General features: G+C 41.6%; 3 protein-coding genes across 3 annotated transcripts in view; all 3 read left to right on the top strand.

Annotated features, from left to right (window-relative positions):
* MSANTD3 (Myb/SANT DNA binding domain containing 3) overlaps nucleotides 1-2,637 on the top strand; it is a 21,646-nt gene extending 19,009 nt beyond the window's left edge. Inside the window, exon 3 of the mRNA XM_036433185.2 lies at nucleotides 1,956-2,637. Within this exon, the coding sequence (XP_036289078.1) occupies nucleotides 1,956-2,365 (410 nt within the window). The 3' untranslated portion in view covers nucleotides 2,366-2,637. The remainder of the gene's footprint in view (nucleotides 1-1,955) is intronic.
* Nucleotides 2,638-26,461: 23,824 nt separating this feature from the next.
* Nucleotides 26,462-98,607, top strand: TMEFF1 (transmembrane protein with EGF like and two follistatin like domains 1). The gene is made up of 10 exons (XM_036433183.2): nucleotides 26,462-27,048; nucleotides 49,688-49,797; nucleotides 57,452-57,581; nucleotides 61,270-61,296; nucleotides 63,495-63,591; nucleotides 76,624-76,772; nucleotides 78,763-78,828; nucleotides 87,763-87,886; nucleotides 92,884-93,042; nucleotides 97,488-98,607. The coding sequence occupies exons 1-10, from the start codon at nucleotides 26,850-26,852 to the stop codon at nucleotides 97,570-97,572; spliced, it is 1,146 nt and encodes a 381-aa protein (XP_036289076.1). The 5' UTR covers nucleotides 26,462-26,849; the 3' UTR covers nucleotides 97,573-98,607.
* A 104-nt stretch (nucleotides 98,608-98,711) lies between these two features.
* Nucleotides 98,712-107,468, top strand: CAVIN4 (caveolae associated protein 4). Its single transcript, XM_036433182.2, has 2 exons — nucleotides 98,712-99,470; nucleotides 105,668-107,468. The coding sequence occupies exons 1-2, from the start codon at nucleotides 99,069-99,071 to the stop codon at nucleotides 106,358-106,360; spliced, it is 1,095 nt and encodes a 364-aa protein (XP_036289075.1). The 5' UTR covers nucleotides 98,712-99,068; the 3' UTR covers nucleotides 106,361-107,468.
* Nucleotides 107,469-144,179: the final 36,711 nt, after the last annotated feature.

Genomic DNA, 144,179 nt, shown 5'->3' with positions numbered 1-144,179 from the left:
GAGAGAGATAGAAACATCAATGAGGAGAGAGAATCAGTGATTGGCTGCCTCCTGCATGCTCCCCATTGGGGTTCAAGCCCGGACCCGGGCATGTGTGCTGCCTGGGAATCAAATTGCTAGTGACTGCCTTGTTCATAGGCCGACACTCAACCAATGAGCAACACCAGCCTCCCAGAAGTACTCTTCTTAACCTTCTCTTTCAAAAGTAAAATGTTTACCTTTTCTTTCACCTTAATTAGGGACTAGTTATGCTTGTTACCCAACACCTTGGAGTGAAATTACTTATACAGTAGCCATTTCCTTTTACTAACAGACTATTATGGGTTAGGTTTCTCCCACTAGCCATTAGCATGCACAGCATCCCATCTTCTGGAATAACGGAGTGGCCATAATAATGTAATCAACTCTTGTGAATACACAGTATTTTTCTCCAAGGAGACAATTCTCATTATTGGAAGTGTCAAACTTCCCAAGAAAGCCTTGGGAAGACTCCATGGGTTAGTGGTTGTCTCACTGAAACTCCCTAATTCACACTAATGTCACTGCCCTATAAAAAATAGCGGTGCCAATGTGGCACCGCCGAAAATGGCATCATTCTGTATCATATGCTTTTCCCCCCCTTTTGTTCAAGGCTTCAGACAGTAACCAGATACCCACTGTGTACCAGGTAAAGTCATTGGCCTCAATGATAAAAGACATGAGTAAAGCATGGTGCCAAAATAATACTAGTACAGGGTCTGCAAAACACAGACTTTATTCTTGTATTAGTCTGTAGTATTTATGGTGCTATTTTCCGTATGAAAACCTCCTTTAGCCCCACCCCATGTGTGTTCAGTGCTGTAACAAAGGAGTAAGTGTAGGGAAGGGAGAGAGAGCTCTGGTTCTCAGAGCAGGTGGCATTGATCTCGAGGGACGTAGAAGTTGGGGGGCGGGGGGGGGGTGTGGAAAAGGGAGAATGGAGTAAGTGTGTGTTGGAGGAACTGTGAGTCAGAACAGTGAAGAAAAGCATGGCCTTTGAGAATGTGCGTGGTTTGTGATAATGGAAGGGTGCGCAGGGTATTTTGAAGAGTAAGACAAGAAGACAAAGGAAGGTTAGAACCAGATTATAAGCATTACTTAGGGTAGATTGAAAACCACCAAAGAGAAGAGCCTCGGGGGCATATTAAAAGGTTAGAGGTGGGTTGGAGCCAGAGTCTTGAGTCCCAAAAGGAGACTAGAGAAGAAGCAGTCAGCGAGGATACTGTAGAAAATCTAGAAGAGGGTGATGGTTCAGGAGCTAATAGAAGGAGAAAACATCTCAAAAAATGTGTCAAGTGCTCGGGAGAGGTTACCTAAGCGGGACATTGACCAGGGTCTTTGGATCTGAATATTTACCCTCAGGCGGCAGAGTTACAGGTAGCTGCCAGATATAGGTGGAAGGAAGCTAAGCCAGCGAGGAGAGGCTCATTTTGCAACAAGGAACATTCATGAGATAACTACCCAGGAAATAGAGCGGTGACTTGTGGACTTGGAATATGCGTTCATAGCTAGATGAGAAAGTGAGCAAAGGAGGTCAGACTGAGAGAGAACTTAAGCTCAAAACCAACTGCTGGCCGTGTACTGTGGCTGTCTGCTCTCTTGGAGTTGTCCACACTTCAGGTTAGAACGTACATCCACATAACAAGATCATCGGTTCTTGACTAAGCTCAGTCTCTGACACTGTTCCCACAGTCTGCAGTTCCTAGAAATGACACGATGAAACAACTTACCATTACTTCTTAAGAAAAAAAAAAATTGCTTTGGGTTAATGGGTTTTTAAAAAGTCAGGTGTGGCAAGGGTACGTGTGTCCACGCAGGCCAAAGCAGATGCTGTTTCAGATGCATCCTGTACTGGGGGGACCCTGACTTTGAAATAGGATGACTTACTCTCTGCCTGTAAAATCCTTGAACATATGTTTTCTGCTACTGTTTTTCAGAATCATTTGCTGTTTCAAATAGAGAACTGTGCGATGATGAGAAAGAGTTCATACATTTTCCAGTGTGTGAGGGGACCTCTCAACCTGAACCCTCGTGTTCAGCTGTCAGAATAACAGCCAATAAAAACTACAGGAGCAAAACCTCTCAGGAAGGTGCTTTAAAAAAGATGCATGAGGAAGAACACCATCAACAAATGTCCATCTTACAACTGCAGCTGATACAAATGAATGAGGTGCATGTGGCCAAAATCCAGCAGATAGAGCGGGAGTGTGAGATGGCAGAGGAGGAACACAGGATAAAAATGGAAGTTCTCAATAAAAAGAAGATGTATTGGGAAAGAAAACTGCAAACTTTTACCAAGGAGTGGCCTGTTTCCTCATTTAACCGGCCCTTTCCCAATTCACCCTGAGACCGTGAGGGTGAGGGCTCCCTCGCGGTGTTGGTCTGTATTGGCCAAGGAAGTCTGGAACGTGAACGTGCGGTCAGTAACCTGTGAACAGCTACACCTAGGCAACGTAGAGTGGTAGTAGTCACTTATTTAAGAATATGTTCAGGTAAACAGCTGCCCCTCTGTACCCCTCCCGTGGCGAAGAAGCTGTTATAGTCTTCAGAACATGATCACTATGAGTGCTATCATTCTGAATGTAATGTCTCCTAATTAGAATTCGTACAAGAACCAAATGTGAGTGTTGTATTTTTTAAAAAATATCCAATGCAAGTGTGACTATCAAGGAGGGGACGGATGTGATTGTATGAGTTCTGTGCTTTCGTTATTCGGATTTTCTTTTTCTCGTTCTTTCGTTCTTTCTTCTTTGTTTATTGCGATTCATACTTTTCACTTCCTTATTTCTTTCCTCTTTCGTTTCTTAGGATTCCTTTCTTTCTTATTCTACCTCACTCCCTCCTCCCCTCCCTCCCTCCCCCTTCCCTTCCTTCTTCTTTCTTTCTTCTTCTCTCTCTTTTTCTTCTCTCTCTCTCTCTCTCTCTCTCTCTCTCTCTCTCTCTCTCTCTCTCTCTCTCTCTCCCTCTCTTCCTTCCTTCCTTTCTTTCTTTCTTTCTTTTTTTTTTTCTCCTCCTAGACAGCAGAACCTTTCTGTCCCAATGATGCCCTCCCATTGGACGTGGCTGTCCCAGGAGGCCCCATGTCTCTCCTGGCGCAGCTGTCGCTCAGGACCTGCTGGAGGTCGTTAGGGAACCTCCCTCTGTGAGACCTGCAGCACCTCGTTCATTTTTCAGTCGTATCCTCTGAGTGTGGACTTTCTGATTTTATTTTATTTCTCAATATATTTTTATTGATTTCAGAGAAGAAGGGAGAGGGAGGGAAAGATAGAAACCCCAACGATGAGAGAGAATCATTGATCGGCCACCTCCCACACGCCCCCACTGGGGATCAAGCCCACAACTCAGGCATATGTCACGACCCGGAAATCGAACCCTGACCTTCTGGTTCGTAGGTCAACGCTCTACCACGGAGCCATGCCAGCTGGGTGACGTTCTGATTTTCAACAGCCCAACATGTGGAAGGATATTTCCTGCTGTGGCTCCTCCACTGCCTTTTCCTTTTTTTTTTTTTTTTTTTTTTTTAATATAGTTTATTGATTTTTTACAGAAAGGAAGAGAGAGGGATAGAGAGGGATAGAGAGAGAATCATCGATCAGCTGCCTCTTGCAACCCCAACTGGGGTTGTGCCCGCAACCTAGGTACATGCCCTTGACCGGAATGGAACCTGGGACCTTTCAGTCCGCAGGCTGACATTCTATCCACTGAGCCAAACCAGTTTCGGCTACTTTTTTTTTTTTTTTTTTTTTTTTTACTTTTACTTTTTAAGGTCTTTCCCCAAAGAGGAGTTCAAATAATATCGCCAACAAAGGGAGAAATTTTGTTGAGAATTCTACCTTCTGCCATGTTTGTTTTATTAAAAGGAAAGACTTGCAATTTTATAGTCACACTGTGTATGTTCTTTTTTTTGTGTGTGTGTGTGTGTATGTTCTTTAAAGGTGCTGCCTCCCCACTGTGTGCCCGGTTTGGCCTTCCCTCTGTAGCTTCCTCCCTACATTGTGCTATTGAGTTAATGGTTGCCCTTGTTTCTAATCTTAAGCTGCCTAAGGACTCTTCCCTCAGCGTGCTCCTGCTGCTAGCTAATACCCTGTTTCCCCGAAAATAAGACAGTGTCTTATATTAATTTTGACTCCCAAAGTTGCGCTAAGTCTTATTTTCAGGGGATGTCTTATCTTTCCATGCGCTAGGTCTTATTTTCGGAGAATGTCTTATTTTCGGGGAAACACGGTAGTAATGCTATAGAGTTTACATTACACAGTTAGCATCGGGCTTTTAAGAATCCATTATCAACTTATTTGGAAAGATGGATTGATAAATGGATATTTTGGTTGGGCTGTGATATGGCTTCTCCTGTGGCCTAGTGTTAAAAACAGCTTGGCACAGCAGTAGCTGGCAGAAGGAAGTGACAGGTGAGGCTGGTCAGCAGCTTCTGAAAATGAGAGTTCAAGGCAGTGGGTTGGGAGGTGTGGCAGAGGCGGAGGAGGGAGTGTACGACTAGGAGTCAGGGCCTGCATTCTGAGCTGGGTTCTGCCTCCAGTGCTCTGGGACCGTGGGAAACTCCTTTTAACCCTTGACTGGGGTCTTTCCTCTCCATCAAGCAAGGGAGTTGGTCTAGATGAGGCTTCGAATTTGTTCCAACTCCTTGACTATAGGGTGGGCTGCACAGTTTTAAATGGGTTCTATTAACATCATAGTTATCTCAGGGCATGGGTCAATAGTTCAATGCATTGGCTAGGCTTCCCTCCTTCATAATTTTGGAATTTGGGTCTTAGGAACCTTAAGTTCAGTAAGGTACACAAATACTTGTTATTTATGAACTGCATGAAACAAATGGGTATCAATTCATTTTATACATTATCATTTTTAAAAAATACATTTTTATTGATTTCAGAGAGGAAGGGAGGGAGAGAGACAGAGAACCCCCCCCCCCCCCCCCCACACACACACACACATCAGTGCTGAGAGGGAATCATTGATTGGCTGCCTCCTGCATGCCCCAGCCTACAACCCAGGCATGTGCCCTGACCAGGAATTGGGGATCCAGCCTACAACCCAGGCATGTGCCCTGACCAGGAATTGAACCATGACCTCCTGGTTCATAGGTTGATGCTCAACCACTGAGCCATGCCAGCCGGACTATACATGAACATATTTTAAATCTCTTAAAGGAATTGGTTATTTAAAGGATCTCTGCGAAGACTAGTCTTCCTAGTCTTCTTCAAAAGAAAGGATCTGTGTTTGTAACTTAGTTTTTACCAGTGGGCCTTTTTGTGAAGAAGCATCTGGATAAAAGCCCAAATTTCAATAGTGTATGAGAGATAGAACTTGACTTTCCATGCCCTCCCGCCCCCCTTCAGAGCACAGGTGTAGAATGAGAAAAATTTGCCTTTGTTTCACCTGTCCATCTGGAGATCTTGTTAATATGCAGATTCTGCAGCTGGACCTGAGATTTTTGTGTTTCTTACAAGCTCTCAGGTTATCTATCCCAGGTGACTTGTCCTGTCACCACCCTTCTTGGTAGCGAAGTTTTAGAGGACCCGAAGATGTTTTGATTTATTCTAAAAAAAAAATAAAAATTGGGGGTTAGGTACATTTTTGTGTACACAGTGTGCTGAGTATTATTTGCTCAGAATTGACGACCACTTAAGCACACAAACAACAATGTAGGACATAGGAAAATGCCCACACGTATAATGGAACTATAAAAGCATCCAACTAATTCCTAACTGAACAAATCAAGGATAATTGAGTCAGCAGCCCAAAGCCCCTTGCTCTACCATTAGTGGGTATTTATGAGTTTCTAACAGTAGTTTTCAGCCGTGGCTATGCATTAGGAATGGTATTTTATAAATAATTAATCCCACTGGGTCCTGCTACTGGAGGATTCTGCTTCAGTTGACCTGGGTTGGGGCCTGGCCTGCTGTAGTTTCTGTCAGCTTTTTAGGGGGCTATGACATATAATTGGGGATTGAGAAATATTGGACTGGGGTTCATTCACTGTGAGGTCATGCAGAAGTGAGGAAGCAATGCTCAGAGAAGAACTGCCTGGCACCAGGCCCATGGCTAGGGAATGGCAAAGCGGAACCTCAGTTCCAGGTCTCTAGACTCAAAAATAAATACATACATACATACATACATACATACATACATAAATACATACATACATACATAAATCCATAAATAAATAAATAGTCCCGCCTCCCCGCTCCTGCCCTATCCCTCAAAGCTAGATAGTGGATTTGTTTTTTGAGAACCAGGTCATGTTACAGGGTACTTGTAATGTTTCTATTCAAGAACAGGTCTCAATTCATTTTACTTTTATTTTTTAAAACAATTGTTCTTGATTTCAGAGAGGAAGGGAGAGGAAGAGAGAAATAGAAACATCCATGATGGGAATCATTGACCGGCTGCCTCCTGCATGCCCCACATTGACCAGGAATTAAACCGTGACCTCCCAGTTCATAGGTTGTGCAAATGAGAAGACGGAGTGGGGTTAGGGGAGACTGGGATCTGTGAGATGAGGCGAGAGGGTTTGGTCCTGGTTAGGACGAGATGACAGGAGGACCCAGAGGAATCTGCAGAGAAAGTGAGGGAGACCAATGTGAAGGGCATGGCAGAAGTGGACTCACACAGGATTGGCAGTTGATGGCTTTTGCTGGCGAAGAGGGATAAAGTTTAAAGCTAGATGCCTGAAAGAATGATGCTTGCCACAGTTGGTTTGGCTCAGTGGATAGAGCATCTGCCTGCCGACTGAAGGGTTCCGGGTTTGATTCTTGTCAAGGGTACATGTCTGGATTGTGGGCTTGATTTCCAGTAGGGGGCATGTAGGAGGCAGCCAATTAATGATCCTCATCATTGATGTTTCTATCTCTCCCTTTCCTTCCCTCTCTGAAATCAATAAAAATATATTTTAAAAAATAACGATGCTGCCTCTTGAAATAAAGGAAGAAAGGATGCGTTTCTGGCTTTGACCCATCTTAAGAGAGACCTATGCACAAACTAGTGCATTGCCTCTAACACCGGCATCGCCTTTCATTTCTTTGGCTGTCACCTCTTTGCTCTGACTTCCGCCTCTTCAGCTGCCTGTTCATCTGACACGTCAGCCCCTCCCTGCTGGGTCCCTGTCACCCCACTCATCCGGTACTGCCTCTGCCATCATCAGTTCCATTGCAGCTGGTGGTGTGTCAGTCCCCTTCTCTTAGAATGACTTCATCCTAGAAAGATAGAAAAGAGGAGTCTTTTACCTTGAGCTTTAGTTATTTTCTAGACAGATGGCATCTATAAATCTCATTTTTAAAGAGAATGTCCCGTGTTGTATAAAGGAGCACTGCCTGAGAGGGGTTGTTATTCCTCGTGTATGCTTGTTGCAGCCCTAAACGCATTTTTTTTTTTTTTTTTTTAAGAGAACAGAGGAAGCGGGGTGGCATGGTGAGAGAGGGCATTTGAGTTGTCAGCAGCCTCCTTGGTGTCAGATCAATCCCATCAGCACTTGGTCTGGACCAGGGGCAAGGAGTGGCTCCTCCGCCTCCTGGGAATGTCAGAAGGACCCGATAATTCTATTTGGCAAAGCCAGGAAGAGCGGCTCTGTAATGCCATTGCTCAGAGCGTTTCTGGATGTCTGGGCTTTTCACATGGAATGACACTCCCTTTCTGCCCTGGCTTCCCTTCGTGTGGGGCAGCTTCCCAGCTGGTCCTGTTCGTTCTCGTCCTCCCTTGGAGATGTTTGTTTTTCCCCCTTCTGTTTTCCTCCTTCCCAGCCCTGGTTCTCCAACCCCTCTGTCTGTACTTAGGACGTTCCCACTCTCCCCTGTGTTAGAGATGTAGTCGTGTGAAAATGCTCAGTGGGAGGGAAAGAACTTGCTGGAGGACAGCAGGCAGCATCTGGTGTCAGCGAGGCAAAGGATAGCCTTAAACTGGCCCAGCTACCAATGACTTGCCTCCAGGCTGCGCCCGAGGCTGCTGTGTCGGTGGCATTCAGAAGTCATGGGAGAGGTCGCCAAGGATCCGTGACTACTACAACGTTCCTAATTGTGCCATATACCACGCCCTTCGACACCAATTGACTAATTTCTGCCTCAGTTTTTCCATCTGTGAAAGTGGTGTAATACTTATCTACCTCCCTTGAATGTTGTGAAGATTAGTCTGTTAGCAAAACGCTTTGGAAATAAAGAGTGATGTAAAGCATTTTTAACACCATTGTTGTCATTGTGATATGGACCGGACCGCCCTTCTGCAGAAATGCTGCCCTGTGGGGGAAGTACCCGGATGAGCCATGGTTTAGGAACACCCGGTATAGAAAAATTCCGTAACAGATACAAGAGTGTGATTATTTGTGAAAAATGTCAACACGGCATTTCCTTAAATAGCCTTTTGGTGCATGTAGCATGAGATTCAATTTATAGAATGGTGATTTGCATAAGATTTTTAAAGCATACATCTATTGAACTCGTATCACACAATGTAATTGCTGGATTTGCAAGCTGAGTGTTAACCTAACAGGGCAGTTTATCATTATTAGGTGGGGAACTTCTATTTCTACATTATCCAGCTCCCCAGGTTGTGTGCGAAGGTTTCTCTCACTGTTACCGCTCATTGGAATGGGTTTGTTGGGGAGGAAAATTCCAAATTCTGTTATTTAGAATGGATTTGTTTTCATCAAAAGGATACTTGTGATAGCAGATTCCAGTTCCTCTTCTATCCCATCATCTGATTCAACTTCCAGAATAACCAAGAAGGAAGTTCAGAGGCTGGTACTGTGCTGGTGAGCTACAGATGGTTGTAATCTTATCCTTGAGTCTCAAAAGTATCTTTCGATGGGCTGGTATTATACTTTCTACAGGACTGGAGAGGGGTCACTCTAGTCATTCAGCGATTGGGAAATCTGGTGGGTAGCTGGGGAGGATCTACCCTCATGTGGTCACTCTGAGCTCCATGATAAAGGTGTGGAAGCTCTCTAGGGAAGCTCCTCATTGTGGCAGAAGAAGCACAAGAGGGCAAGCCCAGCTATGGAAGCCCAGCTCAAATTTCAGTGGTATACCTGCTAATATCTCCTTGGCCAAGGCAAGAAGAATGCTTGAACCCAAAGTCAAGGGGAGAGAAGTAGACTCCTCCTAAGAAGGTAAGATAAGGAGGTGAATATTTTTGCACAATAATCAAATCTACCACAGTATCACAAGTGGGAAGGGAACTAGTGGAGGACCAAGAAATTGAGTCCAGCCGAAACCGGTTTGGCTCAGTGGATAGAGCGTCGGCCTGCAGACTGAAGGGTCCCAGGTTCAATTCCGGTCAAGGGCATGTACCTTGGTTGAAGTAGGCAGCTGATTGATGTTTCTCTCTCATGGATGTTTTTAGGTCTCTATCCCTCTCCCTTCCTCTCTGTAAAAAATCAATAAAATATATTATAAAAAAAGAAAGAAAAGAAATTGAGTCTAAGACCCTCTTCTCCCATCACAAACCATCCTAATCTCTCCTTCCAGCCTCCCCACTCTGCGACCCTCCCCAAACATACTCATTGGTCTCTTGGTTTCAGAACCAGGATCTGTGAAATTCTATCAATCCCACTACCCGGAGTGCTCTCAGCTTCTCTACAACCCCTTCTCATCATCGATGCTGCTGAAGTGTCACCCATTCTTCAAGGTCATATGACATCAGGACACATTCCTGGAACCTGGGCTGTGGTCCCAGCTTTGCCAGTAACTCCCCATGTGATTGAGGACAATTTACTACATCTCTCTGGATATTAACTTGATTTCTTCATTTGTAAAATAAAAGTGTTGGAAGAAAGGATCTTTAAATTCCCTTCACCTATTTTATTTTAAGTGTATTTTTATTGATTTCAGAGAGGAAAGGAGAGGGAGAGAGAGATAGAAACATCAATGATGAGCGAGAATCATTGATTGGCTGCCTCCTGCATGCCCCGGATTGAGCCTGCAACCCCGGGCATGTGTCCCTGGCCAGAATCGAACCTGGGACCTCTCAATCTACAGACTGATGCTGTATCCATTGAGCCAAACCAGCTAGGGCATCCCTTCACCTGTTTTAAATAGTCTAATTCTGAAGCTGAAATTATATCATGTAACCCAAGTTTTCAATTTCACATTCTCTTTAAAAGATAATGTAAACTATCAGGCTGGTGGGCTCAGTGGTTGAGTATCAACCCATGAACCAGGAGGTGATGGTTTGATTCCTGGTCAGGGCTCATGCCTGGGTTGCAGGCTCAATCCCCAGTAAGTGGCATAGAGGTGATAGCCAATCAATGATTTTCTTTCATCATTGATGTTTCTCTCCCTTCCTCTCTCTGAAATCAATAAAAAAAAGTCTTAAAAAAAAAAAAAGGTAGTGTATACAGAAATGGAATTCAAATGCATTATCCAAGTGGGTCAGTCCCAAGGTTGAAAGCAGTATTTATGAAATTTATTGATATGAGTATAATGATGTTTATAAAACCATCTAAATATAGTCAGTACAAGAATTTCTATCTAATGGGCACAAAAGGGTTGTTGCTTTCCAAAATATAATTTTCCCAACAAAATGTAAGTGGCTGCTGTTTATTTATCTGTTTCAAATTGCCCGATTCTGCAGAATGTGGAACACTTCTACTTTATAAATTGCTCTGTTCTAAGGCAATACTGTGCCCAGAATATGTACATTTTTTAATATGCTTTTAAAATTCTCATCAGTTGATCCCAGTAGATAATATTTGTTATAAACATCCAGGGCTGTCTAAAAACCTACTTCAAATGTGAAGAAGGAAGGAAGTTAGCATTTATTGAACATTGTCTGTGGGTCCTAGGCACATTTGTATATTATTTTATTTAATTCTTAAAGTACTCTGCAGGAGTAGGTAATATTGTCCATGTATTAAAGGTAATAAAATGAAGCTTAGAGAGGTTAAGTGACATTCAAGAGCACACACCAAAAGTTCTGGAGATGATTGTATAATAATATAATGTATTTAATGTCACTGAACTCTACACCTAAAAAGGAGTAAAATGGTAAATTTTATGTTATTTCACCACAATAAAAAAATATAAAAGCATACTTAGCTAGATTTAGATCCCAGTATACTTTGGTTAGCCAGTTAAAGGTATGGAAGAAAATAAGCACTTTTTCTGGTTATGTTTATGACAACATGTTAGGACTGTGGAGCCAGAAACAAAGAGAAACAGAGAGAAGAGATGAGTGATGTTGAAGATATCAGCAAAGGCAAAGGTGGTACTCAGAATCTGAGAGAGCAGATGGGGAATCAGTGACCAAGACAAAAAGGAGAAGTCATCAATTAGTCTTGCCATTTAGTTTAATGTTTCTCCAGTATTATAACTGTGCAAAAGAATCACCTGGGAATATACAAATTGACCATCACGCTGTCACAAAGATGGTGGTGCCCATAGCCACAAGATAGTGGCACCCAGTCCCCTCAGCCCCGCCGGAGTCCCCCAGTCCTTTCAGCCCCGCCAGGAGGGCGGGGTGGCAGGTGTGCGGTGTGGCCAGATCTGCCCTCCTCCCCCCAACCCCCCAGGACCAATGACTGAGGCTTGTGCTGCCTTATGATGGGGGCATCGCCTTCCCCTGATGTAATGGCTGGGTTGCCTCGTGCCCCTGAGGGCTCCTGGACTGTGAGGGGGGGCAAGCTGGGCTGAGGAACCCCTCTCCAGTGCATGAATTTTCATGCACCAGGCCTCTAGTGTTGTTATAAACACAGATTCCGATCCAGTAGGTCTGGGGTGGAGCCAGATTTTGCATTTAACAATCAGGGGCCACACATTGAGTAGCAAGGATTTTAGATCACAGTGCAGCTCTCTGGGTGTGGTTTCAGATCCCTTGCACCAGAGAATTGGAGGAACTTTTGGAGAATTGGATTTTGCATTTAACAATCAGGGGCCACACATTGAGTAGCAAGGATTTTAGATCCAGGGCAGCTCTCTGGGTGTGGTTTCAGATCCCTTGCACCAGAGAATTGGAGGTGCTTTCTTAAAACAAATAATGGGCCCCAACCCAGACCTACTGAATCAGAAACTCTGAGGGCAGGTCGGAAATCTACACTTTCACCAAGCTTCCCAGTTGCTTGTGGGAATATTGTTTGGGAATCAATGCTAATAGGCCATCGCCATGGTCTTACAACAAGAATTGTTTCACTTGCATCCCTGTCTCCAGTTTATAAAACCTTTCACATCCTGTTTCTCCTGAACCTGTACAGCAGGCTCCTGAAGGGAATGCCATTAGCCCCACACTGCAAACAGGAAGCTGACCTCTTCAGTGGCGAAGTGCTGGATGCAAAGGTTTTCTGACTCCCAGGAAAGTTCCTCTTATGGCTGCACGGCTTCCTCTCCCACTTTACCATATCCTTACTAATACTGCTGCACAATTAGAAGTTCTTTTATGTTAAAAAGCTTTGTAGGGTGATTTTCTTGCTATGATGCTTTTAAAGATTTCAATCTAATTTAGCACATTAAGGACAGTTTATGCTTATAGTCCTAAAGTGATCCAAGGTCATGGCAAAAAACAAAAAAAGTTTTAAGTATTGAAGAAATAGACGACATCGAGTTCTGTTTTCATCTCTTACTCCCCCCTCCCCTCCAATCTGGATATACCAGTTGTTAACGTTCTGCTTTTCTCTCTCTTCTCTTTCAACCACTTGAAAGTTGCAGACAGTATGACACCTCACCTCTAAATTCTTCAGTGTGCTTGCACTAAGCACATTCTCCTACATCATCACAATTCCATTATGACACCTAAGAAAAATAACAACAGCAATAATGTCAGCTCTATGTAGTCTGCATCCAAATCTCTTCAGTTGTCTTAGGAATGCCTTTATTGCTTTTTATGTACTTGGATCCAACCCAGGCTTATTGCGTTTGCTTGTCTTGTCTCTTTAGCCTGACTTAATCTACAACAAGCCTCTCTCATTTTTTTTTGTCTCTCATGACATTCAATTTCTTTTTAGTCCAGCCCTTGCCAATGCACCCGACATTCTGGATTTATTTTATTGCTTCCTTGTGATTAGATTCAGGTTAAACTCCTTTGGCAAAACTATCATGTAGATAATGTCACCTACCTCTCATTACATCATTTTGGGAGCTGCATGAGCAAAGGCTGCCCCATCATTGGGGAGGCTAAATTTGATCACCGGGTGAAGGCTATCTTGGCTAGACCTCTCCATTATAAAGCTATTTTCTTTCACTCAGATTGTCTGTGGAGTAATACTTTAAGACTGTGAATATCCTTTTCCCTAACAACTTTTCATACGACGGTTTTAGCATCCATTGACGATCATCCATTACTCAGTTATTTTGTGGTGATTGCAAAATGATTAGATCAACCTTTGCCATTTGCCAGGATTCAGGTGGGAACAAAAGGTATGCCAGATGTGAGATCATTTGCATTCAGGTCACCTCACCTCACGCTGGCTACTCAGAAAGCAAAGGCTCCACTCTGCCCCAACTTTCTGAAGAGATCATCTCCTTTATTTTATTTTATTTTTAAAACTATATTTTATTGATTTTTTACAGAGAGAAAGGGAGAAGGATAGAGAGTTAGAAACATCAATGAGAGAGAAACATCGATCAGCTGCCTCCTGCACACCCTCTCCTGGGGATGTGCCCACAATCCCTTGATTGGAATCGAACATGGCACCTTTGAGTCTGCAGGCCGACACTCTATCCACTGAGCCAAACTGGTCAGGGAGAGATCATCTCCTTTAGAATTCCTCTGCTGGAGGTGAGTAGTAGGAAGGGCAGTTTTTTCTCCATTGAGGATAAATGCTCACCTGGGAAAGAAGGCTCCTAACTTTGTTCAGCTCCCCGGCTCCAGGTTGCTTCTCTACCGAATGTCTGTCAGCGGTACTGTCCATCTCTCCTGAGCTCTCCTGAGGAAAACCACATGCGTTCATTCACCTTGTCATCAAGGACCACTTCAATGTTTTCCACCCTTTTCAAGTCTGATCCAAAACTTCTGTGTATTTCTGTGTAATAGGGGGTTGGGGCAGTAATCTGGTCGAAAGTGATATCAGTCATATACATTGCATGTTAGAAATCATTTTTTTAAATTATATTTTATTGAGAGGAAGGGAGAGAGATAGAGAGCTAGAAACATCAATGAGAGAGAAACATCAACTAGCTGCCTCTTGCACACCCCCTACCCGGGATGTGCCCGCAACCAATGTACATGCCCTTGCCCAGAATTGAACCCAGGACTTCTCAGTCCGCAGACTGACACTCTACCACTGAGCCAAACCGGCTTCAGCAAGAACCATTTTTTAAAAAGGTAATTTTTTATATAAGATTGAGGAAGCAATTGCCTACATCAAAGATGAGGATGAAGATTGGGGTGGAAAGGCTAAGAGGGGACTGATGACGATTATAGTGGCATCATATAGCTACCTTAAGCTACCTTTTGATGCAGCCACTTCCCCTTCCCCTTGTTTCTCTCCCCTGACTCTACTGCCCTTTCTCTAGAACAGTGGTCGGCAAACTCATTAGTCCACAAAACCAAATATCAACAGTACAATTATTGAAATTTCTGTTGAGAGCCGAAAACCAACTTCTGCGCATGGGCCACGAAGTTTCAGTCACACTGTATGTGCGTGCCCGCACGTGGTATTTTGTGGAAGAGCCACCCTCAAGGGGCCAAAAGAGCCTCATGTGGCTTGTGAGCCACAGTTTGCCGACCAATGCTATAGTCTAGAATAGGGGTGTCGAACTCAATCAGAGAAGGGGCCAAAATCTAAAATCCAGCCTAAATCGTGGGCCGAATGGTTTACTGAACAGTCATAAATTGTCATTGTGATGGAAACGCAGCGGAGTGCAGTGATGACAGCATGGTGCCGGCCACATTGCAAGGCCTGGCGGGACGGATTTGGCCCGAGGGCCTTGTGTTTGACACATGTGGTCTAGAACATAGAAGCCATGATTCAAGAATTTCCTCAAAACCACCTGCATCAGCTTTCATTCTCTCTACCTTCCCTTTTATTACAAACGAAGAAAAAGTCTTCTCTGAAAAATTAGTCACCCCATCTGTGCTTTGAATGTCACCCCTTCATGCCTTATGCTACTGATAATTATCTTTTACCTGTGCTGTGTAATCAACTCTCTCCCACTCCCCTGAAAATGTTACAGTCTCATCTACAAACGTCGCCCCTCCAACCACAGTCACCTCTAGCTTAGTTTCTCCTCTCTTCACAGCCAGGCTGTCTAAACATTCCGTCTCCCATTCTCACTTCCTACTCATGTCTCAGTAAACTCTAATCTGGATTCTGCCCCAACCACTTTACCAAATGGCTCTGGCTAAGATCGCCGATGACTGCAAGTGGCTGTGTGGATTGGGCACTATTCAGTACTCATCTTGCTTGACCTGTCAGCAGCATCTGACCAGTTGACTGTGTCCTGCTTTTTGAAACACTTTTGTTCCTTGGTTTTCCTCCTATTTTCTGATAGTAGTTCTCTCTCTATATATATATATTTGATTTTTTACAGAGAGGAAGGGAGAGGGATAGAGTTAGAAACATCGATGAGAGAGAAACATCGACCAGCTGCCTTCTGCATACCCCCTGCTGGGGATATGCCCGCAACCATTATACATGCCCTTGACCGGAATTGAACCTGGGACCTTTCAGTCTGCAGACCAACGCTCTATCCACCGAGCCAAACCGGTTTCGGCTGGTAGTTCTTTTATTGTTCCCTTCACTGGAGCTCCTCAGGGCTTCAGCCTAGGCCCTCTTCTGTTCTAATTTTATGGTATCTCATTAAGTCATCACGCCCACTTCAATTTATCCTTTGATGACTCCCACATTTATAGGTCCACCAGACATGAAATCCAACTGCTACGGGATAGATCAGTACAAATACCTCACTGGCCCCCCAAACTCATGCCTGTAACTGAACTGATTATCCTCTCTCCAAACTTGCTTTTTCTTCAAAGATGGGCATTTTAGTAAATGCTGCTGATCAAGGAATAGCCCTGGCTTGACACTTTCTCTCCCTTATCTCCCAGTCAGTCACCAAGTTCTATTGATTTCAGCTTCTTAATCTAATTTATTGACTTGTCCCATCTTCCCTAGTCAGAGCGACAATCATCACTCACCCAGACCGCTGCCATAGCTCTTCCACGGAATTCTGGGGTATGCTTTGTCTTTCTAGTCCATTTTGCACACTGCAGCCCAAGTGGTTTTTAAAAATAGCTTAATTGAAATATAATTAACATACCTTATAGTTCACACATTTAACCGAGTGATCTTTTAAAAACACAATTCTGAGCATGGTTGTTCCTTGTTTTGAATCTCAGGCTCAAATCTGAATCTGGATTCTGGCTTAAAAGGCCCTGCATGACCAGCCCTTATTTCAGGGGGTCTCCAACTTCCTTCTTTGTGTGATTCGCCTCCTCACTCACTAGGGATCAGCCCAGAATGCTTTATCTCTGTTTCTTGCCCTATTCTTTATTTCATTTTTACATGTGGGACTTGATGGAATACTGTTCCCTCTTCACCCCCTTCTAACTCTTCTTTAGTCTTTTAGCCTTAGTTTAAATATCACTTCTTTTTTTAAAAAATATGTTTTATTGATTTTCTTACAGAAAGAAAGGGAGAGAAATAGAGTTAGAAACATAGATGAGAGAGAAACATCAATTAGCTTCCTCCCATTGGGGATATGCCTGCAACCAAGGTACATGCCCTTGACTGGAATCGAACCTGGGACCTTTCAGTTCGCAGGCTGACGCTCTATCCACTGAGCCAAACCAGTTAGGGCTAAATATCACTTCTTAAAAAAAAATTTTTTTTTATTGATTTCAAAGAAAAAGGGAGAGGGAGAGAGAGATAGAAACATCAATGATGAGAGAGAATCTGCCTCCTGCACACCCCACACTGGGGATTGAGCCTGCAACCTGGGCACATGCCCTGAATGGGAATCAAATCATGACCTCCTACTTCATAGGTCAATGTTAAACCATTGAGCCACACCGGCCAGGCTAAATATCACTTCTTTGGGAAGTTTCCTTAATACCTCCAGCCCCTGGCATCTTAGGGGTCCCTGTCTGATGCGTTCACACATCCCTCATAAAACCCTTCACAACTGTAAATGGTTGTTTAAAATCTGACTTCCTGGTAGACTGCAGAACAGACACTGTGTCTATTGTTCACCTTTCCATCCTCCCTGCCAAACATGGTTGCCTGGCATGGAACATAAATGCTGTTAGACAAATGTTGGATGAATGGCGGTGCTGCTGTCACCGCTCTCCGTGCCCTGCCCTGACCCCTGGTCCGTTGTTGTTGAAGCCACCGCTGCTAGAGCTGCTCTAAGTCCTACCGCGATTGCTCTGTGCAGAGAGGAACAGCATCAGAAGGTGGTCTGTTTTACAACTTGTTTAATTAGGAGCCCAGACTAAGTGCCGAGTCTAATGGTATTAACCCCGCAGTGGAGTCCTGAGGCCATCAGACTGTAGGGAATACTTTTCCAAGGCAGAAGAGTTAGAAAACAGCTGTCACGATCCAAGTCCACATGCACTGTGTAGATGAGTGGCTATTTACCGTAATGTGTGCATGGGTACACATAAGTAAATGTGCATGTACAAATGCAGGGCCCAGCTGTCATACTCAAATATGCATGCATGCATGCTCTTGCAGAGGCAACCTGATACATACTCATTTCTTACATATGTACACAGAATGCAAATTGACATATGCTTGGCACTTATGCATATGTACCAAGGCAAGCTGATACACTCGCCACATATGTACACATACAGGCAAAGGACATATGTTCGATACCTAAGTATACATACAGAGGCAAGCTGACATATTTGAACACATTTAGTAGTAAAATACAATTATTTAGCTCCATTTGACTCACTCCAACTCCTCCATGTACTTAGCTTCTTGCTTTCTCTCTCTTTCATAATTCTTAGCTCAGTGGGTGCCAGGCTCAAGTTTCCAGGCTCCTGGCTGTAACCCTGGTGTCCTTCCCTTTGGCCCAGCTGGCTCTTGGTCACCATGTTTCTTCCCAGTCGTTTGGCTGTCCCTGCCAGCACCAGGCCGCCCTCCTGCAAGTGTCTCTAGTAGCCAGGCAGCTCAGATGAACTCTTTTGACTGCTGACTTTCAGTCCTTCGGTTTTGTTTTGGACCATACGCTTTGGAGTCAGAGAGACCTCAATGTGAGTCCCCAGTCCCTGCTGTCCACTCGCTATGTAACCTCTGACAAGTTACATAACCTCTCCCAACTTCACTTTTCTCATCTACGGAGTGAGGATAATAAACAGCACCTTCCCCACTAGGTTTTTGGGAGCATTAATTAGATAAGCCACGTGGAGCTCTTAGCCTCGCATACATATGCAGTTAATGGCCACTGCTACTAATAATAGCTAACGCTTCTAATGTGCTTACTGTGCCACTATTCTTTCTAGCCAATTTTTTATTGAGTACACTTATAATGTACTTAACACTGTTCTAAGCACTTTGCTTACACAGTCCCATTTTATCCTTACAACCACCCTATGAAGTGGGTATAGGTTTTAGCTCCAATGCTACAGATTATGGGGCTAAGGTGTAGAGAAGTTGAATAACTTGTCCAAGGTTCCGGAGCTGGCCAAGTGGCAGAGTTCAGATGCACAACCAGATGGTTCAGTTCCAGAGCCTACACTCTTAATTATTATGCAGCCCCTCTAACCATTCCTGTCTGATTAGCTTTGTCAGAAAAAAAAAACTATTTCTTTTGGTATAATCCTTTATGAGTGAAACCCTTGGAGAAATCTTGAATTGCAGCTGAAAATTTCCATTTGCTGAATGATGGAGAAATACCTTCATTCCGTATTCAGAGCGATACCGAACAATCAAATGACAAGACCTGCAGGAAAAACCCAGACGTGCCTCCTCGGTCTCGCCATCCTCTCCCGGGGCCTGTTTGGGTGCGAAGTGTTTTCAATCGACCGTGGTGAAGCCTACTCTCCTCCAGGCAGAGGGAAGCTACCTCTCCGGGTTCCCACAGACTTCCTGCTCAGATATTGGTGATCATTGGCTCTGGCTGCTGTGCTTCGATGCAATTGAGGGCCATTAAGGGGATGTGGGTAGCAATGATAGTGCCTTCAACTGGAGTTGTAACGATAAGCAATGTGATCACAACAGTCCCCGTGCGCAGGCACAGAAGGCTCCGCAGAAACCGCCTGCTACCTTGGCAGGGGGCTGGGGATGCTCAGGACGGCTAGAGCACACTCCTTGGTGGCTGCAGTCTGAGTGATGCCAATCTTGGCTCCGTCTTGTGTCAGGTGATCACGCTTCTCCACCTGTTCATGCTAGTGATGTGGTGGAGCTTTGAGGTCAGATGGAGCCCGGTAACTCCAACTTCCTAGCTTTGTGGTTTGGGCAGGTCCCTTACTCTTACGCATCTCCGTCTACTTATGTATAAAATGGAAATAATACCTACCAATGGGATGGAAGGGAAGATTAGTGACAGCAAATAGGAAGTGCCCGGCAGTACATGGGATGTAGCAGGTCTTCAGGAAATTATAACTGCTATTATTGTGGCTCGATCCAACAAGTACTCTCTCTCACCAATATTATGATGATGGGGTCTTCCTTACTAGACTAAAAATTCTATGAGAAGCAGGTTGTTTTGTTCACTGCTCTTTCTCTGCATCTAGAACAGTGCCCAGATCCTAGTAGGTGCTCAGTAAGTATTTGTTGGATCAACAAAAGAAATTTAAAACAAGTTGACCTTGCTCTCTGTCCTTATTGGACTGGCCTGCACTCAGATCCTTATACTCACAGGCCCTTTGCTTATGATGGTCCCTCTGCCTGAAACATGTTCTCTTCCCGTGGTGAAGTTCTACTCACCCTTCTGATCTGTGCCAGCCTAACAGGTAAACCCTCCGACCTTCCCTTTCATAGCATTTATCCACATTGTTGCGGTTTGACTTTTATTTGTATAATTGTTTAATGTTTGACTGTAAACGTCATTAGGACCATGGACCATGTCTGTTAGACTCATCATTATAGTTTCAGGGACCAGGAATAGGCCTTCACTAAAAAATTACTGCCCTAGCTGGTTTGGCTCTGTGGATAGAGCATCAGCCTGAGGACTGAGAGTCCCAGGTTCGATTCCAGTCCATTGGTGTTTCTATCTCATCATGGATGTTTCTACCTCTCTCCCTCTCCCTTCCTCTCTGAAATTAATAAAAATATGTTTTAAAAATTACTGAACAAATTTTTGAAAGACCCTTCTCTCTAGAAAGTGAGGTCCAATATCTCATGCTGGGCCGGAGGCCAGTCCCAGGCCTGCTCCAGCGCCGCACCATCAATCATCCCGATGTTCCTGATGGAGCTCAAGTGCTCTGACTTTCTCCTACGGGGGCCAATTTGTCAGTCCCGGATTGTCTCATTACTGTGCACCAGGGCTCCATTGTGCCGCAAAACCCTTCAGCAGGAGGCCCAGAACAGCCAGACTTGTCTGGGCTGGGAGTGTGACTTAGGATTTGCCATTTACTCTTCCCTCCTACATCCCCAAATACACACACACTCACTCACACACACACACACACACACACACACACACACTCACTCACATACACTCATACACACACACACACACACTCACACACACTCACACACATACACACACACACACACACACACACACACACTGCTCCATTTTGCTTTATCGTTTAGCACACTGAGTTGTAGTTGTTAATTTCTAGATTTCCCCTCTCCCACCTGCCACATCCCCGTTCTCCTCCCATCGGGGCAGGGCTGTCTCCGGCCCCTGAGACTCCTGTGGTGCCTAGCATGCAGTGAAGTGGATGCTCACAAAGATTTCCTAAAGGAATGCAATGTTTTCCATGAGCAGAGCTTTGTTGAGGACCAAAACCAACTCACAGGAGAGGACACTACTTCTGGTTTAAAAAAAAAAAAAAAAAAGAGCTGAGCCAATCTCCGGTTCAATTTGGTTTGCGTTTTCTGTTACTTGGAACTGAAAACATTCTGCAGAGCATAAATAATAGTGCTCAATTATAGGATTTCTTTCGGATAGATTGTTAAAAATATTGTGTATTCATTCTCACTTACTTCCTTAAGAAGAATAGAATTCCCTGCCCCTTGTCTTTGAGCTCAGCTATGAGACTTGCCTCAGCCAGTGGGATGTTAGCAGACATGTACAAGTGGAGATGTGAAAAGCACTTGTACAGTGGGCATGTGCCCTTGGACCAATGCCATCTCCATAAGAAGATTTTCCCTTGATGGACCTGCAGTGTTTCCCAAAGCGTGGTACGCGTACCCCCAGGGGTATGGGAAGAGTTTGGTGGGGGTACGTATTGCACCGGAGTTTGGTGGGGATATGCACTGCACCGTGCTTAGCTGCACCTAATTCTACGTTCTCATGAGTACGAGGGGTACTCAGTGTTACGAAAATTATAGAAGGGGCGCACATATGTCAAACGTTTGGGAAACACTGACCTAGAGGATATTATGCTAAGTGAAATAAGTCAGACAGAGAACGACAAATACCTTATGATTTAACTTACATGTGGAACCTAAAGGACAAAATAAACAAACAGAAACAGACTCAGATGCAGAGAATAGTCTGATGGTTGCCAGAGGGAAGAGGATTGGGGGGAGGGGAAGGGAGAAGGGACTTGGGCTGGGTGAAAAAGCTGAAGGGATTAAGAAGTACAGATTGGTAGTTACAAAGCAATCATGAGGATATAAAAATAGCCCTAGCAGGTTTGATTCAGTGGATAGAGCATCGGCCTACAGACCTAAGGGTCCAGGGTTCGATTCTGGTCAGGTGCCTCAGTTGTAGCCCCCTCCGTGGCCTGGGCCCTGGTCAGGGCGTGTACAGGAGGTGTTTCTCTCACATCAATATTTTTCTCTGTCTTTCCTTCTCCCTACAAATCAACAGAGAAGTATCATCAGGTGAGGATCAAAAAAATAAAATAAAATATAGCAAAGGGAATATAGTCAATACTATTATTGTAAGCAGCTATAGATGGTGCCAGGTGGGTACTTGAAATATTGGGGGGATCACTCAGTAAGGAACATGATTGTCTAACCATTTTGCTGTACACCTGAAAATAATACTGAATGATACTGAATGCCAACTGTCATTGGAAAATGAAATTAACAAAATAAAGAGAATAATTCCTCCTGGAGAGTTGCTATGCCTGCAGCCAGGCCCCACAAAGAATAATACTGGAGCAGATCAGAGCTCAATCAGCTTGATGCAGGGCCATTCAGCCACCCCTAGCCTGGATTAGTCAACACCCAGGCCTATAAAAAAGGAATGTTTATTGTGACACGAGGCTGACATTTTGAGGTTGTTAGTAAAAGAGCAACAGTAACGGGCTGATCAAGGTTAGGCCTGGGGTTTCCAAAGTGGCAGTGCTGGCTGAGTTACTTAGAGAACTCTAATATGCATAAGGGAGACTTGACTTTCCCCCAGGATGTCTGGAGTGATGTTTAGAAATCTACATTCTTTCAAACACTCTGAGGTGATTTTACATAGCAAGCTCCACACTCTTTGCTCTCTGACATTGTGGTATCACTGATATTAAAGCATGTGGTGGGGGTCGTGTTAGATGACCACTAAGACCCCTTTTCCTCTCCGAGGCCAGAGGTCAGAGAAATCCGGTTTCTGAAGTAGAGTCCTTTCCAATTTGAAAACATTTGAATCCGTGTTGAATTTTTCTTACCTAATTTGTAGAAAGATGCAGGTGTAAATTAACTCTTCATTTATGGAGACAGAATTTTTGCTTTTTATTTAAGAATTATCTCACCCTAGCTGGTTTGGCTCAGTGGATAGAGCGTCGGCCTGCAGACCTAAGGGTCCCGGGTTCAATTCCGGTCAAGGGCACCTACCTAGACTGTAGGCTCTTCCCCAGCCTGGGCCCTGGGCAGGCTCATGTAGGAGGCAACCAATCAATGTGTTTCTCTCACATAGATATTTCTCTCTGTCTTTCCCTCTCTCTTCCACTCTCTGTAAAAATCAATGGAAAAATATCCTTGGATGAGGATTAAAAAAAAAAAATCATCTTTTAATATTTCTGCCTGGGCTACGGTTAGCAGTCAAATGAAAGAGGCAGGATGCTGAGGCTGGGAGAGCCACTAAGTAGAGCAGGAAGGAAGCACAGGGAAGGTCAAGTTTACCAGAGAAGCTGCTGAAGGAGGGGTCTGGGGAGGAGCCCTCAGCTGTAGTTGAGCAGTGAGGAACCTGGATCATACCTGATTCCAAAGCCAGACGTTGAATCTCAGTTGTAACAACTGCCATGCCACTGCTTATAGGAGGTTTGGGGTAAATCTTTTTTTTTTTTTTTTTTTAAATATATTTTTATTGATTTCAGAGAGGAAGGAAGAGGGAGAGAGAGAGATAGAAACATCGATGAGTCATTGATTGGCTGCCTCCTGCATGACCCTACTGGGGATCAAGTCCACATCCCCGACATGTGCCCTTGACTGGAATCAAACCTGGGACCCTTCAGTCTGCAGGCCGATGCTCTATCCACTTAGCCAAATCGGGTAGGGCTGGGGTAAATCTTAATAAAATGTCAAAGATGTGAATTTATGTAAAAAGCTTCATGAAAGTAAATTTTAAAAGGAAAGAGCCTTTTCAAATATAACAATAAAAACTTTAATTGAAAAGAATTCAGACAAAACAGAAGTAATCACTGTTAATATATTACTGTATATTCTTTTTGATATTTTTTTCCTTATGGATGTATGTACACACATGGGTATTTTAGGAAAATAGGATTTTCTTATACCTACTCATTAGTATCCTGCTTTTCTCCATGTTCATAAACACTAACCCCATCATCACTGTATAATACTCCAATATACAAAGAGGCACCATATTTTATTTCTCATGGATGGACCTGTATAATTTATAGGCTGTGATGAACATTCATATATACATTTGTTGTTGTTATTAATCCTCACCCAAAGATACTTTCCCAAATGATTTTTAGAGAGAATGGGAGGGAGCAAAAGGAGAGAAGGAAGCATTGATTGGCTGCCTTGCTCATGAGCCCCCACTGGGGTTGGGAAACCTGCAACTGAGGTACGTGCCCTTGACCAGGAATCAAACCTGCCACCTGCTGCTTTAATCACTGAGCCAAACCAGCAGGGCAAACATTCACATATATATTTTGTGTGCTTATCCAATTATTTCTTTAGAATAAATTCCAATATGTGGAATTGTTAGATTAAAAGGTAAACATAATTTAAAAGTTTTCTTACATGGTTGAATTGCCCTCTCAAAATGTATAAATTAATAATGCTAGGTTTTGTCAGTTCTTTTAACTGTTGTTAATTGTCTATGGAAAAAAAAACGTGGTTTTAATTTGCTTTTTTGTTACTGAATATCTTTTTATATACTTATTGTCTGTATTTTATGTGATAAGGCATAAAATACAAATAGCTTCCCATTTTTCTGTTATGTCAATGTTTTCTTCTTGATTTATATTAGTTCTTTATATTAAGTTATTTACACTGAAAATATTTTCCCTAATGTGGCTTTGCCTATGGTGGCTTTTCACATACTTAAAAAAATGTTATGAGTAAAATTTATCAGTTTTTCAATGAGATTAAAAAAACTCCTTCTGGGGTGAAAGGCAGCATAATAGAATGAAAAAGGCAGAGATCTTTTAAACAATTGAGCTCATAGTCTTCCTGCCTATGGCTGGGTCTTCCTTATCATAATGTGAGAGGAAGAGCACTGGACTGGGACTCGCTTTTTCTCTCTGGGTTCCAACTTCCTCATCTGAAAAATTGGGATGAGCATGAAAACTCCCTTGTAGAGCTATAAAAAAAGAATGGGAGAGAATGCATGTAAAGAGCTTGATCCAGGTTGGGTATATAGCGAATCTCTCTATATTAACTATTATTAGGGAAATATGGAATTTTTTGTTGACAGAGCATAAATGAACTCAGGAGGCTTTGGCTAGAAATAAATGATAATGATTTATTCAGGGGTCTTAGGTAATTCCACAATGCTAACTAGGTAATACCAGAGTGTTGCAAAGAAGAAAGAAAAGCTGAGGGTTCTTATAGTAAAAAGTACATTTTTGAGAAGAATCAGTCCTGGGTTGGTTTTTGATAATAATCCTTGATGACTAGTGGTCTGGATAGTGGATGTCAGGTTAAGTGACATTCTGGGTATATGAACATTCTTTTCTTAGTCCCTCAGGTGGTTATCAGAGAGTTTTCTGGTGGCTTCCAGTCCCTATGCAGTACTAGAAAGTTCAAAGGTGAAGGGATTAAGCAATCCTTCCTCCTATATAATAAAAGGGTAATATGCAAATTTACAGAAAGGCAGAATAATCTAGTCCTATATGTATAATAAAAGCCTAATATGCTAAGTGTCTAGTCATCCAGTCATCTGTTCAACCAATCCAAGTGTAATATGCTAATGGTATGATAAGGTCACTCAACCGCTTGCTGTGACATGCACTGACCTCCAGGGGGCAGACACTCAATGCAGGAGCTGCCTCCTGGTGGTCAGTGCATTCCCACAGGGGGAATGCCACTCAGCCAGAAACCAGGCTCAGGGCTGGCAGCTGTAGTGGCAGAAGCCTCACCCACAGCGGCAGCGACGCTAAGGATGTCCAACTGCCGGCTTAGGCCCGCTCCCTGCCCCAGTGACCCCAGCCATCACTTGGACATCCCCCAAGGGTACCTGGTCTGAGAGAGGGTGCAGGCTGGGCTGAGGGATCCCCCCACTTCCCCGCACAAATTTCATGCACTCAGCCTCTAGTAAATAAATACACCAATAAATAAATGATAGTTCTTTAAAAAAAAAAAATTAAAATTGACAAAGTTTAAGTTCCCAGGCTAGTTAATACAAGTTTAGCACCATTTCCTCATACCCCGATCTACTTCATTTCAGTCATTTGGCAGCTTGACTATGGCGACTCTCTTATTTCTTCACTCTATTCCTTACTTTAAAAACAGTATTTTAAATTCAGTTGGTGTCAGTGGAAATGGGGTAGCAGTGAGGACCCCAGACATGTAGCCATTCACCCGCATCTCTACGAACTAACTACATCGCTGGGCGTCACAACTTGGGTTCTAATCCCGGTCCTGCCCATTCCTTGGTCGTGACCTTGGACTAGTCTCCTTCCCCTCTCCGGGGTTCAGTTTGTTCCCTGAGGAAATAGACATGGAATAGACACGTCTTGTTTCCCACCCAGGGGCTGGGCGAGGCAAAGACTTCACACAGGCTTGCAGAGAAGACAGAAACGCCAGCCAGGGCTGTGCCTTGCGGAGCATCCCAGGCTGGGGCCGGGCTCCCCCCGCTCCCCCCGCCCCACCACCCATCCCGGCCCGGACGCCCGCGCCCCCCGCCCCGCGCGCCCCGCCGCCTCGGGAACAATAGCTTCGGTGGAGGGAACCGGGGGTGCGCGGGGCGGGGTCGCCGCTGCCCCTCCCGCCGCCCCATTTGTCACGCGCCCCTCGCCGGGCGGGCGGGCGGGCCGGGGTCTTTGTGACGCTGCGGTGGCGGCGGCCGCGGACACAAAGGGAAGGCGAGGAGGCGAGCGCGGGGCTGGGCCCGCCCCCGGCCCCGCCCCCGCGACCCCCGCCGGCCGCACGCGCGCGCCCGCTCCCCCGGCCTCGGTCTCCCCCTCCGCGGGCTCGCACCCCCGATCGCGCACCCCCGATCCTCGCGTGCGCCCCGGCCTCCGGCTGTCCAGGTGGCTGCGGCGGGACCGGGATGCCGAGGGGCCGCCCGCGGGCTCCCGGGCGCGGCTGCTAGGAGGCGCCGAGGCGGCGGCGGCGGCGGCGGCGGCGGGGCTCCCGGCGGCGGCTGGATGCCCCGGGCCTGCGGCTCCCTGCGCTTCCCTTCCGCCGTCCAGGGGCGCCAGCCATGGGCGCCGCGGCCGCCGAGGCGCCGCTCCGGCTGCCCGCCGCGCCCCCGCTCGCCTTCTGCTGCTGCTACACGTCGGTGCTGCTGCTCTTCGCCTTCTCGCTGCCCGGCAGCCGCGCGTCCAACCAGCCCGCCGGGGGCGGCGGCAGCGGCGGCGGGGAGTGTCCCGGCGGCAAAGGCAAGAGCATCAACTGCTCAGGTAGGACCGGCCGAGCCTGAGCCTGCCCGGGGCTGCCCTGCGGCCCCCTGTCCTCCGCCGGCGCCCCGCCGCGCCCCGGGCCCGCGGCCGGTCTGGGGAGGCCCCCGCGCGGGGACCCCGGGAGCGGGCCGAGGGCGATCGGGGGCGGAGGGCGTGGAGCCCGGGAGCCGTGCGGCGCGGGGACCGGCTCCGGGGACGGGAGTGGCCGTGCGTGCGCCCAAGGGTGGCTGTCGGGGCGAGGGTGGCCCCCCGGCTCGCAGGGAGGGAGCAGGCCGGGACCCCGCGAGGCGGGGGCAGCCTGCCGGGGCTCCCCGTGTGATCGCGGGTGTGCGGGCGGGAGCGCGTGTTTATGTTGTGAAGGCTCCGGGGAGAGACTGTGTGTAAGCGTGAGTGTGTGAGTGTGTGTGTGTGTCTGCGTGTGTGTGTGTGTTCAGTGTGTGTGTTCGTGTGTGTCTCTGTGTGTGTGTGTGTGAGTGTGTGAGTCTCTGTGTGTGAGTGTGTGTGTGTCTCTGTGTATGTGTGTGTGTGTGAGTGTGTGAGTCTGTGTGTGTGTGTGTCTCTGTGTATGTGTGTGAGTGTGTGTGTGAGTGTGTGTGTATCTGTGTGTGTGTGTATCTGTGTGTGTGTTAGTGTGTGTGTGAGTGTGTGTGTCTCTGTGTGTATGTGAGTGTGTGAGTGTGTGTGTGAGTGTGTGTGTGTGTTTGTGTATGGCGGTGCAGAGGGGCCAGGGGACCCAGGCTGATGGCCAGGGGAGTGACCATGTGCTGGGGAGGTTCTTAGGGCGCTGGTGTGAGTGAAGGGAACGGAGCCCAGAGGACGAAGGTGGGCGATGTGGAGTCACTGTGAGTGAGTGTGTGTGTGTGTGTGTGTGTGTTCCTGTGTGTGTGTGAGTGTGAGAGTGTGTGTGTGTGTGTGTGTCTCTCCTCTGGGTGCAGAGGGGAGCGCGCTGGGGGTTGGGGTGACGCCGGCTCTGTGGATCTGAGCCGGGAACAGTTCTGGGGCCCAGGAAATGACCCTGTGTCTTTATGGGTGGCGGGTGCATGGGCGAAGTTTGGGGCGCAGGGATATGCCCAGGGGCATGCATCGGGAGAAAAGGTGGGGTCCTGGAGTGAACCCCCGTCGTGCCGGTTCCGAAGGAAGGAGCTAGGGTCCTGGGTAGCGTTTCGGTAACAGAAGGAGGTAATCAGGTTTCAGAGAGTGCCTCGTGCAGCAAGGTGTGAGTGACCCTGGGTTATGGAGGGGGCCTGGAACCAGGGGAGATCGTGTGTGTGTGTGTGTGTGTGTGTGTGTGTGTGTGTGTGTGGTTTTGCGGGAGAGCCTGGATGTGGGCAACAACCGGAGGTAGGGAGTGAGTGACCTCTCCCCTCACTCTGCGGCCGCCGTCCCCCCCCCCCCCCCCCCACACACACACACAGCTGTTGGAAACAAAGAGCTTGCTGGGACTCTAATGGGTGAGCCTGGGGAGGAGGGTGTTTGGGCTGTAAAGTTCCCTCTTCCTTTCTGAAGGGGTCCCAGAGAAGCCCCGAGGCTGGGAGAGGCACGCAGGTCTCATTTGGGGGTGGATGGGTCCCCCTGGAGCTGGCCTGGCAGATGCTAGAGATGGTAGCCACAGCCTTGCCAACTCCCCCTTGTATCCATTCTCCAGTCTCCATTTGTCTTCTTTAAACTGAGGGGGTGGGACCAGAGGCTTGGGGTGGGGAGGGGGTGGGAGAGAAGGGGAGGGGAAGGAGGAGGATGGACATTAGGCCCCTGGGGACCCACTGGCTTTCCTGACAGACAACCTTTGTACCTTTGAGCTATGGAAGGGGCTTTGTTTGTGGGAGGAGGAAGCCAGAGGGCCTTAGCCCAGACTCCTGTGCTACCCCTAAACGGAGAAAAGCCTTTGGCCTGCTGTTTAGGCTGGGAGGTCCAAAACCTTTTAGTAATTTTCATAATGGTATGTTTTTATGACAGGGCCAGGATTCTGAGCACAGTAAACAATGGCATGTCAATAAAAGCATTCCCATCCATGGAATAACTTTTACTTTATTTTCCTCATGTTAAGTGGGGTATGGGATGGCGCTTTAATAAATAATCACACACTAATGGTGGAGAATAAAAACCATTTGTATTTTAGAGTGCCTTTTGGTAACGCTGGTTATCAATCTTGTAAGTGATCACACCATGTCAAAATATTTTTATGGGCTAATGTGCTGTGGTTGTGTGATCTTGCTAAGCTAATTTTTCCTTAGCATAGTATAGCGTGGATGGATGTTTTGTGTGTGTTTTCTAACCCTAGTGCATAGTACAGATTTTAAGGAAGGACACAGAGGGCTGGGAAACCACGTGGTGTGGGAAAAGGGGACTGATTTAAGGATCATGGTTCTTGCTAAGCAGCTGCATTATTTGGAGCAAATTAATTTTTCTTAATTTCTCTTCTACTCAAAGAAGGACTTGGATTTCATAATATCTGAATCTTTTAAAAATATATATTTTATTGATTTTTTTACAGAGAGGGGGAGAGAGGGATAGCAAGCTAGAAACATCGATGAGAGAGAAACATTGAGCAGCTGCCTCTTGCACACCCCCTACCGGGATGTGCCTGCAACCAATGTACATGCCCTTGACGGGAATCAAACCTGGGACCTTTCAGTCCGCAGACCGACGCTCTACCACTGAGCCAAACCGGTTTTGGCTATATCTGAATCTTATTTAAGGATATATTTATATAAATGTCAATAAATTAGACTGATCAAATAAAATGTTTTCGAATGCTAAGATACACTTGCATAATTCTAGTCTAAAACTAGTTTTCTTCTTTTTTTTTTTTTTTTTTTTTTTAATTGATTTCAGAGAGGAAGGGAAGGGAGAGAGAGATAGAAACACCAATAGTGAGAGAGAATAATTGATTGGCTGCCTCCTGCATTAGGGATCAGTCCACAACCTGGTGTGCCCCAATTGGGAATCTGAACCATGACCTCCGGGATCATAGGTTGACCCTCAACCACTGAGCCACACCAGCCAGGCAAGTGAGTGTTTTAACTAAATGCATTTGTAAATTCTTCTTAGGATGAAGACCTGGGAATGATTCATATAAGAACAACATTTTTTTAACTTGATTAATTAGAGAATTAGAGTAATTGAGTTTGGACATATGCATCTATTAGCATCTTGAGATTATGTAGATTTTGTTGTTGTTTTTATTACCTAGATATTTCTCACATTTTCTCCTTTTTATACTTGAGTTGTAGACTCTTAAATGCTGGCCTTGACTCCCTGTTGATCTTTGGTTTTGGACCCTCAGTTCAGCCCACTCTGACCTCTTGGCATCCTGATTCATGGAAAAGGCTGAGAGGCTGTGGTATTTTCCCGGAGACTTCCTTGCAAATTGGTTGATGTGGATACATTAATCAACCAGATGTTCCACTGGCTAGCTATGCATCTTCCTAGTAAAGTTTAACAGATTTATGACCTTCTGCTGTTCAACATTTTCCCATTTTGTCCCCACTAGCCTATCATTGAAAGATTCTGTTAGAATCTTTTATGCATTTGTATGCATCATCCTCCCTTTTTTCATTTTAGTAATCCAATCAAAAAGCAAATGTTGTGTAGCCTACCTTAATAAAGACCCCACGCTGGCGTTTTCTTTTTATGGTGCTCATAAACTTATTTAGCCATTCTAAATTTTTTCCAGGGATACATAACAAATTTACCCTAGATATTTTTCTGGATTCACGTTTCTCCCTTTTTGAAAACTGAGAATACATTCTTTCATCCCTGGTCTTTTTGGCTGCTTGTCAAGATAGGTTAGGTAATCAGCAATCAGATCTAAAAGTTTTGTCAGTATCACGGAGTGTGATTTGTTTGGGTCAGAAAGCAAATTCTTTTGAGCTAGCTCTCTATTCCATTACCGTCCACTCTCCATGCCACTAGCCTTACATGTTAGCTCCCTTTTTTCAGAGTTCTACCCTTCCCAGTTTAAAGAGCATATTCCCTGATGAAGATAACCAAAGCAAACAAGAAGCTAAATGGGTCTGCATTTGTCCCTGTCATCTCTTAATATTACATCATCTTCCCTAAGCAGTGAGTTCTTTGTTTAGCTCTTTTAAGTCTAAACAAGCTTTTGTTTTGTTTTTAAATTATTGTCCTTTTGCCTCAGCTTTCCAGCATAAAGTCATTCTTGACTTTATACTTATGGTTTTACTTGTACCTATTCTTTTAAAAGCTAACTTATTAGAATGCTCCCTATTTGTCTAAAGAGAAAAGGGTTTGGAAATGCATGATTCACATGAAGAAAGATGAACTTTGAAGAAAAGTGGCCTCAGACATTGATTTTTTTTTTTTTATTTGTAACATGAAGATATTGATAATGGCCCTTTTTGGCTGTAGAATGAGAAGGAGGAGGAGGCCAAATATGTGAAATATTTCTATCTTAGGGAATGTGGTTAAAGAGGTAGAGAAATATGGTTGGAGCATCATCTTGTGCACCAGAAGGTTTCGGGTTCGATTCACAGTCAGGGCACACACCTAGGTTGTGGGTTCCAACCCCCATTGGAGGATGTAGAGGAGGCGACGAATCGACGTATCTCTCCCACATCAATGTTTCTCTCTCTCTCTCCCTCTCTAAAATCAATTTAAAATTGCTAAAAAAAAAAAAAAAAAAAAAAAAAAGACATGGAAGTTAGAAGTTGCCCTTGATTGTGATATGGTGGTAAGGCTGTTTTAAATGGAAGGCATATATTTTAGATTAAGAGAAATGCCTTGTTAGTGGTAGTGCAGGATTCTGGGGAATGAAAAGTGAGTTTTCCCTAATTAGCATGGAATCGTGGTCAGGGCACTTCTAGATACCTGGTTTGTAACATGTGGGTATTTATTAATTTATTTGGTGAACTTGGATTGACTGCCCATTTAGTGTAACCTAATATACTAGACTAGAGGCCCGATGCACGAAATTTGTGCACGGTGTGTGTGTGTGTGTGTGTGTGTGTGTGTGTGTCCCTCAGCCCAGCCTGCATCCTCTCCAATCTGGGACCCCTCGAGGGATGTTCGACTACCCATTTAGGCCTGATCCCGGTGGGCCTAATATACTAGATGTTATGGGAAATACCGTTTCTGAGAAGCTATCCCTGCTTTTAAGGGCCTTGTGATCTTATTTAAGGATACTTATAGGTTTATAAAAAACAGAGAAATACGCTAATGAACCGGATGTCGTAACGGGTCAGCTGGACAGGAGGACATTGTGCACGCAGCATCGGGGGTGGGGTGGCAGAGGCCTCCCAGTGCTTGCGCAGGGGGAGGGCCTGGTCAGCTGCGGCCAAGGCTCCTTCTAGGGCTGGAGAGAGAGGCAGGACTGGACCAGCAATGGCTGCAGCTGCTGCGGGGCCTGGGGAGCGAGGCAGGGCCGGACTGGTGACTCGAGGGTGGGTGGTGCTGTGTGATTTTGAATCGTGTGCTGCGCTCCTAGCATTTATATAATAAATTAGACTGACCAAATAAATCTTATATTTCTAAAAGAGGTGGTTATTAGCTTCTTGTAAATATGTACAGTGGAAATTTCTATTTAACACCTCTGGGCTTTCTCTCCCATCAATAAGCATTTATTGACTGCGGACGGTACTGAAAAATTGTTAAGGTCTGCAGTTTTCAGTGTATTCACAAAGTTAGGTAACCATTACCACTCTGTAACACCAGAACGTTTTCATCACACCAACAAGCAACCCTCGTCCTTATTAATAGTCATTGCATGTTCCTCTCTTCCCCCGTCCGAAAACTATTCTACTTTCTGCCTCTATGGATTTGTCTGTTTTGGACATTTGCATATAAATGGAATAGTATAAGATGTGGCCTTTTGTAATTGGCTTCTTTCACTTTGCATGCTGTTTTCAAGGCTCATTATGTAGCGGGTATCAGAACTTCATTCCTTTTTGTGGCTGAGTAGTACTTCATTGTATGAATATATGTCACATTTTGTTTATCCACAAAATGTGATATATATCCATGTTTATCCATTCATGAGTTGATGGACATTTGAGTTGTTTTCACTTTTTGGTTATTATGGATAATGCTGCTGTGAACATTCATGTAGTAGTTTTTAAATATATGTATTATTGATTTTTTACAGAGAGGAAGGGAGAGGGATAGAGAGTTAGAAACATCGATGAGAGAGAAACATCGATCAGCTGCCTCCTGCACACCCCCCCTACCGGGGATGTGCCCAAAACCAAGGTACATGTCCTTGATTGGAATTGAACCTGGGACCTTTCAGTCTGCAGGCCGATGCTCCATCCACTGATCCAAACTGGCTTCGGCCACATGGCAGCTGTTTAACATTTTGGGGAACTGCCAGATTGTTTCCCAAAGTGGCTGTACCATTTTGGGTTTCTACTAGCCATGTCTGAAGGTTCCAATTTCTTCACCTCCTCCCCAACACGTATTATTGTCTTTTTGATTATAATCATCCTAGTGGGTGTGAAGTTGTGTATCAGTGAGGTTTAGATATGCATTTTCCTAATGACTGATGACCTTGAGCATGTTTTCATGTACTTGTTGACCCTGTAAATGGCCATACAAATTTCCCATTTGGAGACATCCTCATTCAGATTCTTTCCTGGGTGTAATTTTAAACGATACTAACCACATCCCCCAGCACAGGGATGCTCACGCTGGTAGGTTAGCTCTAGTTTGCCATTTGGTTTCTCTGCCTGCCAAGAAAAAGTCCATTGTGTTTGTTCTCAAATTTATTTGTACCTCGGGTATTTGTGAGTATAAACTAATAAGTATTACTTACATTGATTAAATATGAGTGCAGAAAGAGTTGTTTTTGTGAAATGCTTTGAAAAGACTTTGAAAGAATTGCCTTTCAGTGAATTAGATTGTGGTCAAGATAACTGAAGCAGTTTAGAGAAACCCTTTCCATCTCTCTGGAAGGATTCTGCTCCTACAAAACTTTGCAAGTATTTTTTGAATCCATGTTCCACTTTAAAGGGGGAAAAAAAAAATAGAGATTGTGGATAAGGGATTATGGGTGTGGTTTAGCCAAGAAAGTGACCTCCTCCATACTCAAGCAATTCTGGTGCTACATTTATATGTTTGAAGTTCAAAATGATTAAAATCCTATATAATAAAAGCCTAATATGCAAATTGACTGTCACTCCAACACACAAGATAGCTGCCCCCATGTGGACACAAGATGGCCACCATAGATGGCCATCAGGGGAGGGCAGTTGGGGGGGATCAGGCCTGCAGCGAAGGACAGTTGGGAGTGACCAGGCCTGCAGGAGAGGGCAGTTAGGGGTGACAAGGCCTGAGAGGAGGGCAGTTAGGGCTACCAGGCCTACAGGGGAAGGCAGTTGGGGGTGACCAGGCATGCCGGGGAGGGTAGTTGGGGGGACTAGGCCTGCAGGGAGGGCAGTTAGGGGCAATGGGCTGGCAGGGGAGCGGTTAGGCTGGCAGGAGGTAGTTAGGGGATGATTAGGCTGGCAGACAGAAGTGGTTAGGAGCAATCAGGCAGGAAGGTATAGTGAGAGTAATGTCAGACTGCCCGTTTAGGCCTGATCCCACTGGCAGTCGGACATCCTCTGAGGGGTCCCAGATTGGAGAGGGTGCAGGCTGGACTGAGGGACACCCCCCCCCCTCCCTTGCACTAATTTCATGCACCAGGCCTCTAGTATGTACATAACATTTCTACATGACTCCCCGCTTTACCTGACTTTCTTGATTAATTGGTCAGTGATTACTTTAGTATATTTTTGGAAAGAGGGTTTCCACGGTACAGAGTGCTCCACGGAAGATACACATACAGTGCCAAGGGAATGAGTTATTTTGATGTGTAGGAATCAAAAACACTTTTTCTGAGTAAGTGGAACTTGAACAGACAGCGTGGAATGTCATCTCGGAATTCCAGGCTCACCCGCCCGAGTCCTTTGCTGTGGGCAGTCCTTTTGCCTGGAACCTTCTTATCCCCGTTACGTACCCCTCAGCTTTGCCAGGCACTTCCAGAAGGATGCCGTAAAATAGCAGCCTTTTTTTTTAACTTCCCTCTCCTCTGCCCCTCTGCCACCCTCATCTTCCTTTATCCTTCTTCCCTGCTCCAAACACCTTTTCCTGTGTGAGGTATTACTTATGTCAACTCAGTGAGCTCCATGAGGACGGGGGTTTGGCTCTTTTTGTTCACTGCTACATCTGTGTCTGGCACAGAATCAGTGTCCCTTACACATTTAGTGTATGTGGAACGAAGTAGTGACTGATTGGAACGTAGAAACTTGAGGAGAGTTGGGAAAGGCATTCTGGGCCAAGGGAATGGCATTAGAAAAGGCACAGAGACGGGGCAGTGAAGGGACCATTTGGAAATCCTAGGACTTGGGTAGGAGATGCGCCACATGCTGCACCACACGAGCGGAGGGCCTTGGAGGCTGATCTGAGGAAGACAGAGGGAAACTTTTAACAGATTTGAGCAACATCCTGGTTTTAAAAAGCAAAGTCTGAATTGCTGACGATGAGAAGGAGAAGGGAAGAGCCTGGGAGCATGGTGAAAGGTAACAACAGTGGGAATGGGGGGAACCCAGAGGAATTATTTGGCTTACACAGCGCTTTTTTAAAAAATTGCCATTAAAAATCTCGAGGTTTTGCTTAAAAATCTGGATTTTGGTCTCCTGTCTGAAGTCGGAGGTCTTGGCGACATTGGGCTCTCATTTCTGCGTGGCAGAAATCAGCCGGAGCTGCTCCGCGGGGCCGAGCTCCTGACCTGGCTAGCCTTTCATTGATCTTTCTCTTCCTGAGCTCCTGGCTCCTGGGGCAGGAGACGGGCTGAACTGCGGATGCTCTGAATGTGGGATGGAGAGCCAGTTTCGAAGAGAATCAAAACGGGAGTGTATCTTCTTCACTCGTTCTTGCTCTTCACAATCCGCAAGTCCGATGAAACCCTTGCTTCTGCAGTGCCATGCCTCCCGTCTTGAACCCTCCTGCCTGTACTCCTTGCACTTCCTCTGCACTCTGTTCTTTTCAACTCTTTCCTTAAATCCACCTCCAACCCCTTTGTATCTGAATGCTACCCTATCTCTCCTTATACCATTCTCTTGAAACGCTTTCTAATGATGTTTTTAACCTATCGATTTTCCTTTATTCATTTTACTAGAGGCCTGATGCACGGAATTTGTGCAAGTGTAGGCATCCCTTCCCCCAGCTGCCGGCTTCCCTCCGGCACCCAGGACCTGGCACCCAGGACCTGGCTGTCTAGAAGGATGCCTGGTCTAATTAGCATATTACACTTTTATTATTATTAATTATTATAGATATCTTAGTTTTAGTACTTCCCCCTTTTCAACTTTCCTTTTTTATTTATTTATTTATTTATTTATTTTCTAAATTTTTTAGGTGGAAATATAATAGAACATCATGTTTCTTTTTTGCTTTCCACTGAGAAAATCCCTTTCATGATTGTTATAAAATATATGAATTTAGATGTGTTTACAGTTCTTTTTTCTTTTTTGCATTATGGTCTAAGAATGCATCATGGAATTTATAGCTTTTGTATTCAAATTCGGTGTTTCTCTGAGTCCTCGTATGAGGAGAGGACAAAGATCCTTGTACTCCAGGAAAGGAAGTGTTATTTCCTTGGCTTCTAAGTCCCCTATTATATACCTTATTTTTACTTGGACATTTTTATTTTGAATTAATTTCAAACTTAGAGAAAAGTTGCAGGTTTCCCAGTCGTTAAAATTTTACTGTATTTGCTGTATTGTCTCTTTCTGTATCTATCTATCTCTATCTCAGTTCTTTTCTTTTTCCGAACCTGACTCTGCCAAGTTGCCCCTACTTTGGGGAATGATTTAAAATATACTTCTTGTCAGATCGGTAATTTTCTTTGTTTTGTCATTTCCCGATAATGAACTATTGAAGCCTCCAATTACAATGATAGAGGTTTATTTTTTTCCCCGGTTTTCCAGTTTATCTTATATTTTTGTTACTCTACGTAGGACATATACATTTTCCCAGACAAATAAAAACAAAATTTTATTTTGTTTCATATATATTTTTGTACTTTTAATTTTTGTGTAGGGTTGGATTTAAGGAATCTCCACAAATCATCATACCCATCTTTTTCTGGATTTGTGCTTATCTTTTAATTTTTAAGTGTTAGCATTTGTTTCCCGACATAGATATAGACCATTCTGCCTTCATAGACACTCACCCATTTACATTAAATGGAGTAATTATGATATTTGTGTTTCTGTCCATCATCATCATTTTTAAAAGTGTACAACCAAGTGTTTTTTAATACAGCCCCAAGGTTCTTCAGCTGTCTCCACAAGCAGCATTAGAACAAGAATATCTTCCTCCCAAAAAGAAATTTCATACTGTTTAGCAGTCACTCCCCAAACCCCACGTCCCCAGCCCTAGGCAACCATTCACCTTCTATCTTTGTTGTGCATTTGCCTATTCTGGACATTTCCTATGAATGGAGTCCTACCGTATGTGGCCTTTTCTGACTGGCTTCTTTCACTTAGCGTTGTGTTTTCAAGGTTCATCTATGTTGAGCATGCATTAGTACTTCATTCTTTTTGTGACTGAATAATATTCCAGTGCATAGATATAGATATATAAACATATACTATATATCTAAGTAGGTAGATAGATATATAGTATATATCTATGTCACGTTTTGTTTATCCTTTCATCAGCTGATGGACATTTGGGATGTTTCCACTTGTTGGCTATTATGAATAACTAGGGGCCCGGTGTGCGAAATCCCGTGAGATGCAGGACACTGCTGGCGCCGTGCAAGACTGTCCCAAGTCCTGGAGTCCCACCCCACGGGGCCAGTGTTGCATGGAACTTTCCCGAGTCCCGCCCTGTGGCGGGCGCCATGGGACTCCCCTGATACACCTCCTGGTCAAGTCCCTGCTGGCACTGCCATAGGCAAGTCCGAGAAAGATTCCCGTGGCCGCCACTGCCGCAGTGGGAGGCGGGACCCAGAAACCCACCCACACCTCAAGGCAAGTCCTCCAGAGTCAAGTCCCCGCCCACCCGCACGAGCCTTGCCACATACATGCATGCAGCCTCTTGCTGATCCGTCATTACGGTCATTACGGTCATTGCGGTGTTAGGGCATCACAACCACAGGCTTTTTATATATATAGACGGTGTTACGGACATTCATGTACAAGTTTTTGTGTAGAAATATGTTTTTAATTCTCTTGGATTTATTCCTAGGGCTAGAATTACGGGGTCAAAGGTAACTCTGTGTTTAACATTTTGAGGAGCTGCTAAACTGTTTTCCAAAGTGCCTGTACCATTTTATGTTTTCATTCAGCAATGTCTGATGGTTCCAGTTTCTCCAGATCCTAGCCATTGTTGTTGTCTTTTTTTAACTTCATTTATTATGCCTAACCTTATTCTTTTTTTTAAATATATATTTTATTGATATTTTACAGAGAGGAAGGGAGAGAGATAGAGAGCCAGAAACGTCAATGAGAGAGAAACATTGACCAGCTGCCTCTTGCACACCCCCCACTGGGGATGTGCCCGCAACCAAGGTACATGCCCTTGGCCAGAATCGAACCTGGGACCTTTCAGTCCGCAGACCGACGCTCTACCACTGAGCCAAACTGATTTCGGCCTTTTTTTTTTTTTTTTTTTTTTTTTTTTTTTTTTTTTTTTTTAAATTGACTTCTAGAGAGAGAAAGGAAGGGAAAGGGAGAGAAACATTTATGCGAGATAAATTCATATTTTTTTAATCCCTCATTTCTCCAGTATACATATGTGGTGTGTTTAGTGGAATTTGAATTCTCATTTTTTTTTTTTTTAAAGCTGGATTGGATGGTAATGTCATCCATCCTCCTTCTCCCTCTTTTTTTTTTTTTTTTCATTGTTAGAAACATTGTTCTAACAAAATTGTTTTCATTATTCCTACTATTAGTTTCATGATTAGCTTCTCTCATGGGAGAAATGAAGCACTCAGGACTCAGCCCACTTCTCATGCACTTAAAAATTTATGTTTAAATTATAAAATTCCCTTAGCATTTGCTTTTAGTTTATCAAATGACTTTATCCTTTCCTACTATTTTAATATATAGTTTTTACCAGAGTCATGTATTTTTCATGGCTCAGTCGTTTCATCATTTTTTGAAAAGTCACTTCAGGTTCTGAAGTCCTTAGCATATTCTTCCAATTTCAAAAACTTTGACAGGTATTATGCTTTCCGCCATAGCTCCATTTCTCTCATTTTTGTGCAAGTGTTCTGAGCCTCTCTTTTCCATGGTTTAAAAAAAAAAGGAAGAGAAAAAAATCACACTTTTTTTTCTTGGTTATAAAGGCAGTATTTGTACGATATAAAATTTTTGAGGAATATGGAAAAATATACAGAAATGTGTGATGATTGTCATCTGCCTCTCCAATAACTTAATGTTTATGCTGAAGTTATTTCATTTTATACCAGCAACATTTTGAACCTTTTTCTTTTTCTTTTTTTTTTCTTTTTAATATATTTTATCGATTTTTTACAGAGAGGAAGGGAGAGAGAGAGAGAGCCAGAAATGTCGATGAAAGAGAAACACTGACCAGCTGCCTCCTGCACACCCCTCATGGGGTATGTGCCCGCAACCAACGTACATGCCCTTGACCGGAATCGAACCTGGGACCCTTCAGTCTGCAGACCGACGCTCTACCACTGAGCCAAATCAGATTCGGCTGAACCTTTTTCTTGATGTTAGTATTTGTTTTGGCACTTTTTGTTTGACCTGGAGTCACTATTGTTCACAGGTCAGATCTCCTTTCAGAATTTTAAAATTCAGTTTATTTTGTCTTGTCACCTTTCATCTAATATGTTTTGCAAGTGAATCTAAACTGCTGGTATTTCTATATCAGTTCTATTGTTTACAGCCTTATTGATACATTTAGTTTCTTCATGGTTCGCTAGTCAGCTCAGTTGTTTAGTGTCCTGTGTTCATTTTTCATAGTATTTTTTTCTCTTCAGAGTAATTTGAGATATTTTTTAGGTGGTGCAACTGTGTTACCCTTATTGCTTCTCTTTTCTAGTTCAGACCATAGTGCTTCCTAATTGCCATTTAATTAGACTTCGTTATTATTATTATTTTTTTAATTCTTCACTATTTTACAACATTTTGCTGGAGTTTAATGTTGTGGTTGCTTTAAAGTTTGGGTTATGGCCCTAGCTGATTTGGTTCAGTGGATGGAGCGTTGGCCTGTGGACTGAAGGGTCCTGGGTTCAATTCCGGCCAAGGGCACATGCCTGGGGTTGCCAGCTTGATCCCCAGTAGGGGGCGTGCAGAAGGCAGCCAGTCAATGATTCTCTCTCAGCATTGATATTTCTATCTCTCTCCCCCTCTTCCTTCCTCTCTGAAATAAGTAAAAATGTATTTAAAAAATATATCTTTTTATTGATTTTAGAGAGGAAGGGAGAGAAGGAGAGAAACATCAATGATGAGAGAGAATCACTGATTGGCTGCCCTCCTGAATATCCCCCACTAGGGATGGAACCCCCAACCTGGGCACGTGCCCAAATGGGAATATAATCGTGACCTCCCAGTTCATAGGTCGATGCTCAACCACTGAGGCACACTGTCCAAGAGAGAAGCTAACTTTTAATACAACCCTTATGATGTGTTCTGCCCTGCTCAGTGTGCATCCCATGCCTTTATTTAGGACCCCGTCAACATTATGAGAGAGGTACTATTAATATCCCCTTGTACAGATGCGGGAATGGAGGCACAGAGGTAAATTATTAAGGTCAAATAAAGCTGATGAGTGACAGAGCCAGGATACTCATCGGGATGGTCTGGTTCTAGGGTCTGCTCCTTAAATACCAAATTATAATGCCTGTTTGTTTGTTTTTCCCCCCAAAATTTAATATGATTTATCTGATTTTTAAGATGATTTTTATTTTTACTGAGATATCATTTACATAATATAAATTTTGCCATTTTAAAGTATACAGTTCAGTGATTTTTAATATATCCACTAAGTTGTGCAACCATCACTGCTATCTACTATCTATAATAATTACAGAACATTTCATTATCCCCCAAAGAATTTCCAGACCTATTTACAGGCCAGTCCCCATATTTCTCTGCCCCCATCCCCAGGCATCCACATAGAGATTTGGTGTCTCTATGGGTTTACCTATTCTGGGCATTTCATATGAATGGAAGCATACAGTATGCAGTATTTTGTGCCTGGCTTCTTTCCTTTAACGTGTATTTTAAAGGTTCTTACATATTGTAGTATATGATTGTTTGACCTGATTTTAAAAGTAATAAAAGTTCATTGTAAAACTCAATTCAGAAAAATATAGAATTAAAGGAGAAAGTTTAAATTCTCCCCGAAAAAATAACTGTGGTTCCTATTTTGGTGTATAGACCTTCCAGTTTTTTACAATAGGCATTAAAACACAAGTTGTGTTTTACATTTTTGAAAATCCGCCTTGTAAAAAAAACCCCAAACAACAACAACCTTCATGTTATCATGTTAGGAAGTATGCAGATTTCCATTATTCTTTAAAAAAAACCTGTAATATATCAGATTTAGTTTATGGGTCTGTGAGAAGGAAACACACAGGTTTGGCAAGCTAGTCAGAAACAGAAGTACGGGAGAGAGTGCCTCAGTTCAGGAGCTTTGGTTGGGGCTGGGTAGGGCTAGACAGACTGTGAATACCTTTAGTACCCAGCTGGGGATCCGGGTCTTTTTTCCTTTCTGATCATGCACTAGTTGTCCTCCTCCTCACCTTGGCTGAGCGTCCTGACACAGGCATTTAGAACTGAAGGAGGCAGCAGGGAATGGTGGTAGGTGTTCGGGTGGACGATTGGCATCATCCGAGTGGCATTTAAACAAAGGGTAGGCTGACAGGAGTAGAATGAGATGAAAAATATTGGAGTTAGATAACTGTGTGGCATGTGTGAAATTTCCCTGCATAAATATAGCTTAGAGAAGTTTTAGTCATCTCTGCTGTCAATGCTTTTTAATATTGATGTAAATTGCTTCTGGTTTTGTATCACGAGATACTGAATACAGGTTATTTTCTCCCTCATGTCTTTATAGTTGAAGACTAGAGGCCCGGTGCATGAAATTCGTGCCAGGGGGGGGAGGGAGGGAGAGGGGGTTGTTGATGTATCCTCAGCCCAGTCTGTACTGTCTCTAATCCGGGACCCCTCAAGGGATGCCTGATTGCCCAGAAACGGATAGTCGGGCATCCCTCTCACAATCCAGGACTGCTAGCTCCCAACTGCTCACCTGCCTGTCTGCCTGATTGCCCCTTACCGCTTCTGCCTGCCAGCCTGATCACCCCCTAACCACTTCCCTGCTAGCCTGATCGGATCCTAACTGCTCCCCTGCTAGCCCAATTACCCCTAACTGCCCTCCCCTGCTAGCCTGGACACCCTTAATGGCCCTCTCCCAAAGGCATGGTTGTCCCCAACTGCTCTCCCCTGGAGGCCTGATCTTACACCCTCCCTTTCCCCCCCCCCCGCCCCCCCAACAGCCCTCTTCTGCCAGCCCAGTCACCCCTAACTGCCCTCCCTTGCAGGCCTGGTTACCCCCAACTGCCCTCCTCTGTCATCTTGATCACCCCTAACTGCCCTCCCCTGCAGGCCTAATTGCCCCCAACTGTCCTCCCTTGCAGGCCTGGTCCCTCCCAACTGCCCTCCCTTGCAGGCCTGATCCCTTCCAACTGCCCTACCCTGCAAGCCTGGTCCCTCCCGACTGCCCTCCCTTGCAGGCCTGGTCGCCCTCCAACTGCCCTCCCCTGCTGGCCATCTTGTGGAGGCCATATTGTGTCCACATGGGGGCATCCATCTTTGACCACCTGGGGGCGGCCATCTTGTGAATTGGAGTCGCAGTCAATTTGCATATCACCCTTTTATTAGATAGGATAACTACTGGTTAATTTAGTAAATAAGTTGAATTTCTAATCCATCCCATTTCCTGGGACTAGAGTCAAATCTATTATTCAATTTTACCCTGAAGTGTTTTTTTTTTTTTTTTTTTTTTTTTTTTTTCATTTGTGTTATTAAAGGAGTTCCTCACATTGGTCTGAGGAAATGAAAGAAGCGAAGATTTAATACCCCTTTGCTCTAGGCTATTTAGTGTAGATCTAACCATTACAATATCTAAGGAAGGTGTTAACATCCTAAAAAGTGAAGAGCTAGCATGTGAATCTGGCCCTGCTGACCTCCAGACGAATGCTCTGTTAGTCATATAGGAACTTGTCTCTGGGCTTGGTTAGGAACCACCCCCTGCACTCCTATACAACCCTATAGACCAGAGGAAGAAACTATCGTTTAACTGGATGTTTACACTGTCCCTGTTACCATCTTTGTTTTTGCCTGGCTGGATTTTCCTACATGTGTTTTTCATGCCCAATCATAGTGCTTTTTTTTTTTTTTTTTTTTTTTTTTTTAATATATTTTATTGATTTTTTTACAGAGAGGAAGGGAGAGGGGATAGAGAGTCAGAAACACCGATGAGAGAGAATTACCTATCAGCTGCCTCCTGCACACCCCCCAACCGGAGATGTGCCCGCAACCAAGGTACATGCCCTTGACCGGAATCGAACCTGGGACCTTCCAGTCCGCAGACCGACGTTCTACCACTGAGCCAAACCGGTTTCGGCGCAATCATAGTGCTTTTGTTAAGTTTTATCTTTGTCACTTGACATCCATCTGTATATTTTGATATTGTCAGATAGAAGAGCTATGTAATATTCCATGGCTGTACCACACATGGTTTAATGAATGCTTAAATATTTTGAATGTGTTTTCAGTGAAGAGAAGGTGGAACTGTCTCCCAGACAATTGGCTGCAGGGTCAGGAAAAAGCTGCACTTGTTTTGGGAGTGAAACCATCCCGCAGGGGTCCTGTCAGGTTGGATTGCTGTGCTTTTCTAAAAAATGGAAGGTTTCCCAAGCAGCATCTCAACAATGTGTTTAAATCCATTGAAATGGGGTTATTCTGAAGAACAAGGTAAAAAGTTTGAACGTGTCCTGGGGGGAGTCAATAAGGAATCACTTAGAAGTGCACTAAAGATTTCCACATGTTGATAAGTACTTTGAGAGCATTAATTTATAGGGCTTTCCCCAGTCGGCTCTGGAGACTGGAAATAGCATGGACTAACACAGATGACATGGCTTTAATAAGGTTGGGGAAACCAGATTTGAAGATTCAGAGTGGTGGGAGTGGATAAGACTGCTGAGGGAGGAGAGACAAGGTGAGACAACATAATGGGATGGCTGAGGGCAGAACATTTTTATGGACAGCGTGAGCAAAAATAGGTTTACACATGTTCGTATGGGAAAGAATACAATGACTAATAAGTGATAATCTATACTAATAAAAGGGTAATATGCTAATTAGACCGGGTCGACTGGACATCTTCCAGGTGTCCATATTCCTTCCGGACAAAGCCAAGGTGGCGGGGGCCCAGACAGGCAGTTAAGGGCGATTAGGCAGGCAGGCAGGCGAGTGGTTAGGATCCAGCGGTCCCAGATTGTGAACGGAATGTCCAACTGTCAGTAGTTGGACATCCCCTGAGGGATCCCAAATTGGAGAGGGTGCAAACTGGGCTGAGGGACACCCCTACCCCCCAGTGCACAGATTTTGTGCACCAGGCCACTAGTATAAGAATAAACTGTGTTTCACATTCTGACATCTGTAAATCTACTTTTGCCTTACTCTGTATAGTAGGAGACCCCATTGTCTTGCTGCCGTAAGCTTCTAGTTGTTAGTTGGTTAATCAAGAAAGTTATTTAAAGTGGGGAGTCACAAAAATGATTCATAAATGTATGTGGCATTTTATTTTAACTTAAACGATAAAAACTTATTAAACAACATTTTGGCTGAAGTTGCAGAATTTAGACAGAGAGAGGGAGAGAGAGAGGGAAAGAAGAGAGAAAGATTTTAGAGGGAAAGAAAGAGAGAAAGAGATAGAGATGGAAGCATCTCTGCACACCCCCAGCAGGGATTGACCCTGCGACCTCCTGGTTCCTTGGTCAATGCTCAACCACCGAACCACACCATCGGGCAAAATTTTTTTGAGAATAGTCTAAATGTCTCCTTTCTTGAATAAACCCCATTCATAATACATTGATTATAAATTCCAGTTTTAATCTTATAAGAAAGGAACTGATAGACTTGTGGATGCCCAAGTCTAGATTTTTATCTTGTCTTTACCGATTGCAACAGCGATTTTTAAAAAGCACCTTGCTTTTTAAAGTCTTTGAACAGCATTCAATTTTGTTTTCATAGAGACAATTCATTTTCACTTTTGTGAAATGTCATAGCTGGCATCTCATGGCTAGAGGTTGCTAAACACCCTCCCGTGCACAGGAGAGTCCCCTACGACAAAGAAGAATCTGACCCAAAATGTCGGCGGTGCCCAGGTTGAGCAGCCCTGAATTCTGCTGTAATAGCTTGCATGATTTAATCACTTTGGGCTCGCTGTGTTAGTTAACTCCTCAGATCCTCAGAACTGCACTCTGTTAATGGCAGGGAGGCAGAAAAAGCCATACGTACTATTCTAGGGGGCCAGCGGGTCCCCTTTTGAACTGCTGCCTGAATCCAGTTAGTGCTGCCACAAGTTAGGGATTTTGACACCTCAGGTGCATGGGTAAGGAGGGTCCTTCCTCTACTGTGTATTGTTTTCCCAGCTTTTGAAATGCTAATAAAAATGGAGACACGTCTTACCTGTAGAGAGTTGTGTGATGGGCAGATTTGCAACCAAAGCAAAAATATTTCTGTTTAGAGCCACTTTTCCTTCTGAGTGCTTCTTTGTGTGAAATATTTCTACTCGGAGAGCTGAGTTTTGAGGGCGTCCGTAATGGCTCATCTATTCTGCTGAGTGCCCATCTTGGGCTCCGGAAGGCAGGTAGGTGTGTAATCATCATCACCGCTGACTGGGAGTAGAGTCCCCCACTGATGGCTGGTCCTGCACAGAATACTTGAAATAACATTCCGAAGGTGACCCCTAAATAGAATTCCTCCTGTTCTGAGTTTGGGCTGAGGCTGTGCTTCTCCTATGGGTGAGGAATCAGAGCACCAGGAAGTCATTGATGGTCTCGATAAATCAATTTTATTATATTACACGCCATAGCATACACTTAAGACTTTTGCTCGGGCCAAAACCGGTTTGGCTCAGCGGTAGAGCGTCGGTCTGCGGACTGAAAGGTCCCGGGTTCGATTCTGGTCAAGGGCATGTACGTTGCTTGCGGGCACATCCCAGGTGGGGGGTGTGCAAGAGGCAGCTGGTCGATGTTTCTCTCTCATCGACGTTTCTAGCTCTTTCTCTCTCTCCCTTCCTCTCTGTAAAAAAATCAATAAAATATATTTAAATAAAAAAGACTTTTGCTCGGAAGTTACCTTGATTAAATTTATATGCAATCGTTATATCAGGATTGTGTTTAATTACAGGTGGCTTGAATAAGGGCTTTCTTTTTGTATTTGTTTATTATCACAGTAAGTCTGGAGGGATGAAATCAGGGTAATGGTGGTGACTCCCCTAATTCTCTTTAACTTGTAGCTTTCATCTGCTTTCATGTAAGATAGCGGCCATCTCCGTGGGCACAGGTCTGCTCTCCGGGCAGGAAGCAGAATGGAAGAATGAGGGAGGAAGGGGCAGTGCTTACTTGGAACTTGGCCCGGAGTGAGGCAGTCTGGGAAATACAGATTATTTAGCTGAGTACCTTTTTTCCCCCTAGACAAAATCGAGGTTCCCTTATTCAGTAAGAAGGGGAGAATAGATTCAAAGTAGGCCATTAGCAGTGACTACCACAGTAGCAAAACAAGTCACAAGGTACATTCATGACCTGGTGACATTCAGGAGGATGTGTTCTCGTAAAACACTGCTGGAATTTTCTATTAATAGTCTTTACTTGTCGAACCTTAGTTTTGTTGACAGCTAGCAATCTTAAATATTGACAGTTTAGAAATACAAGCGAAGAAAACTCTAAAATGAGAAAATTCTTTCCATCGAGGAAATGAAATTCTTACTTTATTTATTTATTTTTTTAAATATATTTTTTTTATTGATTTTTAACAGAGAGAAAGGGAGAGAGATAGAGAGATAGAAACGTCGATGAGAGAGAAACATCGACCAGCTGCCTCTTGCACACCCCCTACCGGGGATGTGCCCGCAACCCAGGTACATGCCCTTGATCGGAATCGAACCTGGGACCTTTCAGTCCTCAGACCAACGCTCTACCACTGAGCCAAACCGGCTTCGGTAATTCTTACTTTTTTAAAAGAAGAAGGTATATGCTAGTCTGTGACACTAGTTTTTCTAATATCTATAGTTTGGGAACCACTGACAATATTTGTGTGTACTACTAAATGATATACATATGTCTCTTTTACTAAGGTTGTTCTCTTAGATAAGAACATTCTTTTCTCTCTTTTGATATGACTCACATATTAAGGGCAATTCAAATATTCTTTATGTTTAAACATATTTTCTAAATCCTGTATAATGATCCTATATTAGTTTAAAACACATATTTAATGATTTCAGAGAAGAAGGGAAAGGGTGAGAGAGATAGAAACATCAATGATGAGAGAGAACCATTGATCGACTGCCTCCTGCACGCCCCACACTGGGGATCCTCACCGGGAATTGAACTGTGATCTTCTGGTTCATAGGTTGATGCTCAGCCACTGAACCACACCGGCTTTGCCTATATTAGTTTTATAATCAGAATAAGGGTCTTAAGAATTTTTCAAGACCAATGCAAGTCTTACGATCTCTGACATTGCACCCTGTGCTTCAAATCTATTTTTTTTTTAAATTTCCTACTTCTTGAAATTTCAAGAGCAGTCATAGTCTGTATTCCACAGCTCTCCTCTTTATTATAGGCTACATTGAATTCATCACTAATTGCTCCATATGTTAGCAAGATCCTACGTTCCCTCTTAAGTATTTTTCTGAGTACCAAATTCTTAGCATAGGACTAGTTAGTTACATAGTAGATAATTAATTACTTCTGATCAAATAAATAACCACACTTAATACATTACCATAGGAAAATAACATGGATTTGATAGTAGGATAGGCATAAAGTAAAACAACTAATAATCAGGTAATCAGCATTTCATGACTTCTACCTTTTCCTCTCCCCCCCCCGCCCCCGGCATATATGTTTTATTTTTTTTAAATTTCTTTAATGATTAAGGTATCATATATTTGTCCTCATCCCCCCATTCCCATCCCAAACCCCTCCCCATTACTGCTCCCACCCCCCTGTTGTCCGTGACCACTGGCTAGGCTTACAGGCATGCATACAAGTCCTTTGGTTGACCTCAGCCTTTTCCTATTAAGATGGGACTTCTAGCTCCTCTAGGGATGAGGGGTCGCTGGAGAACTGCTGCTGGGGAATTGCTCCCCGAGATCTGCTTGCGAAGACCTCACCTTGGTCTAGAGCTGCAGGAGGCCTGTGCCCTCCCCAGAGTTCCAGCCCTGCGTGTCCGTCAGAAGCCGACTTGGGCCTCTCTGCTCTCGCTGCACCAGGATGTGTTTTCTAAACGATCATTTGTTTATTGTTTATGCATAAAAGCGTTTTGTTGTAGCTCTCCTTCCCCACATGCAAAATGTGAAAATTGCTTTGTGGTGGTTTTTACCCAATTCCGCATGATTGGCAGCTTTACATAGCCCACCTTGAAGCAATTTATTTGGTTTCCTGGAAACCTTAATTTGATGCTTTTAGAGCAAGACTGACAGTCTTGGAGTAGGAGCAAAATGACCACAGAATGCTAGTGTTGGCTGTGTTTCCTGTAGTAGAAAAAAAAATTAAATCAGTGGTTAAAAATTTTTAAGTCTGATAGATTTTGAATCTCTTTAATTTTGTGCACATAAATGTTCCACATTGACCTATTGTATGAAATTCAAGTTCACTTTATAATTTCTTTGTAATTAAAGTGGTTTATTTGTCTAGAGTAAATAATGATCACCCTAAATTTATTCTAGATATAGTAATTATTATTCCTTTTAGTTACTTTTATTCCATTTTCTCTTTTATCTTTTCTGACTTCTTAAATGATGATTGAAAATGCTCAAAATCTTGTCATGTAATATTTTTATCATCTAATAAAAGAATACCCCTAAACGAAACAATGTTTGATTTTTCATGGGTTTAGAGATTTAGATAAATGATGTTATTCTGGATGTCACTTGTCTTTTTTTTTTTCTTTTTAATTTTTTTATTGAAGTTTAATTGATATATTAGTTTCATGTTACAACATAATGAACTCATATTTGTACACATTGGGTAGTTATTTGTTATCCTTAAAAGTAGCAATCACTAGAAAAATAATTTAAAATATTAAAACAATCTAAGATGATTACCCTAAGGTCTTGGGAGTCCAAAAATAGAAAAATTGTTGATTTACCTTTGGAATTACGTGAAATTCTGAAATTTAAATCTTGCTTTTTAGTTTGGTTTGGATTACTTGCATTTTATTATGCAAGGTTCTCATTGGGGAATCCTGAACATTTTGTGTCCTATAGAACTTGCTTTTTGTGTATTATTATTATTATTATTATTATTACTCTTGTGAATGAAATGCTCTGTAAATTTTAAGGATTTCTTTTTCACTTACTTATAGGTGTATATTTTGTTACAAAAAGACAAGCACATATGTATGAAACAATTTTTCCTCTTTTACAGAACTGAATGTGAGGGAGTCTGACGGAAGAGTTTGTGATGAATCATCATGTAAATATGGAGGCGTCTGCAAAGAAGATGGAGATGGTTTGAAGTGTGCGTGTCAATTTCAGGTGAGAAGACCCAGCCCTGTCTTGAAATCTTTTTTACATTTCTCATGTTTTATAATTCCTCATTCTTCAAATTACAAAGTTTAAAACACATTGGACCTCACAAGGAAGTTGGGCCCACAGCCCAATCATTCTTTCTTACCTGATGAAGGGCTATCACCTTCTGTGCTTCTTTCCTGGAACTACTAGTAAATGGAGAGACTGGCCATCGCAGATGTGAAGATGCTTTGAAAAAATATTAAAGTTTTATTCAAATGTATAATTGTCACCGAAGGGCAACAGAGTGCGGGTTGTAGTTGAGTGGACATTTCCCCCCTTTCCTTCTCTTTCTAGGCATTTCTTACCCTCCTTATTTGCTGCTTTCTCATCTTTTTAGGCCAAAGAACATCACTGACTTGATGATGCCCGAGGGTAGGTCACAGTTAGAGATGGACTAGAATGGGTAACTTTGGACTAAGATCTTTGCTTTTCAGGTGCTGTTTTAGTTGTAATACTATTTAGTTTAAAAAGAAAGGAAGCAGGTCCAGCTAGATTTGCTCAGTGTTTGCGCATTGATCTATGAACCAGAAGGTCATGATTTGATTCTCAGTCAGGTCACATGCCTGGGTTGCTGGCTCGAACTTGGTGTGGGGTATGCAGAAGGCAGCTGATCAATGATTCACTCTCATCGTTGATGTCTCTCTCTCTCTCCCTCCCTCCCTTAAAGCAATAAAAATATATTTTCAAAAAAGGAAGCAAAATGTGTTACACTCAGTTGTTTCTTTTTGTTCATTTTATATGATTGAATTATAATCTGTTTTTAGAATGTTGCTCACAAGATGGTCCCTGATTCAGGATTTCAGATGAAACAGAGGAGGAGCAAGAATTCCCCCTCACCCCCAACATAATCTTGTTCTAATCAGAACCACCGTTTCATTTATGAAACAGTTGAGTTGGCTGAACTCAAATGGCAAAATCTTGTTTTCCCTGTTGTGGCAGCAACACAAAAATCAGTTCATTTTTTTTAGCCTTAGCGTGGTGGCTCCCATGCGTGGTTCAGAAGTCAGCCTGAGATTGGGTCTGAGTTTGTAAACAGAAGCTGGACTCCCCTCTGATTCTTCTTTCAGGTATTTTCTCTCTCACTTTTCAGTTGTCCTGAACTCTGACCTCTGGTTCTGCAACCCAAGAAGATTGTAGTTGTTTTTTTTAATTAGTGTTTTAGCTACCCTGTATCAAGAAGACTGGAGCTGTTTTCCCTCTTCCAATTGTCTTCTTATTTCCTTAGATTAAATTTCTTGATGTGGAAGTGTTGAGGGAATGGGATGTTTATGGTCAGATTAAGATTTTTACCAATAGCAGTATTAGACTGCTTATTTCTCCTTGGCTTGTGGGTAGTAGATTTTTAAGTCCTTTTACATTTTATAAATCTGAAAGGCAAAGAACATTTTAATTTGATAACCAGAGCTATTAAAAATGTTTAATATTTACTGGCTACGTTTTTGTGACTTAATATTTCATATTCTTTGCCTATTTGGGGGAGTATTTTCTTTTTCCCTTATAGTGGTATGTATATGTGTGTGTGTGTGTGTGTTATACATATCTATATGTATGTGTGTACATGATATACAGTACATTATTTGAGCACTTATATATTATTTATTGTGCTGAGCATTTTATTCATTAACTGTTCTAAACATTATATTTATAAAAATTTGTATAATCTCACGAGAATCTATTGTACATGTAGGTACTGTTTTGATATTTTTAAAAGAATAATACCATATGCTCATAGTAAACAACTTGAACAACATATAAGAATATCCTATATAATTAAAGCGAAATATGCCAAGTGTCTGAAGGATCGGTTCACCAGTTGCTATGATGTGCACTGACCACCAGGGGGCAGATGCTTTGACCAGAAGGTTAGCTTGCTGCTGGGGTCTAGTTGATCAGGACAGGAGCCTTTCTGTGGTCCCTCCCTGGCTGGCCAGCCCCCATTGGCTTTGACTGGATCTGGGTGAGATGGCCCTGATCACCCTGATCACTGGCTAGGCTGAGGGACCCCATCAGTGCACGAATTCATTCACCGGGCCTCTAGTACATACTATAAAGAAAATGTCTTCCTACCATTACAGACTACCAATTGCTTTTTTCAGAGGCAACATCTATTACTTTTTGTATTTCCTTCTAGAAATACTCTGACTTATACCAATGTGTCTGTCTTCCTTCCTTCCTTCCTTCCTTCCTTCCTTCCTTCCTTCCTTTTTTTTTTTTTTTTTAAAAAGCTTTATTGTTTCATTTGGTCCAGTGCATGGAGATGGTTAAAAGAATGGCTAGTAGTTTCGGGGAGAGGCTCAGGTAAAAGCCAGACACCAGGGGATGCAGAGGGGCCTCTCAAAGGCCTCTGGGCTCCAAAGGCTCCTCATGATGTTGAGGGTGAGCCTTTCGAGGAGATTCTCGCCCAGCCCAGCCTAGGGGCTGGCAGCCTGTGCAGTGAGCCAGGATGTGAGCCAGGTGTTGCCCATCTTCTTGATGAGTTTCACCTCCTCACCCAGGAAGTGGTTCTCTGGGAAGTCACGGTGATGAGGTGGGAGGGTTGAACCCAAAAGGGCCTGGATCAGGGTCCTCTCCAAGGCCAGGATGGCCTCCATGGTGTCCTGAGTTTTGCCCACTCCTCTGGGGAGGCTTCAGCACATCCTGGAAGAGAATGCGGCCACTGTGCTGGTTTTGCACCTTTAAGAAATGCTTAGTGCCCTCGCGCTTCTTCTCTGCCAACTTGTGGAAGAAGCAGCAGCCCACACCTTTAAGAGCCACCTCTCATGGTCGAAATAGCAGCCCAGAGAGAGGTAGCTGTGCTAGATGTGGGTTGGCCAGGCGGTTGACCGCAGCCTTCACCTCGGTGCAATAATTGTGACGAATTTGGGAGCTCACTGCTGTTCAGCAATAAGGAGCTAAGGTAGAAAAAAACCCGGGGTGTTGGTGGTCCAGGAGGTGGTTGTGAAGGGGGTGACTGCATAAGACGCAGGAGAGTGGCCGGAGGCTGGAGGAGGGGCGTTCCTGGGTCTGTTCTGTCCAAACACTGTTGAAGCAGGAGACAAATCCGGGCACTTAGTAGGCTTACCTTAGAGATGGCTCCCTTTCTCTTTAGATTACAGGAAAGAACTCTGTATTTTAAAGAGGTTACCCTATTGTCACTTTCATTTTTGGTACTATTACATTTTCACATCATATTTGTCTATTGTTGTCTTCATGATTTTTGATTTTCATTTTTTGAAAGTCTTTCCCTGCAACTCTTAAAGACATAGTGTTTTTGACCATTTAAACATGCTCGAACAGCTAGAAAATCCTCTCATGATCTGTCTGAATCCCTTGCATTCTTACTGGCGGCAAAGAAGGAAAGGGAAATAGAAGTTAGGAGTTGAGAGCAGTAGACATTTATCCAGGGCTTGCTTTGTGCTACGTGCGAGGCTGAGGATATAAAGATGTTTAAAGTCCCTTGCCTTGTAGGAGCAAACTGCCTAAGGGCTTACAGCTGATTTGATCCTGTTATTGTACTTTGGCTACTTCCTTTGACTACTACTCAGCCTCCTTATAAGCTTATAAATGACTTAGACTCTTACCACTTTAAGAACAACGACCTCATAAGCCAGTTAAACATAAAAGGGAGCTTTGGCTATATCTTTCAATTCATTTAAAAAACTTGGTTATGATTTAGGATGATTTTCAATGTTAATATAAGCTTTCAGGGATATAATTATAACAAAAAATAACAGGATCTTAAGTAAAGTCAATTTTTTTTTTAGTCTACAAATAAGAGCTATGACATTTTGCCACATTATGTACACAAAGCTACTTTTATTAATTTTGTACCAAGAAAAATGATCAGTACGGCATCTTTCCATGAAAACTTGAGTAATATATGAAGTGGAGTGCCTGTGATGTTCTCCCTGTTTCCTTTCTTCCTCTTGGTTCCGTGCAGGTCTGAAGATCTGAGAGTCAGGTGAACTGCTAATGGAAGTCTCAGTCTGAGGCGGACACCCGAGAACCAGAAGACTAACCCAGGTTTCCATCTAGTCGTTAGGCAGAGAGGGGATTCTTTCTTCCTCCGCTCTTTCATTCTGTTCTGGCCTTCAGTGCATTGGATGATCCTACCTATAATGAGGAGGGCACTTAGTTTGTTGATTCAAATGTGAATCTCATCTAGAAACACCCTCACAGACACATCCAGAAATAATGTTTAATCTGGGCAACCTGGGGCCCACTCAACTGATGCCCTAAGTCAACCATCACAACATTATTATTTTCTTATTTTCTGAACTATTTCAAAAAGCCTTTCTTCCTTAGCTCAAGAGAAAGTATAGTGGAGAGTTCTTTTCTCCAGGAAGAGAGTGGGTATAGAGGAGGCAGACCTTAGGCTAGAGTCAGTGCCTAAGTCAGGAGTTGCCATGCCAAAATTGCCCACATCCCTTAATTTCCCCATAGCATATGGGAGAGGTTCCTAAGGAAGACCCTTGGGAATGGACTGACCAAGGAATAGCCACTCTACTTCTCCTATCCTATGCTCATGCCTAGGTCTGAGCTTGTTAGGTTGAATCTGAGGGACATTGCCCAGGCTATGTGAAGTCCTCTGTTGCTTACCACCAGGTGACATATGACTTGTGTAGAGTATATCAATTGTGAGGAAATGAGATCTTCCACTGATTAGCTATGACCCCGGGCCTACTTAAGAGTCAGAAATGATAATAGCAATACCCAAACCAGCTAATGTTTATTGAGAATTTACTGTGGCCACATATAAATGCTAAGGATGAATGTCTCATAACATCTTTATTAGTTAGGTATTATTATAATTACCATTTTCCAGGTGGGGAAAATGGCACTAGTGTTAGCCCATAATTACATAGATGGTGTGCCCAGGATTGGAACTCATTTACATGAGAGCCCAGGCTCCAAGCACTAAGGCATGTGCTTCACAGGATTGTTATGATATTTAAGTTAGATCGGACATAACTTGTTACTGGTGTTGACTAGATGTAAACTCTTGAATAAATGTTTGCTATTACCTTAGAGATTTTCAGCCCTATCAGACTTAATGACCCTTTTTTATAACCAATAATTTGTATTCTGTTTCTTTACTGTTCTTTAATGAAATTCATAGATAATGCAACCTACATAAGCACATAATTAAAGAAATCAATATATTGTATAATTGCAATGTAAAGGAGGAATAAAAAAATTTATAGTAAAATTATCCTACTATAAATTATTCAACATGTAAATGCTTGGGCATGATTACAGTAGAAGACAATACAGTAGTCACATGCTTATATCTATCTACTTGTAATGAATGTTTTGATTTACTAAAGATTAGTGCAGTTTTATAGCAGAAATATCTAAAAACAAAAATGTAGAAATATGGTGGAGGCTAGAATAAAAACTAATATTAGGATAAGTTATAGCAGTATAGGCTTATTTATCTATAGTAAGTCTTGCCATAGTTCCCATATGAATGGCTAGAGAAGCATTCAGAAATTATATGGTGTTGTGTGAGTGTCTTTCTTGTGTGGTACTGTTTTTTCCTTTGCAGGACATACATCTAGCTAGCATTCATGGAATCCATCTGCTAAATGACAGTATGTTCTTTATCATTGTAACAACCAGAAAATCTTTCTGCTAAATGACAGTATCATCCTAACAAACCAAAAAGTCTTTCATAGGTGCGTCTATGCCTAGGGGGCGCTGTTAACACCTTTTGAGGGCACACCATTAAAAAGTCATTAAGCATTTGTTGAGCAAAGAGTTGGTTGAAAAGTTCATAGAGTTAGCACTTGACAACTTGGAGCTTATGATTTCCTTTACAATTATGCATTGTTTAATTACAAAAAAAATTGACTCTAGTAGACATCATACAAGTTATTATGTACAATTTAAGGGAAGAGAATAGAGGGATGTGATTCATGAATAATTGGAGCAATAAAGTAAAACTTTGATTTTAATTGAAGTTATTGTAGGAGTCTGCTGATAATGGATAGCATGCAAACTTGCTCATAAAATATTTTATTAGAGATTGTTTTTACCAGTGTCTGACCTGTGGTAGCATGTCATATTTAAGAGTAAATAAATGATAAAAGTAAATCTTGTACACTGGAGAAAAATTGAGGAACACACAAAATAATGGAAATAAAAAAACTATGACAGGCAATCTAAAAAACTCATGGATGCTTTGTTCCAGGATTTGCTTTATGAATGTTTATTTTTTCTAAGTAATTGAGAACATATAGTATATATGTATGTATATGGTATATAATTTTCTTGCTGTATTTTTACTTATAAGATTTTAAAAGTTGCATTCAGTTTTGTGAACTAAATAATACATTTTAAAATGGCACAAAATTCTCAGAAGTTTATATATGGAGTATGATTGCCTGCTTTACCTCTGACAATATGTTACCTTTATCTGCCACACAGTATTCTTTTAAAGGGTAATTCTCAGTGACTGTAATATTAATTACTTGAACAGATATAACATGCTTTATATTGTTTTTACTTTTTTTATGCTAATAAATTTTTGTTTAAATTTAAACAGTCTCATATATACCTAGAAGAAATGGAATATTGTCAGAGGAAAGGAGCTTGGGGGACTGGGTGAAAGAGGTGAAGGGATTAGGAAGTACAAATTGGTAGATACAAAATAGTTAGGGATGTAAGGTACAGCATTGGGAATATAGTCAATATTATAATAACTATGTATGGTGCCAGGTGAGTACTGGTAATATCGGGAAAACACTTTAAAAACCATATATATTGATTTCAGAGAGGAAGGGAGAGGGAGAGAGAGGTAGATAGAAATATCAATGATGAGAGAGGATCATCCATCAGCTGATCACTCCACACTGGGATCAAGCCCGCAACCTGGGCATATGTGCTGACTGGGACAATTCAAATTCTTACCTCCTGGTTCATAGGTTGATGTGCAACCACCTGCCATGCCAGCTGGGCTTGGGGGAAACACTTTGTAAAGTATGTGATGACCTAGCCTCTATGCTGTGCACCTGAAACTGATACAAAATAATATTAACTATATATATATATATATATATATATATATATATATAGCGCCATACAAACAGAATATATACATATATACACACACACATATATACACATATACATACACACACACACACACACACACACACACACACATATATATATATATATATATATATATATATATATATATTCTGTTTGTATGGCGCTCTAAGATGGCAGAAAGTCCTCTGAGAACAAAGATCATGTATTTCTTTATGCCGTCTATAGCATTTACCTTGGGACTGTACCAGAGGTATGAATACATGAATTTTGATCATAATAAAAAGACATTTAATTTTTAGCACTCGTTGTAAACACTGCCAGCAATTTCCTCTTAAATTATCTCACTGGATCTTTATAGCAAGCAAATAAAGTAGATAGGAAAGGGATTTTAATAGTTCTTTTCCTTATGAATGTGGGAAGGGTAGGAGAAAGTAGTCAAACTCTTTTTTTTTAAACCAAATAAATGAAAAAACTATCCTGTCGTTAGAATTGTGTCATACTGCTCTAGTATTGACTCGTGAATACAAAATAAACTATTACCATTCATGCCTATTTCTGATATTTCTTTTTGTTTGTTTTGTAGTGCCATACAAATTACATTCCCGTCTGTGCATCAAACGGGGACACGTATCAAAATGAATGCTTTCTCAGAAGAGCTGCTTGTAAGCACCAGAAAGAGATCACCGTGGTAGCAAGGGGACCATGCTACTCTGGTATGTTGTGATATTCTTCTGACTAAATGCAAGAAAGTGTGCCGCCATATTTTCTAAAAGGAAGTTTGCCGTCGGAGGTGTAGTCTCAGAACTGCTGTATGGATTGGTGGGGATTGTGTGTGTGTGTGGGGAAAGAATGGGTGGTGGTTTATTTTGGAAGGCATTAATGTAAGTTTCCTATGTGCATTTGTATTTGGGGGCAGTGATGAAGGTGAGGTATTGTAATCAGAATTATTGTATAAAGGTTAGCAGGAAAGGTAGAGACTACTCTTCTATGATGATGTATCCATTCCTTTCATTTTATTAACCCCCCAGTGATCATGTAGCAACCTCTCAGTATACGTTTGATGCTTAACACCTTTTTTTTGGTGGGGACTTGGCTTTTCTTTTGCCTGTGGTTTGACTATTAGGGTAGAACGTGATATGGGCCCCATTTTGTTGGTTTTTATTTTTGGTGGTCGGGAGGTGTGGGGAATATTCATAGAAAGCCATTAGTGGCTCCCAGGATGTGTCTCTTTCCAAGCTCTTCTTTTCCTATCTTCTTTTTCTGTCTGTCAACCCTTGTCACCCTCCCCTCCTCCCACTTGTTTATATTTACTTCCTTCTTGCTTCCTTCCTGAATGGGTGGTGGTTTATTTTGGAAGGCATTAATATAAGTGTCCTACATACATTTGTATTTGGGGGCAGTGATGAAGGTGAGGTATTGTATTATAATTAGAATTATTGTATGAAGGTTAGCGGTAAAGGTATAGACTTCCCTTATAGGATGATGTATCCATTCCTTTCTTTCCCCACATATTACAATGTCTATGTTCAGAGTTATTATTGGGCCTCTATTATAGAAGCATGATTGATTGATTGTCTGTGTGGTTGATTTCAAACCCCAAAGCCCCCACTTTAAATTACGTGGTGGTCCTTTAACCCAAAGACTATTGAATGTGGCAGGCCCCAACCTATGATCTGATGTGGTCAGTACCTTTCCTAAAGGAGACACTTCTATAAGATATGGCATAAACTACCTTCTAGAAACTGAGGGCAAAGGCCAGCCATCTCTCTGGGGAAGGCCAAATTCTTTTCCAGACACTAACTCATTCGGGGCTTGGTGAAATGATTATGTTCTTAGGCCAGTGAACTATCATTTGGTGTGGTTCTTATATATATTGTGTTTCATGTACTTGATTTAGAGACCACAGAGGAATATGGAGCTCTCTACAGTCCCCAATTAATTGTGCGTTATTTTTGAAGAGTGTGTATTTCGGACACCAATGCTTAGATAGGCAGTGAATGTTAAACATTAGGAGGCAGAGTGGTAAATTGGAAAGAGCACCGCATAAGGGTTAGAAAAAACCTGTCTTTCAAGTATCTCCAGCTCTTATTTACTGCATGACTCGGACGAGTCCCTTCACCAAACTCGGAGCCCCAAATTGTTAAATGGATATCACCTCGTGGGGTAGCTAGATGAGGCTTGAATGAGCTCAGCTACAAGGTACTATATTAGTTTTGTTGTTTGCTGGATGGGCCAGTGTTAATTCTTGTCATTTGCTCTTTGACTGGTGCCGTTCCCTGTGCTAAAAGTATCATTTTCTTTTGTTTACTTGAAAACTCCTAACGATTTAAGATCGAGGTTAAGCCATTGCTCCTCTGTGACATCTTTCTTCCATGTTTGTTCACACTTTGTGTACATCTCTATGTACATGCCTCACTGTATGTCATTTACCTGACTTATCTGTTTCTAGCCAGTCAGTTATTTCTCCTCTGGAAGGCAGCGTGCCCTGCCCAGAGAGGTAACTCATAATCCTAGGGGTGGGTGGAGTTGTGTGGGCTGGAGAAGGCGTGTGTACACTGACAGTACAGAACTCATCCTCATTAGCAGAGGACTCATGATGTTCCCAAGCAATGGCTTGCTGCCATGCATAGAAGCCAATACTATGACATCGGCTTTCCAGGAAAAAAAAAGACTTTATTGGGACCCACATGCAAGGAGGCAAGGCTCAAATCTGTCTCCCCACTAAGGGTTAGGGTAGGAGGGGCTGGATGTGGAAGTGCTGGCGGGGCAGGTTTCCGTTGGAGAGCTTTAGCACTGCATCTTCCTGGACCCTTTGCTTCTGAAAGGATTCCCGAGATTGAGTTCTGGTCCAGTCTCAGCCCTTTGGGTGGGGCTGGGGGCAGGGGATGTGAAACTTCGGTTCCTGTTTTACTGAAGGTCAGCATTCTCTCCTCTGCATGAGCTACGGCTACAGGACATAGATTTGTTCTGTTGTTTTTGAAAAGCCAACTTGGTATCTGGTTAGGCACAGGATAAGACCAGCTTGAACTGGCTCTGCAGTTATAACAGTATTTAATTTATTGGGGAATTTTAAATAACACTAAAAGAAGGCATTAGGTATTTTATTTTTTTAAAAATTGGACATGGGTTATAAAAAGGTTGGAAGTGATTAAGTATCTCATTGGCTGGGACTGCCTTATTTATCAATTTATTCCTCACATTTACCATGTTGTCTAGCGTATACTATATGCACCCAATCAGTGTGGGACAGAAGAAAAAGGGAGTGTGTTCCTGGGGAAATTTTGGTCATAAACACTGTTTTAAATTGAGTTCCCCTCTTCTCTCTCTCTCTGTCTCGTGTCTCTCTCTCTCTCTCTCTTTGGCTTTCACTCCTTATTTTCCTTATTACTTAGAGAAGATGTAATTCTTTTTTATGGCTGATTAATCAAAATTGAGCTCAATTGAAGACTTTCTATAAAACCCCGTGAAGATTTTGCAATGGGCACTACATAAAATATGTTTTCCCAGTGTCTGCCCCGTCTGGGAGTGGGATTCCTGTCTGAGGGAAGGCAGCCGTGTTCTCACAGGCGGTGTCTCCCCCTCCGGAGAACCGTGTGCAGAGCTGGTGGGCTCTCCAGGTTGCCCTCCCCCTGCAGAGTGCTGAGCGACTGTGCGGCCCCTTACGGGCGGTTTCTGCTATTGTACCGCTGGGCGCCGGCGATACTACAGCACGCCTCTCTCCAGCGTGCTCCGTGCCATATGTTGGTTCTCTTAGGATTATAAAACCAGTATTTCACATTCATTACATTTTAGCCTGGGCTTTTTCATTTCACTAGTAACAAGTCTCCCACCCACATCTTGGTGAGATTCCTTCTGGTTAGGCTCCCTAGAGGAAGTTGATTTCATCAGGAGTATGAAAACCGCAATCCTGAGGTTTGTTTTCCTTTGAACCTTGGGGCTTTTCTTCACCTTTTGGCTTTGGGTTTTTAGCCACAGATTTCATTAGGAAGACATTTGGAGCAAGACCCAAAGCTCTTTCCCTCCCTTCCTCGTAAAAACAGCTTTTTCCTTATGTCTCTCAAGCTTTAGCAAAATCATTTTTCTTTTATGTTTTAAGCGAGTTCATTAAAACATTTTCCATTTAGCCATTTACTTTACAGTATTCATTGGTGTCTACTCTGTGCAAGGCCCCTCGATATTTCCTGAATGGGCCACAAAGATGTCTGAGGTATGGATAGTTATGTGTCCAAAGAATTAATATTTGGAGAAAGGTACAAACTAGGTATGTAAGAATGAACTGGTTGGTAGTAGAAAGAAAATGAGAGAAGGGCTTCCCGAGAATGGATTTCTCAGTTTGATTTTTGATAAGAAAATTCCTGTTTGAAGTGTTCATCTATACTCTTTTTTTTTCCCCTCTCTCAGATAATGGCTCTGGGTCTGGAGAAGGAGGTAAGTTTCAGGTACCTTGTGAAGGGCATTTGTTTTCTTTCCCTTTGTCAAATAGCTTTATTGAGTTAAAGTTCACATACCATGCAGTCTGCCCATTTAAAGTGCACACTTCAGTGGCGTTTGGTATGTTCACAGAGTTGTACATCACCACAGTCAATTTTAGAGCATTTTCATTATCCCAGGGAAAACCCCACCCTTAGCCACCCCCTGCCTCCAGTCCCTCTGTCCCCTTTGGCCTGGCATCTTTGTTTCAGGCAGTTATTTTCCCACTGAACATTTGTTGCTAGACAAACGGGAAATGCAGCTCCCATTGAGCTGAGGTTGTACCAGAGTGCCTCTGCTAGGATCACCCCCACAAGTGGTTTTAGCATGGACCAGGGTATTTGTAACTCCCCCCCCATGCTCACACAGTTTTACCTCCAAGGAATTCTCAGGGCACAGGTTTTCAAAAACGCGAGGGTGCGTTGTGCCCAGCAGAGAGAAGACTTGCAGAACAAACTCCGGTGAATCTAAAGTTTAAACCATTCAAATGTTCCTGTTTGGTTTTGATTTATTTGTACAAGTATGTGAATTATCTCTGCTATAGGAAACTAATATTTGGGGAACAGCATATAACCAAGTTTACTGTGGATGGTCAGAATTAAGAGTGACTAATCTATCTCATAGTTTCATAAAGCTGTGATTCTTAGTGAGTGTCCACTGTCTACAAAATAATGTTTGAAGTACTATGGGGACACGCTAACAGAAAACTCCCTGGTAAGGCTCACACTTCTGCAGACGAAACAAATACAGTGTGATCCTCTCAACACGATATAAAACCTTACTCCAGACTTACACATTTCATAGAATCCTAACGTTTTATATTTGGTAGGGATTTTAAGCCACCTAGAGAATAGAAGAATTGTCCTGAGGAAGAAGTTCAGGTATGACAGTGTCAGCTTAAAAAGAAAGAAAGAAAGAAAAAAAAAAGATGATTACAGCTGCTGAACAATAGAACTGGATTTAAATGGATATAGTTAAGCAGAAACTCCATGATCATGTGTGAAAGGTCAGGTCATAAGTTCCAGATCTTAGAGCTGGAAAGGATTTTAAGAGATCACGTGGTCTAGCCCATGTGGTCAGACATTCATTAGGAAACTGTCCTCGTTGTTATATTAAAGAAATGGAAGTTGATCTCAAGATTTGCTTATACAGTACAGATATTGGATGTCTTGCCCTGTGAATATAAACTGAGTTGAGTTTGAAAGGCTGAGAGGTTTGCTCAGATTAATACATAGACATATGCGAGCTCAAGGTGTCTGCGTGATTTCTAGATCTCATGATGTTTCTGGGCCTTAGAGATACTTAAGATTATGATTCCTGGAATCTGTTCGTGAGGGTTCATGAGAATCTGGACCTTAAAATATAGGCAGACACTAAAACTTGGAAGTTTTATCAAAAGGGCACATTAAGTTTGGGTACTTTCCTTTTAATACCTTTTTACTGATTGATATGCCTTGAATACGGTGTTTTTCCCCCAAACCAGATTGGGAAATTCCTTGAGTAAAGAGTAATCCCCGAATTGGCCTTAAAATGGATCTCTCTGTCCAGTGTGAGATCATTAGGATAGGGTCCACTCAAATTGCGACCACGAATGTAGGGCTCCCTGAAATGTGGGATATGAGGTGAATTGGGGTCCTGGTGGTAGTTAATTGTTTTTTGAGATGGATCATGGGATTCCCACACACTTCTGCATTCTGGGTGTTTTTGGCTGTTCTAGTGGCAAAGTAGAAAAAAGGGTGCATCCTTTGTAAAGAGACCTCCTTTCCTTTTTGAAATTTGAGCATTTTTTTAAAACTCTAGAAATAGTTATGTAGTTAGAGTAATCACTGGACTAAAATTACTGCTTGTTTTTCCCCCCATCTCTCTCTTAAATAATGTTATATGGTAATTCTTATAAAGGGAACTAATTATTAAAGCCTACTATATTGCTCCTTTGTGCATAATTTAGCAGGTTATTTTGCCAGCACCAATACTTGCTTTTCTCACAGAATAAGTTGTACTTCTTGGACTTTATCATTGATAGATTTTGGAAGTAATTGTTTTCAAGAGCTGGGGTACCTTTCCCCCAGAAATAGAATATTTGCTGCTGAAATATGAACCCTATCTGGGAAGGATCCCAAATCTTGGTTGAAAATTTACTTTTTCTTTTTAAACAGAAGAGGAAGGTTCCGGGGCCGAAGCTCACAGGAAACACTCCAAGTGTGGACCTTGCAAATATAAGGCTGAGTGTGATGAAGATGCAGAAAACGTTGGGTGAGTTGACTGAGGAAAAGGGATAAACATATGTGGAGGGTTTTTTTTGTGTTTTTTTTTTTTTAATTATGATATAGAAAGGTATCATTTAACCTGCTTCTGTATATTTTATGTCTGCCTTTTATTTTATTTTCCCGTTTAATGCTAGTCTATTGACGTCTCTCTTAAGTTGATGTAATGCTATAGTTATGTAAGTCAGTTTAAGTGTTATATTTTAGAATGAAAATCTAGTTGTAATACTTTTTGGTTTTACCGCTGTCTTTTTTTTTTTCATTGATAATTTTATACCAAAGGCTAAAGCAGAAGTACTTTTATTCTAAATTATCCTATTATACTTTCAACTGGCATTAATACTAGTTTCTTCTTACCTTGAATTTTTACACAAAACATTTTATGTATATTTTCATGCATTAAAAATCTCAAAACCATTTCATAATTTTAAATTATAGTAAGTAAATATTTTATATAAGAAAAGTTTATAGAAATCCCAGTTGCACAGGCTGACATTATATTGTCCTATTTTTTTCACTCATGTCCAGCCTGGGTAGCATTGTCCATTTTTCCATTCATTCCCTGTAAGAAGCGGTATTGTTTGGTGGAGTAGTAGCAATTAATCATCAACACAGGCATGTTTGCTTCTTCCTTTCATCAGGTTGCTGTTGGTTCCCAGTCTCAACCTTCTCTTATTTCCCTGGCTGCTTGCCTTTTTTATGGTTGATTCTAAAAGCCTTATTGCTGACTCCAGGACCTTATAGCACAAATGGATCTTCCCTGCTTCAATTTACCCTTAGTGCATATTTTAAAATACTTACCTCATAGAGATTTACTCATTCTCTCTTACTCATGTGTATTTTTCAGTCCTGTGCCTTATTCAGCCTCAAATGCATATTCAAGCCTTTCGCTGAATAGCAGTAATATGCTTTAATTAGCACTAATGCCCAAAGTGAGTTTTACAAGTCAGGATCACACCATTTTCGGCATGATGTAATGTCAAAATCAGCTATTTGGATGGGACTTGGTAAAATAAATGTCTGATAATGTATTTCAAAGTAGGTGAGAATTGGCAAAAGACCAGTAAGTGCAGCAAAAAGTGAATTCAGCGATGCCCGAATTTGCTGTTTTTGCACGCTGGTCACTTGGATTGATGTGTCTATCCATTTCAGAGTGGTTTGATTTGGAAGAACATGTTTTCCAAAGTAGATATTAGTTCAAAGACACGAAGAGAAATGAGTAATATGGAGTTGCAGAAAGAACAGATAATAGATGTTACACTCTCTTCTCATTTTGTATTAATAATATAGCATGATGAAACACCATTTTGTGTGTGTGTGTGTGTGTGTGTGTGTGTGTGTGTGTGTACACAGATTTTGTTCTTTTCGGTGTTTTTCCTCAGGACTCTGTGTCCAGAGTAAAAATAGTTGTCAGTGATTGATTGGTTTGGTCTATTGATCTGTTTTTATTCTTTTGACAGTATCTCTATTCAGTACTATTTCATAGATTTTTTTTCTGCTCTCATTTTCATCCCTAAATTGAAAGAGATCTTGGGCTTAGAAGTAGAACAGATTCCATCTAGCCTCAGAGGTGGCCCCAAATGTGACATCTACAGGATGACATACACATCTTTCTGTGAATACCTGATATAATAGGTAATCTATGCCCAATCAGGGCAACTCTGTTGTATGTACTAAATCAATTTTGTGTGTGTCTATTTACTTGAGAATTTGCAACCACTGTTCTTGCAGATGCAGACTAATCGTAAGGAAGTGGGCACGACTAGGGTAGGGCTTACCAGTAATAAGGAGCATGCAGGCTCAGGAACCAACACACATTGGGACAGGCAGCTCTGTCCAGGCCACAAAATGATATAATCACAGGAAAACACGAAGGAACAAATTGGTTCCTTTACCTACACAGTAAGTGATTAAGCTAAAATGGTTGTTCCTACCATTTTAAAAAATAAATCTTAGGAGCATCTAATCTTTTAGTCTACAAAACATTTATTATTGATTGTGGCCGAGTTTAGCAATTTATATGTATCTCAGTGAAGACTGTAATTTAAAAAAATTCTACTTTTAAATGTGTCATGGTACCAAGAAAGTGTGTGTGTATATATATCTATATATATATCTATATATATATATCTATATCTATATCTATCTATCTATATATATATCTGTCTATCTATATATATCTATATCTATATCTATCTATCTATCTATATATATATATCTGTCTATCTATATATATCTATATCTATCTATCTATATCTACTTCAAGGCCCTTCTATATGCTTTTCATGAATAGTAACTTTTGTCTGAATAGTAACATTTGTCTGAAGGTAATTTTGACCCAGCCATCTAGACCTTTTGGGTATAGTAAACTGAGATGCTGAAATATGGCATTAGCCATCGTGCCTTGATTTTTATGTAAAAACCTATTACCCTATTTTTCGGACCATAAGACGCTCCGGACCATAAGACGCACCAGTTTTTAGAGAAGGGAAATGAAGAAAAAAAGATTCTGAAACAAATAGTGTCCTAAAATATTTTATGTGCATTAAAACCCAACATCACAGTCATAAACACATGTAATCAACCCTGTAAAGTAAACAGCAGCATTTAGAACCATTTTAGAGCCAGGCAAGCACACAGAGACCACACAGAGCCGGGCAAGTAAAAAAACTTTTTTTTTAAAGTATATGTGTAGGCTATATTTGGACCATAAGACGCAGGGACTTTTCTCCCCCACTTCTGGGGGGGAAAAAGTGCGTCTTATGGTCCGAAAAATACGGTATTTAAGAAGGTGTTATATAATTGTTTATCAAAAGATAACATTTTAGTTGTTAGATACAAGGTCTGAGTTATAAACCACATATGCCTATCACCACTTAATTATTATAAACTAGTAGCCCTGTGCACGAATCCGTGTGCCAGTAGCTTGCCAGTAGCTCGCTGCTGCCGTCCAGTAGCTCTCTGCTCGCTGCCCTGTCCCCCTGTAGCTCCCCCACTCCCCAGCCCCTGTCCCTCCCTAGCTTTCTGCCCTGCTCCCTCCTGTAGCTCTCCTCTGCCCACTTGTAGCTCACTGCCCCGCCCTCCTGCTGATCCATGATCCCGTCATTACATGGTCGATCATTACGCCTCACTGTGTAATGGCCATTTGCATATTATTACATCTTCATTATATAGTATTCTACCAGGATCAGAGAATAGGATCTTGAAGTTTATTTTCTAGTTCAATCCTCTCACTTTACCGATGAGAAAACGAGGACTGAAGTCAGAGGGTTTTGTGGGGTGGATTCACCTAAGTTCTAGAACAGTATGTTTCTCACATCTACCTCCCTGTATTTGTCTGTTTCATTCCTAGAATGAGAGCTATTGTCTTTTCCTACTTCATAGACTGCTGCTTAATGACCTTCTAAACATTATATTTAATATGTTTTTTTCTTCTTAATATGTTTTTATTGAGTTTTTTTTAGAGAGAGGAAGGGAGAAGGATAGAGAGATAAACATTGATGAGAACCATTGATTGGCTGCCTCTTATTACCCTTCCCCCCCTTACTGGGGATCGAGCCCACAACCCTGGCATGTGGTGACCTCTTGGTTCCTAGGTCAGTGCCAACTGCTGAACTACACAGGGGCTGGGCTGCTTGATGCCTTAAAAAACAACAACAATGCTCTCTTCTTCAGCCTGGCCCCAGCTGTGAATTCTGTATCTCCTTATCATCTCCTCGTCACTCTTGAGTACTAGGTGCTTTAAAAAAGTTGTTTAGTTTTTTATCTAGACCACCATATGCCAGTTTATTGATTTGCTTATCAGCCACTTTCAGACGTTTTGACCACAACTCCATTTACACTGTGACCCAGCACTGGTATATACATACACGTGCACTTTAATATTTCTAGCCTATTTTCTTAACAATTGCTGGTAGTGATTCACTAAATTGACTTCATAATCCACTAGTGATTATGCCCTTCAGTTTAAAAAATATTGCTCTATAACTATAATAGGTATGATATTTCATGTCATACTTTTAAAATATGGGTATTCAGTTAACATATTTTATACTTTCTCATTTTGAAATGTCTTCCCTGTCAGAAGAGTGGTTATATAACCTATCTAGTCTCCCAAGGGCAACTAAATGCTTTCTTTTGCTTTAGGAAGCTTTTTCTCTTTATCTTGGTCACAGTTTTTAAAAAATATGGCATTTGGCAAGAGGGGAAAAAATGGCACCATGTTGATTTTCTGGTAATAAGAGAATTGCTAATTTTTTATTTAGTCATTTAAATGGAAATTGATTTAAGTGTATTGTCATCTTAAACATAGTTCACAGAACATATTTCAACAATATTAGTTTTTAGACGTTGTTACATGAATTATTTTTAGCTCTTTATGGTGGGTAGGGCAAGGAAGCATTATCCAGGTTTTGCAGGTGAAGCTGAATGGCTTGTAGCTAAGCAGCAAAAACACTGTTGTGCGTACACATGTTTATGCTACTGTTTTCAGGGGCCAGTGGTGTTCTCAGTAACAGTTTGCTTTACTCCTATGCCTAAGGAGCCATTCTGCTCTGTGTTTTGAGTTCTTATATAGTTTTTAAAAAAATAATTTTTCTTCTCCAGTAGGGTTCTTAGCTGCTGCTTCTGGGTCTGTCAGTGTGCCTTGCAAGTGGGCCTGACTGTAGTGGCCCCAACTCTTTTTTTGTTTTAGAACATTCTTCAACTTTAAGAAATATATTTTTATTTATTTCAGATAGGAAGGGAGAGGGAGAGAGAGAGGGAGAGGGAGAGGGAGAGGAGAGAAGGGAGAGAGAGAGAGAGCGAGAGCGAGAGCGAGAGCGAGAGCGAGAGAGAGAGAGAGAGAGAGAGAGAGAGAGAGAGAAATACAACAATGATGAGAGAGAATCATAGATTGATTGGCTGCCTCCCTCACACCCCCCAGTGAGGATTGAGCCCACAACCCAGGCATGTGCCATGATGGGGAATTGAACCGTGACCTCCTGATTCTTGGGTTGATGCTCAACCACTGAGCCAAGCCAGCGAGGCAGCCCCAACTCTTTTTTTTTTTTTTTAAATATATTTTATTGATTTTTTTACAGAGAGGAAGAGAGAGGGATAGAGAGTTAGAAACATCGATGAGAGAGAATCATCGATAAGCTGCCTCTTGCACACCCCCTACTGGGGATGTGCCCGCAACCAAGGTACATGCCCTTGACCGGAATCGAACCTGGGACCTTTCAGTCTGCAGGCTGATGCTCTATCCACTGAGCCAAACCAGTTTCGGCCAGGCAGCCCCAACTCTTAACTTGCTTCTCTACTTCTCTCGCATAAGAAACAAAATGCATGTAGGAACTGTAGCTCATGTAAGAATAAATTCTAAATGTAAAATCAGAGTAAATAGGTCCTTGAGTGAAGTGCAGAAACTTTACTCATTGCATGTGTTTTATCTTTCTTGTCTGTCCTGTGACTATTTTAAATTTTTATAGTTTGAACTAGAGGCCTGGTGCATGGATTTGTGCACCAGTAGGGTCCCTCAGCCTAGCCTGCACCCTCTCGCAATCCGGGACCCCTTGGGGGATGTAGTAGTGCACAAAGTGGGAGGTGGCTGGGGATGAGCTTGAGCTTGGGCCAGGCGCAGTGCCACTCCTGCGCATCCTGACCTCGCTGAGCCTGCTGCTGCCACCACGGAGGTGAGAGAGGCTCATGCCACCACAGCTGTGCTTGCCAGCCGTGAGCCCTGTGTCTGGTGCCTGTTGGTCAGGCAGTGCTCGCACTGTGGGAGCGCACGGATCACCAGGGAGCAGGTCCTGCATTGAGCATCTTCCCCCTGGTAGTCAGTGCATGTCATAGCGACCCATTGACCCGTTGTTTGGTCATTCGGTTGTTTAGGCTTTTATATATGTAGATAGATTATTTTTGCTTCTGAGAGTTCCCCTCACCCCCTTCTTCCTAAAACACTGTCTCTCCAGTGGCATTATGGGCTTTGCATGGGTTTGTGATGGGTATCCTCATTCATGCCTAGCTTTTGAATTTATATGTATGGCAATGAGGTTGAACTTCCCAGAAATTCATCTCCCACATGGGTGAAGTTTCAGTATCCCATTTTTTGTGAAATATAGTGGATCAGCTTTGTACTTAGGCTTAAAAGTTGGAAGCAGTACTTGTTTTATAGTAAGTTGTGTTTCTTGAACCACATATTCTTAGCAATCAAACCCTGTCTTTATCTTAACCATGTTTCTAATCTGAAGTTATTGTTGCAAGATAGCCATCGGCCATTATCTGGACAGTGGGCCAGGTAATCATAGAACTCCTTCACATCAGTGTCTTTTAAACACCTGACCTAAATCCCTGCCCACGAAAGGTTTGAGCAATCTGTAGATTCATCGGGTGTAATGTCAGTGCAGGTGAGTCATAAAAATCCTCAAATTATTTCTTTGAACTTGTCTGTGATGTGCTTTATGGAAATGGTTCCTGCTCTCCTGCCTCTTTGATGTCAGTCTCTTTGGAGAGGCTGTTTCTCTTTTTGCCCTTGAGTGATGGAGGAGCTCGGAGTTGCTCAGAGAATCATGGATGTGTGCAGCATGACTGACAGCCGTGATAAGCAGTTCACCCACCTGCTGGACATCGCTGTCATTTTTGGGTGCCATGTTCTGTTTTTCATGCAGATTGCTGGTCAGTATCACAATCTGATCGAGTCTCTCTCTGTCAGGAGATGCAATGAAATCTTTTCCCTTGTTCACACACACAGAGGAATGCTTTATATACATCCGTGTCCTCCATTCTGCCCTCGTTTCTGGAAACCACATATGCGTTTTAAAAAAAGAAACAAAGAAGAAATTTTCTACCATGATCGGCTCGTCTATTCTTATTTCCTCCTAATCAAAGATAACTATAATTTTTATCATTGAACATTGCCTTACTCTGGATGCATGGAACAGTAGATTTTTAAAACTATTTACATTTAATAAATTCCTATGGTGGCCCATTAGATTGTAATGGAAAAATAGCCCTAACCGGTTTGACTCAGTGGATAGAGTGTTGGCCTGTGGACTGAAAGGTCCCAGGCTCGATTCCTGTCAAGGGCATGCACCTTGGTTGTGGGGGTGTCCCCATTCAGGGGTGTGCAGGAGGCAGCTAATCGATGTTTCTCTTTCATTGATATTTCTAACTCTCTATCCTTCTCCCTTCCTCTCTGTAAAAAAAAAAAGGAAAAAAAAATCAATAAAATATATTAAAAAAAGAAAAAAGAAAAAGAACTGTATGCTGCTCTTTTCCTTCTGATAATAGGAAATAAACACTACCAAACTTTACTTTATACAAAGTGTAAGTTGGATGTTAGCAAAGACAGTCTCCTTTGTCCAGAAATAATTGCCTGAGTTCTCCATAGCTGCAGGAAAGGTTTCCTTTGAGAGGTTTGTTTTTAAAATTCAAAACACCCCTCCTCTTGCTCTGTCTTCCAAATGCTGTTCCTCTTGATACTACTTTGCATCTGTTATTTCTTTTGTCTGGAGTCCCATCCCCGTTTTTTTTTTTTCTTGTTTCCATTCTTCCTTCTAGACATGGATGAGATGTGACTTGGGTCGGAAGTCAGCACCTCTTCTTGGATGCCTCTCTTGCTCTGATCCCAGGCCCTGTGAGTTCCAGGTGGCTTTATTCAGTGCTCTTCCTCCGGCTGGAGAAACAACCTCTGGGTAGCACTTACTGTACTGCTGGGAACACTAGCAGATTGTGGGCTCCCTGAGTACAGGGGCTTTGCCTTGCTGATTTCTCTATTGGATGGATTTGCCTTGAGGTTGTATCCTAGGGGTCCTCCGTAGGTCTAGGGGCCCTCCATGGGTCTTTAGTGAACCTGCGGCAGTTCACAGTAGGGCTTCATTACTCACTTAGAGCTGCACACAGGGTCATTGGGAGGATTTACTAAAACGTGTGAAGACTAGTTATTGTGCTGAGCCTGTCAGAGGGTTCGTTAGGTATTTGTTAAGACTGAATAACTTCACGTGAATTATTTTAAGCCATTGTTTTCTCACCTGCTAAAATAAACTTACCCTGTCGAGAAGGAATGGCACCTTCTATGTAGAGTAAGGAGAAAGGAAGGGGAAGGGTAGTTATTTCTCAATAATAATAATAATAATAATAATAATAATACCTTTCAGATGTGCATCGTATTTGATGACTTCAAAGGAGTTTCCCCAAAAGCTTATTTGATTCTTTCACCAGTGTTATGAGGTATTATCCCTGTTCTAGAGGCGAGGAGTTGTGACTTGCCAAAAATCACAGAGCTAACTCATGGAAGTCATTGAAGCATTTCTTTATGTACGCCTTTGTGAAATTCGCCATGTTAGGATTTCAAAACTTGAAGAGACCTTATACCAACAGGTCCATTTTTCCAGCTTCCCCGTTGTCTGTGGTAGGGGCAGTCACTGCAACCTGTTTCTAATTTAATCTCCCAGAGATTTTATGCACGTACAAGCAAATAAGTACGTCTTCTCTTTCTTTCCTTTTTTTCCAAGCTAATGACAGTACACTATACATACTGGTCTATGACTTATTTAAAACCTGTGTTGTAAAATCCACATTGCATAAAGACGTGTTTAAAATACACAAGTTAAAGAATACTACCCCTATTAACACCTTGAGTACAAAATAGAACATTGCCGGATTACCAGTGCCAAGCATTAACCCAGCCATGGAAAAGTGAGGGTCGGATGGCCACTTGCACATGAAGGCTTGCTGAAGGTTCATGGAACAGCCTTTGGGTCAGAGCTGGCTTTCCACTTCCTGAGAGTTTACAAGATTCCCTTCCTAGGAAGCCGGTGGGCAGGACCATGAGTGAGTCATGGGAACATAGAGCTCTTTGTTAGTTGAGACACCTGCCAGAATGGGTGACTGGCAGAAACGCCTTCATGGAGTGGGCTGTTGTGTTTTCTCCTTCTGATCTCACCATGGCCGACTTCCAGATCTCGGGTGTATCGGCTAAATGAGTACGCTCATTTGGTTCATAGAGGAGAGTCTAGGAACTTCATCACTGCACGGTCAAGACAAGTTAAATACAGATCGGACTCTGGACCAGGGTTACCTGGGCACTCTGTCCTTCAGCTAAAAAGAGGACCCAATGCCTTAGGTATTTTGGTAATGGCAGCCAGCCGCACCACTGTCTACAGAGCTACAGAGGGCAAGTACTTCAGTGTGGACTGGTTGCCCTTTCCATTGTGTATGTAGGTAGGTGTCTTCTCAGGGTCTTCCTTTAATGAGTGTCTTTTCCAACAACAATCAGTTCTCCAATTCTGTACCAACTGCATGTCCTATAATTCATTTCATTTCCGTTCTGACATTCTCCACGTGGAGTTAGCACAGACCCCGCAGGTGAAGGGTTCAGACCCACGAGACTGGCTCCACGTTAGACGCTAGTCACAAAGGACGTCTCTTGCACTTCTGCCCAGCATACTATTAATTCGGAGGCCTCCCCTGCATTTGATAATTTGAAAAAATGACTCAAATGATTATCAGAACTCGAGAAAGAGCTATGAGTCATCTCCTTAGCCTACAAGAGACTCTGCTCTCACAGAAAAGAGAAGTTTGGGAGCTCTGAGCTAGGAACAGCGGTGAAAACCAAGTATATTTTTTGTTACACCACAAGTGTCATCCTATAAATTTCTTTATATCACCCAATATAGGATACTCTGTGTATATTTGTTTGTTTGTGTGGGTTTTTTTTTTTTTTTGATAACTTTTGCTTTGAACTTGGTTTTACTCTCTCGTTTTAGTATATCCTTCTGTAGCTTCTTGAGAATAGGTATTTGAACAAGATATTTGAAAACGTTTTTCACCTCCAGCTAATACTGTAACTCAGTAAGGGCAGGAGTCTAGCTGGGAGGTCACTTTCCCTCAGGATTGTGAAGGTGTTGCTCTCTTGCCTTCTAGCACCCAGTGTTGCTGTTGAAATCCAAAGCCATTCCGATTCCTGACCCTTTTGTATTTGATTTGCTTTCTCTCTCAGACCAGCTTCTTTTGGTCCCCAGTGTCAAGAAATGGCACAACGTTATGCCCTCTCCTAGAAACTTAGAGACTTCGGACTTGTGGAAATCGTCCAGTTTACTCTTTGATGATTTTCTTGCCTCTCTTTTCTATTTCTGGTGCGTCTTTTATTTGCATGTTGGACATCCTCGATTAGTCTTTTCTCTCTTCTCTCCTATTTCCTACTTAAAAATACTTTTGCTGTGCTTACTGAGAGGTTTCTTCAGCTTTATCTTCCAGTACTTTGTTGAGCTTTTTGTTTTTGCTATCATTTTTAATTTCCCAAAGCTCATTTTTGTCCTCATGGTGCACCTTTTGTATAACATCCTATTCTTGCTTTATGATTACAGTATCTTTTGTATTCTATCTGCTGTAAGATGAGCTTTCCTCTTATTCATTTTTATTCAATGAGTTATAACCTGTACTTTGTTTAAGGTTACGTGGCTTTATAAAATAAAGTAGGGAGTGTTTTTTCTAGTCTCTGGATGGCTTTGTGTAATAATAGAATTATCTCTTTCTTGAATGTTTGGAATTAATGTGTTCATGGATTTTCTTTTTGAAAACACCTGGATTTGATGCTGTCTTTAAGGGATTTTTCTAAAAAACACAACAACAACTGATTTAATTTCTTTAATGATTATAGTATCATTCAGCTTCTATTTCTTTTTTGGTAAAATATGATAGTTATTTAAAAAAATATATATATTTTATTAATTTTTTACAGAGAGGGAGAGGGATAGAGTTAGAAACATCGATCGGCTGCCTCCTGCACACCACCTACTGGGGATGTGCCCACAACCAAGGTACATGCCCTTGACTGGAATTCCCTGGGACCCTCCACAGGCTGACACTCTATTCATTGAGCCATACTGGTTAGGGTGATAGTTAATATTTTTAAAGTTATTAATTTCACTTGTTTTCAAACTTGCTAACACAGTCATTTATAATAACTTAATATTTTAATCATAATTCCCACTGAGTCTGTCATCTTTTTTATTCCTAATACTTTTTTCTTACTTACCCCTTCCCCCCATCCTGCTTTGTCAGTTTGAAAGTCTTTTCAAAGGACCAACTTTTAGCTGTATTGATCTTCTTCATTTTGTAACTTTATTTTATATTTCTGCTAAGATATATATCTATAGTTTTATATCTATACTTATATATTCATAACTATATCAACTATATTTTCCCTGTTTTTATTTTCATTGGATTTATTTCATTACTAATTTTCTAACTTCTTAAATGGATTTAATTTTTAGCCATTTTTAAAGAATTTTTGAGGAAACTCTATACTGTTCTCCACAGTGGCTGCACCAGTCTGCTTTCCCACCAGCAGTGTGTGAGGGTTCCTTTTCCTCCACATTTTTAAATAACCTTAAGACATATGAGAAGGGATTATGCTCTACTTTTTGTTCTCAACTCCTTAAAAGTAGATTTTTGTTTGTATATTCTAGATAACGGTTATTCGTTTTGTAATTGGGCTGTATATATTTTTTTGTTTGTTCTCTTTATGGGACATTCTTCATTTCAAAGTTAAATTTACTGGTCTCTTATTGGTCTAGGTCTTCTGTAACGTTGCCTTTCAAATATAGGTCTTTAATTTACCAGGGATAAGGAAAATTTCAAGCAAAGGAGAAAAAAAAGTAGAGCATAATTCTTTCTCATAAGTCCATCACTCTGCTTCAAAAAGTCCAGTTTTGTCTCATCTATTTTTACCTCCCCACATTTTGTGGGGGAAGTAGTTTAAAGAAAATCCCAGCATCATGTCTTTCACCTGTAGATATTTTAGTTTTACTGATGTCTGCTTGATATATGAGTATAGAGAGAGGCATATTAAGACCTGCTATAGTGGATTTGGCTATTTCTCATTGTGGTTTTATCAATTTTTGCTTTATAGATCTTGAGGTTATTTAAAAATGTTTAGAATTACATCTTCCAGATGAATGAAATTTTTTATTATTATGGAGGGACCATCTTCCTTTCTCATAACCCCTTTTGCTCTGTAGTCTGCTCTCTGTAGCAGACATCAACATGTTGTTTTAAGTCCCTGACTGGATTAAGCAAAGTGAATCCTCAGCTAATAATTTCTTTCAGGCAAGAATTTCACGACAATCTCATCCTAAAATTAATATTCCAGTGGTTTCTCTAGGATTTTCATATCTAGATACAGTAAGCAGGCGATGTCAGATGTCATCAACATCCATTGGAAAGCAAGATGGTATCCTAGAAAGGACACAGAATTATGACTTAAAAGTCATGTCCAGCCGGGCCCGGTTTGGCTCAGTGGATAGAGCGTCAGCTTGGGGACTGGAGGGTCCCAGGTTCGATTCCGGTCAAGGGCATGTACCTTGGTTGTGGGCATATCCCCAGTCATCGATCAGCAAGAGGCAGCTGATCGATGACTCTCTCTCATCGATGTTTCTAACTCTCTATCTCTCTCCTTTCCTCTCTGTATAAAATCAATAAAAAATATATTAAAAAAAAAAGTCATGTCCAACTAATTATCAGATCTGTGTCCAGATTCTTCCTCCAAGTCTTAGTTTACTGATCTGTAAAAAAAGAAGTAATAGTAGTATACCTTCCTCACCCAATAACTAAGACAGTTTTTAAAAATAATAGATTTAGCCCTCGTCGTGTGGCTCAGTTGGTTGAAGGTCGTCCCATGCACCAAAAGGCAGCTGGTTTGATTCCCAGTCAGAGCACATTCCCAGGTTGTTGGCTTGATCCCCAGTAGGCGGCGTGCAGGAGCCAATCGATGCTTGTCTCTCACATCCATGCTTTTCTCTCTCCCTCTCCTTTCCTCTCTTTCTAAAAATCAATAAACATATTTTAAAGGAAAGAAAATAAACATCTATCTTAAGAAATAAATAATAGATATAAAACATAAAATGGAAGTCCTCAAAATCTGTACATTTACCTATATAACTTAGTGTCCACTGAACACCGGAGTTTCTCTTCTTTGAGGTTGCAGCCTTGTGAAATACATTTGTTGTAAAATATAGGTAATTTTTGTCTTTTCCTACAGGTGTGTATGTAATATAGACTGCAGTGGATACAGTTTTAACCCCGTGTGTGCTTCTGATGGGAGTTCCTATAACAATCCTTGTTTTGTTCGAGAAGCATCTTGTATAAAGCAAGAACAAATTGACATAAGGCATCTTGGTCATTGCACAGGTAAAATTCATTCTACTTATCCATAGTCTTTTCTTTAATTTGTATGTCTTTTATTTATACACTTTGATAGTGTCCCACATTTTTACATGAGAACTTCATGCTTTATTTTCTCTTTTTATACTTTTAAATTTCTTTATTACATTTCTATTTTAGATTTTTTTCTCACTTATTTGTATCTTCTGAGTTCACAAACTATGCTTTTTGGTTATTTAGTTACGAAGCTGACTTTAACATGGATTTCTAGGTATGTTCATAGCTCTTAAAGGATGTCTTAAGTTTATAATGATTATAGCTGTTTAAGAATTAATCAACTTGTTAGTTTCTTAATTAGAGTAAAACTGTAAATATTGCCACCTTTTCTTCATCTTTTTTCTCTAGAGCAGTGTTTCTCAAAGTGTTGTACGCATACCCCCAGGGGTATGGGAAGAGTTTGGTGGGGGTACACGTTGCACTGTGCTTAGCTGTGCCTAATTCTACGTTCTCATGAGTATGAGGGGTACTCAACGTTACGAAAATTATAGAAGGGGTACACATATGTCAAAAGTTTGGGAAACACTGCTCTAGAGCGTAATAGTTTACTTTGTTTCCACATCCTCTCTGTAGTATTTGGCCCTACATATTATGTACTATTAAAACTTACGGTGTGAAGTTATAGAATGTAAGGAAAAATGATTATCTTCAGTAAAAATTCTTTTTACTCTTCTTGCTTTTTTGTCATAGTTTAGAAGCCATAATCCCAACTAAGAATGAGTTTTTGTTTTCTATCCCTACTATAGTTACTCAGGCACAGATGTTTTCAAACCTTCTTTCCTCAGTAAGATGCATGCGGGCTAGGATAATGTATTATTTCCTGGTAACACACGAGGGCCAGGCACATGCTCATGGACTAGCATTGTACACTGTTCTTACTTATTAGGTCTAGCCACCCACCCCTACCTCCTTCCTTTTTTGCATTTATTAAAGGGATATGTTTTTAACTGATCTAAGGGGGAAAATTTTAAGCCAAAATTTGGTACTTTATATTGGTAACAAATTATTTGTGTAATACTGCATAACTATATGCCATACTTCTGGTCTAAGCTACCAAATGATACCCAAGAAACTCATCTGAGGATTTCCAGGAGGGCATGGTAGAGGAAACCATTTGCTGATAAATAAGTAGATAGTCCACTTAGCTTTGGTCTCAAGGAAGCAGTTTGGTTTGTCTTTCGTTCTTGGGGTGGCATTTAGAGTCTAGGTTGAAAGAAGAGCTTGGAGAGAAAAAAATCTTTTTTTTTTTCCCCCCTCAGAAAAACTGGAGAGCATGGTTGATGATACTACCTGTAATTTCAAATTCAGATGGTTGGCCAAGCTTAAGAATTTTATTAAATGAAATTCATGCAGATTTAGAATCCTTTGGAGGAGTTGGCCCTTAACTTTTATTTTGGTCCCCTGTATAATGTTTCTATCCACACCTAACTCCATCTTCCCTTTTCTCCCCCACTGTGTACAGGAAGCTTCAGCTTGTGCTTCCCAGCGGGTACTTCATTTACAGCCTTCCCAGTCTAAATGCAGTGCACTGTCTGGGGTCATTTTTATAGTAAAATTGTCTGAGAGCAAGCTGAGATTCTATATTTATCTTAATCTGGTACGTCTCCAGGGAAACTATGGTAGAAGGTAAATCTTTAATCCATTGTCCTTTGGAGGAAGGATTAATCCTTTTTCTTCAGGGTGTGCATTATTTTAGTTTGCCAGAGGAAGACTTTTTTAAGGCGAAGACATTTGAGGTGCAGTCTAAATGAAAACAGTCTGTTTGCCTGCAGAGCGTGTGAACATCTGGGAGGCCCGAGGCCTGAGGCAAAAATGCCACAATAGATCAAGAGAATGGAGGGGAATGTGAGCACGATAGTGAACAGACTTGGGAAGGACCCGCAGCATTTGTAATTGGGATTTACCTGATGTGACTTACACATCATATGTATCTTAATTTGAAAACGGTTTTCTCTTATAGACACAGACGACACTAGTGTGTTGGGAAAGAAAGACGATGGACTACCCTATCGACCAGATGTGAAAGGTACTGAATCATGACTTTTAAAATTTTGGCCAACTATTGAAATGTGGTCACTAGCTGTCCTTAGTAATTCTATGTCTATTATAATTACCTTTCCAACATGGCTCTCTGTTACGCAGTATACATTCTGCAGTGATTAGCTGTATAATAAAAGCCTAAGCAACCAATATGGAGGAACGACCAGAACGACCAGTTGCTATGATGCACACTGACCACCAGGGGGCATATGCTCACTGAGAAGCTGGGCTCATGGCTGGCAAGCGCAGCGGCAGTGGCAGGAGCTTTTCCTGCCTCTGTGGCAGTGCTAAGGAACAGCAAGCCGAGTGGTAAGGAGCAGTGAGCAGGAAGGCAATAAGGTGTGAGGGGTCCCAGACAGTGAGAGGGCTCAGGTTGGGCTGAGGGAACTCCCCTGCCACCCCATGCAAGAATTTTGTGCACTGGGCCTCTAGTTAGTTATAATATTAAATAAAATAGTTAAAGCACTTCTCAATGTACAGAATACTTCCACATATGTTTTTAAAAATTTTTTTATTATGATAATTATGGACTTGCAATTCTAGGAAATTATATGGAAAGATCCCTCATATTTGCTTTTTATATCCTCTTTTACTTCTGTAGAATCTACTATTAACACTTGCCCTCTGTGCACAGGTCTTTCAGCCTTGTTCCCTCTGCCTGGAACTCTTCTTTGCCTGTTATTCATCATTTCGGGCTCAGCTTAAAAGTCATTTCCTTTTGGGAAGTATTCCTTCACCCTTAAATCTAGATTAGGTGCCTGTCTCATATACTCCCCTACCCAAGCACATAACCTACTCTAATTATAGTTGCCTTTTTACTCATCTGTATCTCCCTCAAGGCTATGAGTGCAGTGAGGACAGGAGGCTGTAACTATCATGTTTGTGTTCCTGACATTTAGTAGAGTGTCTGTTCCATACTTGTCAAAGAATGGATGCAGCTCAAAGCAGCTGTAGGATTTATCTGCACAAAGTCTTACATGCAGTAAAGTTCTGAGCAGAGGCTGGGTTCAGGTCCCTTGACCTCACATGCAATGCTCTTTTACTTCTCATTTCCATATCCATTATTTCATTTTGATTCTCACAACTACTCTTGGAAAAGGACCAATAGGAACATCGAAACTGAATGAGGGTATAGCCAGAGAACCAAAGGAAGCAGCTGGAAAAATCATAAGACAGTTCTCAGCAAGAAAGAGCTTTTAAGTTGAGCTCCTGGAGGAGAGTGATCATGAAATGGAGTGTTTGAATGTCCAGCATGCAGGCTGAATTAATGCTTTTCTTGACCTCTTGAAAAACCGTCGGTAACAACGGAAATTGCAGTGTTAGAAGCTTCGTTATAGATGTTGAAGGCACCAAGGATATGAGGGTCGAGAGTGAGGTGTGTGGGAGATGGGTATGTGGCATTTTAAAAACTTGATTATAGAAAATATCAAACATATGAAAACAGAATAATATAATGTACCCAATACTCCTCTTCAACAGGTGATCAGCATTGTCATTCTTGTTTTGACTTTATAATCCCATTCACTTGATTTGTCATTATTCTTATTTTACTATTTTTTTTTGAGGTATAATTTACATGCACTGAGATACACAAATGTTAGCTATCAATTTTGACAAATGGATACACCCCATGTACACTGTACTTTGTCACAATCTATAATTCCATCTACCCAGGAAGTTCCTTTGAGGCGTATGACATTTTAATGAGGCCATTTTTTATCAAAAGATATTTTCATACAGTCTAAAATTGAGCACAATACCTTTTTATTACCAAGACATTTTTGCTTCTTTCCTGAGCTATTCCTCACCTTACCCTCATCCTACCTATGACCTCTTTCTCTCAGTCGTCTCCTTGCCTGCTGACCAGCAGTACCAGAGAAATATTCCATTGCTTGGTGACTGTTGTTTATATATTCTCATACAGTTCTTTTGATATTGCCTTTTAAAAATGGTTTTGGCCCTGCCGGAATGGCTCAGTCAGTGGCTGAGTGTCAACCTAGGAACCAAGAGGTCGTGGTTCGATTCCCAGTCAGGGCACATGTCCATGTTGGGGGCTCAATCCCTAGTAGGGGCTGTGCAAGAGGCAGCTGATCGATAAAGTTTCTCTCTCATTGATGTTTCTATGTCTCTATCCCTCCTTCTCCCTTCCCCTCTCTCTTTTTCTAAAAACCAGTGGTCTTGAAAAATTTTGCCTCATCTAAAGATAAGACTGAGCCAGTTGCTAAAATCACCTTTTAGGAAGTCTGAGGGGGTGTGTTGTGGAGCGTGGTGGAGAGTCATGATGAGGATAGTTAGAAGGATGTGTAGAGGTGGACGGCACAGACCCCTAAAGAGGAAGGCTGTTGGGAGAGAGGATGGAATGCTGATCTGGAGGTGACCATAGCAGGAGGTGGGAGGAGAGGTGTTTTGGAAAGTAATGTGATCTTGTTATGTCAGGGAGGCAAAAGGAATATTTTCTAAGGCAATGAGAAGGTGGATGCATTTATTCACATTAGAAAAGGTGTTTCACTGAACAGAGTGGGAAAGCTAGGACAGGAAGAGGTGAAAGGTTGGTGTGAAAAATAGTAGATTTAGAAATGAAAGAGTAGTGGCAGGTGTTGGAAGGTGGGTAGGCATTTTTACCTAGGTAGAAAATTCTTTGACGGGGTCCAGGAAGGCTGGGGTTAGGGAAGGATATGCAGAGAGACATGTTAGTGATGAAGCTTGAGGTGCTAGGTAGTATAGGGGAAGAAAGAAAGGACATAGTGTAGGTTTTAATGGGGGATTTGTAGAAATAAGGAGCCCCAGACTTACGGATATGGTATTGGTGTAGTTGTGGCTTTAGCAGTTGACCTTCAAAATGCATGTCTTGGTTGTTGGTACAACTCCCTGTGCTTTGTTTGGATGGTTTGTTGATGGGCCAGGATGGATCGCCAGTGGGACGAACATGCCTTTGCAGATACACCATGTGGCGCTGGGCTTTCTGACCTCACGGTCCCTTAGAACCAGACTCTCCTTTGAGTCTGAAAACACTGCTGCTGGCGCAGGATTTGTTTCTGGGTGGGAGGAGCTGCCGGGTGACCAAGTAACACTTTGTGTGGCGCAGACACACCAAACATTGTCCGGGCACCAACGGCCGCAGCTGTGATTCCTGGAGCCTGCCTGTCACCACTTGCCTGAGGACATTGTTTACACAGGACCAGTCTGTGCCCAGCTCTTGCTGTGCAAGGCTCTGCTTCTGCCCCTGCTTTCTGGCATCGTGACAGCCTTTTTAATTTTTCCCTTTTGGAGTTATTAATGTACTTGGCCTAGAGAGCAGGTGCTTGGACATGCTGCATTCGTCCACTCCCTACACCCCTCCCAGGGTAGCTTGCTGGCATAGTAGTGTTACGGTAAAGCCCTTGTGCTCACGGGTCAGATTCGGTTCACACCTACAGGCTGTGTGGCCTGATTTCTCGGCACCTCAATCATCGCATCTATAACATGCTATTAATATCTGCCACCCAGGATTTCTCTGAGTATTAAAATGCCACATCATTGAATTTATTATTGATGTTAATATGGGAATTGTTGATACTTTTGCTTTCTAGTTTCCTTGTCGGTAGCCTGGCTGTGTGCTCAGAGGTCCTCCCATCTATAGCATGTTCATTGGTTCATGAGGAACCTCCGTAGGGCATTCACCATTCAGCAATTGTCAATTGAATACCCTACCATGGGCCAAGTGCTTTCACATGTTTGTGTTATTATTGAATCCTCATTACATCATGTTGTCCTCATATTGTAGATGAAAAAGCTGAAACTGTGAGATTTTGTGGCTTGTGTAGAATGACAGAGCAAGGACTCTCTGACCCTAAACCCTGGCATTCTTTACCTTCTATCACAGCTATTCCAGAATTCTATTCTGCTCCCCTTGCTTTCTTTCTTAATTTCCTTCCAAATAGGTAATCTACCATCAGCTATCATCTTGGCAAAATTTATTCTCTAGCCTTGGTCTTTCTTAAAAAATTTTTAATCTAATCTTTACCCAAGAATATATTTTTATTGATTTGAGAGAGAGAGAAAGGGAAGGGTGGGGAGAGAGAGAGGAGAGAGAGGAAGAGAGAGGAGAGAGAGAGAGAGAGAAAGAGAGCACATTGGTTACTTCCTGCACACACCCCGATGGGGATCGAACCCACAACCTGGGCATTGCCCTGACCAGGAATCAAACCCACGATCTTTTGGTGTACAGGATGATGTTCCAACCAACCGAGCCACCCCGGCCAGGGCTGGGCACCACTCTTACAGATGGTTGTATCAAACTATCTAAAGGATTGGACTGGGGAAGTTTGACCTTAAGAAAAATAATTGGTGGGCAATGAGTTAGTGGGTGAATAGACATGGGGGAAATCTACAGGAAGTTCAAGGAAGAGAGATTCTATTTAACATAAGAAAATTTGGTAATATTGAAATTAACTGTATCAAGTTGTGTTTCTAACCTCTGGAAGTATGCAGAAAGAAAACAGGCTTTCAGGGTTATTAACTAAAGGGATTCCTTCGTCGGACCAGAGAACCTTCAGGGACCATTCCAGATCTGAGTTCTTTAGCTCATTTTCTTTCCAAAGCAACTTCAAGCCATATCTATTTTTCCGCATCTCTAATATCTATTCCGACTGCTAAACTCTAGCTTAGCTTTTTCAGTGTCACAAGTTTGGATTCTGTAGTGACCTCCTAATTGGTCTTCCTAGTTCTCTTGCCCCCTTATCTTCCAGGCTGGTATCCAATTATTTTTTCCTCAGAGCTTTTTGAGTCTTTACATACTATTAAGTTCACTTGTTTAAAATGTGCAGTTCATTGTGTTCTTGTTATATTTACAGAGTTGTACAAGCATCAACATAATCTAATTTTAGAACATTTTCATTACTCTCCCAGGAAAACAACTCACACCCACTAGCAGTTACTCTCCATCCCCCTTAACCACCAGCTCTCTTGGTTAATTTTTTATGTAAAACACAGCTTTCATTGTGTTATTCTTCATACAATTAAGAAAACATTTCTCACGGAGTTCATTTTCCCCCATAATTTGTCTTTACCTTATTTTTCCAACTTTCCTTTATACCCTTCCCCAGTCTGAATGTACAGATCTTTGTAGGTTCATCTATTACTTGTTCATGAGAATTGTGCCCTACCTTCCTTTTGCTTTCCACCATTCCTCTATACGTCCACTCCTGGACTAACTCTTAGATCAAGGTCTCCAGCTCTCCTAGTCTTCCCCCATCCCTGTCTTGGCAAGAGTCACTAATGATGTGTCACTTTCATATCTAAGTACCAATGCTCTTTCAGTTACTGAGCCACACTTCTCTTCCTTCTTCCCTTGTATTTTCAGCTTTTTGTTTGTTAATCCTCACCCAAGGGTATTTTTCCATTGATTTGTTGGGAGTGGAAGGGAGAGAGAAAAACATTGATGTGAGAGAGAGACATCAATTGGTTGCCTCCTGCACACACCTCGACCAGGGTCCAGGATTGAGCTGCAATTGATGTTTGTGCCCTTGACTGGAATTAAACCCAGGATCCTTCAGTCCATGGGCCAATGCTCTATTCACTGAGCAAAACCGGCTGGGGTTTGTTCAGCTTTTTGTGTGTATATGTTGATTTCCTAAATTGATTATAAACTTTTTCAGGACTGGGACCATGTATACTTTCAATAAATAACTTGTATAGAATAGCTGAGCATATGGCTGTGCACAGAAATAGTATGTAAATAGAATGGAATGAATATCATTGGTACTGAGCATAATGCCGAATTTGGATTCTGTGACAGCCACAGACTTCAAAGTTTTATTAGACACGTTCATGTTTTATACAGCTTCCTTTTGTCTAGAGCTTAACGCCACATTCTTTGATTAATTCATTCAGTAAATGCTGTTGGGGCCATACTTTGTCTATTAATTCCTCAAAATACTGTTTTTAAATTAGTTAACTTTTTCTCATTGCTTTCATGTAGCTGAATCCTGCTAGCTTTCAGCTCCACATTATTCTTGAAATTTTCTGTTGTTTATAGGACTTTCTTATGGTAGATTAGCACATTATCACAGTCTCATCAGACTATCCAGTCCTATTGTTACACACCTTATAGGACTTTATTATTATCATAGGCTGGTGCATAACCTTAGTCTCTATGGTCCCATTACATACTTCCTTGTGTGTGATACCAGGAAGGAACCATGTTCTGAGAGGTGCGAGGTGATAGGTGCTATGGGAGACAGTGCTTTTCCCCTTCCGCCACTTATGGCTTGAGTTCAAATGTAGAATAGCACTTTTAGTTTTAAACCAGAGCAAGAAAAGTACGACCTTCCAAGTGTTAAGAGTTATACAGAAATGAGTAACACAAATGTCTGGGTTCTCAAAGGCTTCTCACAGTCTCATGGTAGCAATTGATTGAAAACCCCCAAATATACAACAATATCATGTGTGTTGAGGTAGACAAGTGGGTGCTCAGGATTTCAGCAGTGCACAAAAGGGCTTGATTCTTTTGTCACAGCAGAATGACCATTTGGGAGCTGGAGGAGACCTTGTGAGCCCTTTGAGGACCGGATGTGTCTTATTTTTTTTATCTCCCGCTAGAGGCCCGGTGCATGAAATTCATGCATAGGGGAGAAAGGGGGAGGGGTTGGAGTGTCCCTCAGCCCAGCCTGCACCTCTCCAATCTGGGACCCCTCAAGGGATGTCTGACTGCCAGGATCGGGCCTAAACTGGCAGTCAGACATCCCTCTCACAATACAGGACCACTGGCTCCTAACCAGTCACCTGTCTGCCTAATGCCCCCAATTTCCCTTCCCTGCTGGCCTGGTTGCCCTCAATGGCCCTCCCCTGCTGGCCTAGTTGCCCCCAACTGCCCTCCCTTGCTAGCCTGATCACCTCTAACCCCCTGCCAGCCTGATAGCCCCTAACTTCCTCTGCCTCGGCCTCCAACACTATGGTTTTGTCCGGAAGGACTTTGGATGTCTGGAAGATGGCCAGTCGACCTGGTCTAATTAGCATGTTACCCTTTTATTAGTATAGATTTTGATCTTCAGAAAAATCTACATTTTAGTTCTCAGTTTTTTCTGCAGTTGGCACCTCTATTCCCACTTATCTCTCGCTCTTCTCTCTCTCTCTCTCTCTCTCTCTCTCTCTCTCTCTCTCTCTCTCTCTCACACGCACATGCACGCGCGCGCACACACACACACACACCCTCCTATTTTACTCCTTTTTGTTTCCATTAACATTCTTCAAATTATATTAGCACCTTTATTTGTATTTGGGGGAGATAAGCCTTTGCTGTTACATGGGTGCTAGCTGGTTGTTTTAGAGTCTTGTACATGCAGTAATTATCTCATGTAGTCCTTGAAACCACATGATGTATAGGCCCTATTATGATTCTGATTTTGCAGTTATGCAATGTCAAGCTTAGAGAGAACAGAATGCTCAAGGTCACATAGCTAATAATACACAGAATCTGTAAGCTGGAACTGTCAAAAGAAACAGCAGGAAATAGGAAATTGACAGGCCTGTACACATTGGGGAACTCTGAGTCCATAGATTAATGTACCAAAAAAAAAAGTACAAAAATCCATTCTAAAATGTGTGGCTTTGTGAATGAGTATGTGTATGTAAGTATGAGAGAGAGAGAGAGAGAGAGAGAGAGAGAGAGAGAGAGAGAGAGAGAGAGAGAGAGAGAGAGAGAGAAAGAGAGAGAGATTCTGCTAAGTAAAATAAGCCAGTCCGAGAAAGATAAATATCACATAATCTTACTCATATATGGGATATAATGATCAACGTAAAATGATGAACAAAAATAGATCCAGAGACAGGGGAAGTCAACCAAAGAATTTGTATGCAAGCATATTAGCATAACCAATGGACGGAGACACTGGGGTGGTGGGGGCTTGCCCTCAGGGATGGGAATGGGGGTGGGGGGAGTGGTGGTGGATCTATGGGGGGGCTACGGGGGCAGGGAGGAGACATGTAAAACTTTAGATAAAAGTACCCCCCAAAAATACTCCCCATGATGTAGCAGATCACTGAAAATTAAAGGTGCCGTTTCCTGGTTAAAAAAAGAGAGAGGGATGGATAGAGAGTATGAAGGAATGAATATGATTGATTTTGAAGACTGGGTCCCTATGTCTTCGTCTATCCTGCTTCTTTCCGTTTTTCCTTCCTGACCCTTTTCCCATTTCTGACAGTGGAATTACCCAGCACACTTCCATTTTCTTCACTTCAGTTCAGTTTAGTTCAAACCAGTATACCTATGTCTGAACGGCTGTTCATCAGCATGTTTATAACAGTTTTCTATGGATAGGGAGATCTTAGGTGATTAAAATATCTTTTGTCCCCTGTATTATTTAAAATTTTTTTATATTAACATATACTAAACATGCTGTATAAAAAGAATAGCAAAACTATTTTCATTTGGAAGAAAATCAGTATGCTTGTTAGTGTTTATTCCAAAAAATTTTAGAATTTCAGAATCCTATAACTTTCTGCCATTCCAGTGTTCCTTGGCCCCAATTTCATAGCCCCTTGGTAAAGGATCAGAATACGTTGATTCTCCAAAAGCCAGTGGTATATGCAGCATTTCTCTGTCAGAGATGAGCTTTTTCATAGAAGTCACATTTATGCCTTTAACAAAGATGTTGTGTGTGGTTATTTTTATGTTGTTTTTTGGCAGATTGTTTTTAACCAACAGGAGCTCATAGTGGTCACATCCTGCAAACACTACCAAATGCTTTGAGTCTAAACAGTCTACCTGCTGTGCTTCTGGCATTGTGTGACCTTGATTCTTATCCATCCTGCTACTTGATAAATTTCCTTTCCAAATTACCCAGCAAGGGGTGAATTTACTTATTGTCTCAGATCCCTTGAAAAGTCCCTATTTCTCAATTTGCTTTTCATTATTTATCGACCTGGTTTATGCTCTTTTAAGATGCTAGTGATCAAAGAGAGGATGTTTATATTGGAAACCACATGCCTTGCCCTGAAAACCTCAATGGTTACTGCATCCATGGAAAGTGCGAATTCATCTATGCTACTCAGAAGGCTTCTTGTAGGTAAGTCGGTCCCTCCAGGTCAGCGATGAAACACTTTATTCCCGTCGGTGGTCGCTGCTCCATATAAGGCAATGAAATGTGGATGAGCTGTTACCAAAAAATACTGTTTACTTGCAGTGGAGGTATTTGAAAAAGCGTCATTTCAAAAAAATGTTGGCAGATAATATGCAAAAACAGCACTGTATTAGGATTTTGAGATTTAATCTTTTGAATATAATGCTATATATCTTCATATAAAAATAAGTGTGCCTTACTTCAACACTCTTTGGTTGTTAGGCAATCTGCCCTAAGGTGGTTGAGGGACTGAGGAAAGTGTGAAGAACAGAGAACATGTAGCTCAGAATGTGTGCTAAAATAGACGTCTAAAAATAAGGGGATGAGGATGTAGAACCAGGTGTGATGGGAGAGAGGGAAACGGAAACGGTGCAAACCTGCCTGCTTCCAGAGAGATTATGTGACTTGTTCACAGTTAGCAGCAAGTTACAAATAGAGTTGGGACAAAATTAGAGCCCTGGTTTTCTGATATTCAACCTACGGTAGCGCTTTGTGCTGTTCTGTCTGCCAATAGCACTTCTTAACGCTGCGGCCTGGAGCTCATCCCCTCCCTCAGGTTGGTCCAGTTCCGTAGATGCGGGGAGATGGGCTATTCTGCTCACTCCTGCCTCCCGAAGTTCCACCAGAATCCCTTTTTTTTTTTTTTTCTTTTCTTTGTAAAAACATTGAAACATGGGGAAATAGTCTACTTCTCTTTTGTTCTGTCAGTCTCCAAGCCAGTGACACTTTTTTTTTTTATAATATATTTTATTGATTTTTTACAGAGAGGAAGGGAGAGAGAGAGAGAGAGAGAGAGAGAGAGAGAGAGAGAGAGAGAGAGAGCTAGAAACGTTGATGAGAGAGAAACATCCACCAGCTGCCTCTTGCACACCCCCTTCTAGGGATGTGCCCGCAATCAAGGTACATGCCCTTGACTGGAATCGAACCTGGGAACCTTTAGTCCGCAGACCGATGCTCTACCACTGAGCCAAACTGATTTCGGCCAGTGACTCTTTCTAAGAAGTCAAAGAGGCCACTTGAAATCAGGTCTCTTGGCTTCTGTACTCCTCTAGCTCCTTTCTTCGGACTCTTTTTTTTTTTTTTTTAATATATATATTTTATTGATTTTTTACAGAGAGGAAGAGAGAGGGATAGAGAGAAACATCAATCAGCTGCCTCTTGCACACCCCCTACTGGGGTTGTGCCCACAACCAAGGTACATGCCCTTGACCGAAATTGAACCTGGGATCCTTCGGTCCGCAGGCTGATGCTCTACCCACTGAGCCAAACCGGTTTCGGCTCTCCAGACTCTTTCATTTTCCTCCTCTCCTCCTGCTTTCAAAAACAAAACAGAACAAGCAAACAAAACCTTACTGTCATACTTATCACCTTATAAAACAACCATTTCATTTACTTATTATGTGTATTGACCCTTCCTTCCCCAGCAGGAGGGTAACCGGGCCTGGGATCTTTATTTCTTTTGCTCATTGATGTTTCCCCAATGCCCGCTGCAGTACCTGCTACATGTCAGGTGCTCAGTAAAGTGTTAGTTGAATGAATCAGCACCTGAGGCCATGGGAGTGAATGGGATTACTGTGGAGGGCTTGTGGAGTGAAAGAATGGAGGGCAGCATAGCCCGGATCTGCCTTTAATGAATAGAGGACGAAAAAGTAATCACCTAGAAGGTAATACTCAAGGTGTTTTGAGAGCATAACTCAACGTGAGTTGCAGGAAAATGGTATCCAAGGGAGGATGGCCTGAACAATAAATGGCCTATACATTCTTTTTTTATATTCTGATTTTAATCTTTGGATTAAGCTTAACTGTCAAGCGCGCTGCATATCTGGGACGGTGTTATAGCTCCCTGTGGAACTTTTTATTTTACTGAGCTTTGACTTCTGGCCATTAGCTTACCATGAAAGATTATTTAAAAACTCCTAAGGGACTTGCTCATATTATTGAATTTATTGCAGCTGCATCGCTGAGGATTGGTGTCCTCTGTCCCAGAGGGTTGCCCCTCTCTTAATGAGGACCGGTGAGATAACGTTCCCTTGAATTTAGTAACAATAGCAACTGTGGTTCTTTTGAACAGCTGCTTTGATTTTATTTTGTGGAGGTTGTATTCTGTGTCAGTGATGTTACCACTCTCTTTTGTTTAATTTTTTGAGGGACAAGTCAATGGTTTTTTAGTATATTTGCAGAGTGTTGCAATCCGCACAATGAATTTCGGAACATTTCATCACCCCGGGAGGAAACTCCATACCCGTTAGCTATTACTCCCAAGTTTCCCATCCTCCTCAGCTGTAGGCAGCCACTAATTTGTTTGTCTCTCTAGACTGACCTAGTCTGGACATTCCATTTAAGTGGACTCATATGATATGTAGTTTTCTGTGACTGGCTTCTTCCACTTGGCATTGTGTTTTTTAAGGTTCATCCATGTTGTAGCATGTGTCAGTACTTTGTTCCTTTTTATAGCTGAATGAATTCCATTGAATGGATAACACCACATTTTTTAATCCACTTACTGATGGATGAGTATTTGGATTGTTTCCACTTTTTGGCTATTATGAGTAATGCTGCCCTGAGTAATTGTTTGCAGGTTTTGTATGGATATATACCTAATTTCACTCAGGTAAATGCAGAGTGAAATTGCTGGGCCAAATGGTAACTCTGTTTATAAGTTTTTGAGGAAATTTTAGACTATTTTTAAAAGGGGCTGTACTATTTTACATTTTCATTAGTATCCTCGCCAACATTTGTTAGTATCTGATTTTCTTTTTTTTTTTCTTTTTTTTAAAAATATATTTTTATTGATTTTTGTACAGAGAGGAAGGGAGAGAGATAGAGAGTTAGAAACATCAATGAGAGAGAGTCATTGATCAGCTGCCTCTTGCACACCCCCTACTGGGAATATGCCCGCAACCAAGGTACATGCCCTTGACCGGAATCGAACCCGGGACCCTTCAGTCCCCAAGCCAACGCTCTATCCATTGAGCCAAACCGGTCTCGGCTAGTATCTGATTTTCTTTATCCTGGCCATTCTAATGATATGAAGAGGTATCTTATTGTGGTTTTGACTTACATTTCTCTGAACGAAGGTGAATGGTGTTGTTATCTTTTTGTGTGTTTATTTGCCATTTGTACTTCTTATTTGAAGAAATGTCTGTTCAGATCTTTTGCCCTTTTTGCATCTTTTGTTAAGGAGTTGTTATAGCTTTTTATATATTCTATAAGTAAGTCTCTTATCAGATATATAATTTGCAAAAATTTTCTCCCATCCTGCGGGCTATCTTTTCACTTTCCAGATAGTGTCTTTATGTACAGAAGATTTTAATTTTCATGTAGTTCAATTTAACATTTTTGTTGTTGATGCTTGTGCTGTTGGGGTCATATCTAAGAAATCATTGCCTAATCTAAAGATATGAAGATTTACTTTTCTTTTCTCCCCCTGAGTGTTAGTTATAGTTTTAGCTCTTAGTTTTAGATTTATGATCCATTTTGAGTTAATTTTTGTGTATGTTGTGAAGAAGAGGTCCAACTTCATTTATTTGTATGTGTTTGTCCAGTTGTCCCAGCATCATTTGTTGAACAGACTTGTTCTGTCCCCACTGAATTGTCTTAGCACTGTGTCAGGCATCAGTTGACCATAAATGTATGGGTGCATTTCTGGGCCCTCAGTTCTACCCCATAGTCTATATATCTACCTTACTATGCCTCCTCTGCCCCCTCTTTTTTTTTTTTTGTCTGCTAGGAAGCTTAGAGCCCAATGTGACACCTGCTGACAGGAGCCTCAGGGTTGGTTGGGATTGGTGGACTCACATCATCCCTGTTTCATCCCTGTCCCCAGGTTTCTTTGCTGTTGTTATAAATGCTTCGTTTAAAAAGCTTTTTATTTTTTGTAATGAAGTGTGAGACATGAATAAATACACTGTCTGTGCACTCCAGATGTTTTATTAATCATTTCCAACCGAAGGCTGCCTAATTCATGCATTTTACTTCTGTCAACTAACATTGTAAATTTTCTGTTAACTATCTTTTTAAAAATATATATATTTTATTGATTTTTTTTACAGAGAGGAAGGGAGAGAGATAGAGAGCTAGAAACGTCAATGAGAGAGTAACATCAACCAGCTGCCTCTTGCACACCCCTACCAGGGATGTGCCCGCAACCAAGGTACATGCCCTTGACCGGAATCGAACCCGGGACCTTTCAGTCCGCAGACCGACGCTCTACCACTGAGCCAAACCGGTTTCAGCTCTGTTAACTATCTTAAATGTTTCATCCTGTCATACTATTATTATCATGGTAGTGTTGCCTTTTTATTTACTTTTAATTGTAATTAGATAATTTCTAAGATCAGCAACTACTCAACTGCTTATCTTCATTTCTATTATTAATAACTTATCTCCTGCCTGCATCTTAAGTGATGATATTATGTACACTGAAAGGTGTCTCAACTATAATTTGGTGCTATGTTCAAAGGACTGTAAACGTTTATACCTATTTATTCAATAATCCCATTTATATGTATCTAGCCTAAGGAATAACACTAATATACAACAGTGTACATTCAACCAAGATGTTCACCATACCTAATTTATAATTGTGAAAAATGGAAAATAACTGATATGTCTTAGAATAAGAAGTAGATAAGCTAGCTCTGTTATAGTCACTGAATGAAATGTTATTTACCTATTTTTGAGTGAAGATAATAAAGACTAGCAACTTTAAAAATTAATGTGATATAATGAACCAGAGGGGGGTAAAAGCTCCATGTAAAATAGATACATTAAAAAGAGTGTAAGAAAATCCACAAATGGCTTTTATTTTTTTTAGATGGTGGGAGGGTGCCTGATTTTCTCTGCCTGTTAAAATAGATCATTTTTGTACCTTTTAATTTTAAAACCTAAAATTGTTGAAATTTGTAATTCTCATAGAAATTCCTTCCCTCCTGCCTTTTCAGATGCGAATCTGGTTACACTGGACAGCACTGTGAAAAGACGGACTTTAGTATTCTCTACGTAGTGCCAAGCAGGCAAAAGCTCACTCACGTTCTCATCGCAGCCATTATCGGAGCTGTGCAGATTGCCATTATAGTAGCTATTGTCATGTGCATAACAAGGTAGGTGGTGACCTAACAGATAACAGCTTAAGATTAGAGGTGGGTAGCTGTCAAATTAAAGGAGAGCCTTGAAGCTCACTGTAAATGGTATAGGGGCTTTTAAGTCCACTAGTCTACTAGGAAAAAATCCTAGGGTCCCATGTGGGTCTGACCTCTGCCTGTCTTGCCTCTTTAGAAGATGGGCAGAAACTCATTCTCAGGGTCTTGGTTCTGTCTGAGCTGCAGGTAGAGGGAGCATGAGGATATTCATTGGCACAAAGGAATTTAGGGATCTTAGAATGGTCTGTTGGTTCTGAGCATTGCACTTGGCGACAGTGACGATAACAGCAGTCTCTTTGGAGTGGTCTGCACACGCACAGAAAAGCCATGCCGACAGTATTCAAGCCCTGCTGACCTGCAAGGTGTTTTATGTCCTAAGAATATACTTTATTTGTAGTAAATATAACAAGAAAGGAAGAAACCAGAAGTTAAAGAAAACTGCTTTGCTTCTTATATCATTACTAGAAGCCCGATGCGCGAAGATTTGTGCAAGAATGGGCTTTCCTTCCCCTGGCTACCGGCACCGCCCTCGTTCTGGGCGGAGCCACCTTTCCACTCCAGCTCTGAGCTGCCTTTCCGCCTTCCCATGCTGCCCAGAGGCCCTGAGCCGCTGGGGTGCTGCAGAATGCCTGCATCATCGCCATGGCGATGACGCAAGCATCCCGCCCCGCCCCCAGCCGCTCGATGCCTGTGTATATAATTTGCATACTCCTGATTGACTGGTGGGTGTCGTGAAGGTACGGTCAATTAGCATGTTACTCTTTTATTAGGTAGATCTTAACACTAATTCATTTTCTGGAATACAGTCATGGCTACTAAACTTTAAAATTCTATAGTACAACTAAAACCATTGGAACGTAGCATAACTAAGCCGCACATGAAAGGACTACTTGGACTGCAGTTAGCACAAAATGGGTGTTTCCCACGCTGAGCTGAAATATCTAAGTCAGAACTGACCTGGACATGAGAAAAGTCAAAGCAAATCAGGGTCATATTGTCTGTATGTTTTCCAGTCTCGAGCCTTGTCTTGCTTGCCTCTTCCTTACCTCCTTTAAGGTTTGGTTCAGACGTTTCATAAACATCATCCGTATACTTTTCTGCCTTATTCTGGGCAGAGGAGTGGAGCATATCAAGTACAGAGATTGGCAGGCCAGAGAGGATTTATGACTCTACCCAAGGTCTGGATGGCAGCCAGACCTTCAGTAGTCTCAGCCATCTGGAGCTGGAATGATAAATCTAGAAATGATAATAAAAAAAGTGTTTTCTGAGTAATAGATATTTTTCATGAAATTCAAGCACTAAAGTCAGTGGATTTTATTCTGTAGAACAGATGATCTGCCCTTTGGCAAGACGACTGAGTATAAAATTGGGCAGTAGATGAAAGTAGGGACATAATGATATAAAAAATAATGACTGTAGAGAGAGAAGATAGGAAGGAAAAAACACACACCCACAAACACAGGCAACAGCAGGCCTGCCTGTGGCCACCTAAAATAGGCTCTCAGAGGTTACGGCATTTGTCTGTGGTCACCCAAAGTAGTAAGTGGAAGGGCCTGGACTGGATGGAGTGCTGCCCATTCCTCTTCCCAATGAACCATCTTGGGAATCATATTTGCTAAGTGTGAACATCATGGGAGCAAGGTTCCAATTTCATTTTCAGGGTTTTGAAAAGGGTGGGGGTGGGATTGGTATAAAACTTTTTTTTTCTTTTTTTTTTTTCCCCCCCAGAGCATTACTTTGAATGTCATCTGCAAAATTCAGTGGGAGAGAAATATGAGGTCAGGGGTGACTATTTAGGACATTATATTTGAGTAAAGGACTAATGGAGTAGTAAATGATTTGGAAGGTGAGAGAAATAATTAAGGTGGAGGTAAGGGCAGATTTTGAAATCCAGTGACAGTGCTATCTTGAAGAAGATGAAAGGATGTCAGAGTCGGCGGGAAGCAACTTTAGTTCAACCCCTTCGTTCTAGAGAAACGAGGAAACTGCAGCCCTGGGAGGGGAAGCATCTTACCCAAGATCAGAGAGGACATTAAGCCTGGGTACAAATCCTAGTCCAGCCTTTTATCCAGCGCTACGTGCCTGTTCTCTGTGTGCTGTAATCCTCAGCTACTATATTAAATGATTTGGTTTGTAGTTTTCAAGTTAATATCCTCCAGTTTATACCACAGACCAATTTGCTGCCCTCACAGTATATTTTTAACTGGTTACCATATCTTTACCACCCATGGGCCTCCACGACCAAAGAGTCATCTCGTTGACTTATTATAAGTCTGTCCTTGAGGCCTGTCTTTTTATTTGGTATTTTCTCTCTTAGAATGTCTTGCTCTCTTGGATTTAGAATATTATAATTATAATTAGAGGCCCTGTGCATGAAATTAATGCACAGGTAAGGTCCCTAGGCCTTGCCAGTGATGAGGGCCAATCAGGTTCCCTGCCTCCCCACCTTCCTGCCTTCTCCTTCCCTTGCTCCCTCAGCACCCAGCTGCTGCTGGTTACCCGCCATGTTCCCAGCCACCCCCTGGTGGTCAGCGCACGCACGTCATCGTGAGCAATCGAACTCTTGGTCAAACTACCGAGGGAACACTTTGCATATTAGCCTTTTATATATATAGATTACTTGGATTTGTCTCCTTTGAATTTTTAGGGATTGCCTCTCCCTTGCAGTCCATTATGGAGCAGCTGTTCACTTATCCCATGGTGGCTGTTACATACCAGGAATCTTCCTTTAAAAGGATGTTCCGGCTGACTCCACTCATCAGGACTGCATGAGTAACATTGTTTTCTTTTATGCTTGAAATCCATTTTCTTGTTTTTGACTCATAGAATGGCTGACTGGCAAGGACCTTGGACATCATCCTAGACAAAACACCTTAATTTATAGATGAAAAAGCCATGGCCTCAGGGAATTGGAACTTTTCCAGATCATAGTGAATTAGTGACAATTAAAAGAGGTGTCGATTGTCTTCTCAACCAGTTTCCCCATTTAGGAAATAGCGATGATTCCAGCAGTATCTCAAAGTGTTTTTAATGAAGATTCGTGAGATAACATTTGTGAAAAACAATATATGAATTTGGATTGTTACCACCAAGGCTTTTAAAACAAGGCAATGCATTGCTCTTTGAAAGTGACTAAAAATATGGAAATTTTGGAGTACTCATTATGCAAGACTTTCTTTCCATTCGATTATAAATTACTTTAACATTTTTTTTTTTGTATCTTCATCCAAGGACATGTTTTTTTTAATTGGAGAGAGAGAGAGAGTGAGAATGAGAGAAAGGGAGGAGAAAGGGAAGGAGGGAGGGAGGGAGAGAAGAGAGAAGGGAGAGAGAGAAGAGAGAAGAGAAGAGAAGAGGAGAGAAGAGAAGAGAAGAGAAGAGAAGAGAAGAGAAGAGATTGCTTGCCTCCCATATGTGCCCTGACCGGGAATCAATCTGTAACTTGGGTGTGTGCCCTGACGAGGCATCAAACCTGCAACCTTTTGGTGGACAGGATAATGCTCCAACCAACTGAGCCACCCAGCCAGGGCAAGGTAATAAATTCCTTGCTGGCAGAGGTTTTAGAAGTTAGTCCAACTCTTAAAATTTTATGTATAGGAGAAGAAGGTTGCACCGTTATTTTTTAGCAGAGCTCAAGCTCAACATTACTCATCCCAGTCCCTGGATCCCACATTGTGAACACAGTGCTTTGTGCAGACACAATAAGAGCTCCTATGTTTGCATTCTTTGGACAGGAATGATCACAGTTACAGCACAGTGAGATTTATACCACAGGGAGGAACACGTGCGGTAAAATGAGAGCGGAGTCCAGGAATTCCCCTTACCCACAGCATGGCTGTACTTTATTGGGTTCTGTGGTTTGCCGAGGCAAGGCGGTGGAATGTCTTGTAGTCATTGCCTAAAATCTCTAGGCATTTCCTATGTATTCCTATGGGGGGTTAAATAAGTATATTTCTTCCTGATTTCTCCCTTCATCTAAGGGGTGTCATTTCTCCTATCATCTTGGGGGTGTCAATGTTCAGGGAAAATAGAATTACTTCCAGGGAAAATATATGTTACCAGTTTCTGGCGGGGTGGGGGTGGGGTTGATTTGCAGGCCAGAGGAAGGGCGGGATTCCTCTTGGGGATGCAAGTCAGCAATAGACACCCTGGAAATGAATTGTGCACATGTCCAGACCTGCAACGTATATCTAACCCTCCACCTCCCCACTTTATCGGGAAGATAGCAGTCTGACACATTGGGTCCTCACTTTGTCTTATACCAACTAGCGTCCTACTTCCCTTTCGTGGGAGGGCATGCAATACATTTTTATGTGTGAAATGTGCATTACTTTGGAAACATTTGAGTATCCTAAACAAAAATAATATTTTTCTTTTTCTTTTTTCTTTTTTTTTTTACTCGACAGAAAATGCCCTAAAAACAATAGAGGACGACGACAGAAGCAAAACCTAGGTCATTTTACTTCAGATACGTCATCCAGGATGGTTTAAAATGATGGCTTTTATATGTACACTGACCATGTGATGTACATTTATTATGTCTTTTTTTAAAGAATGGAAATATTTATTTCAGAGGCCTTATTTTTGGACATTTTTAGTGTAGTACAGTTGGCTCGTATTTAGAATATTCAGCTACAACAGTTTTGGACTGTTTAGTAGTCTTTGTTTTATGTTTTTAAATACAGAAATTGATTTCATAAATTTGTACCACATGGTAATTCTAAGACTTGTTCTTTACCCATGGGATGTAATATTTTTGCAAAGGTGGACCACTTCACAAATGGTTGTAAAGTCATACCCACTCCTTCCACAATGACCACAGCAAATGACTAAGCATGAGCTAAAGGTAAAGATGTTTACAGATTACTTTTCTTACAAAACAAATTTTAGAAGACACTGTGTTTAAATAGGCATTTACATGTTTGGGGATTTAGTAACAATTTTTTCTAGACACTGCCTATCGCATGAACTGTAAAAGCCGTGTGTGTTTAGGTGTAAAATATTTATAAGATGTATGGACTGGAATTTGATGATTCCTTTCTTTGAAAAAATAATTCTGGTAACTCAAAAAACTATCTGGGAGCAGTGATGGGACAGATCACTGGGAAGTAGATGTAGACATTGTGAAAACAGTCTGTTTAACAAACAGACTGGAATAAAGCCTACCCTCTCAGTTAAATGACTTTAAATACACATTAACTTTTAAAGAAAAACATTTGCTTTAATATAAATAATTGTATCAGTGTTTGTGAATAAAATGCAAAAAATGATTAATCATTGGTGCTCTTCAAGTGAGCTTAAAAATTACCTAAGACCTCTATCCAAATTTGTCCCGTAATAATAGCTATAATAATATAGATTGTTGGTGTTTCAAGATCTGAAGTGTGAGTAGAATGTATTCAGCTGTTTAATGTGTAGTTTTAGAAATTCAGAAATATGCATGTAGAATTTAAGATGTTCAAAATGGAATATTAATTTTAATATTTGATTTGGAAAAGCATGTCATAATATAGTGTTTTCACTATATGGCCTTCGTTGTGGTGTGTTTATTTACTAGATTCTTTGATATGTCAGTGAAATGAATAGAAAAAGCAGATGTTTGCTCAAAAATTCCCCTTTGCTTTTTTGCAAAATCTCACCCAACATTTGGAGTTCGCTTTTTCGGTCCTTTGGCTTCTAGGCTTAATATTAGCAACATGGTGGCTTCACTGAGCTTTTTTGAAAAAAAGCTTTTCTCCTCTATCCACACAGTCTTATTTGGGTCCCTTAGTCAGTCCGTAAGCATGTTTGGAACAGTCCCCAGTGCTCTGCCAGGGCTCATATTGCAGAACCGTCACGTATGGGCGTTTGTAGTTATAAATACTTGACCCGTCTCCAGGGGTGGGGCTTCCAACCCTTTAAACAGCCCCGTTGCCCGTTATCAGGCTGTTGGCTCTCAGTGCCAGGATTGGTGGTGGGAGGCCCTCTGTAACTGGGACACGAGTGAAATGGAACATAATGGGTCTGCTTCAAATGCTGAGAAGATCCACCAGAACCGCCTGTCGGCCGAAGATGAAGACCAGGACGCGGCCCTCACCATCGTGACGGTGCTGGACAGAGTGGCCACCATCGTGGACAAAGTGCAGGCAAGCCAGAAGAGGATCGAGGAGAGGCACCGGGTGGTGGAAAACTCCATTAAGTCCGTGCAGATCGACCTGCTGAAGCTGTCGCAGGCACACAGCAACACGGGCTATGTCATCAACAAGCTCTTTGAGAAAACCCGCAAGGTCAGTGCCCACATTAAGGACGTGAAGGCCCGAGTGGAGAAGCAGCAAGTTCACGTGACGAAAGTGGAAACGAAGCAAGAGGAGATAATGAAGAAGAACAAATTCCGGGTGGTGATATTCCAGGTAAGCTTGCGCTTGGGTTTACCCTGATGACTACTGCAACCCCTCGCCTGCTTTCACTGCCAACAAGTCCTAGCAAACCTTGCCTCGGAGCTATTGTACATGTGCATGTCGTAGAGTTCTCTATCAGCGTATAGTCTCAGGATCAGACCACTTTTAAGTGAACGAACGTACTGTCAGGTCGGTATTTTGAGCCTCTCTACCATTTCGTGTAATACGAACTGTGGGCTGTAGCTGAGGCTATTTCTTGCCTTTGAAACTTAATATTGGGAAAGCTCTTTCAGCACGTTGGCCATCTTAGCGTGATGCCCTCACATAGGCTTTAGAACATTCGAACTGGGAGAGACCTAAGAAGCCTCTGGTATAAAACATTCTATACCAGAAAGAAGCTGAGGACCTGTAGCCCTGCAATGTGGTTTGTTTTGTGTTTCTTATTATGGAGAGCCAGGAAGACCCTAAGCAGTACAGTGTAAGCTTTTCAGAATATAATCTATTGGAATTTTTACACGCGAGTTACAATAAGAAACCGTATTTTGCAATGAACCAGGCAATTGTTCTTATTTTTGTTGTTATTCCTGTAGTTATACAAATGTCGGAGTCACAGAAGTGATTCCTTATATTTAATTACAAAGCCTTTTTACTTAGCTGATACAATAGTTTTTGTGTGGCGTCACCTATTGAGCTAAGTTCCTATATTGTTGTAGAGTTGAACTCATATATTTTTTTTAACTAGGACCATAATTGTAGCAAATGCATACTATCTATAATATAGTTTAAAACTATTTACAAATAAAAAAGAAAAAGTTGAACTTTCATGGTATAAAAACGGGAAAATCATTATCAGATAGTTTACAGAAGACAAAATAAAAAAAGCAGAATTCCACCTTCACCTACTTTCTTGCAGTTACCAAAACATAACATATTTAGAGTTTAAGGGTAGAAAAAAACAAGCACCTCACTGTTCTGCTACGGTAGTAGGATAATTAATTGGCACAACATTTCTGTAGGATAGTTTTATTAGTACAAATTAAGAATTTTAAACATTCACAAATCTTTTGGCCCAAAAAATTATTGTCAAAGATTTTGTTCTAAGTATAAAATCAGTAATATATTCCATGGTGCATACATACATGATTATCATTACCGTGTTTTTAAAATGGGTGCCCATATGCTTAGGAAAAAAAACCCTAGAGGAATGAAAACAGAATGAAATAGGAGGGCAGTTGGATTATGTAGGCAGATCATTTTAAGATACTAGGCGTGTGGGCCCTAACCTCCCACAGCATTCTCTACTCATTAGTCAATTCTCCATAGCCCTCTCTTGACTGATAAGGTTACACAGTGGTATTGTGAATCTGTTGGTTATTTAGGAAGAAGAGTAGAAAGGAGAAAGAAGTGTTGCTTATTTCAAAGTTAGATAGTTGGAACTATGTCATTTCCCTTTCCTTCCAGATCCCTGAAAGTTCCTCTCCAGACTTCATACTTAAAAAAAATTAGTCACCTTAGCTTCAGAGCCTAGTTCCAAATGTAGTGTATGTAATGGGGATCTAGATTTGGTGTTGGAGAATGTGGTATCCGTTCTTCAATTCCCTTTCCAAGGGCATAAGCAGTAATGGGCACACATCACCTCCACCTGCCAGCAAACATGCTTAGTGTCCAGCATGTGTCCTGAGAACCTTCGTGCCAAGATGGAGCAGGTGCCAGTCAAGCTATACAGAGGCTAGAGCACAGACGTTCCTGAAAAGTTCTAATGGTCTCTTGTTTGTCTATTGACGTAATTCTTTTTTTTTTTTTTTTTTAAGTTATGATGTTTCTGTTTTTATTCACCATTCATTCCCTGTAACCTGCTATTTCCCCCCCTGTCTTTGAGCCCCTATAATTACTTGAATGAATAGAAGATCCTATGAAAAAATCGCTGAGAGGCACTAGTTAGGTCAGATACCTTTCCTTGTAAGACAGAGTGCTGTGAAGATTCGTGAAATTAAGTTTTCGGAGTAAGCAGCGGTTAGTCAACGAGCAGTCAACTACAATGGTAGGGAAAAGACGAAGGCAAATAACAGTGGACATAGAACTCATATTTGATGATTCATTAGATGTTGGAACACAATACAATATTCACATGATTGTTTTTAAAGTTCTTGTCATTCATTCTCATAGTTCATATGTGTAAGTGGTTATATTGAGAATGCTCCTTCTACTGAAATTAACTTGAAGCTAATTCAGCAATAGGATATGTGCGTTTCCATTTGGGTCCTTCCTCTAAAACTTTTCCCTCCATATATCTTTTGGTGGCAACCTTTATTGGTATTTTATGTCCCACAGTTGTGTGTGGCTGAGCTTTTACCCACACATTGGACATTGGCATTAAAAAAATTATCTATTTATCATACAATTATCATTTTTCTTTGAACATACTTTCACTTTGATGACCTTTTGATCATACAAAACAGGAGTCTTAGCATATCTTAGAACAATTTTGCTTACTAAGCACAGGCCTGTGGTCACCGAGTGAAATCTTTGCCATTCCCTAATGGTAAATCCCAGACTTCTATATATTCCAAATTCCCCTAGTTATATTACTGTAATATTCAAGTCTGACCCAAAGTACTCATTTTGTTGTAAAATTCATTTTTTTAAAACACACTTGGACTTATACATAAAAATATGTAATTATCATATTTGGAAATCAGTTATAATCCAACCCCATAGACTTCAATTATTATTACAGTGTGTTCACTACTGACTCATGTATCTCTGACTCATGGGATTTACAACAAATGGATTCATATAACAAGTAGTGTCCCTGACTCTATCTCTGTTTTCTGTTGTCTGCTTTTGTATAATTTGTTGTGTAATGGAAGAAGGGTATGTGATTTCTGAGCCCTATCTGATTTCTGAGTTATATTTGATTTCTGAGTTATATCTGATTTCACAGCAGGATTTCCCCCCTACCAGGCAGTAATTATTTTTTGGCTCTTTCCTTATCTAATTATACCTTCTCAGGCCATACCCACCCACTTGCTGTTGGTGAAGCTACTCCCTGCAACAGGTGTCAGGAAAAGAGGAATAATCTCGGTGCTTCTGATTCATCAGAGAGCTATGAGACGCCCACCCTGCCCTTCTTTAAAAAGCTCCTACATTCTCTAGTCCTGTAGTCAAAGATTTTAATTTTAAATACATATCAAAAGAAATAAGGTTCCATGGATTGATTCTTCTTCACTATCCGTCTGGTAGGTTTTGGAATATATGTCAACGTGTTTCTTACATTTTATTAATTTTCTTTTGAACAGGTTTACTCTGGCTACTAAGTAGGAGCACAATCTTAATTAGGGAATTTTAACTCGGGGGTTCAGTGAAAAGTCTCATAATCTCCAAAGTTTTCCCTGTTTAGTTTTAGAAATAATCCCTAAGTAGTTGGGTTCCATTAGCAGCTGTGTTTCTGGGCTGGTAAGATCACCAGTGTCCGTGTTCCCAAATCTAATTCTCATTGTCCTTGGACACATTTGATTGTCCCTCCCTCTGTTCTTGAAATTCCTTTTCCCTTAGCTGCAGGGAGGTAGGGGTAAGGCTGCTACTCTCTTGGATTTCTTCCTGCTTCACTGGCTGATCTTTCTCCTCTTGGTTTTCTCATCTCTTCTTACCTACAAATCCGAAATCCATTTATCTATAACACCAAAACCTATATGATTTAATAACTTATTTGGCAGCAAGACCTTACTTGACCCAATCTTGATCGATGACAAAATCTGACCTGAGATAGCATGAGGCTGTTTATAGTCTTTAACCCACCTTAGAGTGAATGTTCATATATTTTTTTCCACAAAAATGCTTCTTCCCAAGATCTCACTGGGAATGTTATATTATTTTTTTTCCAAATCTGAAATATTCTGAACTCTGAAACACACCTTGGTCCCAAAGAGTTTGAATAATAGAATGTAGACTCATTCACTCAATGTCTTCATGATAGTTTTAACCTTATCTCATGATTTCTAATTTAATCCTTATGTTAGTGACTCCAAAATGTTTATCTCTAGTCCAGACCTCCCTTTTAAAATCCCAACTTACATACTTACAGCTGTCTACTCAACGTCTCTGCTTAGATTTCCAGGAGGCATTTCAGATCCATCACATGTAGATCTCACCTTTTCCTTCTGGTCTCTTCCTCCTGCTGTCTTGTCATCTTTTTTAAGGAAAAATCTGTCCTTCAATTGCTCAGACCATGTACTTGAGAATTATCACTTGAGGTCACCAAATGATAATGCTCTTTAACACTCACATCCAAATCTACCAGCAAATCCTGTTGCCTTCTATGTTCAAAGTGGAATCAGACCACTTCTGACCACTGCTGCCAACACCCTGACCCACTCTCACCTGACTTGTCTCAGTGGTCTCTAACAGTTCTCCCTGCTTCTTAGAGTCTTGCCCCCATAGCCTATTTTCAACAGACTGATCCTTTTACAACATGGGCCACATCATGGCACCTCTCTCCTCAGAACTCTTAAAGGCTTCCTCTCACACTCAACATATTGGATACAGAGCCCTACATGATCTAGCCCTCCTGTTACCTCTCTTGCCCTCTCTCCTTCTTTTGTTGCCTGCCCCCTGATCACGTTGCTCCAGCCACTTCATCCACCTTGCTGTTTCTCCTTCCCTTCCAAAAATACCCATTACCTGGCTAGAATGTCACCTTATTAGTGAGGCCTTTTCGAGTCTCCTTCCTAGTCACTGTATCTCCCCCTTCCCTGCTTTATTTTTCACCTCTAAGCACTTCCCACCATCCAACATACTTTACATTTAACTTGTCTCTCTCTCTGAAACTATCAATATAAGCTCTTCTGCTCTGTTTTCCTCACAGGAGGAGGTCCTCAGTTCTTAGTGCATGGTAGGTGCTTAGTTACCATTTGTTGGATGAAGATATGGCCTCTTATTTATCTCAACAGTCATCTTGGGCATAAAACATAAGACACATCTTTTTCTTCATGCACTTTTCATTAAGTGAAAGCCCCCGGGAGACATTTATAAATAAGCAGGGTTCCAATTTAATTTAGACTGTGATAAATGCTATAAATAGAGGTATGCATGTGTCATTTTGATATAAATTGGAGACACAATTAACCTCTTGGGGAAATTGGGGACATTTGAACCCATTCATAAAGAGAGATATTTTTTTACGAAGGTGAACAAGAGATCAAGGGGTGTTTAAGGATGTAAGACCCACCTATACAGTGTTTGCATTACCTGTTGGTGGAACCGAGAGTAGTTGTGTGTTGCTGGACTGGGGAGAACATGGCTTAGCTCAAACTGAATCATACTAAGAGTTTGAACACTATCCTTTGAGTATTGATGAGCTCCTAAAAGTTTTAAAGTAGAAAAAGGATGTGATCAGAGCTGTGCTTTAGATATATTTCTCAGGAAATACTAAGGTGATATTTTGGAGGTAGAAGTATTACATAAATTCAGACCTCAGGTGACAAGAACCTGAATTAAAACCTTGGTAGAGGCAGGGAGGAAGGAGGAGAGAACAGGTGAGTTATTAAGCAGTATTATTGACAGTACTTGGTGAGCTGTTAGATATGGGATGGGAAGGAGAGAAAATATTTGGGACGATGACTCTGAGGTTTCTAGCTGAGTGGCACCTGGATGGGTATGGGTGCTGAGAGGTTCAGGAAGGGAAGTAGCTGTGGAGAGGATGATGAATTAAGTTTGAGATACTCATGCTACTAGGTGGAGGGGGTCTGTCCATTATTTAAAAACGTGTCTTCATCTTAGGAGAAAGGGAAAGATGAAAATATTTGTGAATTTGCTTATAATTGGATCTTAAGGCAGAGGCTTGGATAAGGTTGGGGGATGAAGAAGGAAAAAGGGCTAAGGAGAGGAGAACCTGGAGAAATACCAACATTTCAGGAGTAGGCAACCCGGCCAGTATGGCTCACCAGTTGGGTGTTAACCCAGGAACCAATAGGTCACTGGCTTGATCCCCGGTAGAGGATGTGAAAGAGGCAGCTGGCCGACGATATTGCTCTCTCAGCTCATGGATGTTTCCATCTCTCTGTCCCTCTCCTTCCTCCTCTCTCTAAGAGTCATTAAAAACATTTTTTAATAAGAGAAGTGGGCAGAGGATAAGCAGCCTATGGAGGAGATGTAAAGGCCCAGCAGAAGGCAAAAGAACTGGTCTCTAACATGCTTCCTTTTTCCTCCAGGAGGATATTCGGTGTCCAACATCCCTGTCTATTGTTAAAGACAAAAGCATAACTGAGAATCAAGAGGAGGACGATGAAGATGTCTTTGATCCCCCAATAGAGCTGTCTTCGGATGAAGAATATTACATTGAAGAAAGCAGATCCACAAGGTTTAGAAAGTCAGGCAAGGAGCGCATAGATAATATCAAAAAGGCATTTTCCAAAGAAAACATGCAGAAGACGCGGCAGAATTTTGACAAGAAAGTCAACAGAATGCGAACTAGAATAGTGACCCCAGAGAGGAGAGAGAGGCTCAGGCAGTCAGGGGAGAGGTTGAGGCAGTCAGGAGAGAGGCTGAAACAGTCAGGGGAAAGGTTTAAGCAATCTATTTCTAATGCAGCTCCCTCGAAGGACACGTTTAAGATGCGTGGCCTTCGGAAAGCTAGAGGAGGAATGGGAACAGTGGCCGAAGGGCCAGGAGAGACCAGGGAGATGGGCGTGGACATCATTGCCGGGAGCCAGTCTCTGAGCCCCATCAGTGAGCTCTACGGCAATGAGCTCAGCGAAACAGACCACGAGGAGGCCAGGGTGGTGCATCCTTCCAGCGAAGAGGGGGAAATCACAACTCCTGAGCCTTTAAGAGTTACTTTTAAGCCCCAGGTGAGAGTAGAGGATGACGAATCTCTTTTGGTAGATTTAAAGCAGTCTTCATAGAGAGGAATTAAGTATATGTTCAGTAAATCACCTTAATCATGCAGTTCTAATTTAAGTAAGTAGTATAGTCACGTAACCTTGATAGGCCATTTAAGAAACAATAAATGGTATGATTTTTATTTCTTATGTTTAAACTCTTAAAGGTAATACAAATATCATATACACTTCCTAGTAACTTCCTTGGGGCTTTGTTCTTTCTCCCCCGGGCTTGTAAGATTCTAGCAGCATCCTCTCATGTCATTCTCATGGCAGCTGTGCATTCTTAAGTTCCTTTCTCATGCACACCAGAAAAGTAGGATTCTAGAGAGGGCCAGTTAGGTGTTTAGTAGTTTAAGACAAGTGAAGGGCAGATTTGTGGCCATGATTTGCAAGTGAACTCTCGATTTTGGTCTAGATTTAAGGGGGTGTGGCCACCCTCCATGGAGATTATGGCATCCACATGTTCAAATCCATAGATTGGCTAGTAAATTAGTAATTGCACGTCTTTTTGGTGCTTTTGCATGAAGAATGGAGGTTCTTGATTGAGCATTTGGTTCTGGGTCACAGCTGTTCATACAGGGAGCGCTTGGTATGTGGCCTGCTCGTAAGCTCATCAGCAAATTGGAGGGGGTAGACCTGTCCTGCCCATCTCAGAGCACCGTTGTGAAGATCCAAGGAAACGCTGTGCATTCTGGGGTCACAAGACACACATCCAGAGGAAACGAGCCCTACTGATTTCTCAAACACAGAATCGGACTAATCACACCTGAAAAAGTCCTGCCAGCCACGTGGTGGGGACGTAGGTTGGACAGACACTAAAGTGGGTGTTCAAGTCTTTTCACAGAATCAGTGCTTATGTGACATCTCTCTTTTTTTTTAATCAAAGACTAAAATGAAACCTTGGGCTTGGGTTGGATCTTAAGAGTTTTTTTTTTTTTTTAAGTCTTTTTCTAATTTTCTTTTTATTTTGATCTGTGGTGGACTATAGCAACATTTGTTTGAGGAGCGTGCAGCATAAGACTGTGGCTGTGTACAAAGCTAGTCCTGTTTGGGAGGGGAGGTGGTGTTTGGAATCAACCTCAGATAATTCTGTTTTACAGAGTGCAGCCCTCAGGGTGTGTCTGTCCAAGACCGTACTCGTAGGGGTTCATTTTAGATGCTCTGGGAGGAAGCCAGATTCCACTCTTAGCTTTAGACCTAGCCAACAATCCAGAAGTAGACATTATTGCTAAAGAAAGATAGTCAGGGTCATACTGGTTCTGCACTACTGGTACTATTTAAATATCTGGTTTTGTAATAGGGAGGAGATGATGGAATTGTTGAACTTGATGAGTTTGGATAGCAATCAGCTTTCAGCTCAGTTGGGTGCTCATGTAATAATTGTAATCAATATACACACATCATAAACAAACACAGAATAAACCAACTTTAAGATATTTGACTCAGTTACCCCAGATGTTTGGGTTTGGGAGTTTGACTCAGTATCATTTCTTCTTCAGTCTGCATGAACACATAAAATCATACGTGGCTCATTTTTTTATATTGAAAACTAAAGTGTATACAGCGTTGAACAGTACAATGGATAATTTAAAAAATGTGATTTAAAGAGAGCTTGGATGCCTAATCACATATTTCCTTAAAGCCATAATAAATTTGAATTTTAAAAAAGACATTTTACTAAGTTTGGTGTCAGTGTCCTATTTGTAAGTGTTGTTACTAGTAATGAATGCAAACAGTAATGTGTGAATTTGATATAACAACCTTTCTTATCACAGGTATGTTTCTAGGTTAAGAAGAATGTAAACATAAGCTTTTTTTTTCTTTCTTTCTAGTCCTATGCAGACTAAATCTCATTTGGGCTAGAACACTTTTCGGCAAATATACCTTTGTGAGGAATATTTGTAACATCTGTGTGCTTATTGACCCATTGTATAAACAGACTTGACATGCTTTGGAACATTTCCCATGTAGACATATTTGAATTTTGATGCCGAAGGATTTATAACATGGTCAGCTCTTCATCACAATAGATGTGCAAACTCAGAAACACTCAATTTCATGTTCTCAGAGGTTTATTGTGATCTTGTCCTTCGTTCTTGAACTAGGATTTTCCCCTCCATGTCACTCTGTCTCTTGAATTGCTCCCCATGTGTAGGTCATTCCTCATTTCTGCATTCATGATATTTACTTCTTTTCTTTTCCCTGTTTTCTTGATGTAAAGAATGGCTATTTATAATGGGCTGCAAAGTCACACATTCCCACTTAATGCAAAGAATAGGCTGGTCAGCGTTTCTTGTTGTAAAAGAACAGATTTTCTGCTCATTTTACTCTTCTCTGTTTTTGAAATTATGCATGTCAGGTTTTTTAAATTTATATTTTATTGATTTTTTACAGAGAGGAAGAGAGAGGGATAGAGAGTTAGAAACATCGATGAGAATCATCGATCAGTTGCCTCTTGCACACCCCCTACTGGGGATGTGCCCGCAACCAAGGTACATGCCCTTGACCGGAATCGAACCTGGGACCTTTCAGTCTGGTCCCCGCATTTGAGCTTTTCCGCCGGTGGAGGAGATGGCCATGTCACCCAGCATCATTGTGCTGAGATAAGAGCCTCAGGTTTCAGAAAGGATTACAGGAGCACGGAGGAAGAAGCATTTAATGAGCTGGGAGGGGTTGTCTGATGGCTAGAGGAAATGATACTTCAGTTGGCTTTCGAAGACCAATCCGAAATCAGCTAACTGATGTAGAATTCAAGCCAAATTACAGCTGGAGAGATTCTGTGTCAATGTTTTGGGTTTTACATCAAAGGCCATAAAAAACTACTGAGGGGTTTTAAACCAAGTGCCGTGTTCGATGTTTTTGAAAAGTTGCTCTATTAACTCACCACGGGCAGGGAGACCAGTTACTTGGGCCTTCGCATTTCCAGGTAAGAAAGTAGTACCCGACCTAGCACGTTGACACGGGCAGAGCTATGAACAGGATAAACTTGGATGTGGGTTGTGATGGGAAGCGAATGAGAGCCAGGTTTCTGACTTGGGCAAGTGGCTGTGCCATTCTCTGAGATTGGGATTCTAAGATAATACTTCCGAGCCTCTGACGGCCTTGGTTGCTGGTCCCTGGGCCTCACCTGAGAAAGGGAAGCTGGGACCCTATCTGGAAGCTCCCACGCTGGGACCCCCCTTCTCTAGCCACTGTGCCTCTCCCCTCTGCTTGAAGAAAAGTTCGATTTTAACTGACAAGCTCCTCAGCCTCTCCACCAGCGCTCCAAAGTCCTTGAGAAGCAGAATTGCCTTTCAGATCCAAGGCCATTGTGAGAGCTTCCCTCTCATCTCTGGCTTAGCTCAAGGCCAAGTTTCTGCTTGCTCATTGTGTGCACCAGAGAAAAGCTACTTCTGATTCTTAGAATAGAATTTTTCTCTTAATATCCGTTGTTTGGCACCTGAGGATTCGTCATTGTTGTGCTTGATATTGCAGCTAACTCTACAGAGAAAGCTGCTGTGACCTGGTACACTGGCCATGGCCAAGGCCATGCTCATGTAGCTACTCATATCAGCCGCCGTGGTTGCAATAGGAGTCTCTGTCTCCTTGTGGGTACTTTGGGGACTGTCGCATTAGTCTGAGTCATGTCTTCACAAATGTATTAGGGGCTTAATGCAACCCGTTCCTCTTAAAGGTTCTGGCTGATGGAAGAGTTATATAAGGATTGCCAACAAAGTGGGACCAAAGGGTTGTCTTTATTACTGGCTGGTACGTGTCCAGCAAATACCTCAAATGTAGAACATCTGGTAAATTCTTCTGCAGAACGTGGCTTAGACTTAAGACAAGAGATAGGCCCTTCTCTCTCCCTTCTGCATGCTCTGGTGGGCAGTGTGCAGAGCAAGGTTTGCGGAGCAGAGCACAGTCCGTTTTCTCAACTAGCAGGGAAGCCGCCGGCCTGCTTCACGTACTCCTCCGGGGGAGCTGTGAGAAGGAGGGCCCCCCTTCTGAGTGACCCGGGTCAGAAGGGCAGGAAGCAAGGAGATGAGTTAGAGAGGCCAGAGCCCTGGGCCAGAAAACCCACCACACCAGAATGTAGAGTCCAGTTTGAAGCCACAGCCTGGTTCATGCTCCTGAGGCCCAATGTGCAGTTAAATGTAGCCCAGTGAAGGTGGCTGCCACTCCGGAGGCCTGCTGTGGGCACATGGACCTGAGGGTGCTGAAACTTTAGGCAGCTGAGCATTTTTGCTATTTGTTTGTTTTATTAATCCTCATCTGAGGATATTTTTTGCATTGATATTTTAGAGTGAAAGAGAAAGGGTGGGGGAGAAGGGAGGGAGGAAGGAAGGGAGAGGGAAGGAAGGAGGGAGAGAGAGAGAACAATGTGAGAGATCAGCTGGTTGCCTCCTGCATGCACCTTGACTGGGCTGGAGATCGAATCTATTGTACAACCAAGGTATGTGCCTTTGACTGGGAACTGAACCCAGGACCCCTTGGTGCCAGGGCCAATGTTCTAACTTAGCAACCCCGGCCAGGACTTAGGCCGTTTGACTTTGAAGGAAGGAGTGGATAAAGATCTCCCTGAAGGAAGGAGTGAGTCAAGAAGTTAGCTAATGTCTAAATGAAGCTATTCTTCCGAACAATTCTTGGGCTCACATTTCATGAATTTTCTCATCATTCTGTGACTATCATTACCTTTGAAAGGATAAGGATTCTCTATCCTCAGATACTGTCTGATTTCCAAACCTCCCTGATACAATCCACTTGAAGATCAGAGAAACATCATATATTGTTCTAAGCTTAAACTTAGCACTATAGCGGACACCACAGTTTGGATGGTTCAGTTCAGTTTCTTGCTTTTGTGTTCACTGAGCTATTAATATTCCTCCTGCTGAAGCTTGCCCCTGGCATCAATCATGAGAAGCAGCCCAGTTATCCTGATAATCTCCGGGGCCAATCATAACATTGCTATCAGTTTTATTAGGCCTTTTAAATTTGCATGAGTTTTAAATTCTCAACAAACTTTCTGGTAGGTAGATATATTGTTTTAGAATAAAATACCCATTGAAATGATTTGTCACTTATTGTGCCACATTTATTTAGAATGTTTTCATAAAGAGGATAAATAAATGAACAGGATTACACATGGGATGCGTTTGGCTCTAGTTCAAGCAATGGAGAAGATGTCAGAGGGAAACATACATATGGTCAGCTGTAAGAAAATAGGACTAAATTGTCCTCAACAGGAGAAAAAATAGTCATGTAAACAATAGGTTGTAGATCCATGAGGAAAGTTCACCAAAAAGTTCTCTATTTGAAACTCACATAAAAAAGCCATCACCACCATGCTAGGCAAACCTGTATTGGAGATTAAAATCATTCAAAATGTAGTAGTCATTCTCCCATATTCTTAAAAAGTTACTTCCTTCCTTGCCCTAGCCAGTTTGGCTCAGTGGAAAGAGCATCAGCCTGCAGACTGAAGAGTCCCAAGTTCGATTCCAGTTAAGGGCACATGCCTAGGTTGTGGCTTGGTCCTCACACTGGAGGCAGCCAATCAATGATATTCTCTCATCATTGATGTTTCTATCTTTCTCCCTTCCTCTCTGAAATCAATAAAAAATATATTAAAAAAAAGTTACCTCCTTCCAGTCTTAAACATTTTTTTTTTTCCTTTCTAGAAGACAGCATCTGGAAGGGAGCAGGGTTGGAAAGAGGCTAACTAATTAATTGGTTAGGGTCAAAAGGAGCTGTAACTTACTCTTATAGTTTGATGGAAATCAGACAATATGCATAACATGGATTACTTTCCTTGACTTTCAAAACTTTGTGCAGAAAGGATGATTATTACATTTTCTCCTCAGTGGCATGGAAATGGGGAGAACGGACATGGAAATTGTGAAACTTAATCATGAGTCTTCTAGGCCCCAAACCAACTCTCTCAACTGAATTACAAATCAAAGCCGGAAACGTCTTTACTAGAGTCTCTGGAGGAGCCTGGTGGTCTCTGCGGTCACTGAGAAGAAAGCAAAAGAACATGGGTTTCTGATGCGGGGGAAGCGAGTGGGGTTATCCGCAAAGAAAGTCTCTTTCTCTGCAGAAGCACCTCCTTCCAGAGAGGGTATAAAAATTGGACAGTCTATTTGGGAGCAGGGCAATCACTCAAGTGCCTAGAGACCAATGTCTGCATCATGTTTCTGTTCTACAGTTTTCATAATGAGCAGCCAGGGGTGTCATATTCATTTACAATAGCTCTTTTTGTAAAACCTTTTCTAACGTGCATGCATTCTGAGAGTCTGAGTTGAGTGCAAGAGACTTAACTGTGTTTCTCATCCATGAGACAATGTCTCTTGCACCTTCTGTAATTCAATGTCGTCTTTATATTAGGTATTGAATAAGTATTTATGAAATGTAAACAAATGAATGACTGAACTGTATGACATCTTCCCTAAAGATCTTTGAGTTTACTTGATATTTATTGAGCTCCTCCAATAAGCCTGGTAGAGTCAAACTCTGGGCATAAAGCAGTTAAGACAAAGTCCCTGCTCTCAGAGAGCTAACATTGCAGAGAGAGACTTACAATAAGTGAGCATATCAGGTGGTGGTAAACGTTATGAAGAAAAATGAGTCAGAGTTTGGGGGTAGGGTGTAATGGGTGGGGTGGTACAGGCTGGGTGCCGTTTTAGAAAGAGTGTGTCCAGGAAGATCTCTCTGATAGGGAGCCATAGTGTCCTGAAGCGAATGAGTCAACTCTGCAGATATTTGGGGGGGGGGGGGGGGATTTCAGTGTGGTCAGGGGTCAGGAGTCAGTGGCTGACGTGGGTGAGGGTGGAAGAGTGGGGAGAGGCGGTGTTATAGGCTGTGGCAAAGACTTTGGTTTTTACTCTGAAGGAGGACATATTGGAACTTGTTGAGCAAGTGACAGGATCTAATCTATTGACCTCATTATTTATACTCGCTGAAAAATCATACCAGCATTTACACAAAAAGCTGACTACAATTCCTGCCTTAGTTCCCACTGCAAAGGAAATCACTCCAACTCCCAATGTTTGCTCCTTAATGGCTTAACTCCTCCTTGTGCCAGGAAAACCCATTGCGGCTCAAGGCTGACATCTAGTGGATATTTACTTCATAATTGTTTATAAACCTGCAGTTTGGAACATACCAGCTCTTAGGAATAGAGGGCGAACTTGAACATCACAAAACAGGATGATAGGACAATAATAATGTTATTCAAATAGTAGAGCGGATTTGCCGCCTTGTTTTTCCTTGGCTTGTATTCAGTTAAGTTCACATGTTTTTAGGATATATCCATTAGATCTGGCGAGTTTAGCTGCCGGAAGATTGGGGACTCAGTGGGATCAACCAGGGGTAAGTTCTCTGACTTTAGGGGGTGGCCCTCAAACGGTAGCCTGTGGTTGGTTGTGTGCGGGGTGGGAGGAAGTTTGAGGCCCTGTGGACATACTCAAACTCAGGTGAGATTGGGTACTTCCCAAACCTGGGTGGCGTATTTCATTGTAGCAATCAAAAGCCATTTACTTACTGTGAAAACTTGGGCAAGTTGCTCATTAGTTTCTAAGTAGTACCTCTTTGTGAAAGTGTTTTATTAAGTCAGATAATTTATGCAAAGGACTCGCACTAACATTTAGAAACAATCAGTGCCAGCCAGGCACTATTTAGAGAAAGTCAAGTCGCAGTAACTGTTCCAGGTAGTGATAATAGAATTCAAAACATTTTTTTTTCAACCGGCACTTAACATTCGCAGAGTTTAGCTTTTAACCATTTTGCTTATCTCTAGGATCCATTTAATCTGCATTGAGTGGGGATAGTTGAATATGCTGCTTAATCAAGGCATATCATTTATACTACATAGAGGTTAAATTTGTTTAGTGGCTTTCACATTACTTTTAGGAAAGAAGACCTAAATATTTATTTTATTTTATTTTTAAAATATATTTTATTGATTTTTCACAGAGAGGAAGGGAGAGAGATAGAGAGTTAGAAACGTCGATGAGAGAGAAACATCGACCAGCTGCCTCTTGCACACCTCCTACTGGGGATGTGCCTGCAACCCAGGTACATGCCCTTGACCGGAATCGAACCTGGGACCTTTCAGTCCGCAGACCACTGAGCCAAACCTGTTTTGGCTGAAGAAGACCTAAATATTTAGCTATGCAGGATCCGGCTTCATCCTCATCAACGATTACTCTTCCCTCTCAGTGTCTGCATTCCAGACTCAGGACCCTTCAGGTCCTCTGAGCTCTTGTCCTTTCTGTCTCAGGAACTCTGCAGAGGCCATCCCCTTAGCCTGTCCACACCTCTGCCGCCCCACCCCGACTAAGCATACACCTGGTTAATACCCACTTCTCTTTCTGGTTCATATGACACTTCCACAGGGAAGCTTTCCCTGACTGCACCTTACTCCCTATTGGGCAAACCTCCCTTATTGTATGACCACACAGCTTTCTGCACTTTTAAATTTTCTTCAGAACACAACATAGATTCAAAGTCTATATTTGGATAGTTGTATTTGTCTGCTTGACCAATTGCTAGGTCCCTACCACAGTGCCTTTTAGGTATATTTTATTTTTAATTAATTAATTAACTATTATTTTGTTGATTTTTTACAGAGAGGAAGAGAGAGGGATAGTGAGTTAGAAACATCAATCAGCCGCCTCTTGCAACCTCCTCTCTCCCCCCTCCTCCCCCCGCTTACTGGGGACGTGCCCACAACCAAGATACATGCCCTTGACCGCAATTGAACCTGGGACCTTTCAGTCTGCAGGCTGACGCTCTATATCCCCTGAGCCAAACCGGTTTTGGCCTTTTAGGTATATTTTAAATAGTAAAGTATTTTGAAAAGACACGTATCTTATTTGAAAATTAAAATGTAGACACGAGGAGACATGTATTGATGGCTCTGAGTAGAAAGGGTGGAGTGGGGTTCGAGGTGTGATGTCCAGGTTCCCTTTTGCAGACGAGGCACTGGTACCTCCAGGTGCTGGCAGTTTCGGATGCCTCTCAGCTGGGCCTGCTATCAGATTTGCCCCCTGCCAAGAGATCCACCTCACCGAGCACATGGCCCCTCCTGAGAAGAGTCCACGTGCAGGCCCAGGTTGATTGGAGAGTACGGTTCCGCCCCTTGCCTCAGGGGGAAGGCCACCCTGCTCCAGATCATCACAGGATTGGCTGAGGCCACTGTTGGAACTGAATCAGTGGTTCAACTACTGCCTCCTGCCCCCATCCTCCCTCAGCCCTCAGAGAGCACCTGCCCTCCATAAACCATCCGCAGGCATATCTCAGCGTCTGTTACCTAGGGGACCTGCTGCAACTGGGCATGAGAGGAAGAGGGGAGCCTAAGGTACCTCCCTACTTTTTGGCTTCCTTCAGAGGGGAGGAGAAGGGGCTAGAGCTATCGTGTTAGATGCAGACGTTGAGGGGATGGGGGGAGGGAGGGATTGTGGGGGACTTGCTGAAGGAGACACATTGAAAGAGGAAGTGCTGCAAATGCTCCACAAGAAAAAGGATCAGCCCCGAGAATTTGCCACACCTGGAAGGTACCACTGATCTCCAGATGTTCAGACCTGTTCACATCCAGATGGCAATCCACTGTGAGCCCTGACATACAGGCTCCCTGTGTGGTCTCGCAGTGGTCCCCTTTGCTAAGCGTGAAGTCAGAGGCAGGCCTCCTACACCCACCATCCCTGGTTGGAGGACCAACAGGGTTCTTGGTTTCACACCCCCTTTCCAACCCTGCTCTGACTCTTTCATAACATCTTATGGGCAGGATGATGGTTGGTTCAAGAGGTTTTTAGCCAAGTTCTTTGAAAACCCACTAGGGTGGCCTGTTTCACTCCTTTTGATATACAGGATGGGCAAAGAATTGTGTGTATAAGTCCTTGTGTTACTTTCAGACCCAACAGTGGTCTTGGAGTAATTAAAGTGCCAGTCCAGTGTCGTAATGATATAACAGCTTTCTCTCATCCATTTGAACGTTTCTCAGCACCTTTACTTCACTGATTAAAAAAACACCAAACCACATAGAAGGGTTTATTAAAATGAAAAACAAAAATAATGGTCACCTGCCCCATTTCTCTCCCCATCCTCAGTCCCACTGGCCAGAAGGAATTGTTATAAACTCTTGTTTTTCTTTAAAAAAATGTTTTTATTGATTTTAGAGAGAGAAGAAAGAGGAAGAGAGAATGAGAGAAACATCTATTGGTTGCTTCCTGCACACATGTACCCTGACTAGGGATTAAACCCGAAACCTGGGTATGTGCCCTGAGCAGAAATTGAACCTGTGACCTTTCAATGCACAGGGTGACATTCAACCAACTGAGCCACACTGGCCAGGGCAACTCTTGTTCGGTTTTGTGTTTAGGTAGTACTCTTTAGTTGTAGCTGCATTTACCTCAACCCTGCCTTCTCCGATGGTGCTCTAGTTCTACAACCTGGTGCTAGTAATGGTTTTGGAGAAATGCAGCGTCTCTTATAGACAAGCTGGGGCACTTTACCACCCCCCTCCCCCAGCCTGGACCTTGCTCCCTTGAGAATCTTGAGACAGCAGGTAAATTGAAGGCTCTTATGAAACACCAGAAGCTCACATTTTCTGGATTTTTTTTTTTTTAAAGAGCCATTCATTTGAAAATTAAAAAAATAAAAATAGGAGTGCTAGTTTGTCAATGACATTCACTTTTCTTGAGTGACTTTGCAGAGCCTGAGGCCTGCTTCTGCAAGCCTGGCTGTGGTCGTGCTTGCATGGATTGGGTGGATCTGATTGCACAGGATGTTTTTGTTAAGCCCAGCAAGTCTGTCTCTTGGGAGCAATCCTACCCCTGTGCCTTTGTCTATAAAGCATTGACTCAGTACAGCAGGTTCTACCAACCTCTTAGGACCTGTGACAGCTGACCCTTTTTGCTCATGTGGAGGCCAGCATGTCTTGGTTATCAATTTGTGGCCTCTCAGCTTCAAGTATTTGGTGCTTTGCTGGATTCTTTAAATATGTTTCATTTGCCATCTGCATGATGCTAAACGTTGTCAGTAGAGGGCACTGCAGAGACACTGGAGGAAAGGCTGCATTACTTTCTGCAGGCCCTGCTTTGCCAGCACCAGGGCTAGGGCTAGGGCTAGGTTTAGGATTAGTGTTAGGGCTATGGCTAGTGCCAGGGTTAGGATTGGGGTTAAGGGTATGGCTAGGGTTAGTATTAGGCCTTGGATTAGGATTCAAGTTAGGATTAGGGTTAGGGCTAGGGTTAGGTTTAAGCTTAGAGTTAGGTTTATGGTTAGGCCTAGAGCTAGGGTTAGGGTTAGGGCTAGGTTTAGGTTTAGGATTAGGTTTAAGCCTAGGGATAGGCTTAGGGTTGGGTTTAGTGTTAGGGTTAGGGCTAGGTCTAGGTCTAGGTCTAGGGTTAGGGTTAGGGTTGGAGCTAAGGGTAGGGATAGGGTTACTGTTAGGGTTAGTATTAGGTGTAGAATTTAGCCTCTTGGCAGAGGACCTCAGAAATGGCCAGGCATGAGAGTGCTTGTAAAGAGGATGAAGGTTGTAACTTATTTAGGGTGTAAAGGACTGTGGTCAGCTGAGCCTGCTCTGGGGGATCTGGTCCCCATTTTGTGGGTGGCTCCATATTGATCTCTGGATAATCGGGGGTGGTGTCCTAAAAAATGGTTGTTGAACACCTACCCAGTTAGTGTTTGAGGTAGATAAGGAGTAGTTTACGGGGAATCAGTGAAAACATCTGGTTCTGGAAAGTTGGAGTCCATAGGGGAGGGGAGGTGGAATCACTTCTACTCACTTTCAGAGCATCACGCAAGAGCATTTTTTTGTGGTTGTAATTTTACGTATGATTGTGCAATTCTTTTGGATTCATGTTTGTTTGCTCTCCTGCAGTTAGTAAACGCCTTGAGGACAAGGACTAGCTTTTTTGGCTCCCTGTATGGCTTGTAGTCTCACTCTAGCGAATGTTATAGAGGGCCTGTTACAAAGCATCCTACCTTGTTCCGGTTGTCTTGGTTTTAAGATTTCCCTGTCCATACTCCAACTCGCCACAAGGTGACAGGCTAAGACCCTCTGGTGCTTGATTTTCCCAGAGAAAGATGTGGTGCTGCAGGTTAAAATGCCTTCCTCTGAACCAGAGGAGGATCCCTCTGAGATGTGCTATTACAGGAGATTCCTCTGAAATCTCCTCTTCACCCTCACGTCTTCACTGCCTCAGAGGAACAACCTGACCTACTAACAAGCAAGACAAAGGAGAGAATCTCATTGGCTGTGTTGTATTTAGAACTCCGGACTCCGATTCAGGGATGGAGGGGAGTATTCATTGCCCCTCTCCTCACAGCTTGTTTTGTGTTAACTGTGAATTCTAGAGGAAAGGTTTAGAGTGAGGGGTCAGCAAGCTATAGCTCTAGGGGCCAATCTGGTTCTCTGCCTGTTTTTCTAAATACATTTAATTGAAACAGCCATGCCCATTTGCGGACATATTGTTAGTCTTTTGCACAACTATCAATAGTTGTGACAGAAACCATATGGTCTGCAAAGCCCCCCAAATATTTACTCTCTGGCCCTTTAAGACAAATTTTTGGGATGGATGTAAACTTTTTAGAAGCCTTAATATCTGGCTAGCATGTAGCTGACTTCCCCTAGAAATTAACAATTCGAACTGTCTTTCAAGAAGCACACATTCTGGGTGAGATGATGTGAATTTCTTCAGGTTCCTTGGAAATTTGGCTCACATAAGTCAGCACGATATTTATTAATTCCTTTCAGGAACTAGGCATTTAAGTGCGCTATATCTTTTCTTTTTAAGTGGAAAATATGGGCATACATGATGTAAATTACTTGTAGTTTCTGTTGCATGTTTTCCCTTAGCAGGACAATTAAGTCACTTCATTTGTTAAGATAACGAACCAAAGGCCCTGTAGCTATTTACCTTTCATTCAGGAAACATTCTTGGCATGGGTGGTTTGGGTTACTTATGAGGTTGTAAGCGCTCAGACATTGCTGTGTCAGAATGATGTTCATTCATTTTGCAAATTTTAAGCAATAAAATACATTTTCTACAGATCACCTTCCCGACAAAACATTTTGGGTCAAGATAGTGGATAGTGCATACAGTTTCTTAGCGTCCTTATACTTAGTATAAAAACAGGCAAATCAGAACTAAACCCATTATTTTTGTGCATACACAGGTAAGAGATTAGCTGGCCACTGTTAGATCCCCTTAATTTAGGCAGTTGAATGCGGTGGCCGAGTGGGAAGGTTTGTTTGTGGCCAGGTCTGCAGAAAGGAGATACCAGAGGGAAAATTCTCAGCTTGTGACTCTTGGTGGACAATAAAGTAGGTGGCTGTCCCTTTTGGCAGGAAGTTTTTCAGGCATGTAGTGGTTCTTTACGGAGTAGCATTTCCCCATCCACCTAAGAAGGAATGGGCATGGGAGGCTCTCAGAGTCATACCTCTGCATCCCGTCGTCTTAGTGTCCTCTCTGGTTACTGCACATCCATTCGTTTTTAAAATGTCACTTGTTCTTTTCAAAACATTCTGTTTGCAACCTCTAGTGATAATTATTCAAACTATTTATATTTAAGGATTTTCAGTGTTTCCAACTGTAGTTCTTTCTTATTCTAGAGTTTTTTGGTTTAAAAAAAATATATTTTATTGATTTTTCACAGAGAGGAAGAGAGAAGGATAGAGAGTTAGAAACATCGATGAGAGAGAATCATTGATCAGCTGCCTCTTGCACACCCCCTACTGGGGATGCGCCTGCAACTAAGGTACATGCCCTTGACAGGAATCGAACCCGGGACCTTTCAGTCCCCAGGCCAACGCTCTATCCACTGAGCCAAACTGGTCCCAGCTTATTCTAGAGTTTTTAATGTTGATATATATATATTGTGTGTGTGTGTGTATATATATATATATATATATATATATATATATATATATATACACATATATATGTGTGTACATATAGCACACAAGATGAATTTTGGAGAGGTAGAGACAAACTATTGTACTAAATAACCCTCAAAACACCCATTTCTTTACAGCATGAGAGCTACAATAAGAAGCCCGAGGGTCGCCTTGTCCCACCTGAGCTGAGACTATGAGCGTAGGCCAGCTCAACATTTCCCCCACTTTATGTACATCAGCAGATGACTGTTGAAAGTGCCCTGAGTGTTGATTTTGGGGTTATGAATAAATTTTAGCAAATAGAAAACTTTATAAATATGGACTCTAAGATTAATGAAGAGCAACTGAGTATCTATATACAAGGCTAATATGTAAAGTGTCCCTGTGGGAGTTCAACTGGGAGACTAGGAGTTCGATCGCTCGCTATGACGTGTGCTGACCACCAGGGGGTGTGTGTGGGATGAAGGAAGGTACCAGGCCAGCAGCTGGAAGCTGGAAAGAAGGCCCTGATCGGCCCTGATCGCCAGTTAGGCCTAAGGACCCTACCAATGAGCTGGGCCTCTAGTGTGTGTGTGTGTGTGTGTGTGTGTGTGTGTGTGTAACAAAAATACTACCTAAATACATTTTACATATGTTTATATTATATATACACATAACAAATAATATCTAAAATATATAACAACCCTAGAGGCCCAGTGCATGAAATTTGTATGCTGGTAGGGTCCCTAGTGGCTACCGGCTGCTGGCCAGGGCCTCCCTCTCTTCCTCTGGCTGGCCCCACCCCCTGGTCAAACTCCTGGATAACCAGGAGTTTGGAAGTGTTGCATTACTAGGCCTTATATTCTATGCTTGTCAAGAAACATGCTTTTACAAAAAACGTTCCAAATGATGTTTCCCAGACCAGTGTGCAATGTGTGCTGTGTTGTAAGGATGCTATGGGAAGTCATTTTGGGAAATGCCAATGGTAAGAAATCCTTTATGTCTGTGACATCTGCAAAAAAACCAGTGTCTCAGATTGTTACAGTTAAGCGTTGACAGGAACAGGGTCATTTGTGCCAAAATAGGACAGTGGACACTTTTCCCATTTTTTTACTTTGCTTTTCCAAGCTCTTCTTGCCCTGTTGTACTGTATCTCATTGGATGGGGCACAGTTTGATTTTTTTTGTTTTGTTTTGTTTATTGTAATCTGCTCCTCAGGGAAGGTGTTAACTATTAATTTTATAAACATGATTAAGCAAAATTAGGGTTGCCCGTTTTCTCACTGCACAGAAACTCTCATCAGATGGCTTTTTTTTGTGCAAATGTCAGTCATTTCTAAGCTGTCAACGCTGCCATATAAACAATGCTCCATACATTGTTAGTCATGGAAGTAATTTCCAGTCCCAGGGAAACAGACCCCAGGGCAGTTTGTTGTGGTGACATGCTTTTCACTCGAGATCACTGAGGGCTTAATGACAGCTGGTGCCTGTCCACAGCCTGGCATTGGAATTCTCTCCTTTTGTGAGACCTGAGTGTTGTGGATTTCACTGGTATGTGAAAACATGATTTGTAACGGGCACAATATCATTTCAACTACATATCCCTTCTGACAGTGAAGGTGTATTTTTTATTTATTTATTTTTTTTTTTGCCTTATAGAATTTATATTCTCTCCCTGTTCCAATATTTTTCCTTTAACCTTTGAGTTGGGAAAGATGCCAACTACCCTCGTTGAGAATATCCTCATTGTATGATTCTCATGTGCTTTGTTTCATGTAATATTCAAGAATCTACACCTCACATAATGTGAGTTGGTAATGGTGCTGCCCTGGTTTTGTTTTCGCTTTCACATTTATGTACTAAATCTAGACAATATGAAAAGCAAATTGCAGAAGGAAAAATTGGGAAGATAATGAGAAAACTCCCTGTAGGGCCGCAGAGGCTATGACCAAAACTGCAATCAGAGACAAGCCCATTGCCTGAATACTTTCATTATTACATGGGGATGAAAGGAAATAAACCTGAGCAGAATTAAAAGGTAAACAATTCTATAAAGGGCTCTTATAAACTCATGTGAAGAAATACAAGGGTCCCGGGAGAAAATTCAGTGATAGAAGGGGCTGTCAAGATGCCCAAACCATTTTAGGGTCTTCAGAAAGGAAAGATGAGCTAAAACATTTTCAGATGGTGTTGGTGGAGAAGGTAATTGAGAGGATGTGACCTTCCCTTGACCCCAGAGCTAAATCCAGGCAATCAGAGGCTCCTCCCCTGTTCTTGGAAAGTTACTTCCACCCGCAGTTCCCACAGTGGGAGCTGTTTTCAAGGGCACAGCCTTGAGAATCATCTGAACTGAAAATGTGACTGAACCCTGTTAAGGCCTCTGTGTACATGCTTACAATTCTGGTGGGCAGGTGCCACTGCAGAAGACAACCCTCGTAAGTTTCCTTGCTTTTTTTTTTTAAACCTGCCCCCTGCCAATCTGGAGTAGCGGGCCTTTTTCTTTGTCTCTCCTTGCGACAAAGACTTGGTGATCTTTGCAGTTTAACACCCTCTCTGCTCCAGTAAAATATATGAAAAGGCAACGTATGTAAGGATGATTACAGATGCCAAGAGATCTACTAAATGCTCACACTTGCTAAGTAATAAATAAAAGGCAAACTAAGTGCAATACTGATCTGACACTTTGTCTTACCAAATCGGCAAAAATATAAAAGGATAATGTCCATGTAGACAAAGATATAGAAAGCGAGCATTTTTATACTGTTTGTGGAAGCATAACTGGAGTCAGCTTTTCTGAAAGACAGACTCCATCCATCATGAATCTCTCTTAAAAATTTTTTTTAAAAAAATTGATTTCAGAGAAGGAGAGGGAAAAATAGGAACATCAATGTTGACAGAGAATCATTGATTGGCTGCCTCCTGAGCACCACACACTGGGAATGGAGCCCACAACCCAGGCATGTGCCCTGACCAGGAATCGAACTGTAACCTTCTGGTTCATAGGTTGATACTCAACCACTGAAGCCACACTGGCTGGGCATGAATCTCTTTTGACCCACCAATCTTACTTCCAGGATTTTATCCTGGTGGAGTTAGAGCTTGGTGTAAAAGGAGGTAAACAAGGATTTTTCTTTTAACATTTATAAGAGGGGAAAATAGGCTGCTATGCAGTCATTAAACACACTCATTGCTATCCTAATCAAACATTTACTAGATCAAACATTGTACTAAGTAAATGTGATATTCCATCTGTGAGGTTAGTATTTTTAACAAAATTGTGGCTTTAAAAGGTTATATAATTAACCAAAGTTCACGTTGTTAAGAATTAGTAAAGTTTATGAAACCCCAGTCGTAACTAATAAATGTCCTCTATCACTGAACAAGTATATTTAATAACATAAGGAAATGCTTGTAATAAATTACTGCATGAAAAAATATCAGGCTATATTCAAATTCTCTAAGGATATAAGACTACTGACACTCTAATACTTTTGTCAAGTTATGTTTTTCTAGGAATTAGTTCAATTGATTTATCATTTCAATTATATCAGCATATAGTTGTTAATATCCACTTATTATATTTTAATGTCTGTAGACACTGCAGTTGATATCCTTTTTTATTCCTATTTTTGCCTTTTTTTTTGGTCTTGGTGGGGGGCTTATTAATTTCATTAGGTCTGTCAAGGATTCTCTCATCTGGTTGCTTTTCATTAAATTAATTTCTGATCTTTATGTTTTTCTTTCTTCACCTTCCTTTTGCTTTTAATTTAATGTCCCTTTCTAATTTCTTAAGATCAGTTCTGATAATTAATTTTGAGCCTTTCTCATTTTTCTAATATGCACATTTAAAGCCATAAGATCTCTTTTAAGTGTGGTGTTAGTTATTTGTCTGTAAAAATGGATATATAGTATTTAAAAAAATTATTGTCATTCATTTCAGAGATTTCTCACTTTCATTAACTTCTTTAACCTATGAACTATTTAGAAGGATGTTGGTTAATTATCTTTTTGTTATTATCAGCTTAATTCCACTGTGGTTAGTCAGGAAATAACCTATATTATTTAAATTTTCTGAAATTTGAATTTGAAAGTAGATTTTTGTCTCAGACTTTGGACAATTTGATAAACATATTCTGTGGTGCTTGAAAAGAATGTGTGTTTGACACTAGCTGGGCACAATGTCCATTAGGTCATTTGTTAATCGTGTTAGAATCTATATCCTTATTGATGGCATATTTGCTTTTTCTATAGTTACTGAGAAGGATGTGTTAAAGTCTCCATGATGTGGATTTTCCTATTTCTTTTATTTTGCCAGTTTTTTTTTCTCCTTAATATATTTTGAGATCATGTTCTTAGATTCTTACAAATTTAGAATTATTGTATTTTCTTTTTAGACCTACTTTTATCATCATAAAATGTCCATCTTTATGTCTTGTCTAGTAATGCTTCTTGTCGTAAAGTCTGCTTTGTGTTATAGTAGTGAAGATACACCAGCTTTCTTTTTGTTAGTTTTTGCATGGCATATACAATTTTACCATCTTTTTAGTCTCAATCTCATTTATTTGTAATGACTATTTTTTATAGGATTGAGTGTTTTATATTTAATCTGACAGTCTGACAACCATTTCTTTTAATTATGTATTTTGATCTATTCATACTCAGTGTATTATTGATATATTTGGGTTTAAATTGATCATCTTAATATTTATTTGTCCTACTAGTTTATGTTCTTTTTTTCCCCTACTTTCTTATGACTGATGAAATACTTGTGATCTATCTTATCTATATCTTTTATCAGTTCTGGATAATGCAAAAATGATAGAGTAGTCACTCCTGCCTTCTGTGCTACTAATGGGAAGGATATTAGTTCTATATTTTAAACTCCACCTGACATTATTACTATGACTTTGTAGGCAATATTCACTGAGATATGCTGACATACTTTACCCTTCTCAGCATTGTACTCAGTGCTTCTTTCTGGGATTATTTTCCTTTCTCTTGAAGAACTGCCTTTTGTATTTTCATTAGTGTATTTACGCTGATCACAAATCCTCTCAGTATTTGTATTAAATACCAGAGGCCTGGTACACGAAGTTTGTGCACAAGTAGGGTCCCTACGCCTGGCTGGCAATCAGGGCCAATTGGGGCCTTCCAGCTGTCTGCCAGAGCCTCCCTTTCCTGGCTGCCGGGCCTTCCTTCATTCCGTGCTGCCCCCCAGTGGTCAGCTCTCGTCATAGTGAGCAATCAAATTCCAGGGGGGTGGGGGGTGTGAGGGGACAATTTGCATTATTAGGCTTTTATAGAGAGAGATATGTTGCCTTAATCTTCAAAGAATACTTTATGTAGATATAGAATTCTCTGTTGGGTGGTATTTTCTTTTACCAGTTTGATATTTCGTTGTCTTCTTGCTGTTTTTCTTTCCTTTTGGTTTTGTTTTTTTAAAGATAATACATCTTTTCCTCTGGTTGGTTTGAATATTTTCTCTTGTTCTTAGTTTTTCAGCAGTTGGACTGGGATGCACTTAGGTATGGTTTTCTTTTATATTTATTCTTCTTGGAGTTTGTAGCACTTCTCAGTGTTTCTGTCATTTTTCTGAAAAGTTCTACCATTATTTCTTCAAAGATTGCTTCTGCGTTATTCTCTCTTACTTTGGACCCTTTTACCACATCCATGTCTTTGCTGTTCATTTCTGTTTTTCCACTTGGACTCTCCATGCTCCAGCCTGCCTGTTTTCTTCTGACATTCTACTCCATTGTCCTTTCAGTTGTGTGTGATTTCCTGTTGTCAATTTACAATGTTTTAGTTTTCAGTTCTTGACTTGCCATTTTATTTATATTCTGCTTCCCAGTTCTTTGCTGAAATTCTCCATCTTCCCATTTAATCGATTTAACATAATAATAATTTATATCTGTCTTTGATAGCTCAACAATGATATCATTTGTGAGTTTGCTTCCTGTAGTTTTTTTCTCCTTATTTTTTCAAATATATCTTATCTTCTTATATGCCTTTTTAATTTATTGAGTGCTAGGTATTGCTTTTGAAAAATGTTAGAGATTTATTGAGGCTCTGGGTGTTGTTTTCTTCCTCCAGGGATGATTCCTTTGGCTCTTGTAGACAGTTCATCTGGACAGATCAACTTACTTCCACCAGAAACTGAGACCAGACTCGAATCGGAGCTTCAGCTCCTGTGAGGGCTGGTCTGTTTCTCTTTCACCCCCACACCCTCTCAGAATCTCACTGGAAGTGCAGAGCCCCTCCTCCTTGGCAAGCCTGGAACTCAAATGCTTATTCCCCTTCAGCCTGTGAGACTGAAGAGAACTGTGCTCACCTTCTCAGCTTCTCAGTTGTCATTTTCAGGACTGGCATTTGTCTTGAGGAGAAAGTGATCTAAATCCTGGAATTACCTCTCTTTGTTTTCCTTTTCTCTTAGATCTTGATGTTACATCTTCTTACTGTCTTGGGAGTTTTTTGAGGGCAGTAGTGTATATTTGAAATATACATATTAAAACATTATGCCCATTTTTTAGTTCTCAATAGTAGGGCTATCTAAATCTATGCATTATAATTTTATTTTTTTCTATTTTGTTTTAAATATATATTTTTAAAATTTATAGTCATGGGAATGAAACTCCATTATCTTCCCCCTATTCATAAATATGCAATGATAAAAGACATAATTTAGAATTATTTTAGGCTCATGGATACTTTTGATTTTAATTTTACTCCCTGGTGCTGTTGATGTAATGTGTTCTGAAAAAGAGCATGATTGCTTAGGTTTATTAAAATTAACATGTAAATAGAACATGAAAATTAGTATCTGTAATAAGATACTAGGAGCAGCATTTATTTGTAATTGTTTAAAAATATTATTATAACAACTAGAGTCCTGTTGTATGATATTTGTGCAAGAATAGGCCTTCCTTCCCCTGGCTTTACTCCTGGCCTGCCTGGGAGCCTGCAGGTCCTCACTCCCGGCCAGCTCACCACTCCTTTAGTCCCTCCACTGCCCCCTCACTACCTCCCCCTAGCAGGCTTCCTATCTCTCCCAGCAGCCCCTCACCTGTATATGAAAATTAACCTGCCATCTTTGTTGAGTTAATTTGCATACTCACTCATGATTGGCTGTGGAGGTGGCAGAGGTATGGTCAATTTACATGTTTGTCTATTATTAGGTAAGATAATAAAAAATATATAAATCAAAAGATTATCCCAAACCCCATATCTAACTTATGTTTTATATTTTTTGTCTGAGCCTGTATTATGTACGCATTTAGAACAGTACAATTGTGAAATGACTGTTCATAGCATTAAATTTTAATGATGCACTTGGAAAAAATATAGCCTCCATGTATTTTTCTAATACCCTGGTTCTAATTCTGGCCCAACATCTTTTCATCTTTTTGCTTAGAATTAAGATGAGCACATTTATAGATATCTTGTTCTATTCAATAGGTATATAGTTGAAGTGTTACATAAAATGGCTAAAAATACTAGTGTCACTAAAAGATATGTATGGTATCTTTCTACAGATGTTTTTCCTTTCAAATCAGGAGTGGCATGGGAGAATTTTGATTCAGAATATTACATTTGACTTTGCTTGCCTTTACTAGCAGAAGCTTTCTTTCAGCCTGAATAGATTATTTCCAGTCTTCTTTTTTAGAAATCCATTAATCAAATTCCAGATATATTTCCCTTCCCCAGAACAATGGCCATATGTTATTAATGATGATGGTATTGATCTCTAATAATACCAGACTCTGATGAGTTGAAATCTTTTGATGATATTTCTTGTCACTTATAAACTTTTGGAAAAGACAAATTAGTAGTTAGTGTCACATTTATATCATTACACTTCTCAGCATCTTAATGAAATTCATGAACATTTAAGAGGAAACTAAATTTCAATTAAAGATTGGCCTTAAAAATGGAAGAATTCTAAGATTTTTTTTTGGTAGTTAGGTAATATTAAGGAAAAATAGGAAATAAAAATGGGTTTGTTTTCTAAAGTAATAAAATTCAAACATTAGTGAATTAGACAACAGTCTTGTCTAAAAATAATACTAATTCTTGGTACATTAAAAACACTAGTCATAGTATTTAAAAAACATGGGGATTAATCTAGGCCAGATATCCACTCCCTTGAAAAAGCAGTGACTATAGGTTATGACATGAATATTATTTACTTATTTATTTTCTACAAAAGGCTCCACTAAAGAACACATGTGAAATGCCGTTCTGGGAACTTACAGATCCTCGAACCCTAGCCTCTCATTTTCTACTTCAATAGATGAGACTCAAGAGGTTATTTTGGGCACCACATTGGTGGGCAGTTCCATGAAAACTCGTAGAACATTAGTTGGCCTAGAGCAAAGGTTCTAAAACATTCATTTCTTTTCCCCTTTCTCTAGAACACAGATATCTAGTTTCCCCATTCTTGGGATGTGTGCATCATAATTTGTTTGTTGTATTTAGTAATCAAACCAGTGATACAAAGCAACCTCTGAATCTCAATGGCAAGTAGCAGCAGAGATTGATTTCTTTGCCTCATTGTCTGTCCTGCGTGGATGGGCTGACACTCCCCCAGATTGCTGCAGGTTGACTGTGGCTGCAGCTGGGGCTGGGGCTCTGTTCCAGGTGGCTCTTTCCCATGAGTCTTCCTTTTGGAGTCCGGGCTAATGGAGCATCCCTCTAGAGTAGGCTGTTCTTCAGGCAGAGATGACAAAGCAAGAGCAGGCCTCTTTAGCTTTGGATTGGAAGGAGCACACTGTCATTTCTGCTGACATTCAATGGCCAATCAAGTCCATGGCCAAATCTGATGATGGACAGTGAGCCTTGCAGGAACCATGGCAAACTATGGAGATGCATAACTCTCTTGCAGGGTAGGGAGCAAATAGTTGTCAGCAATAATATCAGCAAATTGACATATATTTTAACATGGTGCCTTTTTCTGACCTACTGTGTTTTTTCCCCTCCTCAGTTCCAGCTCGGAAGCAATGCAAACTATTGGCTCTTGCTGCATTTTCTAAGGCAGGGCTGAGTTCTCATTTTTTCACATTAGACTAACAAGTTTTTGTTTCTCGGAAAGAATGTTTTCAAAGCTGCAACAGAAGTTGGGGGCCATCTGCAACCATCAATTCTCCTTTGAATAAAATTGTTTTTTTTTTTTTTTTTTTTTTTTTTTTTTTTACTAAACTTGAAGATGTTAATTTTCTTTTGAAAAATGCTTGATGGAAGGGAGACATTATGTGCAAGAGGCTGTTGTCTTTTATCAGAAGACTTGCCAGGCCTTCCACTTAATTTTCAGAGAACATTTACGTCTTAGATGGTTAAGTATTACTGGTGGTACTCAAATAAAGATGAAAAGCCCTGGGAACAAAGCATATGTTCTCACAAAGTCTTTAAAAATGTTTCAAGTTCAATTTAATAATCAACAAGATATTATTAGACATAGCTCGAGAGCTTCAAAAATTTATTTTTAGGAAAAGGAAGGCTGTGGGTAAAGTGGAGACAGAGTGGAGGAGAAAAATGGGGAAGAGAAGGGAACTAATTTTTCATCTCCTGTAGTTTTCTTATACTTCAAGAATGCATGTTAACTTCACAACAATCCCTCAATAAACAGATGAATGAAGACAGAACTGGCAGTGAGAGAAAGGAGAGGGTTATCTTTTTCATGCCAGAGAATTGGATGATCTCTTCTGGTTCTTAACATGAAAATCTGTCATCAGCTATCTATCTTTATCTATGGAATGGTGAGTGCATTTATATGTAAAGAGGCTGAGAGAGGAAAGAACAGAACTTCAAAAAATATACAAGGGACTGTAGAGAGAAGTTTTCTTTCCAAGGGATGCCTCCTGCCACCCAGGTCCCTTCTGTGGAAGCAATCTCTGTTACCTGTTTTCAAGTGTATGATTTGGAGGGTATTTTAGGCATTTATAAGTTGACTCAGTGGGTCCCGGAATCTGGACAGCACAATTATTCTAAATTGCCTCAGTGGCCCCAGATAATATGTTTCTATTGATTCAGTGATCCATAGACCCAAAACTATAGATAACTAACTTGCTCAATTTCGCTTCTGTAACTGCTTCATGCAAACCAGGTCCTTCATTCCAAGCCCAAAGATGTACTCGATACCTTTGTGATTTTCTGCATATAAGCCAGATGTGGCAAGCTTGTCGATGCTGCGAGATCTGGAGTTTTTGCCCCTGGTATGCCAATGGCCTTTAATAAATGACTCTGTAATTTGACTTTTTTGAGGCGTCCTTTGTGAGATTCAATGGGGTACAATGCAACACATCTCCTGTAGGTGTGGTAGAAATACTGTATCAGGGCATACTACTGTGCATCTTTTTCGAACTCTCTGTTCAATGATGTCCTATTGGTAGCTGGAAATCAGCCACGGTGGGGACATTCACACCACAGACATTGGTGTGAAAAATGGCCTTTCCCCCCTGGAGATCCTGCTGTTAATCATTTCCCAAAATAACACTGAGTGTAAGCTGCTTTCCAAGATTTTCTTTCTCCCTAAGATACTTTTTCTCATTCTCCAAAATCTTGCCCTACCCCAGGGGCATTTGAATATCCAGACCTAAATCACTTGCCTTTTGTATAATGCAATAGCAAGATAAGAGCAAGTATTTCTTCAACCCTCACAATCCACAGTGGGAAACAGATATGTTTTCTGTGCTGCCTTTTGAAGAAGCGTTGATGATTGGAGCTGATGCTGTGTTCAGATGAACTGCTTGTGCAGAAAGGGTGGGGGAAGAGGAAGACAAATGACTTGTTTTTCCAATACAGCTGCTCCGGCTGTTGTCTTTAATTACACTCCTGCCGGACTGATAAGAAAACTGGCTTCCAACAGCTGTGAGAAGCCCTAATATTTCTTTTTGGGAATAAGTGATGCTTTGTACATGAAGCAAGATAGACAAATAATTTTGATAGTAATGATTGGCTATGTTTCTACTGTCCAGGAACTTAATTTTCTTGAAGCTACATGGTCTCCATTTGGAATTTACCTATGGCACTTAATGAGGCAGCAGATGTTAGCAGTTAAAATATAGATGCATTTTTTTTGAGTTTTTCAACATACTCCTTATTCATATGCCTTTTGATCCAGCATTTAAAAAAATATGCTGATATCTTCTTGAAAACATGATTGATAACTACATTGGTGCTTCTTCCTTTCCAGTGTGGCTGGAATTATCCCAGCTCCTTCAGATATCCCCATAACATGAATCCAAAGCAAAGACATATGATGTAGAGACCATGTGTCTTTAAAAAAAATTTTTTTTTCAGGGGAGGAGGTAGGAAAAAAAGTAGCAGAACTACACGTGTCCATCTTTTATCCCTGTGGTCCTCACCTCCTTTGTGGAAAATGGCCAAATGCCAAAGCAAAAAGCATGATAGAAAGATAAATGGATCACTGTATGACATGGTACAACTAATGCTCTTACTGTATGTGTGTGTGCTGCATGATGGGAATACGGGAGACACGGAAGTACCTGGAGATTTTATTTATTAAAGTTTTTTTTTTTTAAATTTATAATCCACTAATGTGATACAAAAGCTCTGTTTCCTATTGGATTATTCTAGAACAACCTATACAAAAAATGGGTGTGAAGTAATGAAACATTTATTTATTTATTTTTTGAAGTAATTACACATTTTCTATGGGGCTGTTCAATGGTGTCCTGTAGAGAATGCCCTACTTTTCATGATGCTGTCCAATGAGGGAGCCATTTTAACTTTCCACTTCAAGCAGAGGTAGGCCTTTTATGGCAAAGGGACTTTGAAATACGCTGATCCTGCTGCCAGAGCTCAGCTACAGAGCAGGAGAGGTTAGGGCCAGAGAGCCAGCTGCAGAGCACTGAGACAGGAGAACCGGGGAGTTCCAGCCCCTTGCAGCCATGCAGCCATTACCCAGAATCTGTGGGAGGGAAGCCAAGCAGATGTTTAGGAATTTAGGATATGATAAAATCAGTCTTCGAGTAAGTACTCAACCAGAGACCCAAGTCTTTTCAATAAGAGCCCCGGACGAAACATAAGACACCCCAGAGAGCCTAGCAGAGGGCAGGCTGGGCGGGTGGGAGTCACACACACATGAAGCCATTCATAAGAGGGTCCAGAGAGAACCATCTGTGGAAGTCTGGCCAGTCCCTGGCCCTGCTAGTTAACTCAGGTAGTGTGGTGGTTAAGTGTGTGGCTCAGGAGTCAGAGCATCAGGTTTATATTCCAGATCTGCCACGTAATCACTATGTGACCTTGTGTTTCTCAAACTCAATTATGTTGCCTGTAAAATAAGAATAATGATAGCACAGCTCATGTGACGCTCTTAAGCAAAATTTCTGCTGCATACTAAATGTTCCATAAATGTTAGCTGTACAAGTGATAATGTAATTATGTTCTTATTAGTTCCATGGTGAAATGAGACTGGCACTAGAATCCACTCAATATTTTTATGGCTTTTAGTACATTAATATAGTAGATAAGGCGTCAAGTAGTCTTTCATTCAAGATCACTTCTTTTTTTTTTTAAATTTTACCACATTTTATTTTATTTTATTTATTTTTTTAAATATATTTTATTGATTTTGTACAGAGAGGAAGAGAGAGAGAGTCAGAAACATCAATGAGAGAGAGACATAGATCAGCCGCCTCCTGCACACCCCCCACTGGGGATATGCCCGCAACCAAGGTACATGCCCTTGACCGGAATCGAACCCCGGGTCCCCTCAGTCCCCAAGCCGACGCTCAATCCATTGAGCCAAACTGGTCTCGGCTTTATTTTATTTTATTTTATTTAATCCTCACCCACAAATATTTTTCCATTGATTTTTTAATTTTTTTATATTTATAGAGAGAGTGGAAGAGAAAGGGAAAGACAGAGAGAAACATACCAATTGGTTGCCTCCTGCAGGAGCCCTGACTTAGAGGCTGCTGAAACAGGTTTGGCTCAGTGGATAGAGCGTTGGCCTGGGGACTGAAAAGTCCCAGGTTAGATTCCAGTCAAGGGCATGTACCTTGGTTGTGGGCACAACCCCAGTAGGGGTTGCAAGAGGCAGATGATCAACGATTCTCTCTCATTGATGTTTCTAACTCTCTATCCCTCTCTCTTCCTCTCTATACAAAATCAATAAAATATATTTTAAAAAGAGAAAAGAATTTCCTCTTAGAGGTGATTTAATTCCATTTCTTTTTGTTCACTCTTCTGGAGAGATGGAGTAATACCTGTCAGCATCAATCAATTATCTGGATCTTTGAAATAGTCTGAACTAGCAGACTTCCCCATGAATTAGTGGTAAAAAGGGCATTGCGATGAAATATTGGTGTAATTCTGTTAGAGCTTATTGAGGGAATTAGTGAAGTACAAAATGAGGAAAAGTGCATTCTGTTTATTGGAAATGAACTGGTTGAGTGGACTTCCATACAAATGAGAGAGGGGTATTATAAATATGGCCTTTACTGATGAGGATGAAAATCTGAACATTTATTAAAAATGGGAATGTAATAAATGCTCTAAAATATTGCAAATAGATGACTATAAAGCAAGAGAAAATGCTTTGGCTGTGCTGAGGTGTCACCCACAGGAGGTGGGAGAGAAAAAGGACATGTGCTTCCACGTAGGCATCTCTGTGCCTGGATTACCCGAGGTTGCCATGTATTCGTCTCTTCTGACAGGTGGTGTTTTTCTGGGTTGGTGGTTTCATCTCCTGTGTGTGCTCATTAGTAGGGTGGCAGCTAGTACTGGGCAACCATTAAAATTTTAAAATGTCATCTTTTGATAATTTTTCCAAGTATGCCTTAAAAGGTAGAAACAAATGTCCTTTGAAATTTATTTTTTCCTTTACATGCTATCTACCAGCCTAGAGAATGACTACTCTTTTCTTCTCTCTTACCACCAGTGAGCCATACTTTAGTTTTGGAACTCTTAAAGAAGGTAGCAAATGGTTCCACAATCCCAGAAATTTCTCCTATGTGCTACTCTCCCTCATCACCCAACACACACTCTCAACACATGCTGCCGAGTGCTGGTTGCATTAACCCTGAGACTAAGCCCCATCTCTCTCTCTCTCTCTCTCTCTCTCTCTCTCTCTCTCTCTCTCTCTCTCTCTCTCTCTCTCTCTCTCTCTCTCACACACTCACTCACTCTCACACACACACACACACACACACAGACATAGTTCCCTGTCAGGATGGACTTGAGTGAACCTCTATCAGGTAAAATGGATGTTTTTCATTAATGAGACTTGCTCACAATAGATGCTAATTAGAAGGCCAATGAATAATTGATGCATTGATTTTTGATAGATTTGATAGCAAAAACTAAAATGCCTGAGTATTTGAAACTAAAAAAGATTCAATCCAAGCATTCCACAGACTGGTTTTCATCATTGGAATCTTCATGCTCAGAGAAGGTATATGTGAGGTGATGCTGAAAGGTTTTGTCAAGGAAAGGAAAAGAACAGTTCAAGTTAAGGGCACAGTGTGAACACAGATAGGAAAGGCAAGGCATTATATTGTATACACAGCAAAAGGCAAAAAAATCTGGGGGTCTAGTGTGTAGGCTTTGGGTAATATTGTGATGGGACATGAAATTGGAGGTTGACTTTGAAACCAGGTTTTTCAAGTCCTTAAATGCCAGATGAAAAAGTTGAATTTAATTCATTAGGCAAGAAAAATGTTGAAGATGAAAAAGATCTGACCCATAACTTAGGAAGAGAATTTGTAAAATAATAAATGTAACTTTAGTGTATAGAATTCTCATATGTATACAGAGTTCTAAAGTTTACTCAGCTTTCCTACCTACTTTAAAAACATTTATCCTGTAGAATGAAGTATTGTACTTAAAGCCTTAGGTGAGGCTGGGAATTCGTATCATACAAACTATTTGAAATCACTACAACTGACCCCCACTATTTGAATGTCTCTATATAAAAAGGGAACAGACTTATTCTGTATTGATTCCTAGGAAATGTATAGACCTAACAAGATTAATTCAACTCCTCCAAAAGTCTTTAAAAGTTAGTAAGATAGAAAACACAATAACATTTTAGAAAAATCAAAAGTTGTCTCCTAAAGACAACCAGTTTTAAAAAAAATATATACATTTTTTATTGATTTCAGAGAGGAAGGAAAAGAAAGAGAGAAACATCAATGATGAGAGAATCATTGGTCAGCTGCCTCCTGCACACCCCCTACTGGGGATCAGGTCTGTAACCCCGGCATATGCCCTGACTGGGAGTTGGACAGTGATCTCCTGGCTCATAGTTGGACACAACCACTGAGCTACACTGCCTGGGTCCAAAGACAACCATTTAAAAAATTTGGTGTATTAGCATTTTTTGATACCCATATTCATCTGTCCTTTCATTCACTCACTCACACAGCACATATTTATAGACATTATAAGTTATATAGGTGCAATATAGATAGGACAAACATGATTGCTATTCTTATAGGGCTTGTGTTTTAGTTTATTCATTATTATTATTGTTTAAAGTATTACCTATGCCTCCTTTTTCCCTATTGACTCTCCACCACTTCCACCCCTGAGGACAAGCCCCCACCGCCCCAGTGTCTAGTTTATTATTTTTTATAAGGTTATCACATATTCCCATCCTATTCTAAAATTAATATTTTAAATTATCATTACATCATTTGCACTTGCTATGTTATTATAGATGTATCATTTGCATGATATTTTACTTTGACATCACATTTTTTCTACTCTTAGACATTTAGATGGCTCCCAATGTTTTTACAATTATAAGCAACTTTGCATAAATTATATTCCTGATTTCTTCTGCATTTTAGATTATTTTCCTAGAAAATATTCCTATGAGAATTTATAGCCAAAGAGAAACAAACATTGATAAGATGGTTTGTTTTTTCTTCTTCTTATAGTGGTTATGGCTTAACAAAAAGTGCAAAATGTATTCTCTATTCAGCAGTATAAGAATAAGACCATCTTATAGCAACCTCGCCACATTGGTCATACTATGAAAAATTGATTTGGCTTGACAAAAGGAAGCTAATATTCTGAATCTTCATTAGAAAGGACTAGTCGATGATCCCAGCGGTCAGAACATGCAAGGGGCTACCTTGTGCTTTTGTGACCTCCTTGCCACTAGAGTTGTGGCATCTGATTATCAGTCCAGAATCACTGCACAGTCTCAATTAGTCCTAGGGGATTTTGCCTCTCTCCTATAGCTGCGGTCCAAAGGGATCACTAATGAAAATGTGCTGTTTTGTGGATGATGGATAGAGGGCCATTTGGTTGGGAAACATGGAATATGTGTGAAGAAAGGAAACCTGATATAACCCAAGTAGGATGTAATTGGAAACGGTCGAGAGGCTCACAAGAGTTAGGGACCAAGTGCACGAAGGGAAACAGAGCACCTGTGAAAGCGGAAAGGCGGGAAACCGAGTGCTCAGCGGTTCTGGAGACAGGACCGGCCGCCAGGGCTTCTGCGACTGATATGCCTCAAGTATTAATTGCTTTGTTAGGGGAGAACCAGCCTAAACATGTGTGAACAAAGCTGGGCCCTAGAGGTACTAATGGCAGTGGAAATGGTTGCCATGACAACGGCAAGAAAAAGTCAACCAAAGGAATTACTAATACACACGAGTGTAAATGTGTCTGACATTGAATAATGTGAGCCAATTCCTTGGCAGATTCCAACCCTATTTTTGAACCTGAAAAAAAAAAAAAGTTTCAGTTTTTATCACATGCAGGTTTTAGTTTAGTTTATGGTAAGGAGTAAATAACTTTTGTTTGTAAGAGGTGAGCTTTGATTTTCAAATAACTTTTATGATAAGACTGTCGAGGAACATTTAAAGGTATTTTTAAAGGCAAAAAAGAAAAAAAAAAGAAATTGCTTGTCATCCTTCCTGTGAATACAACAGCTTGCCTTTTCTTGCTTTCCTATATCCAACTAACTGCCCTTTTATTCATCTGTCATCCTAATATGCTGACAGTTTTGCATTCTCCTTTTATCATTTAACTTCACATCGTAAGCATTTTCCATATTTTAAAGTCATCTTTGTTATTAACAATGACAATTTCTGTGCAATAGTGCATTGATTTACCTTGTATCATTTATTAAGCTCTATTGGAAGGAATTATGTATTGTTCACAAGTTGGGTTATAGGCAACTCAGAGAAGGAATAGGTGGAGTTCAGGTTAATAACGGGCTCTCAGCATCACAGAGCTGAGCTTGAGTTTGGGCCACTGTGTATTATGATACACAAATATCTGCTGGCTGGAGGGCTGGAGGGGTCAGTAATTCTGGATTATCAGGTAGTGCCAATAATTAATAGGATAGGGAAGAATGCCTTTCTCATTATACCACATATTGCGTTTTAATGCACATCTGCTCCCAGACCCGGGGCTCTGCTGAAATCACCCAGGGTTTTTCTGAAAGACCATTTCTTACCCCAAATGAATCTGTCAATAATAATTATTGTGGTAAACGTAAAAACCCCCAGCTAACATGATTGAAACACTTCCTCATAGTCTGCAGTCAAGAGAAGTAGCGATATATCACAGGATGACGATTGTCTCTCGCATTCATGATAAATCAGGTGTCTTTATTTTTTATTTTTTATCCTGTAATGGAAGGGATTTTGCTTGGCCTCACAAACTGTGCCATTCATCTTGTTTTGTGCATGTGAGGATGCTCCTGGCTCGGAATGACTGTGTCAGCGCCCCGTGTTGTTAATAGAGCCGTTCACTTTCATGAGGGTGCCTTCTGAATGTAGGGCTCTCCTATAAGCCTGCGTGATTAGCAAATCAAAGAGCAGCTTCATAAATCACTTTGTAGGGGTGCTGCTGGAATTTGGGAAGTCCAATGTGAGCTTATGCCCCTGAGGATGGATGAATGGCAGACTGAAGGTGGAAACAGTTGTTACCAGCCCTACTGTTCTGACCCGTTCTGATGACCATTCACTTACGGAAGAGTTGCGCTAATTCAAATTGACCAAAGAATGTTGGTTTTGTGTAATTGTCATTAAGAATACATGATGAGCCCTGGCTGGTTTGGCTCAGTGGATGGAGCATCGGCCCCGGGTTCGATTCTGGCCAGGGGCACATGCCTGGGTTGTGGGTTTGATCCCCAATGGGGGCGGGAGTGTGTGGGAGGCAGCCAATTGGTGATTCTCTGTCATCATTGATGTTTTATCTCTCTCTCCATCTCCCTTCCTCGCTGAAATCAATAAAGAAATATATTAAAAAGAGAAAAAGAAAAGAAAGACTATATAATGAAAGGTTATAAATTAGCATTTTGCATTCCAATAAGTTATTTGGAAGGATTTAAGGAAGAATGGAAGGATTTAAGGGGTTAAAGGAATAAACAAGAACAAGAGGGCTTGGGAGAATGGAATAAATACAGGAAAACCAGAAGAATTAGGATGAAGTACTTGATCCAAATCACCAGATACCCTCACTTGGGAAAACTTGGGATAATTAGTTATTAGCAAGCCGCTAGATCAGAGAACTGTGCCTACACACAGAGATACCTGGGGGGCAGTATTTGAGAATCAGATGAATTTCTGCCATTTAGCTTAGGACACTAAAAAAGTTCTCAGTTTCTTTTCCCCAGGTCAGAAAGGGTCTGCCAATGAGTTCATTTTCTTGTGCTGAGTGTATTCCTCATATCTCTGCCAGGAAGCTCAGATCCGGAGGAAAAGGGGATTCTACTTCTCTTTGCAAGAGAAACAAAAAGAGGGTAGAAAGGGACTCCGGAGTTCTCAGAGGAAAGGGGTGGGAGGGAGGAGGGGTTAGAGCAGTGGCTTTGAAACAGTGGCCCCAGCTTAAACACATTGTACATGGTGACAAGGTAGGATGTGTATTAGCACTCAACACCAGGCACACGTTTTATGAAACAGTGCTTGCACTTACTGCATAAGGCTGACATCTTTTTCATCAAACACATCCCCACCGATCTGCTGACAAGACGACATGCATTAATTTATCTGACTGCGTCCTTATAACAGCCCTAAGCAGGTATTACATTGCTGTTTTCCAGTTGAGGAACCAGAGCTCCAAGAGGTGAAATCACAGGCCCATGTTTTCAGGGCTGGAGTGCTGGAGCTAACATGTGGGCCTGTCTGACAGATCAGAGCTAAGCCATCCTCCAATATGCTAAATGGCTTTCCCTCTGGGAGCGCTGAAATCTGGTCCTGACTTCCTGAGCAACTTAAGGAGGGAGAGATGATTAGGTGAACGATGAAAAGAGAACTGTGATATTCCAGGAACTGCTTTCAGATTCAATATGTGATGCAAAGCCAGGGCTCCGGGGATCCAGGCCCAGTCTGACCACTGCTGCCCCACACTGACCAGCTGTTGGGCCTCAGGGAAGTGAAAACCTCTAAATGTCACTTTTCTCGTGGGCTAAGTGCTAATGTTAATAGCAGCCTCCTTGTGGGTTTATTGCAGAGATGAAAAGATAGGATCCAGAGAAGTATTTAATGTGGCCTGGAGAGCAGATTTTGCATTCCCAAAATGTTAGTTGTTGCCATTGACATAGGGAAAATGCATAAGCCTGTTAGAAACCCCTTCATTCAGAGCCTGGCCCCTTCAGCTATAATGCAGTAACTTTTTTGTTTATGGCAAACCCAAATCCTATTGAGAATGCATATGTGTTATCCAAGCCAATTAGGGCTAGATGGAAATTCATAATAAACATTTGCTAATCATGGACAGACCCCCTAAGCAATTACTGTGATGATGGGGACAAAATTGTCTCTAGCTCATTACTTTCATTCTAGCGCCTAAAATCTGGCTAAAAACAATCAAGGGTTCTCATGTGAATAGCAGCATTTATGTGAATTAGTGACTTCAGTTCAGTTTCCATTACCTAAGTCTCTCAATCACAAAATTACATATCCTAAAATTTAAAACTGACATCCTAAAACGGGATAAATCTAGAAAGCTTGGAAGAAACACTGGCTAATTCTTACTAGGATTTGTTCCTAAGATCTGCAGTTAGAACAGCATTAGGAGTCATGTTCTTTGATTTTGATTGTTTCATTAACACCTAATTCAACTAGGCACCTGGACCAAGCATTAGAGGAACTTGGACAGCATCTCTCCTTGGAACATCCTCCAGTCTTGTCAGCTAGTGACAGTTTAGCTTACAAAATGTGGGCGTTATCATGAAAAACTAGCGAGTAATACCGATTGGTCAAAAGGAAACAAATCCATTGAGATAAAGCTATGTATGATGTTTCATTTTGTGAGTTAGATCTCATTAGGGAATAGTCCCACCTTTTCCTCCACCTCAACAGTTGGATTCTTGGGCAAGTTGTATAATATTTGGAGGAAAGCTCTGTCCATAATCTCAAATTCTTGAAACATATTATTTGGGACTTGGTTAAGTTTACCAATGAGGCACTCCAGTGGCTCTACTGTTTGGAATGGATTGGAGGGGGATGAGTACAAAGACTTAATTGATATAAGTTTGAATCTTATTATGCTCTCATAATTTCCAAAACATGTTTTGTCCCCTATTTATACTTCCTTTCCAAATACAGACTTTGTGGCATTGATAGGCTCTTAAGATAATCAAGAATTGCAATACTGGTGATAATAATGTTTACATTTTTAAGTGCTTACTATGGACCAAGTTATTCTTAGTACCCTGCATTAAAAAATTTTGCTGGGACCGGTTTAGCTCAATGCATAGAGCGTCAGCTTGGGGACTGAAGGGCCCCGGGTTCGATTCCGGTCAAGGGCATGTACCTTGGTTGCGGGCATATCCCCAGTAGGGGGTGTGCAAGAGGCAGCTGATCGATGACTCTCTCTCATTGTTGTTTCTAACTATCTCTCTCCCTTTCTCTCTGTACAAAAATCAATAAAATATATTAAAAAATAAATAAATAAAAAATCTCATTTTTTTAATTTACTGCAATTCTGTAAGGTAATACATTACTCAAGGTCATATTACTAGCAAGGTCTCATGTTGACAAGCCATTAATCATGTTTTACTTCTGGTTTCTCAGCCTTGATTTCCCCTTAATAAATCTCCTGAAAAAATAGCTGCACAGAGCAATGGTTCCTAGTCACCCAATAGGCTTTCCAAAATGTATTTCAAGTAGCATACTGAGAAATAATGATTTGAATCAAGGCTGCAACAGAGGTTAAGGATAAGAGGATATAGTTAAGAAATATTTCAGAGGTAGAACTTACCTGTGTTGGTGATGAGGTGGAGGGAAGAGGAAGGTTTTGAGCTGGGTGATTGCATGGGCAAAGGGGCCATCAAGTGAGCTGGGGAAACAGGAGAAGTCAAGTCCTGGAAAGTACAATACTCCCAGAGTGCATTTTGCTTTACCTCCCATTGAGGGCTTCCTTAAAGATGACTCGATTTTCCTACTTCAGCCACTTCTACTTTTCCAAGTATTATGGAAGTAGTTTATGAGGGCCTCTCAGTAAATTAAGTGGATTCTGTGGATGGGTTTGCGTTAGAGGTAAGGACGGTAAGGGAGAGGAATTCTAGGAGAGATGAACGAGGAAGGCAGAGGGTGTTTGGGGCTACATCGTGTTCTTTTCTCCTTGCGTGACCCCTACAGTGCTGTGCGCACAGCTGCAATGGGAAACACTCAGCAACCATGGAAGTTGTTCACCATTAAATAAAAAAGGATTACCAATAATTTATTGTTTAAATATGACACAATTGCAATAATGCTTGAAAGGGGAATCATAACAGGGAGAAGACAGCAGCAGCAGAATTTTCCTGTGTTCACAACCAAGAAAACCCCATGCATCTTGGCTTTGAGGGAAAAAAAAAATTCCATAAGGTAAATCTTATTCCTACCCCCATTTTATAAATGAGAAAACTGAGGCTCAGAGAGGTTACAATTGCCTGGCAAGCGCCAGGGCAAGGGAGAAGCCATGGGTGTTTCCAGATCCTGAGCTCTTTTCGCCTAGTCAGTTCCCCTGGAGGCACAACCGTGACCACCAATGAGAAAGGATGCTCATGGAAAGATGCTTGTCAGCCAAGTGGCCATAATTCATGCTCCAGCGACGCTCTGCCTGGAGGAGGGAGAATGAAACATTTATGAAAATGCTCTTTCCCAGCTGCACATCATGTTTGTCAAAGACAAGAAGGCAAAAAGACAGGCACCATCTCTCAAAAGAGACCATGCAGGTTTGGCTTTTGCTTGTGTCTTTAGGACCAGACTTCCCGTGTGAGGATTTTGAACGTGAACCCACCTTGTGGTTCATGTCCCTGACTTGCCTGTTTCACTGCATCTCAAAACGACAGACTGAAGCACCATTGAGGGTAGCCGAGAGTGAAGAAGGTGCAGCCTGAAGCTTCCCCGTCAGACATGAGACATTTGTCACTCGAACCCTTAAAAAAGAAAGCATGCATCTTTTGCATTCTTTTCCATGAGGTCCCCGCTTTGTACCTATAGCAATCATCTTTACTCTCCCACTGGAAGCATAAAACTGATGGGATTCTCCCCGGATGACACCAAGGCAATTTAACATTCTGCAAGCCTTCCTGCCACTCATTAAGCAATTAGGGGCCTTTTCTGAAACCGATGGTAATTTTTTCTAAGGAGAAGGGCACAGTAGTTCACCGGAAGGAGTAGAATCCACCTGTGGTTGGAAAGTAATGAGGTCTGTTTTGAATAAAAACCCAGGTTTAATCACCATTGGCCTTATGCTCACACAAGTTTTACTGACATTTCTTTTTCTCCAAATAATTTTAACCACCCTCAAGCTTTCTGGTATTATCTGAGAAAGTGTGGGAAACAAAGTGTTGTCATGAACGAGCCCTGTGCCCTGTGCCCTGGGAGAGCCACTTCACCCTGGTTTCCTCACCCTTAAAATGAGGATTTTAAACTCAGTGATCTCTGAAATCAATTCCAGCTACCGAATCCCTCTTTTCAGGGTAGGGAACAATACAAAGTGTCCATGTGCTCTGACTGTGCAAATACAATACTTGGTGAAAACAACTGGTGGGGAAAATCAGCCTTCAGAGTTTGGATTTGAGTTGCATTTTCTTCTCTCTCGAATGATGTGGCACAGGAATAGGACTTGAGTAGTATTTATTTTTAAGCAAACATCTTAAACATTTATTTACTGCCAGGTAAGCTCTTGAGAAATACTGCCTCATAAAATTCTCATGATCTTGCTGGGATGTGGGTGCTAGTACTGTCTCCATTTCACAGATGAGAGAACGGCAGCATGGAGGTTAATGAACTTGTCCAAAGTTATAGGGAGTGAGGGCAGAGCCAGGGCTTGAACCCAGGCAGTCTGGTTCTGAGTTCGTGCTCCTAGCTGCCACATAATGCTGTCTTTCCATGTAATAATAGCAATGATATATTTTCCCTTGTAGCCCCCGGTTATGCTGCAAATGATGCCAGGGCATTTATGATCATGGCATAAAGATGATTAAGATGTGGCTCCTTAAAAAAGAAAAAATTCTCATCGTTTGCAGCAACCTGGATGGAATTGGAGAACATTATGCTGAGTGAAACAAGCCAGTCAAGGAAAGAGAGACACCAAATGACCTCACTTATTTATGGATGATCAAGAACATTATAAACTGAAGAACCAAAAGATAGATATAGAGACAGTAAAGCAACAAGCAGACTGTCAAATTACAGCGGGGAGGTTGGGGAGATCTGGGGGAGATAAATGATCAACCGAAGGACTTGTATACATGCATATAAATACAACCAATGGACACAAAACTCTGGGGAGGGAGGGTATGTACAGGAGGGGGGGGCATTGGTGTATGTACAAAAATAATAATTTAATATAAAAAAAAGGAAAAAAAAAAGATGTGGCTCCTACCAACGCTCTTGGAGCTCACAATTTAGTTGAGGAGAGAAAGACATAAGTGCTTTCAGAAGCATAAGTGAAGGCCTACAGGAGATAGAGGACACAGTGGTTCTGTCTGGTTAGGGGGCAAGATGAAAAATGCAAGGAAGGCCTTGAAGAAAATTTGGTCTAAGAATTGTAGGAGGCTCTGAAAGAG

The sequence above is a fragment of the Pipistrellus kuhlii genome, unplaced genomic scaffold (assembly GCF_014108245.1).
Source record: "Pipistrellus kuhlii isolate mPipKuh1 unplaced genomic scaffold, mPipKuh1.p scaffold_m20_p_12, whole genome shotgun sequence".
NCBI lineage: Eukaryota > Metazoa > Chordata > Mammalia > Chiroptera > Vespertilionidae > Pipistrellus > Pipistrellus kuhlii.
Note: the sequence above shows the minus strand (reverse complement) of the source record. Positions and strands in the feature narration are given on the sequence as shown.

Coding starts and splice junctions, on each gene's coding strand:
- TMEFF1 (XM_036433183.2), top strand. CDS start 26,850: ATGGGCGCCGCGGCCGCCGAGGCGCCGCTCCGGCTGCCCGCCGCGCCC. Junction 63,592..76,623: donor GAAGATGCAGAAAACGTTGG/GTGAGTTGACTG, acceptor CTTTTCCTACAG/GTGTGTATGTAATATAGACT. Junction 87,887..92,883: donor ACTCAGAAGGCTTCTTGTAG/GTAAGTCGGTCC, acceptor CTGCCTTTTCAG/ATGCGAATCTGGTTACACTG.
- CAVIN4 (XM_036433182.2), top strand. CDS start 99,069: ATGGAACATAATGGGTCTGCTTCAAATGCTGAGAAGATCCACCAGAAC. Junction 99,471..105,667: donor TCCGGGTGGTGATATTCCAG/GTAAGCTTGCGC, acceptor TTTTTCCTCCAG/GAGGATATTCGGTGTCCAAC.